This window comes from Cherax quadricarinatus, chromosome 76 (assembly GCF_038502225.1).
Source record: "Cherax quadricarinatus isolate ZL_2023a chromosome 76, ASM3850222v1, whole genome shotgun sequence".
In the NCBI taxonomy this organism is placed as follows: domain Eukaryota; kingdom Metazoa; phylum Arthropoda; class Malacostraca; order Decapoda; family Parastacidae; genus Cherax; species Cherax quadricarinatus.
The window spans coordinates 3978119-4122297 of NC_091367.1; the positions used below are offsets into that span (position 1 = coordinate 3978119).

At 39.3% G+C, this 144179-nt stretch overlaps 2 protein-coding genes and 1 long non-coding RNA gene across 6 annotated transcripts; 2 read left to right on the plus strand and 1 right to left on the minus strand.

Moving 5' to 3' along the window:
- Window positions 1–16590: 16590 nt before the first annotated feature.
- On the minus strand, window positions 16591–21719 carry LOC128703630 (uncharacterized). 3 transcript variants are annotated; one of them, XR_008409344.2, is made up of 4 exons: window positions 21530–21719; window positions 19237–19305; window positions 17649–17860; window positions 16591–17280 (listed from the first exon to the last, which is right to left on the minus strand). It is a non-coding gene; the product is annotated as an uncharacterized lncRNA (long non-coding RNA). The 3 variants fall into 3 exon arrangements; XR_008409343.1 differs by lacking the exon at window positions 16591–17280 and having other exon boundaries at window positions 17291–17860; XR_008409345.2 differs by lacking the exons at window positions 16591–17280; window positions 21530–21719 and adding an exon at window positions 20303–20668 and having other exon boundaries at window positions 17291–17860.
- Window positions 21720–23776: 2057 nt separating this feature from the next.
- Window positions 23777–77540, plus strand: UbcE2H (ubiquitin conjugating enzyme E2H). Its single transcript, XM_053798365.2, has 5 exons — window positions 23777–23936; window positions 45018–45094; window positions 56093–56260; window positions 67580–67708; window positions 70230–77540. Exons 1-5 carry the CDS (start codon window positions 23884–23886, stop codon window positions 70355–70357), a joined length of 555 nt encoding a protein of 184 aa, XP_053654340.1. The 5' UTR covers window positions 23777–23883; the 3' UTR covers window positions 70358–77540.
- Window positions 77541–93838: 16298 nt separating this feature from the next.
- LOC128703632 (tumor protein p63-regulated gene 1-like protein) lies at window positions 93839–128418 on the plus strand. 2 transcript variants are annotated; one of them, XM_053798367.2, is made up of 8 exons: window positions 93839–94056; window positions 97901–98013; window positions 100003–100204; window positions 100699–100875; window positions 105077–105253; window positions 110585–110718; window positions 112247–112459; window positions 112864–128418. In XM_053798367.2, the coding sequence occupies exons 1-7, from the start codon at window positions 93926–93928 to the stop codon at window positions 112453–112455; spliced, it is 1143 nt and encodes a 380-aa protein (XP_053654342.1). In that variant the 5' UTR covers window positions 93839–93925; the 3' UTR covers window positions 112456–112459; window positions 112864–128418. The 2 variants fall into 2 exon arrangements, with proteins under 2 accessions (XP_053654342.1, XP_053654341.1); XM_053798366.2 differs by having other exon boundaries at window positions 112247–112443.
- Window positions 128419–144179: the final 15761 nt, after the last annotated feature.

Genomic DNA, 144179 nt, shown 5'->3' on the forward strand with positions numbered 1-144179 from the left:
AGCACCTTTCAAGGCAGGTGAAATTGCCGACCTAGAAAATGTACAGAGAACTTTCACGGCGCGCATAACGGAGATAAAACACCTCAATTACTGGGAGCGCTTGAGGTTTCTAAACCTGTATTCCCTGGAACGCAGGAGGGAGAGATACATGATTATATACACCTGGAAAATCCTAGAGGGACTAGTACCGAACTTGCACACGAAAATCACTCACTACGAAAGCAAAAGACTTGGCAGACGATGCACCATCCCCCCAATGAAAAGCAGGGGTGTCACTAGCACGTTAAGAGACCATACAATAAGTGTCAGGGGACCGAGACTGTTCAACTGCCTCCCAGCACACATAAGGGGGATTACCAACAGACCCCTGGCAGTCTTCAAGCTGGCACTGGACAAGCACCTAAAGGCAGTTCCTGATCAGCCGGGCTGTGGCTCGTACGTTGGTTTGCGTGCAGCCAGCAGCAACAGCCTGGTTGATCAGGCGCTGATCCACCAGGAGGCCTGGTCACAGACCGGGCCGCGGGGGCGTTGACCCCCGAAACTCTCTCCAGGTAAACTCCAGGTATATAGTACATGTATATATATATATATATATATGTCGTGCCAAATAGGCAGAACTTGCGATCTTGGCTTAAATAGCAGCGTTCATCTTGCCATATAGGACAAGTGAAAATTTGTGTATGCAATAATTTCGCCAAAATCATTCTGAACTTAACGAAAAAAATATATTTCACTGTGTTTGTTTAGTATTAAATTACTGTAAACAAATCTAAAATATATTTAGTTGGGTTAGGCTAAAATAAATTGCTCTTGCTATAATAAGGTTAGGTAAGTTTTCTAAGATTCTTTTGGTGCAAAATTAAGAAAAATTACATTAACATTAATAAAAAAAAATATATCTTTAAACGTATAAAAGAAAATTTCAGAAAGGACTTAATTTTAAATGAGTTCTTGCTAATTGACCAGTTTTACATATTTGGCACTATATATATATATATATATATATATATATATATATATATATATATATATATATATATATATATATATATATATATATATATATATATATATATATATATTTTCAACAAGTCGGTCGTCTCCCACCGAGGCAGGGTGACCCAAAAAAGAAAGAAAATCCCAAAAAAAGAAAATACTTTCATTATCATTCAACACTTTCACCACACTCACACATTATCACTGCTTTTGCAGAGGTGCTCAGAATACAACAGTTTAGAAGCATATACATGTACGTATAAAAATACACAACATATCCCTCCAAACTGCCAATATCCCAAACCCCTCCTTTAAAGTGCAGACATTGTACTTCCCATTTCCAGGACTCAAGTCCGACTATAAGAAAATAACCGGTTTCCCTGAATCCCTTCACTAAATATTACCCTGCTCACACTCCAACAGATCGTCAGGTCCCAAGTATCATTCGTCTCCATTCACTCCTATCTAACACGCTCATGCACGCTTGCTGGAAGTCCAAGCCCCTCGCCCACAAAACCTCCTTTACCCCCTCTTTCCAACCCTTTCGAGGACGACCCCTACCCCTCTTTCCTTCCCCTATAGATTTATATGCTTTCCATGTCATTCTACTTTGATCCATTCTCTCTAAATGACCAAACCACCTCAACAACCCCTCTTCTGCCCTCTGACTAATGCTTTTATTAACTCCACACCTTCTCCTAATTTCCACACTCCGAATTTTCTGCATAATATTTACACCACACATTGCCCTTAGACAGGACATCTCCACTGCCTCCAACCGTCTCCTCGCTGCTGCATTTACCACCCAAGCTACACATCCATATAAGAGTGTTGGTACTACTATACTTTCATACATTCCCTTCTTTGCCTCCATAGATAACATTTTTTGACTCCACATATACCTCAACGCACCACTCACCTTTTTTCCCTCATCAATTCTATGATTAACCTCATCCTTCATAAATCCATCTGCCGACACGTCAACTCCCAAGTATCTGAAAACATTCACTTCTTCCATACTCCTCCTCCCCAATTTGATATCCAATTTTTCTTTATCTAAATCATTTGATACCCTCATCATCTTACTCTTTTCTATGTTCACTTTCAACTTTCTACCTTTACACACATTCTCAAACTCATCCACTAACCTTTGCAATTTTTCTTTAGAATCTCCCATAAGCACAGTATCATCAGCAAAAAGTAACTGTGTCAATTCCCATTTTGAATTTGATTCCCCATAATTTAATCCCACCCCTCTCCCGAACACCCTAGCATTTACTTCTTTTTTAATATATATATATATATATATATATATATATATATATATATAAATATATATATATATATATATATATATATATTTTATTATTTTATTTATTTTATTATCACACCGGCCGATTCCCACCAAGGCAGGGTGGCCCGAAAAAGAAAAACTTTCACCATCATTCACTCCATCACTGTCTTGCCAGAAGGGTGCTTTACACTACAGTTTTTAAACTGCAACATTAACACCCCTCCTTCAGAGTGCAGGCACTGTACTTCCCATCTCCAGGACTCAAGTCCGGCCTGCCGGTTTCCCTGAATCCCTTCATAAATGTTACTTTGCTCACACTCCAACAGCACGTCAAGTATTAAAAACCATTTGTCTCCATTCACTCCTATCAAACACGCTCACGCATGCCTGCTGGAAGTCCAAGCCCCTCGCACACAAAACCTCCTTTACCCCCTCCCTCCAACCCTTCCTAGGCCGACCCCTACCCCGCCTTCCTTCCACTACAGACTGATACACTCTTGAAGTCATTCTGTTTCGCTCCATTCTCTCTACATGTCCGAACCACCTCAACAACCCTTCCTCAGCCCTCTGGACAACAGTTTTGGTAATCCCGCACCTCCTCCTAACTTCCAAACTACGAATTCTCTGCATTATATTCACACCACACATTGCCCTCAGACATGACATCTCCACTGCCTCCAGCCTTCTCCTCGCTGCAACATTCATCACCCACGCTTCACACCCATATAAGAGCGTTGGTAAAACTATACTCTCATACATTCCCCTCTTTGCCTCCAAGGACAAAGTTCTTTGTCTCCACAGACTCCTAAGTGCACCACTCACTCTTTTTCCCTCATCAATTCTATGATTCACCTCATCTTTCATAGACCCATCCGCTGACACGTCCACTCCCAAATATCTGAATACGTTCACCTCCTCCATACTCTCTCCCTCCAATCTGATATTCAATCTTTCATCACCTAATCTTTTTGTTATCCTCATAACCTTACTCTTTCCTGTATTCACCTTTAATTTTCTTCTTTTGCACACCCTACCAAATTCATCCACCAATCTCTGCAACTTCTCTTCAGAATCTCCCAAGAGCACAGTGTCATCAGCAAAGAGCAGCTGTGACAACTCCCACTTTGTGTGTGATTCTTTATCTTTTAACTCCACGCCTCTTGCCAAGACCCTCGCATTTACTTCTCTTACAACCCCATCTATAAATATATTAAACAACCACGGTGACATCACACATCCTTGTCTAAGGCCTACTTTTACTGGGAAAAAATTTCCCTCTTTCCTACATACTCTAACTTGAGCCTCACTATCCTCGTAAAAACTCTTCACTGCTTTCAGTAACCTACCTCCTACACCATACACTTGCAACATCTGCCACATTGCCCCCCTATCCACCCTGTCATACGCCTTTTCCAAATCCATAAATGCCACAAAGACCTCTTTAGCCTTATCTAAATACTGTTCACTTATATGTTTCACTGTAAACACCTGGTCCACACACCCCCTACCTTTCCTAAAGCCTCCTTGTTCATCTGCTATCCTATTCTCCGTCTTACTCTTAATTCTTTCAATTATAACTCTACCATACACTTTACCAGGTACACTCAACAGACTTATCCCCCTATAATTTTTGCACTCTCTTTTATCCCCTTTGCCTTTATACAAAGGAACTATGCATGCTCTCTGCCAATCCCTAGGTACCTTACCCTCTTCCATACATTTATTAAATAATTGCACCAACCACTCCAAAACTATATCCCCACCTGCTTTTAACATTTCTATCTTTATCCCATCAATCCCGGCTGCCTTACCCCCTTTCATTTTACCTACTGCCTCACGAACTTCCCCCACACTCACAACTGGCTCTTCCTCACTCCTACAAGATGTTATTCCTCCTTGCCCTATACACGAAATCACAGCTTCCCTATCTTCATCAACATTTAACAATTCCTCAAAATATTCCTTCCATCTTCCCAATACCTCTAACTCTCCATTTAATAACTCTCCTCTCCTATTTTTAACTGACAAATCCATTTGTTCTCTAGGCTTTCTTAACTTGTTAATCTCACTCCAAAACTTTTTCTTATTTTCAACAAAATTTGTTGATAACATCTCACCCACTCTCTCATTTGCTCTCTTTTTACATTGCTTCACCACTCTCTTAACTTCTCTCTTTTTCTCCATATACTCTTCCCTCCTTGCATCACTTCTACTTTGTAAAAACTTCTCATATGCTAACTTTTTCTCCCTTACTACTCTCTTTACATCATCATTCCACCAATCGCTCCTCTTCCCTCCTGCACCCACTTTCCTGTAACCACAAACTTCTGCTGAACACTCTAACACTACATTTTTAAACCTACCCCATACCTCTTCGACCCCATTGCCTATGCTCTCATTAGCCCATCTATCCTCCAATAGCTGTTTATATCTTACCCTAACTGCCTCCTCTTTTAGTTTATAAACCTTCACCTCTCTCTTCCCTGATGCTTCTATTCTCCTTGTATCCCATCTACCTTTTACTCTCAGTGTAGCTACAACTAGAAAGTGATCTGATATATCTGTGGCCCCTCTATAAACATGTACATCCTGAAGTCTACTCAACAGTCTTTTATCTACCAATACATAATCCAACAAACTACTGTCATTTCGCCCTACATCATATCGTGTATACTTATTTATCCTCTTTTTCTTAAAATATGTATTACCTATAACTAAACCCCTTTCTATACAAAGTTCAATCAAAGGGCTCCCATTATCATTTACACCTGGCACCCCAAACTTACCTACCACACCCTCTCTAAAAGTTTCTCCTACTTTAGCATTCAAGTCCCCTACCACAATTACTCTCTCACTTGGTTCAAAGGCTCCTATACATTCACTTAACATCTCCCAAAATCTCTCTCTCTCCTCTGCATTCCTCTCTTCTCCAGGTGCATACACACTTATTATGACCCACTTCTCGCATCCAACCTTTACTTTAATCCACATAATTCTTGAATTTACACATTCATATTCTCTTTTCTCCTTCCATAACTGATCATTTAACATTACTGCTACCCCTTCCTTTGCTCTAACTCTCTCAGATACTCCAGATTTAATCCCATTTATTTCCCCCCACTGAAACTCTCCTACCCCCTTCAGCTTTGTTTCGCTTAGGGCCAGGACATCCAACTTCTTTTCATTCATAACATCAGCAATCATCTGTTTCTTGTCATCCGCACTACATCCACGCACATTTAAGCAACCCAGTTTTATAAAGTTTTTCTTCTTCTCTTTTTTAGTAATTGTATACAGGAGAAGGGGTTACTAGCCCATTGCTCCCGGCATTTTAGTCGCCTCATACGACACGCATGGCTTACGGAGGAAAGATTCTTTTCCACTTCCCCATGGACAATAGAAGAAATAAAAAAGAACAAGAGCTATTTAGAAAAAGGAGAAAAACCTAGATGTATGTATATATATATATGCATGTGCGTGTCTGTGAAGTGTGACCAAAGTGTAAGTAGGAGTAGCAAGATATCCCTGTTATCTTAGCGTGTTTATGAGACAGAAAAAGAAACCAGCAATCCTACCATCATGCAAAACAGTTACAGGTTTTTGTTTCACAGTCATCTGGCAGGACGGTAGTACTTCCCTGGGTGGTTGCTGTCTACCAACCTACTACCATATATATATATATATATATATATATATATATATGTATATATATATAATTATATGTAGGTTGGTAGACAGCAACCGTCTAGGGAGGTACTTCCGTCCTACCAAGTAAGTGTAAAACGGACACCTGTAATTGTTTTACATGATGGTAGGATTGCTGGTGTCTTTTTTGTCTCATAAACGACATAGATGAGGGAATAAATAGCGACATAAGCAAATTTGCTGATGACACCAAAATAGGCCGTCCAATTCATTCTAATGAGGACATTAGAGCACTCCAGAATGATTTGAATAGACTGACGCAATGGTCGGAGAAGTGGCAGATGCAGTTTAATATTGACAAATGCAAAGTTCTAAACGTTGGACAGTTAAATAACCATGCCACATATAAACTAAATAATGTAGATCTTAATACTACTGATTGCGAAAAGGATTTAGGAGTTCTGGTTAGCAGTAACCTAAAACCAAGACAACAGTGCATTAGTGTTCGGAATAAAGCTAACAGAATTCTTGGCTTCATATCTAGAAGTATAAATAATAGAAGTCCTCAGGTTGTTCTTTAACTCTATATATCCTTGGTTAGGCCTCATTTAGACTATGCTGCTCAGTTCTGGTCACCGTATTACAGAATGGATATAAATGCTCTGGAAAACGTACAAAGGAGGATGACAAAGATGATCCCATGTATCAGAAATCTTCCCTATGAGGATAGACTGAAGGCCCTGAATCTTCACTCTCTCGAAAGGTGTAGAATTAGGGGAGATATGATCGAGGTGTATAAATGGAAAACAGGAATAAATAAAGGGAATGTAAATAGTGTGCTGAAAATTTCCAGCCAAGGCAGGACTCGCAGCAATGGTTTCAAGTTGGAAAAATTCAGATTCAGGAAGGATATAGGAAAGCACTGGTTTGGTAATAGAGTTGTGGATGAGTGGAACAAGCTCCCGAGTACAGTTATTCAGGCTAAAACGTTGTGTAGTTTTAAAAATAGGTTAGATAAATACATGAGTGTGTGTGGGTGGGTGTGTGTTGGACCTGACTAGCTTGTGCTGCTGGGTCTGGTACAGTGCTCCATCCTTGAGTGGGGATGACCAGACTGGGTGGGTCATTGGGATAATCCGGGGGGTGGGTCATTGGTCTAATCCGGGCGGGGGACATGGACCTGCTCCGCATGGGTCAGTAGGCCTGTTGCAGTGTTCCTTCTTTCTTATGTTCTTATAAACATACAAGGCTTCAGGTATATCTTGTTACTAGGTCACACTACACATGCATATACAAGCATATATATACACACATCTCTCTGTTTTTTCTTCTATTTTTCTTACTAGTTCTTGTCCTTGTTTATTTCCTCTTATCTCCATGGGGAAGGGGAACAGAATTCTTCCTCTGTAAGCCATGCGTGTTGTAAGAGGCGACTAAAATGCTTGGAGCAAGAGGCTAGTAACCCCTTCTCCTGTATATATTACTAAAGTTAAAAAGAGAAACTCTTGTTTTTCTTTTTTGGGCCACTCTGCCTCGGTGGGATATGGCTGGTGCATTGAAAGAAAGATATATATATACATATACAGTGGAACCCCAAATATCAGCCATAATCCGTTCCAGAAGGTCAGCCTAAATTCACAGCAATATTTTCCATAAGAATTAATGTAAATACAATTAATCCGTTCCAGACACCCAAAATTATAAAAAAAATAGATTTTTTAAGATTAATTATAGTTTTACATACACAAAACAATGAGAATTAAATAAAATAAATAAATGAAAATTTAAATCACTATTACATACCTTTATTGAGGACTCTTGTTGGCTTAAGGAAGACAGGGAGGTAGGGAGAGAGAGAGAGAGAGAGGACTGATTATTGTATGGAAAGGGAGTTCCCCTCCATAAGGACTTCAGGTATCAAAGCCCTCTCTGGGGTTACTTCCTTCCCTGCCTGCTACACTCCCTGCATGCCTGCTACACTCCCTCCCTGCCTGCTACACTCCCTGCATGCCTGTTACACTCCGTACATGCCTGCTACATTCCCTGCCTGCCTGCTACACTCCCTACCTCCCTTCCACACTTCCTGTTTCCCTGCTACACTCCCTGTCTCCCTGCTACACTCCCTCCCTCCATGCTACACTCCCTGCATCCCTGCTACACTCCCTGCCTACCTGCTACACTCTCTGCCTCTCTCCATAACTTCCATTGGGTCCATGGTGGCTTATTTCACAGTCGCACTTAATAAACAAGCTCAAAAACCAATGGATTTTAAGGAAATGTTTGGATGAATGTGGGAAGTACATGTATATGCTCATTCACCAAGAGACACAAAGAGACTTACTCACTTACGCATGGTGTCCTGGCGGGAGGCGGGCTAACGCGTATAATACGGCCAATTTGCGAGGCACTGGCCTAAATCCGGAGCAAAATTTCCGCCCAAAAACCGGCCTAAATACGATTCGGCCGATGACCACAGCAGCCGATATTGGGGGGTTCCACTACTGGTATATACAGTATGTTCTCTGTACATACTGTATATATCAGGTATATACAGTGGTAAAGGAATGACAGTGTTTTGATTCGAGTATGAATATTTTTTTAATAAAAGTACTAACGTTCCTATATTTACACTCCTTTCAGAAGTAGAGGAAGACTTTATAGTACTAGTATTTCAATGTTTTAGTTTGTTCTGAAGATTTTAGTATCAAATTTTCTATGCCTATAGAAAGAAGCAAATAACCTCAGAGTTCTTCAAGTGAAATACTAGTATACTTCAGTATAAAAATCAGATTACATCTAAAGCATCTTGCATCAGAACCATTATTGCTGTCAGACAACTCCTAGGAGGTAACAGTCATGAAGAACTACAAAAAATGCTGGAAAGAAAATGAAACCATTACTATTAAATACCCATAATCTGTGTTTCTTCATGAAGTGGTAGACCAGGAGAGTAAAACAAAAGTTAAAAAAAGTGAATATTCACCACTAAATAGCTGTACTGTTCTGAGGCTAAATTATTCGACCTTAAATTTCAATGCCTATTCTGTGGCAAAATATGCTCATTTGAACATAACCCACATGATCCTTCCATTTGACAAACAGCATACAGTGTCTTTGTAGAATGGCAAGTATTATTATTATTATTTTTTTTTTTCAACAAGTCGGTCGTCTCCCACCGAGGCAGGGCGACCCAAAAAAGAAAGAAAATCCCCAAAAAGAAAATACTTTCATCATCATTCAACACTTTCACCACACTCACACATTATCACTGTTTTTGCAGAGGTGCTCAGAATACAACAGTTTAGAAGCATACACATATAAAGATACACAACATATCTCTCCAAACTGCCAATATCCCAAACCCCTCCTTTAAAGTGCAGGCATTGTACTTCCCATTTCCAGGACTCAAGTCTGACTATATGAAAATAACCGGTTTCCCTGAATCCCTTCACTAAATATTACCCTGCTCACACTCCAACAGATCGTCAGGTCCCAAGTACCATTCGTCTCCATTCACTCCTATCTAACACGCTCACGCACGCTTGCTGGAAGTCCAAGCCCCTTGCCCACAAAACCTCCTTTACCCCCTCTCTCCAACCCTTTCGAGGACAACCCCTACCCCGTCTTCCTTCCCCTATAGATTTATATGCTTTCCATGTCATTCTACTTTGATCCATTCTCTCTAAATGACCAAACCACCTCAATAATCCCTCTTCTGCCCTCTGACTAATACTCTTATTAACTCCACACCTTTTCCTAATTTCCACACTCTGAATTTTCTGCATAATATTTACACCACACATTGCCCTTAGACAGGACATCTCCACTGCCTCCAACCGTCTCCTCGCTGCTGCATTTACCACCCAAGCTTCACACCCATATAAGAGTGTTGGTACTACTATACTTTCATACATTCCCTTCTTTGCCTCCATAGATAACGTTTTTTGACTCCACATATACCTCAACGCACCACTCACCTTTTTTCCCTCATCAATTCTATGATTAACCTCATCCTTCATAAATCCATCCGCCGACATGTCAACTCCCAAGTATCTGAAAACATTCACTTCTTCCATACTCCTCCTCCCCAATTTGATATCCAATTTTTCTTTATCTAAATCATTTGATACCCTCATCACCTTACTCTTTTCTATGTACACTTTCAACTTTCTACCTTTACACACATTCCCAAACTCATCCACTAACCTTTGCAATTATTATTATTATTATTATTATTATTATTATTATAATCAAGGGGAAGCGCTGAACAGAATGGCAAATAGAGTGTCCTTCAAATATTTGATTCTCAAGTCTGTAGCAACTAAAATAATGAGTGGTCAAACCATGTTCAGTTAATATTACAAGATACTGTTACTGATTTGCATGAAGAAAATGCCTAGTACCATGCTTGTTTTCAAGAAAGATTCATAGCTGGGAGAATAAAGCAATCTAACCGAGGATTTTAAGTGTCTGGAGTGCTCTGAGGGTCAACACCCCAGCAGCATTTTATAAACTTTTAGACGACATCAGCAATGAAATATCTAAGTGAGCGTTACATTAGTGGACAGTCAATGAAGTAATGCCCTATTTCTTGGCTTTAAATCACATTCATTATGCTGGATATGGTCTTTATCCCATATCAATGCATAAGCTGTGTGGAGAAACTTTGGTGAGATTTATAGAGGGAAAAACATGTTTGATGTCACAAGCAAGGACTCCGGAAAGGCATATGGATGGACACGTTTATCAAGAAGACATTCATGTGCTACGGACATGGTCCAGGTGGTCTCACTTTAATAACACTACATGAAAAGATTGTCCTTTGGCTGCCCCTTGGCTGTTCACAAATCTGTAGTAGACTGTTGGAGATGCAGGAGTTAAAGGATGCATCTTCTGAGAATATAACTACCCATAAGGAAGAGATAGCATCACAGATAAAATATAACAAACATGAGAGGCAATACCATCAGAGGAAGACTATCACAGTGTACTGATTCAATAAATGTTGAATACCACCCACCGTTTCTTGTGAATCCAGACTGATATTTGCAGGGGTTATGGCATATATCAACTCTCATGATGTTAATGTAAAGAACATAAAGAGATGTGAGCTAGTGCCAGTTCCAACCTTTATGTTTCACATAGAAAGACCGAGATATGCAAATTACTAAATTAAAAGACAATATGGAAGAAAAAACTTCAAGTTGAGCAGTCAGTCAATGCATCATCTAAGCCAGATGCTGTTTTCATTAATAGATGTGCCATTATATTATTATTATAATTGGAGAGTGCTAAACCTGTAGGGATTATACAGCACCTGTGGGGAAGTGGCTGAAAGACATTCAGGCTCGATTCAGGGAACTGGAGCTCAAATCCAAATCCCTAGATCAAGACTCCCCGTCACTAGTGTCAAGGAACCTCCCTTGAGGGGGAGGGGATGTGCCATTCTGTGGACAGTTCACTGGTCAAGTAAAGAAAGTATAAAAGACCTAGTTGCAAGTTCCGTCAAACATGTTACAAGATAAATTAGAGAGTATCAGGGTGCATGTAATCTTGGCTCCTGCCTTCGGTACAGTATCCAAAATGATACAGCAATAAATAGTTGCATTTCTGCAACTCAGGTTTCAGGAGCATCAGATGCATTAGAATGGGTAACAATTGTTGGCCAGAGCAAATGTTAACATACCTCCAGACCCAATACTAAATATAATCAGGCATGGTGTACCACTAGTCTACCATTAACCATTATTGTTTGCACTCAACACTGAAGAACTTCATCAATGTTACAAGGTTCATTAATTTAGTTGAGCATAATGAATCATGTGAGGTCACTAGAGTTAATTACTCAAGCCTTATCATCTTGACCAAGACACCTGACAAGATACCAGTAGAAGTATGTATATATCTTGTCTTTTCTCTGATATAATTGTACGAGTGACCCATTAAGCTGCAGTATGTTGAAACAATGCCAAGGGTAAGTGAAAATTCATCATGCCCAGAGCATCATGGAAATGTGGCTTGTACTGTATAAGCATATGGTACAATAGTGAAAATGTCTCAAATAAAAAGTATTTGATCAAAATGTTGATTACCACAAATTTAGTATAGTAATAACTAAGACAGAAAACATAATAAATGATGCATGTATAATGCATGTGAATGATCAATTTGAAAACTTAAAAGTGCTCAGTCCTTCACATCTGATTTGTGGTAGATGACCTGAACCTTTTCCTCACACAATTGAAAGTAGGGAAATTGACGATTGTGGTTATAATGATGCAGACTGTCAATTGTTTTAGGCAATTTAATAAAATTATTAACAGATGATCTTAAGTTTGGAATGAAGACTACCTCATGAGTCTGAGAGAACACTATTATGGTGTAACATCATCCCTCAACCAAAATTTGATAACACAAGATGATACAGTTATTCATGATGACTGTTCTAGAGCAACATGGCCTCAGAGTCCTATTACAGATCTATGCCAGGAGAGATGTGGGGTAATAAGGACAGTAAAGTAAAAGTGAGTGAGAAGTTTGCATACAATAAATTAGTGAATTCTGATTATTATTATAATCAAAGAAAGTGCTAAACTGACAAGGGTCATTCAGTGCTGGAGTGCCTTCTGAACTGAACTATGGAAAGTCCAGTGGGGATGTTCCACCAGAAGAAGACATGGCCAATATTTAATTAGAAGATCCAGACCAAATTATAAAAGGACATGAAGTCCTACAAGAGAAATCCAGGAATATCAGATAATCCAAAGAAAGGCCTACTTGAAGGATTGCCACACTAGTAAGAGCCAACTGGAATAGACTGTTAAAAGAGGGGCAATTTTAGTTAACTAAGTTGACTTTCCCAGGCTTCTAGTGTAGAAAATATTTCCCCAATCCAAATTGTATGTATATATATTTTGCTAAGCAGTAGTAGTAGTAGTATATTTATTAAATGTAAAGAAAGTCAGGAGACATAAAAAATAAACAAAAAAATAGCAAAAGCCAGTAAATTAAAACTATTAATTATTTTTTCATGAACAAATTGGCCGTTTCCCACCAAGGAAGGGTGACTCAAAAAAGAAAAACTTTCATCATTCACTCCATCACTGTCTTGCCAAAAGCATGCTTACACTAGAGTTATAAAACTGCAACATTAACACCCCACCTTCAGAGTGCAGACACTGTACTTCCCATCTCCAGTCACCTGTCTAGAAAGACAGTTTTGCATTAAACATTAAAGTCTAGAAAAATGTTCCAGGATGAATGTCTGCCTCTCCAATAATCTGCATACTATTGACTTTTGATTTGTAATGAATAATCTGAATTTGAAGGAAAGCGGTGGTCTGATACACTGAGAGCTAATCACGATAAAGTTAAAAAAAAGCACAATTCATAAATCCATAATACATAATGAAACTGTTTTTAATTAAGCACACAATACGGTGGACCCTCGCCTAACGATATTAATCCATTCCTGAGAGCTCAACATTAGGCGAAATTATCGTTAGCCGAATTAATTTTCCCCATAAGAAATAATGGAAATCAAATTAATCCGTTCCTGACACCCCAAAGTGAAAAAAAAAAATTTTACCACATGAAATATTAATTTTAATACACACAAACTGAAGAAGACATGTACAATTACATGACACTTACCTTTATTGAAGATTTGGTGATGATTGATGGGATGGGAAGGGAGAGTGTGGATGGTGGTAATGTTTAGAAGGGGAATCCCCTTCCATTAGGACTTGAGGTGTCAAGTCCTTTTCTGGGGTTACTTCCCTTCTTCTTTTAATGCCACCAGAACCAGCTTGAGAGTCACTGGACCTCTGTCGCACAGCATATCTGTCCATAGAGCTCTGTACCTCCCGTTCCTTTAAGATTTGTCTAAAATGGGCCATAACATTGTCATTGTAATAGTCACCAGCACAGCTTGCAATAGCTGTGTTAGGGCGATTTTCATCCATAAAGGTTTGCAGTTCAACCCACTTTGCACACATTTCCTTAATCTTTGAAGTAGGCACAATGGATTCCACAACTGGCATAGGCATCTCAGGGTTAGCCCCAAACCCTTCAAAATCTTTCTTAATTTCCATACTAATTCTCACCCTTTTTATCACAGGGTTGACACTAGAAGCTTTCTTGGGGCCCATGGTGACTTATTTTGCAGGTGCAATCACTAAAAACGCTGTGATAATATGAAATGTTCCGATTGTATGTTTGGATGCGACTGCGGTGGCTGACTTGTAAACAGTGGCACCCACGGGACAAGTGAGGCGCACTCAGGCCACACGTGGACGGGTCTCAAACGGAATGAATCATGTTGGGCGAGTTTTTTAGCGCCGAGGCAAAATTTTTGCCTCGGCTAGGCGGTTTTAACGTTATGCGATGCGTTCGTTAGGTGAGGGTCCACTGTTATTATTTTTTATTATCACACTGGCCGATTCCCACCAAGGCAGGGTGGCCCGAAAAAGAAAAACTTTCACTATCATTCACTCCATCACTGTCTTGCCAGAAGGGTGCTTTACACTACAGTTTTTAAACTGCAACATTAACACCCCTCCTTCAGAGTGCAGGCACTGTACTTCCCATCTCCAGGACTCAAGTCCGGCCTGCCGGTTTCCCTGAATCCCTTCATAAATGTTACTTTGCTCACACTCCAACAGCACGTCAAGTATTAAAAACCATTTGTCTCCATTCACTCCTATCAAACACGCTCACGCATGCCTGCTGGAAGTCCAAGCCCCTCGCACACAAAACCTCCTTTACCCCCTCCCTCCAACCTTTCCTAGGCCGACCCCTACCCCGCCTTCCTTCCACTACAGACTGATACACTCTTGAAGTCATTCTGTTTCGCTCCATTCTCTCTACATGTCCGAACCACCTCAACAACCCTTCCTCAGCCCTCTGGACAACAGTTTTGGTAATCCCGCACCTCCTCCTAACTTCCAAACTACGAATTCTCTGCATTATATTCACACCACACATTGCCCTCAGACATGACATCTCCACTGCCTCCAGCCTTCTCCTCGCTGCAACATTCATCACCCACGCTTCACACCCATATAAGAGCGTTGGTAAAACTATACTCTCATACATTCCCCTCTTTGCCTCCAAGGACAAAGTTCTTTGTCTCCACAGACTCCTAAGTGCACCACTCACTCTTTTTCCCTCATCAATTCTATGATTCACCTCATCTTTCATAGACCCATCCGCTGACACGTCCACTCCCAAATATCTGAATACGTTCACCTCCTCCATACTCTCTCCCTCCAATCTGATATTCAATCTTTCATCACCTAATCTTTTTGTTATCCTCATAACCTTACTCTTTCCTGTATTCACCTTTAATTTTCTTCTTTTGCACACCCTACCAAATTCATCCACCAATCTCTGCAACTTCTCTTCAGAATCTCCCAAGAGCACAGTGTCATCAGCAAAGAGCAGCTGTGACAACTCCCACTTTGTGTGTGATTCTTTATCTTTTAACTCCACTGTATATACAAAATAAAAATCAACAAATTGATAAATTAATTTAAATAAATTTTAAGGTAATATAAATGATATAATCAAAATAATGTACTATAGGCAATTCTCTTGATACACACTGCAAGAAAAGCAAAGGCGAAGCACCATGATCTCTCATTCGTGGCTGCATCAGCAATGCTGGTTCAATCATCACTACTGTCAAAATCCTTAAAATCCACCCACATCTGAAGTTGTGGTCATTTGAGGCTACTGAAGAAGAATTATTGTGCCTCTGATCTTTCACAGATGAGATGCCCCTGGAGTCAATGTTAGATGCCCCTGGAGCCAATGTGAGATGCCCCTGGAGCCAATGTGAGATGCCCCTGGAGCCAATGTGAGATGCCCCTGGGGCCAATGTGAGATGTTCCTGGAACCAATGTGAGATGCTCCTAGAGCCAATGTGAGATGCCCCTGGAGCCAATGTGAGATGCCCCTGGAGCCAATGTGAAATGCCCCTGGAGCCAATGTGAGATGCCCTTGGAGCCAATGTGAGATGCTCCTGGAGCCAATGTGAGATGCTCCTGGTGCCAATGTGATGAAAGTCAGAAGTATGATCTTCAGCTGCATGGTTCCAATATACTACAATATAACAGGTGCCACTTCCAGACCAGGTATTTGATACACTTTACACTAGTTTGGCCAGTAATTTTCTGTGAAATATAGATAAAATCTGCAAATGAATAATTGAATTCATCTGTAAGACACAGGGACTCAAGAGGAATTCTTCTGAATTACAGAGGATCCACCTGTAGTAAATATTTTAGGACAAATAGGAGAACTCTTCTTAGGAAGATCAGATGAGCAGCAGGTACAGGGGACATTAGAGTCAATATAAATATGTACAGTATTATGGAAAATTTGGCCATACTGTTGTTTAATTAGTTACATCTAATCCTGCTTATGAGCAGCATCATAGTTTCCACAGTTAGTGTGCTAAAATACTATACATCAAAACAGATTATTCAACAGATTTCACAGTGGCAGTGATAAAGATCTCAAGGGTAAGTGAATGTAACCTTAGGTTTAAAAAAAAAAAAAAATCCTTAACTGTTAGGTTTATCTGCTTGTGATGACCTACTTTCTACAAAATTAATGTAATGGAGGAAGGGGGAGGATAGTGACAGATTAAAGTAGTTAAAATATTTATACTGTACATAACTAAGAAATCCTCTGGTGATCTAAATCAAATATTACAAACAAAAGTTAGGTTATGATACAGAATTATCAAAGGAAAAAAAATAGGGTGCATATATTTTCACATTATGGAAAATAAAAAGGCACAATATTGTGGCTGCAACAATACACAGATATCTTGCACATAGGATTTCTGTGTATTATTGCAGAAACTTATGACAACATTTTGACCCAACTGACTACGTATTAGCTAGTGACCGAAATGTCGTGATAAGCTGTTTTCTGTGTGCAAGTTATTTGTGTATTTTCACATTACTGTATACTGCAGTTTATAAAGGAAAATGGAAGAAGGGGTAGGGGGTCATCCTGGAAAAGGGTTGGAAGGAATGAGTAGAGGTTTTGAATGTTAAGAGCTTGAGCATACAGCATGCCTGTGAGAGCATGTTAGATCAAAGTGAGTGAAGACAGGTGGTTTTTACGGCTTGACATGCTATTATTGTGAGCAAAGTAATATTTTTGAAGGGATTTAGGGAAACTGGGTGGGAAGTACGGTGTCTGCACTCTGAAAGAGGGGTGAGGATGTTGCAGATCAGAGGGTCATTCAAATTGTGATGCCTACACATTTTTGTCAAGACAGCTATTGAATAAATGATGGTGAATGCATTTCCTTCTTTGGGTCACCTTACCTGTGGAAAATGGCTGTTGTGTTGAAAAAGTTTAATTATAAAAGGTTAATTTCATGTTTATACTCTCCATCAAAAAGATCAAATTCAGTTGCAAATATTAATTATAATAATTACATCCAAAGGTGTTGGATAATGTGGGCATAATTATATATTTTTACTAAATTTCTTACTGGTAGTATTCACAGCTTAAATGTATTACACAACTTAAATGTATTACACAACATTTACCACAGTGTAATTATAAGTGCCAAGGCCATTTGGTCAGTGGCCCATGACTTATGTTAGAGCCTTCAGCTCTCATCTGAAATACCTGGGTTCAATCCCAGCACAATTGGAAATGTTGCCCCTGTTCACCTAGCAGTAAGTACCTGGGTGTCAGCCAGGTGTTGTGGGCTGCATCATGGTTATCCTGCATACTAACCCTCAGGATTAAAATCTTCCTGATCAGCCAGGCGATGGTGCATACTTTATACTGTGTGCAGCTAGCATCAGCAGCCTGGCTGTTCAAATCATCAACTGGAAGACAAGGTCTGGGACCTGGTCACAGGAGTAGTGACCACCAAAATTACCTTCAGGTAACCTGCAAACAAACAGATACTGAGTGGTGCTGTCAAATGTGTTGTATCTTTATTTTTAATTTACTTTTTTGCAGTTAAATATATTTTTATAGATTTATGTAACCTACCCTAACCTTATAAATAACCTACAACAAGGTGTTCACAAACTGGCTTCCAGCCAAATACACACACACTCTCAATTATAAAACCAATTTCAAATTTTCCTTCCCTAGGCAAAAGCCCCTGTGGAATTCTAAAGAGAGGCATCTCTCCTATTGTAAATATCTTCAGCATCTTAATTAAATGATGGATTACTCAGATCAGCTTTGACTTTTGTATTTCTAGTGCTTTGTACTTACTTACAGTAGCTCAAAGTTGCTAATTTTTAAAACTCTAAGGGTGGTTAATTCATTAAACTATGTGGATGGCTGGTACCTTTAACTCTAGGAAAAAAAGGCAGCTATTAATGTAGCAATTTAAAAAAATAAAGAAAAAGCTAAACAGTAAATATTCTTTGTGAGTACTATAATGAAGAAATAATTACAGTACACAAGATCATAAAAAGAAAATTGTCTGATTAACTCCCACTAGGTCTGGTAAGGATAATAGTATTACAAGTGACATAACTAAGGAAAAAATACAATGAGAAAAGAATGAAACCTAGAAGTAACGACAAACTCTCAATAACCTTATAGAATAAGATTAGAAAAAATAGAAAAGTACAGACATACATTTATTATAGACGACTACATAGAAATTACTTTAAGTTCAAACAGATCTAAAGTCAAAGGAATATATAAAGAAAAAGCCTAGAGAAAGATGTGATTACTTACGTAAATCTACAAGAGAGTTGGCTCATGGTGCCCCATATTTAGTATGTAGTCTGTCAAAATTTTAAAGTTTTCAATAACTGTGGCACTTATTACCTCCTCATATAAACCTTTCCATTGATCCACTCCTCTGTTTACAATGAAAAGCTTTCTAGTATCCTTTTGAGAGCTCTTTAGTTTATAATTATGGTCTTTTGCTATGGTAGGTGATGGAATTTACCTGTAATTTACCTGTAGAAAATTCTGAGGTTGATGCCCCATGGATATACATACTGTAATCCAATCAATGACCCATTGTGGTGTTAAAAAGGGGCATTTTTGCCTTACAAATTAACTAACTTCTTCCACCAAGGTATTCGAGGAGGTAAACCAGATAAAAGAACATCGTGTTGTGTATATGAACTCCTGTGATAGATCTCCATACAGGAGACTGATGAAGAAAATAGTAACATGGTACAAAAGGAGAAATTATCTCCAGTCAAAGTAAGCCTGGCAAATAGGCAACAGCAAGTGGGCATCATTGGGAATAGAACCACAGACACTCAGTGTGTGAGGCAAGGGGTACTTACGTTCTCTAATTACATAAACACCTGGGAGTCGCTTGACAGTTGTGGGTAGCATCCTGGGAAAGATTGTGACTAAAAAAAAAAAAAAGATTAGCTTTACTGGGATATGCTGGGTTGCTAAGTAAGTTATTAGTGTAATTTTATGTAGTTTTGAATTAAATTAATTAAAATTAAAATGTTTATTTCCTTGCAATGCTTACAATGTGTGGTTTACATATTATAAAATATTAATTACTAAGAAGGCCACTAGCATGGCTAGGCATCTCAGGCAGATTAATCCCAATTCTTACTCTATATTGACACAGGTTATGGATTATTATTATTATAATCAAAAAGAAGCGCTAAGCCACAAGGGCTATACAGGTTATGGAGCATATTGATATAAGTTAGGTAACTGCAGTGATTAATTTATAATAATGAGGTAGTACAAAACATATAACAATATTACAATTAGTAAGATTGGAAATGGGAATGGTTTTGTCTTGGTATGATACACAGCTTCTATTAAAGCTCCTCTATTAGAGTATCTCAGGCAAACTTAGGACTAACTTAACATTTATTAGGCAATAGCTATACTATTAGGAATTTTGTTTACAGTCATTTGGGTGAGTGTAAGTGTAAATTAGGGGGAATTACAGATAAGGAGAGTAAGACTATTCTGTTTTCATGTGTTCACAACACAAAAAGAGAAAAGTGGTTTTTCACATTATTAACTGATGATGGCGTATGTTAAGGAGATAAGATGTTATTTAACAGTAGTTTTGAATATGGTGGTTGAGTCTGTGGCTCTAGAGTTTTTAGGGAGGGAGCTCTAGATTTTAGGCCCTTTTATGTACATCGGATTTTTGAAGAGATTTAGCGGGAAATGAGGAATGTCTCAAGAGAATTTTGTGTCTGGTGTTGTGTCAAGAAAATGTTTTAGCTCAGGCCTCATATTAGATTTTTATGGGTCTGTAAATGTAGGTTGCACAGTAGTAGGTGTGAATGTTTTGTACAGTGAGCAAGTTTAGGTCTTTGAAGAGTGGGGGGGAGGGGGTTCTCTAGTATTGGATTGAGTTATAATTCTTACTGAAGCTTTTTCTTGGGTTATTATTGGCTTTAGGTGGGTTGCTGCTGTTGATCCCCAGGCACAAATGTGATAAGTACGGTTATCAAACAGTGCAAATAATTTAAGATTACCCAAAAGAATAATCAATGTTAATTATTTCCATTGGGGTTCCTTATATAGTAACAGGAGTAAATTATTTAAGATAATCCAATTAAGTCAGTGACTTATTTCCATTTGGGGTTAATAATTCGAAGCCTTCTTAATACTAACGACGCGGTTTAAAGAACCCCAGTGGAAATAAGCCAGTCTGCTTGGCTTTCATAGGTTATCTTTTGCTGCAAAAACTCCGAATTAAAAATCAGAATAAAATTCACAGCCTTCGTTGTTGTTGGGGTTATTAAAGGCTACCAAAGCTTACGCCTTATTAAGCCTTGAGTCCCAGGAGTCAGGGGAAATTACATATTGCCCAAATATGGACTGGAATAACACAGGAAAGTTTTCTCCAGAGGAAACAGTAAGGTCAAAATTAGGTCAGGTGAACCCTAATACCTAAACAACTGGCAGAGACAAATTAAGAAGACCCCTGCAACCACGATGAAGATAAAGGATCCCAATGGAAATAAGTCACTCTCTGACTTTTTTGGATTATCATAGGTTCTCTACATATATGCTCCTATGTATGATAATCTATGTAACTGTATTTGTGTATATCTGAATATACTTATTCAGGGACCCGCAATGGAAATAAGTTACTTTGACTATTTTTGGCTATCCTAGGTAATTTACACATGTCACTATGTATGATAATTGTACTTATGGAACCTGTGCCTACATAAACTGACCAATAATTGGTTATACTCATATTATAATCATGGGGAGCGCTAAACCCATAGGATTATACAGCGCATGTGGAGGGGATTACTATTATAATCAAAGGGGAGCGCTAAACCAGTAGGATTATGCAGCGCCTGTGGGGGAATGTGGAAGGTATTCAGGCTTAATTCAGGGAACCGATTTATTATAATCAAGAGGAAGCGGTAAACCCGTAGGATTATACAGCGCCTGTGGAAGGTATTCAGGTTTAATTCAGGGAACTGGAGCACAGATCAGATTCCCTAGATCAAGAGCCCCTCACCAGCATCAAGGAACCTCCCTTGAGGGACTATACTCAGCCATAATTCTTAAAGGGGAGGACCGGTGAGCTGCGGGTCATCATATGACTAAAACCCTTATCTAAAACTTACTAACCACAACTCCCCTGAGCCAGAACCTCAGGCATTTCCTAGTCCTAGGAGTTGATCATTTCTCAGCAGAAGGCAACAGATGAAAACAAACGTCCTTGATGTATAAAATGGGAATCCTGTACATAATACTCAGGCAAGAGAGCGAGAGTAACGTCCACACATCACCAGAGCTGGTGCAGTAGTGTGTGTTACAATAATTACTCTTGTTGGCGAGTGGGTTTTGAGGTTCACGAAAGCTTATGATATATATATTGAGCTTCCTAGTTTTTATTTAAGTTTATTTATAGTTACACAAAGTTACACATAGTAAAATGTGTTAATTACTGTAGTTTATCAATCGCTCAAAAGAGCTGAAAGGTGCTCGTACTGTATATAGTGTCCGTGTCGGGTAAGATATGCTTGAATATCAAAATGGTATACAATACCGACAGGTTGGTAAGACACATAGGCAACCGTTAGACATCTTTTTTTCGAAACGTTTCGCCTACACAGTAGGCTTCTTCAGTTGAGTACAGAAAGAGTGAATATCAAAATGGTATACAATACCGACAGGTTTGTAGGTAAGACACAGGCAACATTTAGGCAACTTTATTCCGAAACGTTTCGCCTACACAGTAGGCTGCTTCAGTCGAATACAGACAGTAGGCAGGAGCAGTAGAGATGTGAAGGCGATGTAATCAGTCCATCACCCTTGAAGTCGTAGATTTGAGGTTGGATTGATTATATCGTCTTCACATCTCTACTGCTCCTGCCTACTTTCTGTACTCGACTGAAGAAGCCTACTGTGTAGGCGAAACGTTTCAGAATACAGTTGCCTAAATGTTGCCTATGTGTCTTACCTACAAACGAGTACAGAAAGTAGGCAGGAACAGTAGAGAGGTGAAGACGATGAAATCAGTCCATCATCCTTGTGTGGCCCGGTGGTCTGGTGGCTAAAGCTCCCGCTTCACACACGGAGGGCCCGGGTTCGATTCCCGGCGGGTGGAAATTCCGACACGTTTCCTTACACCTATTGTCCTGTTCACCTAGCAGCAAATAGGTACCTGGGTGTTAGTCGACTGGTGTGGGTCGCATCCTGGGGGACAAGATTAAGGACCCCAATGGAAATAAATTAGACAGTCCTCGATGACGCACTGACTTTCTTGGGTTATCCTGGGTGGCTAACCCTCCGGGGTTAAAAATCCGAACGAAATCTTATCTTATCTTATCTTGAAGACGTAGATTTGAGGTTGTCAGTCCCTCAGCCTGGAGAAGAGTTCTGTTTCATAGTCTGAAATAATATGAATATCAATCGACAGTGTGGAGAGCTCCGTTCGAGAATAGAAGTTAGGTCAAATGGACCTTATATCTACACAGCCAGACGGTCATAATCATGAGTCGGCAACAGACTTTTTTCAGGCCATAGAAATCCGGAGAGCCGAAAAAGGAGCTAATGTCTGGCGCCCCAGTCCAATTGCCCAGCTGGTTGTGTGTGATGACAAGCAATCCTGGCAGAGAATAAAGAAATTTGTCACCGATGATCAGGACCCACAGAGTAAAATGTCTGCACTCGATCAACACTGACGCTTAAGTCTTCGAAAATAATCAAGTTACTTATTTAAGTTGTAGGACCGACACAGCTTAGATGTATTGAGCTCTTTCTACCAGTATCTAAGAAGGCAATAGGGTCCAAATCTGCTGAGGGAAGGTCGGAAGCCGCTTTCCCCAAAGGAACTTATTTATTTCATAAATTACATTCTATATTAGAATTTGCTGATGATTTGAGAGAGAAAACGGGCCATAACAAGACCACGCCAGATTTGTTTACACTGCCCAGCTGATCCTGGTCACGTGACCATAAGGGGGCGGGGCTTGTCCAGACTCACATTTATCTTCCTCTAATATCTCGCATAAACGACTCATTTTACTCCTCTGATTATAAATATAGCCTTACTGTACCCAGGTTTTCTTACTGATAATGTTTTTATAATTAAGTCAATGCAATGTGAAAGTTTTTGTGTGCTGTACGAGAAGTTAAGTGGGTGGAGCCTAAGAGATGGCGACGTACGACAACTGATCGATGTGTTTAAGAACAACAGAAAATGTGTTAACTTCTTGATTTTCTATTCCCATTTTTCATCAAATTAAATACCTAAATGTAAAGATAAATATATGCCGTATCTTGCGACCCAGACAATACAACAAAGGTTGCTGTTATAAGAAGTTGTCTTTGTCTGAGCAAGAAGTTAGGATTTTTAGTCGAGTGTGACGTCATTAGATCTCAGAAGGTCGCCATTGTATGTTGTGTTGAGTCGTACTAGGTGAAGCTCGCTATTTGGCTTGGATTTAGGGCTTCTTGGCCCTTCAGCACCCACCAAAATGTCGTCACCTAGTGCAGGAAAACGTCGCATGGATACTGATGTCATCAAACTGTATCCTTTGAGTGATTGTTTTAGAAATATTGTGTGTTGTTGTTATGTAGAGTGGTACATTGGGTGTTAGACTCAAGGGTCCTCTAGTACAGAAATCGAGCTTGAAATAGGGAATAAAAATGGTCCATGTACCTCTACTGATTTCGAATAAGTTTGTATACTCGTAGGTCATTACTGTCTATTATGTTTTATCATTTAGTAATCAAGTGTCGTTTTTAAAGTCATTGGTGATAACACCTGATGTTTTTCCTCGAGCTGTATTATGTTCTGTATAGGATCACTAGATTCTTTGTTAAGATTTTTCGTTCTGTTGTCTAGAGCTTTTATGTTATGTACGTATGTAGAACACGGTAATACCCAACGTGTAAATGAATGTATTTTGAAGCACAGGCCCCTCAAGGGAGATTCCTTGATGCTGGTGAGGGGCTCTTGATCTAGGGAATTGGATCTGTGCTCTAGTCCCCTGAATTGAAGCTGAATACCTTCCATCCTCCCCAGATGCGCTGTTTAATCCTGCGGGTTTAGTGCTCCTCCATGATTATAATAATTTGAAGCACACATATGTGTATATATATATATATATATATATATATATATATATATATATATATATATATATGTATATATATATATACATATATATATATATGTATATATATGTATGGTAGAGTTATAATTGAAAGAATTAAGAGTAAGACGGAGAATAGGATAGCAGATGAACAAGGAGGCTTTAGGAAAGGTAGGGGGTGTGTGGACCAGGTGTTTACAGTGAAACATATAAGTGAACAGTATTTAGATAAGGCTAAAGAGGTCTTTGTGGCATTTATGGATTTGGAAAAGGCGTATGACAGGGTGGATAGGGGGGCAATGTGGCAGATGTTGCAAGTGTATGGTGTAGGAGGTAGGTTACTGAAAGCAGTGAAGAGTTTTTACGAGGATAGTGAGGCTCAAGTTAGAGTATGTAGGAAAGAGGGAAATTTTTTCCCAGTAAAAGTAGGCCTTAGACAAGGATGTGTGATGTCACCGTGGTTGTTTAATATATTTATAGATGGGGTTGTAAGAGAAGTAAATGCGAGGGTCTTGGCAAGAGGCGTGGAGTTAAAAGATAAAGAATCACACACAAAGTGGGAGTTGTCACAGCTGCTCTTTGCCGATGACACTGTGCTCTTGGGAGATTCTGAAGAGAAGTTGCAGAGATTGGTGGATGAATTTGGTAGGGTGTGCAAAAGAAGAAAATTAAAGGTGAATACAGGAAAGAGTAAGGTTATGAGGATAACAAAAAGATTAGGTGATGAAAGATTGAATATCAGATTGGAGGGAGAGAGTATGGAGGAGGTGAACGTATTCAGATATTTGGGAGTGGACGTGTCAGCGGATGGGTCTATGAAAGATGAGGTGAATCATAGAATTGATGAGGGAAAAAGAGTGAGTGGTGCACTTAGGAGTCTGTGGAGACAAAGAACTTTGTCCTTGGAGGCAAAGAGGGGAATGTATGAGAGTATAGTTTTACCAACGCTCTTATATGGGTGTGAAGCGTGGGTGATGAATGTTGCAGCGAGGAGAAGGCTGGAGGCAGTGGAGATGTCATGTCTGAGGGCAATGTGTGGTGTGAATATAATGCAGAGAATTCGTAGTTTGGAAGTTAGGAGGAGGTGCGGGATTACCAAAACTGTTGTCCAGAGGGCTGAGGAAGGGTTGTTGAGGTGGTTCGGACATGTAGAGAGAATGGAGCGAAACAGAATGACTTCAAGAGTGTATCAGTCTGTAGTGGAAGGAAGGCGGGGTAGGGGTCGGCCTAGGAAGGGTTGGAGGGAGGGGGTAAAGGAGGTTTTGTGTGCGAGGGGCTTGGACTTCCAGCAGGCATGCGTGAGCGTGTTTGATAGGAGTGAATGGAGACAAATGGTTTTTAATACTTGACGTGCTGTTGGAGTGTGAGCAAAGTAACATTTATGAAGGGATTCAGGGAAACCGGCAGGCCGGACTTGAGTCCTGGAGATGGGAAGTACAGTGCCTGCACTCTGAAGGAGGGGTGTTAATGTTGCAGTTTAAAAACTGTAGTGTAAAGCACCCTTCTGGCAAGACAGTGATGGAGTGAATGATGGTGAAAGTTTTTCTTTTTCGGGCCACCCTGCCTTGGTGGGAATCGGCCGGTATGATAATAATAAAAAATAAAAATATATATATATATATATATATATATATATATATATACATATATATATAAATTAAAATCAGTATCAGTTCAAATGTCACTAAACAGCAAATATCCCAAACCCCTCCTTTAGAGTACAGGCATTGCACTTCCAACTTCCATTCTGGACTTAAGTGTGGTTAACAGGTTACCCTAAATCACATCACAAAATATTACCTGGCTCCAACTCCAACAGCTCGGCAGGCCCCAAAAACTATTCGTCTCCAATCACTCGTTTCTATAACATGTTCACACATGCCTGTTTTTTGTCCAAACCACTTGCACACATTTGAAATTTTTTACCTTTTAATTTAAATTCTTTAAGAAAGACCTTTTTTTTTTAATTAATATGACAACTTATTACATGTTTTTTTCCCATTAATTTGCATAAAATTTCTGTAGATGTTCAAGCAAGCATAAAAATTATGTTTGATGCTGCTGTGTTCTGTTACATTTTTTCCTATGGTATATAAATATACCTAGTTGAATGAATCTTATTGTGGCTAGCTGGCCCAGTGGCTAACATGTCGGTCTGGAGTTTTATGGCTCTGATTGTGGCTTCTAACCCCGCAGGTTCAATCCCGGCCGGGGTATGGTTTGGCCCATGGTATGGTTTGTTTACAATCATGTCATTACGATTTCATGAGTCATTACTGTACAGTGTAGTTTAAGGATGTGAAGAGAGCAGTAGTACAGTGTATATGTATGAATGGCATTTTTACTCTGTGGGTTTAGGGCTTTGTAGGTTTAGGTAAGATAAGATTTGTTAGGGTTTTTAACCCAGAGAGTTAAGACTCCCAGGATATCACAAGAAAGCCAGTGTGTCATTGAGGACTGTGTTTTGTTTTCATTGCGGTTCTTTAATCTTTTTTCCCTTGATGCGACACACACCAGTCGGCTAACACCCAGATACCTACTTACAGCTAGGTGAACAGGGACATCATGGATTGAGCAGGAATGTACTGGGGTTGAACCACAGAGATTCTGTGCATGAGGTGAAAGCACTGCAAACTGAGCCATGGGACACTAGCTGTCTCTTGTTGGGTGATTGATTTGAGATGAGTTGCCAAAGATGATCCCCAAGCACATATCCCATATACAGGGTATAGGTTTATGAGGAAAAAGTCAGATATTAGTAGTGTAGATTTTTTAATATAATAGTGAATTTTAGAAAATATCCCTACAGTCATTGATATGTTTGTGGGATGTGAGTGTTAAATCTAAAATTGTTCATGATTAGACCTGGACGTTTTCCTCCGTCTTTTCTCTACTTCGGTTTCATCAATTTTAGTACATATTTAATTGAGGGCATAGTTTGTTCTCAGTGTGAGTTTATTGGTAATCCTCCAAATGTGTAAAGACCACTTTTAGATCGTTACCCATGGTGTTTACTTGTAGGGAGTTTGTGCCTCATAATGGTTGTGTCATCAGCAAAGAGTTGAGGTTTCTGATGTTGGATGGCATTAGAAAGGTTACTGATACAGACTAAGAAAAGAAATGAGTCAGAAATGCTACATTGGCATATCTAAATTCATTGCTAAAGTAGTCTCCTGGAAAAAGTGTCATTGAAGACTACATAGTATTATCTGTTACTAAGGTATGGCTGACAGTACATGTATGTGTCCCCTCTGAATCTGCAGTAATTTAACAGAAATAGAATTATCGTGGTCAACAGCATCAAAAGTTTTTTTTGCATATCAATAAAATTCCAGTAGGATACTAGTTTCTTTTATGTACTGAATAAACTGTCAAACATTTTTCAAGTTGCATAATTTGTGCTTTTTTTTGTGGATTGCTTTTTCAAATGTTGACCAATTGTTATATCAACAAAGATCTTGCATATACAGCATTTGACCATTGGTTAGCATGGGAGTTACGGTCTTGAAAACGGCATGTAATAAAAAAAATTATGCAAAATGAACTTGAGACATTATAGGAAGAATAGGGTTTTATTCCTTAGATCCCACAAAAAAGTAACCCAAATTTTTTTTAGATCTTGAAATTATGTAAAACAGTGATAATAATGTACCATATTTTCCATGCCTTTTTCCCACAAACTTGGAAAAATCACCCTGCTCCTTATATGCTCATGGGTAGGCTTTGGGTTATGCTTTAGTGCAAATTAAGAGGGTAATTAGCCCTTGAAAATGATTACTGATTTACTGTTATGATACTTCAGTCGTGTGCCTTGTAATCTGGAAAATACGGTAATTGCAGATCAGTGTAATGACATATATCAGTCCAAAATCCTGCATCCATATTTCTGTTAGCAGATGGAGGTGTCTCATTGTTCAGTTGCCGCACCTGTTGCAACTGTATACTGGTTATAAAGGAGGGTCAGAGTGGTTGGGATGTACACAGGAGGGGTTAGAGCAGTTTGGGGGGATGTAGGACTGGGGGCAGGGATTAGAAGACTGCTGGCTTGGAAGGTGTAGACCAAACAATGAAGGGGTGGGGGGGCAAGAGCTGGAGGCTAGTGTTGGGAGGTGAAGGATGCTGGGCAGTAGAGGGGTGGGAGGATGGAGGCTGGGTGGTAGTGTTGGTGACCTGATGTGGGTGTTGGTGTAGACAGTGGGTGACTGGGTAGCTGAGTGTGTAGTTGGTTGCATGGACAGTGATGAGGGTGGTGGGTGGCTGTGTGACTAGGTGTGTGAATATGTTAGGGTGTGTGGGCTGCAAAAGCATGGGTAAAATGTGGGTATGGGATTGTGGGAGTGGGGCTGTGTGGGCTTGAAGCTGTGGGGGTGGTGTAGGTTAGTGAATGTGAGATTGGTGATGTGGGTGACTAAGTTGTGCGAATGATGTGTTAGGGTGAAGGGTCGAAGAAGGTGTGGGCATGAGGTCATTGGAAAATGGTGTGGGCAAGGGCATGGGGCTGGTCAAGGTGTGGCCTTAGGGAAATGGTATAGGCATGTGGCCAAGAGGGGGGATTGTTTAGGTGGGTTGTGTGGGTGGAGGTTGCTGGTTGAGATGATGTAGGTGAAGTTGGGTTGCGTGGGTGGAGGTTACTGGGTGTGTGGCAAGTGGTATTGCAGAAGCATGTGGCTGAGGTATGGTATTGTATGTGTACAGAATACTGAGATGAGGGAAGTCATGTATGATAAGTAGACCTCCCCCATAAGATAATGTTACTCACCCATATATTCACTGCAAGACGTAGTGGACAGAACCGGGTGCATGCCACCTTTTCCCTTCCAGGTACTTCACTGTGTAAACTGATTAATATGGTGTGTTCACTAAAAATATGCTGCAATTTTGCAAGTGTGGTAACACAAAAGAGTGTTAACGGATGGTGTGTTTAACAACAGTCTGCTGTACTGTACTAATGAAGAAGTCTCACTATAATATATACAGTAGTACAGTATTTCTAGATATTGTAGAAGCTCCTCAAGGAACATACATTGCCTACAGAGATTAAAACTAAAATGTTCCCAAATGGATAAGTAGGAGGCTATAACAACATAGTCAACAGAGACTATGAAAATAAAGTTGTAAAGGAATTAAAAACATTATCTAGAAAGTTTCTTTCAAGTATAGTATAGAGCAGCAATTATAGAAAAAGTGAGTCCACTTAAGACTAACTCTGGACAGCTTAATCATAAGAAGATATGCTCAATTTAAAAAAAAAATTCTGCCAGTCTTTACACCTGAAGGCAAACAAAATCCATATAATTAATTATTATATATTGTAGACCTAAGGAAAATGAATTACGTAATGTCAGTCACTAGAGACATGGTTATTAAAGCAAAATAAAACCTTAGTGCATTTTCACTTTTAGCAAGTACAGGTCCATACCATATTTAATTTAGTACTCATTCAAGACAGTTTTCCTTAACCATGTTTCATTTATAAGGTCTGTTCATTTACATTTCATAGGACTAAGTTAGAAAAGTTTCTTAGTGGTATTTAAGATTACAAGTGAAATTATGATGTACAGTATAGGCATCTGCATAACAATAAATAGGTATTGTACCTGACGGTTGCACAACTGTTGTGGGCTGTTTCCTGGGGGTAGTAGTATTCTTTAAGGCTGAGCTTTGAAATGAGCCGAGAAAACAATAGTTCTTAAAGAGTTTACAAATTTGATGGCGTACAAAGTAGGTTGGTAGACAGCAACCACCCAGGGAAGTACTACCGTCCTGCCAGATGACTGTGAAACAAAAACCTGTAACTGTTTTGCATGATGGTAGGATTGCTGGTTTCTTTTTCTGTCTCATAAACACGCTAAGATAACAGGGATATCTTGCTACTCCTACTTACACTTTGGTCACACTTCACAGACACGCACATGCATATATATATATACATACATCTAGGTTTTTCTCCTTTTTCTAAATAGCTCTTGTTCTTTTTTATTTCTTCTATTGTCCATGGGGAAGTGGAAAAGAATCTTTCCTCCGTAAGCCATGCGTGTCGTATGAGGCGACTAAAATGCCGGGAGCAATGGGCTAGTAACCCCTTCTCCTGTATACAATTACTAAAAAAGAGAAGAAGAAAAACTTTATAAAACTGGGTTGCTTAAATGTGCGTGGATGTAGTGCGGATGACAAGAAACAGATGATTGCTGATGTTATGAATGAAAAGAAGTTGGATGTCCTGGCCCTAAGCGAAACAAAGCTGAAGGGGGTAGGAGAGTTTCAGTGGGGGGAAATAAATGGGATTAAATCTGGAGTATCTGAGAGAGTTAGAGCAAAGGAAGGGGTAGCAGTAATGTTAAATGATCAGTTATGGAAGGAGAAAAGAGAATATGAATGTGTAAATTCAAGAATTATGTGGATTAAAGTAAAGGTTGGATGCGAGAAGTGGGTCATAATAAGCGTGTATGCACCTGGAGAAGAGAGGAATGCAGAGGAGAGAGAGAGATTTTGGGAGATGTTAAGTGAATGTATAGGAGCCTTTGAACCAAGTGAGAGAGTAATTGTGGTAGGGGACTTGAATGCTAAAGTAGGAGAAACTTTTAGAGAGGGTGTGGTAGGTAAGTTTGGGGTGCCAGGTGTAAATGATAATGGGAGCCCTTTGATTGAACTTTGTATAGAAAGGGGTTTAGTTATAGGTAATACATATTTTAAGAAAAAGAGGATAAATAAGTATACACGATATGATGTAGGGCGAAATGACAGTAGTTTGTTGGATTATGTATTGGTAGATAAAAGACTGTTGAGTAGACTTCAGGATGTACATGTTTATAGAGGGGCCACAGATATATCAGATCACTTTCTAGTTGTAGCTACACTGAGAGTAAAAGGTAGATGGGATACAAGGAGAATAGAAGCATCAGGGAAGAGAGAGGTGAAGGTTTATAAACTAAAAGAGGAGGCAGTTAGGGTAAGATATAAACAGCTATTGGAGGATAGATGGGCTAATGAGAGCATAGGCAATGGGGTCGAAGAGGTATGGGGTAGGTTTAAAAATGTAGTGTTAGAGTGTTCAGCAGAAGTTTGTGGTTACAGGAAAGTGGGTGCAGGAGGGAAGAGGAGCGATTGGTGGAATGATGATGTAAAGAGAGTAGTAAGGGAGAAAAAGTTAGCATATGAGAAGTTTTTACAAAGTAGAAGTGATGCAAGGAGGGAAGAGTATATGGAGAAAAAGAGAGAAGTTAAGAGAGTGGTGAAGCAATGTAAAAAGAGAGCAAATGAGAGAGTGGGTGAGATGTTATCAACAAATTTTGTTGAAAATAAGAAAAAGTTTTGGAGTGAGATTAACAAGTTAAGAAAGCCTAGAGAACAAATGGATTTGTCAGTTAAAAATAGGAGAGGAGAGTTATTAAATGGAGAGGTAGAGGTATTGGGAAGATGGAAGGAATATTTTGAGGAATTGTTAAATGTTGATGAAGATAGGGAAGCTGTGATTTCGTGTATAGGGCAAGGAGGAATAACATCTTGTAGGAGTGAGGAAGAGCCAGTTGTGAGTGTGGGGGAAGTTCGTGAGGCAGTAGGTAAAATGAAAGGGGGTAAGGCAGCCGGGATTGATGGGATAAAGATAGAAATGTTAAAAGCAGGTGGGGATATAGTTTTGGAGTGGTTGGTGCAATTATTTAATAAATGTATGGAAGAGGGTAAGGTACCTAGGGATTGGCAGAGAGCATGCATAGTTCCTTTGTATAAAGGCAAAGGGGATAAAAGAGAGTGCAAAAATTATAGGGGGATAAGTCTGTTGAGTGTACCTGGTAAAGTGTATGGTAGAGTTATAATTGAAAGAATTAAGAGTAAGACGGAGAATAGGATAGCAGATGAACAAGGAGGCTTTAGGAAAGGTAGGGGGTGTGTGGACCAGGTGTTTACAGTGAAACATATAAGTGAACAGTATTTAGATAAGGCTAAAGAGGTCTTTGTGGCATTTATGGATTTGGAAAAGGCGTATGACAGGGTGGATAGGGGGGCAATGTGGCAGATGTTGCAAGTGTATGGTGTAGGAGGTAGGTTACTGAAAGCAGTGAAGAGTTTTTACGAGGATAGTGAGGCTCAAGTTAGAGTATGTAGGAAAGAGGGAAATTATTTCCCAGTAAAAGTAGGCCTTAGACAAGGATGTGTGATGTCACCGTGGTTGTTTAATATATTTATAGATGGGGTTGTAAGAGAAGTAAATGCGAGGGTCTTGGCAAGAGGCGTGGAGTTAAAAGATAAAGAATCACACACAAAGTGGGAGTTGTCACAGCTGCTCTTTGCCGATGACACTGTGCTCTTGGGAGATTCTGAAGAGAAGTTGCAGAGATTGGTGGATGAATTTGGTAGGGTGTGCAAAAGAAGAAAATTAAAGGTGAATACAGGAAAGAGTAAGGTTATGAGGATAACAAAAAGATTAGGTGATGAAAGATTGAATATCAGATTGGAGGGAGAGAGTATGGAGGAGGTGAACGTATTCAGATATTTGGGAGTGGACGTGTCAGCGGATGGGTCTATGAAAGATGAGGTGAATCATAGAATTGATGAGGGAAAAAGAGTGAGTGGTGCACTTAGGAGTCTGTGGAGACAAAGAACTTTGTCCTTGGAGGCAAAGAGGGGAATGTATGAGAGTATAGTTTTACCAACGCTCTTATATGGGTGTGAAGCGTGGGTGATGAATGTTGCAGCGAGGAGAAGGCTGGAGGCAGTGGAGATGTCATGTCTGAGGGCAATGTGTGGTGTGAATATAATGCAGAGAATTCGTAGTTTGGAAGTTAGGAGGAGGTGCGGGATTACCAAAACTGTTGTCCAGAGGGCTGAGGAAGGGTTGTTGAGGTGGTTCGGACATGTAGAGAGAATGGAGCGAAACAGAATGACTTCAAGAGTGTATCAGTCTGTAGTGGAAGGAAGGCGGGGTAGGGGTCGGCCTAGGAAGGGTTGGAGGGAGGGGGTAAAGGAGGTTTTGTGTGCGAGGGGCTTGGACTTCCAGCAGGCATGCGTGAGCGTGTTTGATAGGAGTGAATGGAGACAAATGGTTTTTAATACTTGACGTGCTGTTGGAGTGTGAGCAAAGTAACATTTATGAAGGGATTCAGGGAAACCGGCAGGCCGGACTTGAGTCCTGGAGATGGGAAGTACAGTGCCTGCACTCTGAAGGAGGGGTGTTAATGTTGCAGTTTAAAAACTGTAGTGTAAAGCACCCTTCTGGCAAGACAGTGATGGAGTGAATGATGGTGAAAGTTTTTCTTTTTCGGGCCACCCTGCCTTGGTGGGAATCGGCCGGTGTGATAATAAAAAAAAAAAAAATAACAAAGCAACTTTTGCAAATTCATATTTGTTGATTCTGGTTTTTCTACTTTTTGCCCATACATAGTGTTTCTTTGATTAATGTATAGAATATTTTTGTGTTTGTCTTGTGATGTAATGTGTCTGACAGTGAATAGAAATTGGATATTCTTGTGTTTTTTCTGTACTATAATTTGGCTAGACTCAATAAGAACATAGCTTTTTTTTCTCATTTCTTTGCTTATTCTGTCAGGATGCTGTGCACACATGTGCTCCAGTAGTGAATATTATCCTTGGTGTGATATCTTAATTTCAGCTGTTATAGAAACCATGTGCAATTTTACTAGGCAACATATCAGCTAGGTGTTTTCTATCATATTGTAGAGTTATTATTAATTTTATATGAAGTACTGCAGCTGTAGAGGATTGTAATGCTTGGAGAATGGGAGGTAAATTCTTTGGATTAAGAGCCCTTCACCTACTTGGAGGAACCCACCTCCCTAGAAGGGTTTCTTGTAGGAGATGGAACTGGATTGGTATATAAATACCAACAAAGTGAAGTAAAGTACAGTTAGATACAGTGGATACCTTTATTAATAACAATACACAATGTGTATTGTTTCTCCCACTGTGTAGGCAAAACATCGTCATTAAAGGTATCCTATGCGTTAGAGTAGAAGAGCTTGAAGAGATTATTGTAGATGTAAGGAAGCATGTGCATGTCCTACACTTGAAAGGCTGTTTACAGACTGTTTGCCAAGGTGTAAGTAAGATTATTTAGGTACAGATCCACATAAGTACAATTATCATACATAGTAACATAGGTGTAAATTGCCTAGGATAGCCCAAAAAAGTCAGACAAATGTACTTTTTTCCAAACCATGGAGTACTTTTTGTTTGTTTATATACTGTAAGAGGTTAAGATTCACATAAAAACTAACGTATACAGTGAGATTCATATAGAAACTTACTTTCGAAGCAGATGGAATAATGACTATGATACTCTGACACTGACCAGTAGACAGACAGTTGGCAGTTGCCGTGATTATTGGTAAATCTCATTTTATTTTTCTGTAATGTGTAACACGATTTCTGTAAAGAAAAAAAAATTACCATTGTGCATGATTCTAGTTTATACTGAAATGAAATATCATTGAAGTTGAGACTGAGTATAGAGAGTAGAACATAGTTTAGGCCTTTGACAGTTACTCACTGAAGTTATAGATTGGCCATTATACTATTAATACTCTCTGGTTATTATTTTTGTAATGGAAATATACTCTCCATCATTTTTTCCCTGTTTTTTCTTATTATTGTTTGTGACTTGCTAAAAGTGTTTGTGACAGCTCTACTTTCCATGGTGGTTTTGTTTGATCCAAGATATTTTAAATATTTGATTATATTAATAACTTGAATGGTTTTCCTCTGGTACAGTACTTAAAGGGATATGGGACTAAAACTGATATTCCATACGAGGATATTGGAATTGTACAGGCTGTAAACTGCTGACACCATGGACTTGAAGCATGCACATCACCCAGTACCACAGGCAATAAAATACTAGTAATATATCAGTGGTATATAATACCAACAGGATAAAGAATTAGACATGTGTGTAACATCTTGGTACTTTTATTTATAGTGGTTTTATCAGTATAATACAGAGATTTAAACAGAAGACAATAGAAGATGAGGTATCAGTCCCTCAGCCTATGAGCAGGTGTTGAGCATCTGGCTCCAATATATAAGCACCCATGTTCTTGCCTGTGGTTCAGATTTACCAAGACTACAGTACTGAGGGACTGATTACCCCACCTTCTGCTGTCTTGCATTAATGTCCAGTATTGTACTGATAAAGCCACTGTATGGCAAAACATTTACAAGTAAAAATACCAAAATTTTACATGCGTGTAATTCAACAATAAAAGATTTAATTCATAACTCTTACTCGGTCATAGGATTGTGTCACAGGAGTAATGTGCAGCTTCATAATGTGTACTGCCCGTACAGTTTGTCTCACCCTCTTCTATAGATGGCATAAATAGCTTATAAATAATAATATACATGTACAGCACTTAAAATGTGTTATGAGTTTTGCACGTCAGAGTCAAGTAACCTAACCCTATTTTCAAGGGTTTTCACTTAAGTTTCCATATATCATGATGTTATCAGAAACGTATATAATGTTGATTCCCACAAGAAACACATTTACATTGTACATTTTTTATAACTGCGATCTCAGGTGTAATCAAATATCTACTAAAAACACAAAAACTACCATATTTATATTAGTACATCAGAGAAAGAAGAGAGCTGCTCCCTACCTCAGCTCATATTGAAGCCTTTTCTGTCATCTTTATTAAATCTTTATTTGTTATGAAACATACAAATAACAAGATGAACTTGGAGCCAGCTGTTGGCTGTTCAGGCAACTTTTATTTCATTAATGTTTGCATGCTGTATGAACATATTCCAGACTTTAGTTATTTGAGAAAAACTTATTATAGACGAGATTTTCTTGAGGGCGTAGCCGAGTGTAGTCTTATGATGTAGAATATTCTCTCCCTCTCCCCTCCCCTCCTCTCCTCAGTCCTCCCATCCACTCTTCTCCTAAACCCTTACCTTCCCCTCCCTTACCTTCCCCAGCCCCCCTCCCTTTCCTTCCCCAATCCCCCTCCCTTTCCTTCCCCAATCCCCCTCCCTTTCCTTCCCCAATCCCCCTCCCTTTCCTTCCCCAATCCCCCTCCCTTTCCTTCCCCAATCCCCCTCCCTTTCCTTCCCCAATCCCCCTCCCTTTCCTTCCCCAATCCCCCTCCCTTTCCTTTATCCATATAGTAGTACCACTATATGTTGTTTGGTTTTTAATGATTCTGAATTGTTATCTACTAACATGTGTATGTTAATGTATATATACGCATTTATGTACTATATGCATGTATTTGTGTGTGTGTAGGTATGTATAATGTGTATATGCACAGCAAATTGGTTGAGACAATTCATACACAGCCTTAAGAATAGGTATGATAGGGCTCACGCAGCCAGTATAGAGTGAATCCAGGAGTGGCCAGCAAATAGGCTGAGCCAGGAGCTGTGAATTGCCCCTGCAATTACAAATACGTGAACACACATGCGGAGACCCACTAAACCTGTAGGGGTTATACAATACCTGTGATTAAAATTGTAGTGTGTGTGTGGAGCACGTTACGTGATCCCGCCTCATTTCTCCTCTTTTGTATATCACGTCGATATATTCCTTGTATTGACTTCACAAAGCTTTGTTTTGAGAGTAACGTCATCTGTTAATAAAAGTTTTGTACTGCACATGCAGTAGTGTCTTGGAGAGGCAAGTTTTAACTCTCAAACAGAGCGAGCATTAATTACACATCGTCCAGCTGGCCTCGAACCCCCATAAACGTGTCGGGGGGGACCCCCCTTGAGTACGTTGACCTTGTACTCAACATGACAGAAAGGCCAACAACCTTTCTCCGGTACTGAAGGCTGTACTGCAGTGGCATCGATGCTTAGTACAAGTAATGGCACCTTGCTTGGAAGACAAGAAGACATTCTTCGGGTTATGAATCCTGGAAGGGTATTAGCTCAGGATAACCCAAGAAAATCTAGCAATGTTTAATATCCTTTGGAATCCTTCCCCTCTTTCCCATGGATACGACCCACAAAAGCCAACTACCTCCTATTTGCTGCTAGGTGACTAGGGGTAACAGTTATAGGAAGATTAACGCGGATCCTTTATATAGTGGAGTTGTAGGGAAGCACCTATAGGTTTATACTATCGCATACTATATGTAGGTCTCTTATCTGTTTTCCTTACAAGATTCCCCGCATGGTTCTTCGTAGTCGTTACGTGGGGATGACATTACATAGAACCATATACAAAATACTCAGAAGATAAGATAGGTGGTTTGAGATGCGAGGAGAGCAAGCCATAGAACAAGGATGACAGCTGAAGACTCAGACGTACTTGTTCAATCTTAGGGTGGCAAGTAGAATGCATTAGATGATTAAATAAAGACAAAGCACCATATAGTTTCAAGAGTAGTAGTTGTCATCGGACCCTAGAGGCCAGCAATCAGTGAAGCCTGTTGATAAGTGAAGCGGGTGTATAGGGGGCCAAACACACTCCTTGTGGTACTCAGGCCTAATTGATTGGCTTAGACTCTGCTCTCTAAGATATCGATCGACCTTGAGATAAGTTTGCCCAGGTGTTAATAGTGGATTAAGATTGTATCATATTACTTGAAGTTCTAAACCCGTGTGGTGCAGGCTAGATACTCCGCTAGTGGCCGGTCTCTGACCAGTCAATTAAGTAGCGCCAGAGATTCCTAGTGCTTCTGGTTGTGTTGAGTTGTGCTGCTGTGCTATGTAGTAGCACTGGGCTGTCAAATTTCTTTTCTCTTACAATCAGGTTGTATAAGTAGTGTTTTATTTCATGTGTGGGTGTTTAGTGTAATAAAGGCAGCCTTATGATAAGTTGATTTATTGAAAGCAGAGTGAAAGCCTTCAGGTAGATCACTCGAAGCGGGGGTGATGGAGGAACTAAAATAGTAACAGTTTCTTCAAATAGGTTACTTATAACTGGGTAGAGGGGAGGAGAAAGAAAGTATATATAGCTTCAACAAAAGAATTTATTACAGTTCCTCTACATGAGGTGCTGAATAAGCTCATTAACATTTGCGGCACCATGTGGGGGTCAGGCCCTCCTCTCTAAACTTCGGTAAAACGCTGTAAAAATTTATGGTAGGGATCTGGCAAGACGCAGTTCATTTGTGTAAATCGGCTGGCATTGATGTGTAACTCAACAAGAAGTACGACAACGCTCTCACTCACGCCGTTTACTGGATCCTCTTGATTCTCAACTTGGATGTCGTCAGAAAATGACCAGTACTCATGAATACAGTACACAGGCTTAATCTCTTGTTAGAGACATGGTAGTCAGTGAATTAATTAAGTAGGCGATTTTTAAACAAGCTGAGTAGCATGCTGAAGGATTTATCAGCAATGAATCCTCAAGATTCTTGTGTTCCGGTATAAAAGAGGAAAATTATAAGTGTCGGTCTTCATCAAGTGCGACGTCTTCTTGAGAGAAAAAGAAACAGGGTCATACTGTAACAACTCCACTTGAATTTGCTATGCTTAGACCATACCGTGGTTATTTAATAGAGTTGTATTACCTAGTGTGCATCAGTGTGACTGCCAGTTCATTTTACTATAACATGTGTACGTAGTTTTTCCTGCCTGCGACTGACAAAAAAAAAAAAAAAACTTGAACAAGAGTAGCGAGAGCAGAATAAGTGATATTCGAAAAGAGCCAAGAGTGAGTTTTTAAAGGTATCTTTAGTACTTTTGCTTTCAACCATGGAGGAAGAATCACACTGCTATAACTTTTCAATTACCCTGAGCCTTTCACAGAGAGTAGATTGAGGGATAGGAAACAGGAACACGAGGGCACAAAAACTCAGATGAGTCATAGGGATGTTAAAAAGTATGTCTTCGGCCTTACAATAATCAGGAAATGGAACGAACTGGAGAGTGAATCGACTCCTGCAACCACATATAGGTGAGTGCACATGCACGCACAGGGGTACATACGCACGCACACGCACACAGGAGCTGCGACTCTACCCTGCAATCACATACAGGTGAGTACGCAGACACGCGCACGCTCACACACACATGGTTGTTTTGGCATGTATATTACTGGATCGTAGCTGTGCATGGGCCTTTCCAATGGAGTGGAGCCTTTAAGCATGTGAGGGCTCTTGGTCCAAGGAATTAGAGCTCCCATCTTCGGATCAAAAGATGTTACCTCATTCCACAAGGGCTGTGAGCCCCCTTACTAACGTAGCCCTTCCTCCAGCTATATAATAACTGTGTTTGTGAAGGTTTCAAAGGTGTGCACGTCAGGATCCCTCTTCCCCACCCCACTACACTCACCCACCCTCCTGTGGAACTGGGTAGGAGTACTCTACCAGGTTGATGTGTGTCATATTGTGTGCACCAGATCTCATTCCCCTTCCCCCGTCCCTCCCTCTCCTTCCCAACCTAGCATACTCCCTCCATTCCAGCTTACTCTCTCTTCCTTTCTCCTACTCTTCCTACTTGCCCTTTTGTGTTAGCCAACTGTTGTAGGAAGCACGCTGGGCACGAATTGCTATGAAAATTTGTAAGCTCCACACCTATTGAATATCATATTCTGGCCGAAATGTCAGTGTGTAAGAAAACTAAAGACCTGCTGGAAGTGTTCATGTACGAGGCAAAAGGTATCTCCACACTAGCGTGTTAATTACAAAATATTCCCCTTCCCTCCATCATCGCCGCAAGGCATGACGAATGGTATGGTTAAGTTACGCCCCACCCCCCTCTCTCTCTCTCTCTCTCTCTCTCTCTCTCTCTCTCTCTCTCTCTCTCTCTCTCTCTCTCTCTGTCTCTCTCTCTCACTCTCTCTCTCTCTCTCTCACTCTCTCTCCCTCTCTCCCTCTCCCTCTCCCTCTCCCCCTCTCCCCCTCTCTTTTTCCTCTCTCTCTCCACATCTCTTCATTGCATACATGCGCATTTCCAATACAAGTGCAAACAGATTTGAAGAGTGTCCCGTTTTTATTTGTTCATCTAAAATTATTCGTATATATATGCACGACTAGCATGATCAAGTCACTACTGATGTTATTAAATTCAACCTGAATTGCTTTTATTGTATCATTATGCATGAAACAATAGTGTGGCTGGCTAAGTAGGCTTCAAGAATTGTAGATTTTATTGTATAAATACCGAGGATATGCAGATATTGTTAGCGACATTGAGGTATTAATAGAACGGGTACAAAATACAGTTTAATTGTAATCCGGGAGACGTTTCAAGATATTTATATTACGATGGCTGAGATGCGATACATTATTAACGTGTGTCAGAAGTGTGATGTAGAATGATACGTTTTGGAACAGGAGTGCGTCAAGAAAACACATTGATGTATTTTGCAAGAGCGAGCGCGTCAAGACATTCGGCAACTTAGTGGGAGGAGATGCCATGGATATCTTTATAAGTCATTGACTCTTCTTTGCGCACCTACGCATATATAAATATTGTAGTTTTCGTGTCTACGTTTCTTCGTTGTCAACGAATACGAAGTTATAGATATGGAAAACTAATTTGTATTTTTTGGGACAAATGCCTTAGAAATTTTCACTGAAGGATTGCATTTTATTTGCTAGTCAAGTAAAATAAAATTTACAGACAATAAGTTGTGCAGATGGCTATTTCTTGAGAATTTATTACCTACAAAATTATTTTGCACATGTGTTGTTGTTCCTATGGCAAAATTGATATTACAAAATAATAGAAGCAGTGGCAACTGTGTGATACATCCTCTTCCGCGTGCTCAGCGAAATGAGAAAGTAGCTTTAAGCTTCAACTTTCTGTATTTCACATTAATGGATGTACTTTACACTTGTCTTAGCTCTCAGATTTGTAATTATTTACATGTTGGTAGTTATTTAGTGTGCATTTTTTGTATACATGTATATTTACTCCCAAAGCAGAGTTTGTTGTACGTCTGCCAACTGGGTGGTGTATTATTGACTGCCCAAATTGTTGTACCGCTTACATCCAACGTATGTCCGAAGAATAGAAGCATTTTAATAATAATAATAATAATATTATTATTATTATTATTATTAGTAGTAGTAGTAGTAGTAGTAGTAATAAAAACGTATGCGGATGCTACAACAAATGGGCAGTAGGGAATATTTTTGTGCAATGAACAGCTGTGATGTATTTCACAAATTAATCTTAATGTTGAGGGCGCACCATCTTACATCATCCCGCCCTCCTATTTCTTACCATACGTGTAAAAATACACGAATCGAGTTTCAATATTACGCCTTGTACTGCCAGACGTACGCCACCTGTCTTATAATTTCGTTATTGTCAGTTAATTATATGGAAATGTAGTTTAATATATGCTAACCTAACCTAATGTAACCAAGAATAACAAAAGATGTGGAAAATACATTAATGCAGAAGTGCCCACACAGTAAGACCTGTGAAAGTTAATGCCCAAATTAGAGGACCGATTTCATATATAATCATTCAGCGCTGTATGACTTGTGGGTTTAGCGCTTAATTTTGATTATAATAATAATATATAGCCATTAAGTGTTTGTGGCTCAGTTGGTAGCGGCCTTAGTTCACACACTGAGGGATTGGGGTTCGATTCCTGGACAGGTGGGAATGTTGAGCATGTTCACGTGTTTGTACCTGTTGCCCTTGTTCACCTAGCATTAATTAGGTACCTGGGTGTGTGCTATGAATATTATTATTATTATTATTATTATTATTATTATTACTAATTACTATTATTATTATTGTTATGTGAGTAAATCGCCTGCAGGAGACTTACAGGGTATTACCTGAATTATTACCTGCAAGTAATTTGGATGAGGTAAGTGGGACTTCTCACAGTAGGTCACTGTAACTCCCTCGACTGCCCACTTATTCACCACTCTCACATAAAGCTAGACCTGTCATTAAATTAATAATTACAATATTAAAACCAGCTACTCTGGTAATTAAAGCTGTGTGGACTGTATAATATTAGGCTTGTGGGGTACACAATATATAATTGGTATTAACACTTACCATTTAATTACTGGAAGACGATACTCATGGAACACACCCTAACACTACCCCAGCAGATAGGATTTACGATGGCCAATGCAAAAAAAACTATTGTACATTATGGGTAAGCATCACTTTGCTAAGGTGTGTTGTTGTGAAGGATTCATTGAAGTCCTCTATTTTTCCGTCCTCCACATGCAATTCTTGATATCCTGTAAATTTCCTGTCCCAATTCTTCAGCAGGGGACATTAACGCAGGTTCCTAATGGTGTCTCTTCCCCGGTGTCACTCAGCAGCTGTTTTACACTCCCCTGGGAGAGAATTAAAAAAACCCAGACCCTAATAGAAATAAGCCAGTCTAATGACATGACTTTATTGGGTTAGCCTGGGTTAGCAGTCCTTACACTTGGAGTATATCCGGAGGGTGGTCTGGGGGTCAATGCCCCTGCGGCCCAGTCCATGACTAGGCCTGGCGGTGGATCAGGGCCTGATCAACCAGGATGTTATTGCCGGCTGCACATGTTAATAATTTGAACAAAATCTCTTGAGTATGTCAGTGGTATGTCAAGCAAGTAGGAGACTGTTACCAGTGTCACAGCATAAGAATGTGACGGTTACCTAGATAGTTTTTGAAAGGTCATGGCATTGACCTGTGTCACTGTCATTATATCTGTGGGTCAATTTCTATTGTACACTGATTATTCATATTCTCTGTGAATTCTGGACTTAGCAGATGTGACTTGTGTGCACATCTCTTGCCTGTTAAGTTCTCTTCACTCTTGTTTATAATTTACACCAGAACACATAGACCACCTGAATAGTGATCAATAGATCTCCTGATTCCCTCGACGATCCACTAAGATTTGTTATGCTCTCAGCGTCATCTACGAGTCTGATAAGTGTTCTCTTGTACAGCACTCTTTTGCATTGTATAGAATCACTGCCTGATAGTCATCTGTGTAGCATCTGATAGTCCGTATATATTGTATGTATTAAAATATCTGCCTTTATGATGAGGTTGTCTTGCAGGTAGCATGGTGCGAGCTGTCAATGGTATGTTACACATGTCAGTAAGAGACTGTTACCAGTGTCACTGCATAAGAATGTGACGGCTACCTAGAATCACTGAAAGATCACAATGCTGACCTCTTATCAGTTCAAATCCCGGCTTCACCCATGGGCATAGTCGGCCAGGATGTAGCCCATAGGATTACAGTTGGTGGACATCATGACCTACCATCAGTAAACCAATTGTGTATTGTGTATTTCTCCAACGACTCCATAACATTCCATTTTTACTTTTATAATTTTTTATGGAGCACATGTTTTCCATCTAAATCTATGTTTTCATATATTTTACTTATATTTATTGTTCAACTACACTAATGTAAACACTCAACACATGTAAATAAATGTAATTGCTCACAAAATTGTAACATAATTGCAAACAAATTACAGAATAGGTAGGGGTCGAGCCCATGTTATGGGTTCAAGCCCCACCCGTCCTGTGATTTGCTTGCATTTGTGTTATTATAGTTTTGTAAGTCATGATGGTGGCTTTGAAGGGACTTGAATTAGAGCTTGCCACAGCCACACTGGTGTGGAATTTGTCTGTTAAAACCTTAATTTGTGGTGACAGTAGTGGCCCATGCTACCCTCCCTAAGGTGTATAAAAATATACATGTACATAGCTGGATGAATAATATTAGAACCAGCTGATTCAGTGGTTAGCACACTGTAGTCCTAACCAGGCCAGTCAGGACTATTTTGGAGGCCCTAGAATTTTGGCATAAATATACATCATCGGCAGTTTCCCGTTTTACGCTAGTTTACATCATTGGCAGTTTAAGGACTAAAGAAAAGGTAAAAAAGATATAAAAAATTATTAAATGTGTTTAGACTGCAAGAAGAATGTAATCATCCAGTTCTATATGTGTCTTATACTCCCCCCAGCTCGACTATTAAACATGAAGATTGCTTCCTCAGCAGGACATTGCATCACTAGAAAAAGTTAGAGGTAGGGTGATTAAAGTCATTCAAGAAATAACTCTTCCTGAATATCAGGATCAGTTAGAGCTAAAGGAGTTAATACTGCATCAAACAAGTTATAAGAGAGCTCATCAAAACTTTTACATTACTAAACAGTCACATGGGTTTTTTACACTGAGAAGTATACTTCTGTGTTTACACATTGAGTTTACTGTGTTTCTTAACTTCTGTGTATTAAAGCATGCTTAGGATTTTGAAATTAGGTGATTTAGGTTTTAACGATCTTAGGAGTCAATAGACTTCAAACCAAAAGCCTAACCAAACAGGCTAGAGTAATTAAACCCTGATAATTTCTTCAAGATATGTGTGATACTGAATTGCTGCTTAGCATTTAAGATTACCAAATCATCTTTTTTAACTGTATATTCTAGGGAATTGGATCTGTGCTCCAGTTCCCTGAATTAATTAATCCTGCATGCCTTCTGCCCCCACCCTTCCACAGGTGCTGTACAATCCCTATGGGTTTAGCGCTTCCCCATAATAATAATAATTTACTGTGTTTCGACATAAACAATTCCATAATTTTCCTTAACTTTAAATTCCAGTATTGAGAAAAAGTATGAGGTTACTATGCTCACTGGACTCAACGAATTCTGTGTAAAGTTCTATGGCCCAAAAGCAAGTAAGTAATGATGTTTTAAGTTGTTATTTCTTACATAAATGGTACAGCATAATTTGTTCATAATGTAGCTTCAAATGGGCATCATATGAGTGTAACTTATCATATTTTTAGAACTTGTAGTTCTGTAACAAAAATCCTTTACTGCTGATATGTCAGAATATGTATGGTTTGGTTTTGTAGAATTTTGCATATTAATTGAGAAGTGCTCATCATTGAATTTGTCTTGTTACTTATTAATAAAATATGTTAGGCCTTTCATGAGGACTGTTGATTTAAACCAACAGCAACAAATGGGTTTGCGGTAAGACTGTCAGCTTAACCCTTTCAGGGTCCGTCCCGTAGATCTACGGCTTTATGTTCAGGGTCCAAACCGTAGATCTACGCCATGAGCTCAGCTCACTCTGATAAACTGTGAGTGGTACATTTGGGCCTAGATATGAGAGAATACATCTATGTGGTATGTGTGCACCACATAAAACAGATCCTGCAGCACACTGTGCATAATGAGAGAAAAAAAATGAAATCATGATTTTTCGATTAAAACAGCAACTTTGCAGTGTTTTTTCGTATGTTTTTTATAGTTGTATTTGCGATTTCTTGGTCTCATTTGATAGAATGGAAGACATATTACAGAAATAGAGATGATTTTGATTGGTTTTAGCATTGGAAATGGCTTGAAACTGAGCTCAAAGTAGCGGAAATGTTAAATTTTTGCCGATATTCAAGAGTAAACAAACGACCTCACACGTCTAATACACATCAGCTGGTGGGTCTAATATACATTCACAAATATGGTGATGATATTTATACAATTATTACAGTATTGCATAACAGTAAATCTTCTATTTTTTGGTGTGAATAAAAATTCATTATGTGAATAAAAAATCAAAATGCAATTTATTTGTAAAGCCTCAAAACATAACTAATGAACAGAGGAAATGTTAGTTTAGTGCCAGGAATGCCTACATTGTTCATTCTGGACCCTATTTTGAAATTGGAATATTTTGAACTTTGTGTTAAATTGGCCAAATTAACAATTTCCGATCACTTTATTTTGTAGTTGAAACAGTTGACTTGGCGATTTATTGTGCTCAATCGATAGAATAGAAGTAATACTAGTGAAATAGCTAAGAATTTGGTTGATTGGAATAATGTAATTGGCCTAAAATGGGAGTCAAAGTCGGCAAAATCGCCGATTCGTAAATATCGCTGACACATCAAAATTTGCGAGAGCATAATTTCGTCAATTTTCCACCAATTTTCGTACTTTTTGTTTTATTACCTTCACAAAAAGATTCTCTACGATTTCATAAGAAAAAATAACAAATTTTTTTTTTGAAATATCTTGGACACTGGTGCGTGACTCCAGATTTGGGCCTTGGACCCTGAAAGGGTTAAGATGGTGGTGAAAATTAAAAACTTCTATGCCCACAGCCTATGCTGACTAAGTCGGCTGAGAGGGAAGCCTAGAAACAAGATTTTGGCTCTTGCTTGATGTAAATACAGTGGACCCCCGCATAGCGACTTTAATCCGTGCAAGAGGGCTGGTTGTTATGCGAAATGTTGGGTATGCGAATGAATTTTCGCCATAAGAAATAATGGAAATCAAATTAATCCGTGCAAGACACCCAAAAGTATGAAAAAAAAAAATTTACCACATGAAATATACATTTTCCTACACAAAAGAGAAGGATACATGCACAATAGTAGAGTAGTACATGCACAATATATATTGTCCATGTACTACTCTACTAAATGAAGAATAAATGACACTTACCTTTACTGAAGATGCAGCAATGACTGATGAGACACTGTGTCCTGGGAGTGCCTTTTCCTCCTGAGTACTGTAAGTCCTGTTTGGCATTTTCTTCCAGAACAGGCCTTATCACACTGTGTATGGCACTACGATTCTTAAATCTCTCAAACCAACCTTTGCTGGCTTTAAATTCACCAATATGAGCACTAGTTCCAGGCATTTTTCCCTGTTCACCTGGGTGTTAGTCGACTGGTGTGGGTTGCATCCTGGGAGACAAGATTAAGGACCCCAATGGAAATAAGTTAGACAGTCTTCGATGACACTGACTTTTTTGGGTTATCCTGGGTGGCAAATCCTCTGGGGTTAATTGTTTCTTGGTATTCTCAATAAGCCACACCAACAACGGTGCTACAGCAGCAGCAGCAGCTGACGGTGGTACAACAGCAACAGACGATGCTACAGCAGCAACAGACGATGCTACAGCAGCAGCAGACGATGCAACAGCAGCAACAGACGATGCTACAGCAGCAGCAGACGATGCTACAGCAGCAGCAGACGATGCTACAGCAGCAGCAGACGATGCTACAGCAGCAGCAGACGATGCTACAGCAGCAGCAGACGATGCTACAGCAGCAGCAGACGATGCTACAGCAGCAGCAGACGGTACTACAGCAGCAGCAGCAGCTGACGGTGGTACAACAGCAGCAGCAGCTGACAGTGCAGCAGCAGCTGACGGTGGTACAGCAGCATCAGCAGCTGTACCACCAATAGTAGCGATGGTTGATTGGGGTTTATTATACAACCTGGCCAGCTCGGAGACATGCACTCCACTTTCATACTTATCAATGATCTTTTTCTTCATCTCTATAGTAATTCTCACCCTTATTGCTGTAGGGTTGGCACTAGAAGCTTTCTTGGGGCCCATGGTCACTTATTTTCCAGAAAAAATCACCAAAAACACTGTAATAATACGAAATGTTCCGATTGTATGCTTGGATGTTACCGCGGAGGCTGGCTGGTAAACAATGCCACCGGCGGAACATGTGAGCGTGGCTCAGGCTGCACATTGGACGCGTCTCGGACGAAGAGCGGTGAGCGGGTTTTTGGGCTGTATGCGAGGCAAAATTTTTGCGAAAAAAGCGAGCGGTATGCGGATTGTACAGTATGCGATGCGTGCGGTATGCGGGGGTCCACTGTACAGTGGAACCTCAAATTTCGAATGTATCACTTATTGAACTCTTCGAAAATCGAACGCCTTTATCGAACCAGCTTTGTCCCTATTATCGAACTTGCCCCTATTTTCGAATCGCCGGGTACTGGACTTGTCCGGCAGCCCGCTCTGTCCGTGTCCCCACACAGGCGCTGTGAGCCAGTCTGGTTTTGTTGATGCTTGAGTGAACACTAACCCGCGCTCTCACTCAAACATTTTCCGATTATTTCATTGTGTTTAGTGCTTGTGGGACTGTGAAATAAGCTACCATGGGCCCAAAGAAACTTGCTAGTGGTACCCCTGTGGTAAAGAAAGTGAGAAACACCATAGATGTGAAGAAGGAAATACAGAAGTATGAGAGTGGTGTGAGACTTGTTGAACTTGCCAGGGTGTATGGGAAAAACAAGTCGACCATCAGTTCTGTCCTGGCAAAGAAAGAACAAATCAAGGAAGCTGATGTTGTGAAAGGTGTTAATATGCTAACCAAGAAAAGACCACAGACAATCGATCAGGTTGAGAAGTTGTTGCTGGTGTGGATCAAGGATAAAAAGATGGCAGGTGATAGTGTTTTAGAGACCATTATTTGCGAAAAGACAAGGAAGTTGCATGCCGATCTGGTACAGAAAACTCCTGGAACTAGTGCTGATAGTCAATTTAAGGCCAGCAGAGGCTGGTTTGACAGATTTAAGAAGTGTAGTCCTAGTGGCATTAAAAGAAGGGAAGTAACCTCAGAGAGGGCTTTGATACCCGAAGTCCTCATGGAGGGATTTTCTCCTTCTGAACACTAACCCCAACTCCCTCTCTCCTCCTCCCTATCTTCCAGATGCCATCACCAATCTTCAATAAAGGTAAGTAAAAATGTTATTTTATATGTTAATTTACATTTATTAATACATAATTGAACACTATATTTGTAAAACTGTAATTAATCTCTATAAAATGTATTGTTTTGTGAATATTTTTGGGTTTCTGGAACAGATTAATTGTATTTCCATTATTTCTTATGGGAAATATTGCTTCGCTTTTCAGACTTTTCGAATTTAGAACTAGCTTCTGGAACAGATTAAGTTCGATATTTGAGGTTCCACTGTAATAGGTTAGGAACACTTGTTTATGTTTTTATTCCTAAGATAAGTGTCTATGCTATTACTGCATATTGACTTAGAATTTCCATTTTTTAATTAAAAAAAAAACCTCTTCAGGTGGCACAGCAGGGCTTAAAAAGTTATGAAAGTGTTACTGATGGATGTGATTGATGTTTATATTGTATACTGTATTTCTGTTACCTGTAAATACCTCTTATTATTAAATAGAATAAAAATGATTGCAGTGTATCATGGTTCAGTACATCTAATTCCACTCATTCATTCCTTGATTTTCTTACTGTGTTGAAATGAATTCTGTACTGTAGATTCTTCCTTAAAGCATTTACTATATCTGTTATTAACATTATGCTCTTGTGTTCTTGTACTGTGCAGTACTTCCACACTGCAAGATTTGTAAATATTCCATTAGCAACATTGTCGTAACACTTATTTTAATACCTCACTCAGCAAGCCAATCAGCTTTGGTTAGCTGCTACACTACTTGTTCCTTACATGCCTCATAATTTTTTTTTATACTCGATGCATTCCCCAGTTACTTTTAAGAAGGTTGTTTATCATACTGTTTTTATCTGCAAATGTAATTTGATTTACAGTAGTAATTCTTTCAGTAGTTTTAACACTATTGACTACTATTAATTTTATGGCCCCTTAAAAATAAATTGTGACAAAAATAGAAATCTTGGAGTGTTCACTCCCTTGGCCCCCTCAAGAAATTTTTTTCAACCATTTCGCTGTCTCCTACGTAGGTCTACATCATTGATGCCAGTGTTGTTCACATAGATTTGCATTTACAACACAGCTCCCTCAAATATGCTGTGAGCAATAAATTTTTTGTTAGACATGATAGAATGGGTCTGTGTGGTGAATGCGCACAGTATAAAAAAAGTTCTACCCCTCTCGGTGCATCATGGTAAAAACAAACCTCTGCTGTGTTTGGTTTTAAATAGCAACTTTGGGGTGTTTTTTTATGGTTTTGTTGGCTATTTATTAGTAACAATTGATAGACTGGAAGACACTTTTCTTTTCTGCACTTTCAAGCAGCCAGATGGAAAACATAATAATGTACTAGCTTGTTAATCTAGTTATCAAGGCAAGTAGAAGTTTGGTGCTACATCTGTAATTTAGCATTTCATGCAGCTTGGTGTATGGTGTTTTTATTTTTTTTTAACACATTAGCTGTTTCCCATCGTGGCCAGGTGACCCAAAAAAGAAGAAACACTCATCACTCTTACCAGAGGGGTATCATTACTACTGTTCAAAAACAACAACAAATCTCAACCCTTCCTTCAGTATTATTATAGGGTGGTAAACTTAATTTATGTTAATATAATCATAGAATTGATGAGGGAAAAAAAGTGAGTGGTGCGTTGAGGTATATTTTTTTATTTTTTTTTTATTATCACACCGGCCGATTCCCACCAAGGCAGGGTGGCCCGAAAAAGAAAAACTTTCACCATCATTCACTCCATCACTGTCTTGCCAGAAGGGTGTTTTACACTACAGTTTTTAAACTGCAACATTAACACCCCTCCTTCAGAGTGCAGGCACTGTACTTCCCATCTCCAGGACTCAAGTCCGGCCTGCCGGTTTCCCTGAATCCCTTCATAAATGTTACTTTGCTCACACTCCAACAGCACGTCAAGTATTAAAAACCATTTGTCTCCATTCACTCCTATCAAACACGCTCACGCATGCCTGCTGGAAGTCCAAGCCCCTCGCACACAAAACCTCCTTTACCCCCTCCCTCCAACCCTTCCTAGGCCGACCCCTACCCCGCCTTCCTTCCACTACAGACTGATACACTCTTGAAGTCATTCTGTTTCGCTCCATTCTCTCTACATGTCCGAACCACCTCAACAACCCTTCCTCAGCCCTCTGGACAACAGTTTTGGCAATCCCGCACCTCCTCCTAACTTCCAAACTACGAATTCTCTGCATTATATTCACACCACACATTGCCCTCAGACATGACATCTCCACTGCCTCCAGCCTTCTCCTCGCTGCAACATTCATCACCCACGCTTCACACCCATATAAGAGCGTTGGTAAAACTATACTCTCATACATTCCCCTCTTTGCCTCCAAGGACAAAGTTCTTTGTCTCCACAGACTCCTAAGTGCACCACTCACTCTTTTTCCCTCATCAATTCTATGATTCACCTCATCTTTCATAGACCCATCCGCTGACACGTCCACTCCCAAATATCTGAATACGTTCACCTCCTCCATACTCTCTCCCTCCAATCTGATATTCAATCTTTCATCACCTAATCTTTTTGTTATCCTCATAACCTTACTCTTTCCTGTATTCACCTTTAATTTTCTTCTTTTGCACACCCTACCAAATTCATCCACCAATCTCTGCAACTTCTCTTCAGAATCTCCCAAGAGCACAGTGTCATCAGCAAAGAGCAGCTGTGACAACTCCCACTTTGTGTGTGATTCTTTATCTTTTAACTCCACGCCTCTTGCCAAGACCCTCGCATTTACTTCTCTTACAACCCCATCTATAAATATATTAAACAACCACGGTGACATCACACATCCTTGTCTAAGGCCTACTTTTACTGGGAAAAAAATTTCCCTCTTTCCTACATACTCTAACTTGAGCCTCACTATCCTCGTAAAAACTCTTCACTGCTTTCAGTAACCTACCTCCTACACCATACACTTGCAACATCTGCCACATTGCCCCCCTATCCACCCTGTCATACGCCTTTTCCAAATCCATAAATGCCACAAAGACCTCTTTAGCCTTATCTAAATACTGTTCACTTATATGTTTCACTGTAAACACCTGGTCCACACACCCCCTACCTTTCCTAAAGGTATATATGGAGTCAAAAAACGTTATCTATGGAGGCAAAGAAGGAAATGTATGAAAGTATAGTAGTACCAACACTCTTATATGGGTGTGAAGCTTGGGTGGTAAATGCAGCAGCGAGGAGACGGTTGGAGGCAGTGGAGATGTCCTGTTTAAGGGCAATGTGTGGTGTAAATATTATGCAGAAAATTCGGAGTGTGGAAATTAGGAAAAGGTGTGGAGTTAATAAAAGTATTAGTCAGAGAGCAGAAGAGGGGTTGTTGAGGTGGTTTTGTCATTTAGAGAGAATGAATCAAAGTAGAATGACATGGAAAGCATATAAAGCTATAGGGGAAGGAAGGCGGGGTAGGGGTCGTCCTCGAAAGGGTTGGAGAGAGGGGGTAAAGGAGGTTTTGTGGGCAAGGGGCTTGGACTTCCAGCAAGCGTGCATGAGCGTGTTAGATAGGAGTGAATGGAGACAAATGGTACTTGGGACCTGACGATCTGTTGGAGTGTGAGCAGGGTAATATTTAGTGAAGGGATTCAGGGAAACCTGTTATTTTCATATAGTCGGACTTGAGTCCTGGAAATGGGAAGTACAATGCCTGCACTTTAAAGGAGGGGTTTGGGATATTGGCAGTTTGGAGGGATATGTTGTGTATCTTTATATGTGTATGCTTCTAAACTTTTGTATTCTGAGCACCTCTGCAAAAACAGTGATAATGTGTGAGTGTGGCAAAAGTGTTGAATGATGATGAAAGTATTTTCTTTTTGGGGATTTTCTTTCTTTTTTGGGTCACCCTGCCTCGGTGGGAGACAGCCGACTTGTTGAAAAAAAAAAAAAATTAAATTGAAGAATTTCACAACTGAGTACAACATGAGTTTAGATCAGGTTGCTCCTGCCTCACAGTTGCTAGACCATTACGACATGGTCTTAGATGCAGACACAATGGAGATTTTGCAAAAGCCTTCAACAACTGTGATCATGATGTAATAATACACAAAATGCATGCAGAAGGAATAACTGGGAAAAGTGAGAAAGTTAATTTTTTTTATTTTCTAGCAAATTGGACACAGGGAATAATTGTCAACAGAGTTATATCAGAGGCTTCCACAGTTTCTCAGAGCACAGTTCTTGCTCCAGTTTTGTTACTCATTCTCATATCTGACATAGATGTAAGTCAGAGCATTGTATCTTTGCTGATGATGCTAGAATTTGTATGAGATCTGCATCTGTTGAAGACACAGTGACTGTTCAAGCTGATACCAATCAAATCTTCCAGCAGGCTATAAAAAATATGATGTTCTGGGAGGATAAATTTCAGTTACTTCACTATGGAAAAATTGAAGAGTTAATAAATGGAACAGATTAAAAAATAAGCCTGAACTACTCAGTACAGCAGAAGAGGAATGAGAGAGACTTCTGAGTGATGATGTCAGATGATCTAATGTTCAAGGGCCACAGCACAAATGCAAGAAAATTAATAGGCTGGCTAAGCATAACCTTAACCCTTTCAGGGTCGACAGACCTTCCCCTAAACTTGTTCTCAGGGTCAGAAATTTTTTGAAAAAAAAAAAAAAAAAATAAGAAGATTTTTTTCTCATGAAATGATAGAGAATCTTTTCCCGATCATAATGACACCAAAAGTATGAAATTTGATGGAAAAACTTACGGAATTATGCTCTCGCGAAGTTAGCGGTCTCGACGATGTTTACGCATCAGCGATTTCGCCCACTTTGAGCCCTATTTTTGGCCAATTCCAATGTATCAGTTGACAAAAGTCATAACTGTTTCTCTAGAGTTCCATTTTTTCTATCGAATGAGTACAAGAAACCATTTATTTACCAATTTCAACTATCCAATAAAGTGGTCAGAAATTGGCAATTTTGCCAATTTCTCACAAATTTCAAAAGATGCCAATTTCTAAATAGGGTCCAGAATAAACAAGACAGACATTCCTGGCACTAAAATAACATTTTTTCTGTTCATAAGTCATGTCCCCAGGCCCCCTCTTACATTTCTTTTGCTTTCCACTTTGAATTTTTATTCTCACAAAAAAATGGAAGATTTACTGTTATGCAGACTACTGCATTAGTGTAGAAATGGTATAAATAATATCAGCGCACTTGTGAAAGAATATTAGACTCACTAGTTGATGTTCATTGGACACATGGCGTGATTTGTTTACTTTTGAACTTTGGCAAAAATCAAACGTTTCTGCTACTTTAAGCTCAATTTCAAGGTACTTTTCATTGTGAAACCAATCAAAACCATCTCAATTTCTGTAATATGTCTTTCATTCTATAAAATGAGACCAGGAAAACTAGAATACAACCATAGACAGCATACGAAAATACACTGCAAAGTTGCTGTTTTAAAGCAAAAACACGGTCGGAGTTTTTTTTTTTCTCATGCAGTGTGTACTGCAGGATTTTTTTTATACTGTGCACACTGACCACATTGACCCATTCTTTCATATGTAGGCCTACCAGCTTTCTCTCGCTAGATTTGAAGGCGCTAGAATTTATGCGTACTAGTACGGCACCAACCCTGGCGTGCAAGCCATACTAGTATGGCACCAACCCTGAAAGGGTTAAATACAAGAAATGTTAAGCTAATGACGATAACTCTCTTAAGTGTGACTTTGTCAATGGTCCAAGTCGGACCGAAACGTCGTCGTAAGCTTCTCTTTTTTTATGTGCGGGTTATTTGTGTATCGTTCCAGTCACGGTATTGTGCCTTTTTGTTATTTAAGTCCTTGTTCTGTCTAGTCTGGAATATTGATACACACTTAACAGCCTTCTCTAAGGCAAGCAGAAACACAGAGCTGGAGCTTGTACAGAGAACCTTCACTGCCCATATAAATTCAAACACCTAAATGATTGGGAATGCCTGAAGTCCCTGGAATGTTGACAAGAAAAGTACCTCATAATTTACATCTGGGAAAATTCTTGAAGGATTTGTTCCAAATCTGCACAAGAAAATTACTCACTCTGAGAGCAAGAGACGCAGCAAATGGTGCAAAATGCCTCCAATGAAAAAGCAAAGTGGTAAATGAGTATGAGCACAATTAAAGGTTACTGAATACCTGGTAACTGGTAAGTGTAAGGTGGCCAGGACTTTTCAACATCCTCACTGCATACATAAGGGAAATAAATAGCAAGTACTTATCTGTTGTCCAGAGGAAATTTGGTAAGTTCTTAAAGTTAGTTCCTGATCAGCTGGGCTGTGGTGCCTATTTTTGATAGCATATGGCTAGCCCCAACTGCCTGTTTGATCAAACCATCAACCAGGGACTGGTTATTGAGGTGGTGACGACCAGAATCACCTTTAGGTAACAATGTCTGGAACATTTCACGACTAGCTTGTAAATTGTAGATGATATTGATTCAGTCCATCCTGAATCAATATCAAGTTGCATTAACTAGATGATGATCCAGGATAGACAAAAATGCAGTCTACTTATCAAATCCAATTTGTGGATTAGTTGTGAATTCTCCTGCTTTTAATGTGTTTACATACCAGAAGAATTATTGCTTACAGAAATTAACTGCAAGGGTACCCACAACAAAAAAATTCTCATGGATGCTCACTTTATATACTCATACAACAGTCTTAACTGCTCTTTTATAACCCACGTGGAGACAGAAACTTAGGAGATTAATTGATCTGTATATTTTGACCCCCTTCTGGGGTGTTGAAATATTATAGAGCATTAACAAGTGTTCATTACAATTTAGTTATTCATAGCCTTATCTTTGAACATAGTATACAAGTTTTCTCTTCTATGATGCAGGTAACTTATCAGTATTTTCAACAATATTTATCTTCTCTGTTTGCTTATTGTAGTTTATTCATTCATCATCCCCTCCATGTGTCTAAAGCATTTCTGTTATGCTTCTATTACCTCTCATCCCTTGAAATTTTGACACAACTTAACTGGTCAGAGGCCAGGCTGAGATTAGCAGATGGAGGATCAAATCTTCACCACTTCTTTTGCTGAATGATCTACACGAGTTCATTATTTCATAAATACAATACAATGCACCTAATACCTTTCACTTTCTGTATACTCTGTGCTAGTATGACATCCATTACAAGACATTTCTCTGTGTTTTTCAGCACCATACGAGGGTGGCGTTTGGAAAGTTCGTGTTCATCTCCCAGAGCATTATCCTTTTAAATCTCCGAGCATTGGTTTCATGAACAAAGTTTATCATCCTAACATTGATGAGGTGTCAGGCACTGTGTGCCTGGATGTAATAAACCAAGCTTGGACAGCTTTGTATGGTGAGCCAATCAATTACTGTCTGCTTACTATAGAATTTAACTTGTACTATAATTTAAAATTGTACTTACTACCAATACACTTTTATTTCTTAGAATACAGTACCATTTTATGACATAGTAAGAACAAGAAGTGATCTATGAGCAGATTTCTGCAATTCTTCAAAATACTGTACCTGTGAGCCACCTAGATGTGACATTGACTGCTTGACCACTATAGGTCAACACAACCTGGCACAAGTGAGTGAAACAGCAAGTCAAAAGACTTGTTTAAATTGTCAGGATCTAAAAAAAATGCCTAAATTTCCTCTAATGTCAGAAGTCAAGAGAACTCAAATATCCAGGAACAGTTCCTATTCCAAGCCTAGTGAGGCTGTAATATCAAGCTACTTACTGCCCTTAGTATTAATAGTGCTTGTTTCCATGCAAAAACCTGCCCCATCAGTGCATGATCGGAAAAGCAAACCTCTGAAATTGTAATTAGAGTGGATTCTCGGTTTTCATAGGATTCGGTTTTTGACAACTTTTTTCATCTAAATTTCATCCGCTCGGGTTTCGTAGAGTTGACAATGGTCCGTACCAAATGTGTCCACCTGCCTGTGCCCACACACAGCAGCCCATGCATTCTGACTCAGTCTGGCATTGTTTCTCGTTGAATGAACATTACCTAGCATGTTTGGATAACATTTCGTAATAATCCATTGTTTTTTGTGTTTGTTTATTGAGTGCGACTGCTAAATAAGCCACCATAGGGCCAAAGAAAGCTCCGAGTGCCAGTCCTTTGATAGAGAGGGTGAAGTCTACATCAGCGATCAGTTCCATCCTGGCAAAAAAAAAAAATTAAGGAAGCTGATGTTGCGAAAGGGGTAAATGTGCTAATGAAACAGAGATCACAAACAATCAGAGATGTTGAGAAGTTGTTGTTGGTGTGGATCAACAAAAAACAGTTAGCGGGAGATAGTGTTTTGGTGGAAGAGTTGGTGGACGACCACAGGGAAGAGCTAACCACTGAAGAGCTGCAAGACTTTCAACTGGAACAGCAGCAGACTGCAGCTAAGGAAATTGCTTCAGGAAGGAGGAAGAGAGAGGGAAGAATATGCCTTCTTCAGTGATTAAGGACATGTGTGCAAAGTGGAATGAGTTGCAGAGAGTTGTGGAGAAGTATCACCCTAACAAAGCCATTGCAAGCTGTGTCTGCAACATGTTCATTGACAATGCCTTGTCCCATTTTAGGCAAATCTTAAAGAGATGCCAGAAATAGACCTCTCTGGACAGATTTTTTGTGCTACAGGGGTACAGTGACCTTCAAGTTGGTCCTAGTACCAGTAAAAGACAAAGAAGGGAAGTAACCCCAGATAGGGCCTTAATGCCTGAAGTCCTTATTGAGGGGGATTTCCCTTCCAAACAATAACCTCTCCTCCTCCCTCTCCCCTCCTTGCCATCTTCCATATGCCAACAAGAGTCTTCAATAAAGGTAAAAGTGATGTTAAATGTTCATTTGTCTGTTTCATTAGTCATTTATATTTACAGTATTTCTCATTGTTTTCTGTATGTAAATCTATAGTTATTCTCTATAGAATGTATTTTTTGTTAATCTTTTTGGGTGTCTGGAACAGATTAACTGGATTTACATTATTTCTCATGGGAAATATTGCTTCAGCTTTCGTGCAGTTCAGTTTTTGTCAGACTTTCTGGAACGAATTAATCACGAAAACCAAGGCTCCACTGTATCTTAAAATAACTAGTTGAGGTGTTTTCTAGGATGGTTTTTATGGTTTTATTAGCTATTTCTTGGTATCAATTGATAGGATGCAAGATATTACTGAAGTAGAGATGATTTTGATTGGTTTCAGATAGGAAATAGCTTGAAATAGGTCTCAAAGTGGCAAAAATATTTTATTTTTGACAATTTTCTTGAGGAAGGATAGGGCTACCCTCTCCTAGGTCTGTCTTCAGGGTTTTTACTAGGTCTGTTTCAATTATTGGGATGTCCAAAACCATGACCAATAATTTTTTTATAGTATTTTATTGCAGGAGAAAAAGAGTAAATCCAATTTTTTGTGTGACTAGTTCAAAATGGAGGGCAAGTGTGATATAGGAGAGGCCTGGAGATGTGATTTTAACACACAGACGGAAGGTTGCTGTAGTGCCTGGAATGTCTACACTATTTATTTTGGACTCTGTTTTTAAACTGGAATTTTTTCAATTGTGTGTAATATTGGCCAACTTCTGTACACATTATAAAGTAGTTCTGATGGTTTAAAGGGTGGATTCTTGTGCTTGATCTTGTGTTTAATCATACTAGCAAAATAGCTAGAAATTGGGTCAGATTGATTACTAGAATTAGCTTAAAATACGACTTGAAGTTGGTAAAATTGCCAGTGCATAAATTGCTCCCAGACAGCTTTGCTCTTGTGTAATTCCATAAGGTTTCCATTAAATATTGATTGCTGTTAAATCATGACACTGTCAGCCATTTTAATTTTGGGGGTCATGACAGTGGAAAGGTTATGGTAGGCAACAAAGATAGATCATGATTCACACCTTCAAAATTCTGGAAGGAATAGTCCAAAATCTGCACATCGAAATCCTCCCTATGAAAGCAAGAGGTTTGCCCTATGGTGCAAAACAACCCCAGTGAAAAGCAGGGGTGCAATGAATACATTAAAGGGATAACTCAGTACATATGTGCAAAGGATCTGAGATCTTTCAGTATCCATTGTACTTGGAAAGGGAACTGAATGAGTTCAAATAAATTTTATATCACCTGGACTGTGGTGCTTGCATTAAATTGTTTGCCACTAGGACCAACAACCTGAGTGATCAGGTCATCAACCAGGATTCCTGGTCTGGGGCTGGGCTGTGGGGGGGAATGACCCCCCAGAATTGTCTACAGGTAATAAGGTGGTGAGCAAGACCCTATTTCCTTTTACAAAGCATTTTCCTATTTAATTCATCCTCGGTTTCATTTAGATAAGATACATCACCGAGATTACAAATGGTACAAGGCATTGGAGGATTTTACATTAGTAAATGGTATAGCTTAAACTAGCAAGTGAACCATTGTTTCAAAGCAGGATTTGATGATCTAACTGGTAGGTTATGACAGGCAGTTTTATCCTGTTAGTCATTATTTTATATCCATACAAATGAATATTCATTTTAGTTTTTCATATACAAAACTATTCAGCATGAGGGACTATGTCAAATGCTCTATAATAAGAGGTTATGCTTTACTGCTTATGGAAATAATGATACTGGCATTTTAGCCAGCAACCTAATCATGAACAGCACCCACAGATATGAATAAACTGAATTCTTCTAGCCAATTGAAAGTTTGTGCCACAAAATACAGAGAACACAGCATTCTTTTCTTGAGTTAACAACAGTATTCCAACATCAGTGAGAAGAGACTTGAGAGTATTATAAATCAGTATAGGAAGGGAGAGTATAAGATTCTGGGGATTTATCAGTCCAGAGATGAAGCCCCTAGAGGGCAAAATGGCTCCTAATAAATGCCATAAGTATTGCATGTGTCCTTATTGCACAGTTCTCAAGTTCTTGAGAGTAGAGCCATGGAAGTTGCAGTAGGAGAGAGGCATGCAACTTTGTGCTGGGAGGCTCACAATTAGGGATTAAATGAGAGGTCAGATGCACTGGTACGATAAATTATGTTATTCTGAATTGCATCAAGAATCCAAGTAGCTGCGGATTCTCAAAGTTATGAGAGAGAGGTGCTCTTTACAGGGATGAATGAGACTTGTAGAACTGAATCAAATGAGAAGTAAATAACTTCTAAACTTAAGGAGAATTCCCGATTTCAAGGAATTTTTGGCAGTTGCAGAAATATGAATTTTCTTTGCAAATCAGATGTGATTAAACCATGGAATGGGCAGGGATTGAACTCATGACAAGCAAGTCCTAAAACTCCATGCCAGTGCGTAAGCCACTTGGCCAGCTGGCCGAATCAGAAGCGAGTGTAACACTTAAGTTATTGATAGAAGATTAAGTTTCATAGTAATTTTTTAAGCCTGTAATTCGCAGGCATTTGCTTTTGAGTGTTAGTACAATTTAATTAGACTATGTACCAGTAAATTACAGGTGCTGCACAGTGATGAATTGTGATGAAAGAAATGAGGTCTGGACCACAGTTTATGATTCAGTGAATGCTGCAGATATACCATGACTTGAAATATAAATACATATGAGTTGACAGCATAAAATTAATGTACAGCCTCTCTTCACTTAACGACAGAATTCTGTTTCTAAGACCTTGTTGGTAAATGAATTCGTCGGTAAGTGAGGAGCATACTATAATGGTAGCGGGTTTGTCAACCATATTTGACATTGTTATAATGTCACCTTTGCACCATTTATAGCATTTCTGGTATATTTTTAAATGTCTGTACAGTAGTGTACTGTATATTGTAATAAACAGAATAGAGGAACTCAGCTCTAACATACATTATTTAGATATGAATACTGGCCAGAGAGCCCGTCGTAAGTCCGAGTTGTCGGTAAACGAGTATGTCGCTAAGTGAGGAGAGGCTGTAATGTGATGTCAGCACATAATAAAGTATTGGGTCTTTGGTTTTGTAGGTTTTACTTATTTTTCTGTGGAGAACAAATAATGTCCCACATTATTTCTCAACTTTTTAACAGCTGTTGAACTGTTAATTCACTCTGGTAAAGTGATTCAAGATCAGTTACTTGCTGAAATTCTCATATGCAATACAGCTGTATCTCTCCGAGCTGCAGAAGTTTGTTCATGCGTCACACTGCAGGATGGATTTCAAGAATGTTACTGGTGAACTGTCAGTAAATTATTATTCCTTATTTATGTAAATATTCTCAGATAATATAAGTAAAAAGATAGCAGGTAGGTTCTAGGCTACTCCTTTAACCCTTTGAGGGTCGACAGGCCCTCTCTGAAACTCGTTCTCAGGGTCGGCCAAATTTAAAAAAAAAATAATTTTCTCTTATGAAAAGATAGAGAATCTTTTCCCGATCCTAAGGACACCAAAAGTTTGAAATTTAATGGAAAACTTACGGAATTATGCTCTCGCGAAGTTAGCGGTCTCGGGGATGTTTACGCATCGGCGATTTTGCCCACTTTGAGCCCCATTTTCGGCCAATTCCACTGTACTAGTCGACAAAAAACATGAATATTTCGCTAGAACTCCATTTTTTCTATCGAATGGGTGCAAGAAACCATCCATTTATGAAATTCAACTATCCAGTACAGTGGTCAGAATTTAGCAATTTTGCCAATTTCATACAAATTTCAAAAGATGCCAATTTCCGAATAGGGTCCAGAATAAACAAGAAAGACATTCCTGGCACTAAAATGACATTTCCTCTGGTCATTAGTCACGTCTCAAGGCCCCTCTTATATTCTTTTGCTTTCCACTTTGAATTTTTATTCTCACAAAAAATATAAGATTTACTGTTATGCAGACTACTGCATTAGTGTAAAAAATGGTATAAATATTATTGGCGCACTTGTGAAAGAATATTAGACTCACCAGTTGACGTGTATTGGACCATTGGCACGATTTGTTTACTTTTGAAATTTGGTAAAAATCGAACATTTCTGCTACTTTGAGCTCAGTTTCAAGGTATCTTTCATTGTAAAACCAGTCAAAATCATCTCAATTTCTGTAATATGTCTTCCATTCTATAAAATGAGACCAAGAAAACTAGAATACAACAATAAATACTATACGAAAATACAGTGCAAAGTCGCTGTTTTATTCCAAAAAAACGGTCAAAGTTTTTTTTTTTCTCATTATGCACTGTGTGCTGCAGGATTTTTTTTAGACTGTGCACACTGACCACATAGACCCATTCTTTCATATGAAGGCCTACCAGCTTTCTCCCACTAGATTTGAGGGCGCTAGAATTTAGGCGTACTAGTACGTCAAAAACCCTGGGTCGTAAGCCGTACTAGTACGTCCGAAACCCTCAAAGGGTTAAAGTGAAAATTGCTGAAAATTTTAACAGCCCTTTTTCACTTTTTTAATACATAGTGTTCACACTATCATATGTTAAATGAGCAATAGACCTAAATCTAAAAAATGCATATACAGTACACACATTACTCTAAAATATTTTCATTCTGAGTTTGTAGTAAGTGGTGAATATATTTACTGTAGGAAGTCTGAATAAATGAAGAATGGGTATAATTGAAAAGTACTGCATTTGTGAAACGTCATAGAGCAAAGCGATGTGAGCTGGGCCCTCCTTTATAAACAAGTTGAGAAGCTTACGACGACGTTTCGGTCCGACTTGGACCATTGACAAAGTCACACTAACAGAGGTGGAGCAGGACGGCTATATATAGGCAGGAAGAGGTGGTAGTAGTAGTAGTAGTAGTACAAGAATTGTATATAATACCGACAGGATGAAATTAAGACACATGCACAACACCCGGGCATCCCCATTGTAGACGTTTCGCCATCCAGCCAGCCACTGGATGGCAAAACGTCCACAACAAAGACAGCCAGACGCCGCACATGTGTCTTAATTTCAACAGTAGTTGTAGTAGAAGAAGAAGAGGTAGTAGTAGTAGTGGTAGCGGAAGAAGTGGGAAATAAGGAAGACGAGCCAGTCAAATACAAAGGAAGGGGAGCACTGCAAGAGAGCTAGATACCCACAGAGGGAGAGCAAGCGCACAGAGGTGCGTGAAAGGGGAAGTGGTGAAATAAAATAAATGAAGAAGGAACAGAAACATGAGACAGGAGAGAGAAAGACAACCCAGAGGAGAAAAGGAGAGAGGAAAGGGGAAGAGGAAGAAGAAAAAGACAAAGAAAAAGTGAGGATTCAGGTTAAGTCACGGGTGTTCTGAAGTTTGGAGCATTTTACAATGTAGTGGGAGAGGAATGCATCTACAGGGACGAAGCCAGGGCTAAGGTTCATACAAGGAAAGTTGTGTATTAGAGAGGATTCAACTAGACGGCGACTGTTCGAGTTGGAAGTAGGGAAGACAGTTTTAGCAGAAGACCAGTCAATAGGATGGCTATGATCTCTGACGTGACAGAAAAGAGCATTGTTAGTGTCGGCAAGCCTAACACTATTTTTGTGCTCCCTAAGTCTGTCAGAAAGAGATCGACCAGTTTCTCCGAAATATTGAAGAGGACAGGAGGAGCAAGAAATAGAGTAGACACCAGGAACATCTGTAGAGGGAGGAGAGGTATGAACGAGATTAGTGCGAAGAGTGTTAGTCTGGCGGAAGGTAAGCTTAATGTCTAAGGGATGGAGAGAATTGTTGAGATTAGAAAGACCGGAAATGTAGGGAAGGCAGAGGATAGAAGAGTTCCCATGAGTAGAGAGTTTGGGAGAGAAGAAATTGCGTTTAGCACGTGAGCGGGCAGAGTCTATGAAATGGGAAGGGTAGCCAAGACGGGAGAACGAATTATGAAGAGTGGAAATTTCTGCTGGAAGGAACTGAGGATCACAGATGCGGAGGGCACGGAGAAAGAGGGAGATAAGAACACTTTTCTTGACAGGGGAAGCATGATAGGAAAAGTAGTGAATGTACATGCCACTGTACATAGGTTTACGGTAAAGGGAAAAGGAAAAACCTGTATCTGAGCGGTGGACATGGACATCAAGGAAAGGAAGTAAGGAATTAGATTCCCATTCAGCTTTAAACTTAATGGAAGGGGCAAGATTATTAAGAGCTTCAAGAAAAGGTTGGAAGAGACTGGAGTCATGAGACCACAGAGCAAAGATATCATCCACATAGCGGAGCCAGAGTGAAGGTTGCACATCGAGGGTAGGAAGAAGAACAGTCTCGAAGTATTCCATGTAAAGATTAGCAAGGACAGGAGAGAGAGGAGAGCCCATAGCGACACCGAAGGTTTGAGAATAATATTTCCCTTGGAAGGAAAAGGAGTTAGAGTCCACACAGAGGCGGATCAGATCAAGAAAGACATCAGTGGGGATAGGGAGATGAAGAAACCCTTCATGGGCCTTCTCTCTAGGGAAATCAAGGACATCATCAAGAGGGACATTGGTGAAGAGGGACTCAACGTCAAGACTAAGCATCTTACAGGTTGGGAGAGAGCGAACCCATTCAATGAAGTCTTGAGAGTGATGGAGGTGGGCAGGAGAAAAAGTACCAAGAAAGGGAGTGAGGGTTTTGGCCAGCCAAGAAGCAAGAGAATAAGAGACAGAACCTCTAGAGGATATGATAGGACGAAGAGGAATATCAGGTTTATGAGTTTTGGGAAGGCCATAGAAATAGGGAAGAGAGGGACAGATGACACGAAACCGTTGAACAAGGTCAAAGTCAGGAGGACAGAGGTCGGAGAGAGTCCTTAGTTTTTTGTTGAAAGTTCTCTTGATGTGATCAAGAGGGTTGGAAACGAGAGGAGTGTAGGTGCGCGAGTCAGAGAGCAAGACATCAGCTTTACGGAGGTAATCCTCGCGATCAAGGATAACTACCGAATTACCTTTGTCAGAAGATAGTATGACAATGTTAGTGTTGGATTTAAGAGAAGAAAGGGCAAGTTGGTAACGGCGTGGAAGGTGGTGATTCTTGGAAAACAGACTAACAAGAGCGGGAAGGAGAGCACCACGAAAAGTGGACAAGTCAGGAAGATTATGGAAGCGAGATTGACGAAAGGAATCAAAAGAGCTAATCAGGGAAATACCAGTGCGAGGAGTAGGCGAAGTGGCAAAGGAAAGACCAAAACCAAGAAGTTCAAGCTCATATTGAGAGAGTGAGACAGAAGACAGATTAGTAACACAGTCAGTGAGGGAGAATTTAGACCAAGGGCTAGCTGGTATTTCCCTGATTAGCTCTTTTGATTCCTTTCGTCAATCTCGCTTCCGTAATCTTCCTGACTTGTCCACTTTTCGTAGTGCTCTCCTTCCCGCTCTTGTTAGTCTGTTTTCCAAGAATCACCACCTTCCACGCCGTTACCAACTTGCCCTTTCTTCTCTTAAATCCAACACTAACATTGTCATACTATCTTCTGACAAAGGTAATTCGGTAGTTGTCCTTGATCGCGAGGATTACCTCCGTAAAGCTGATGTCTTGCTCTCTGACTCATGCACCTACACTCCTCTCGTTTCCTACCCTCTTGATCGCATCAAGAGAACTTTCAACAAAAAACTAAGGACTCTCTCCGACCTCTGTCCTCCTGACTTTGACCTTGTTCAACGGTTTCGTGTCATCTGTCCCTCTCTTCCCTATTTCTATGGCCTTCCCAAAACTCATAAACCTGATATTCCTCTTCGTCCTATCATATCCTCTAGAGGTTCTGTCTCTTATTCTCTTGCTTCTTGGCTGGCCAAAACCCTCACTCCCTTTCTTGGTACTTTTTCTCCTGCCCACCTCCGTCACTCTCAAGACTTCATTGAACGGGTTTGCTCTCTCCCAACCTGTAAGATGCTTAGTCTTGACGTTGAGTCCCTCTTCACCATTGTCCCTCTTGATGATGTCCTTGATTTCCTTAAAGAGAAGGCCCATGAAGGGTTTCTTCATCTCCCTATCCCTACTGATGTCTTTCTTGATCTGATCCGCCTCTGTGTGGACTCTAACTCCTTTTCCTTCCAAGGGAAATATTATTCTCAAACCTTCGGTGTCGCTATGGGCTCTCCTCTCTCTCCTGTCCTTGCTAATCTTTACATGGAATACTTCGAGACTGTTCTTCTTCCTACCCTCGATGTGCAACCTTCACTCTGGCTCCGCTATGTGGATGATATCTTTGCTCTGTGGCCTCATGACTCCAGTCTCTTCCAACCTTTTCTTGAAGCTCTTAATAATCTTGCCCCTTCCATTAAGTTTAAAGCTGAATGGGAATCTAATTCCTTACTTCCTTTCCTTGATGTCCATGTCCACCGCTCAGATACAGGTTTTTCCTTTTCCGTTTACCGTAAACCTATGCACAGTGGCATGTACATTCACTACTTTTCCTATCATGCTTCCCCTGTCAAGAAAAGTGTTCTTATCTCCCTCTTTCTCCATGCCCTCCGCATCTGTGATCCTCAGTTCCTTCCAGCAGAAATTTCCACTCTTCATAATTCGTTCTCCCGTCTTGGCTACCCTTCCCATTTCATAGACTCTGCCCTCTCACGTGCTAAACGCAATTTCTTCTCTCCCAAACTCTCTACTCATGGGAACTCTTCTATCCTCTGCCTTCCCTACATTTCCGGTCTTTCTAATCTCAACAATTCTCTCCGTCCCTTAGACATTAAGCTTACCTTCCGCCAGACTAACACTCTTCGCACTAATCTCGTTCATACCTCTCCTCCCTCTACAGATGTTCCTGGTGTCTACTCTATTTCTTGCTCCTCCTGTCCTCTTCAATACTTTGGAGAAACTGGTCGATCTCTTTCTGACAGACTTAGGGAGCACAAAAATAGTGTTAGGCTTGCCGACACTAACAATGCTCTTTTCTGTCACGTCAGAGATCATAGCCATCCTATTGACTGGTCTTCTGCTAAAACTGTCTTCCCTACTTCCAACTCGAACAGTCGCCGTCTAGTTGAATCCTCTCTAATACACAAAACTCCTTGTATGAACCTTAGCCCTGGCTTCGTCTCTGTAGATGCCTTCCTCTCCCACTACATTGTAAAATGCTCCAAACTTCAGAACACCCGTGACTTAACCTGAATCCTCACTTTTTCTTTTTCTTTTTCTTCTTCCTCTTCCCCTTTCCTCTCTCCTTTTCTCCTCTGGGTTGTCTTTCTCTCTCCTGTCTCGTGTTTCTGTTCCTTCTTCATTTATTTTATTTCACCACTTCCCCTTTCACGCACCTCTGTGCGCTTGCTCTCCCTCTGTGGGTATCTAGCTCTCTTGCAGTGCTCCCCTTCCTTTGTATTTGACTGGCTCGTCTTCCTTATTTCCCACTTCTTCCGCTACCACTACTACTACCTCTTCTTCTTCTACTACAACTACTGTTGTTGTGGACGTTTCGCCATCCAGTGGCTGTCTGGATGGCGAAACGTCTACGATGGGGATGCCCGGGTGTTGTGCATGTGTCTTAATTTCATCCTGTCGGTATTATATACAATTCTTGTACTACTACTACTACTACTACTACTACTACTACTACCACCTCTTCCTGCCTATATATAGCCGTCCTGCTCCACCTCTGTTAGTGTGACTTTGTCAATGGTCCAAGTCGGACCGAAACGTCGTCGTAAGCTTCTCTCTTTTATGTGCGGGTTATTTGTGTATTGTTCCAGTCACGGTATTGTGCCTTTTTGTTATTTATTTAAACAAGTTGAGCTTTGTGTCATTCTGTCATTGCAGATAGTTCTGAGTGTAATAAATTATTATTGTTGACTGTTCATTGCTCTTACTTTCAGATCTATCAAATATTTTTGAAAGCTTTCTTCCACAACTTTTAACATATCCAAATCCAATTGATCCCTTAAATGGGGATGCAGCCGCAATGTACCTCCACAAGCCTGAAGAGTACAAGAAGAAAGTCTCAGGTAAGTTTCATCGTTGTAGTTGGAGCTATTGTAAAAATAATTATATTTACAGTATGTACAGTATTTATTACTTATATGATACAGTTCCATTGAATGACTACCCTCACTTTTAGGACTACCCTACAATAATAATTTACTGTTTAGTTACCCCTTCCTCTTTTATAAATTTTTGCAGCTTCTACTCTTCTATGATTTGCCCTTTTTTTTCAGAAACCTATTTGCCAACACATTCAGTCTGAGATATCTTAATGCATTCAGGTCTTCCATATTCTCTCCTTTCAGTCCAGTGTTCATTGCTTCACTGACCCCATCCCCCCAAAAAAGGGAAATATTCATAATTATTCCTTCAATTGCTGTCTTACCAGAAATGTGTTGACATCACACTTCATATGACCCTCCAAACTGCAACATTCTTACCCCTTTTATAGAGTGTAGGCACTGTACTTCCCACCTCCAGGACTCGAATCTAGCTATCTGATTTCCCTGAATCCCTTCATAAATGTAACCTTTATTACACTCACAGTAGGTCAAACTCCAAAAACCACTTGTCTCCACTCCATCCAATCTAATGCTCTCACACAAGCCTATTGGATGTTCAAGCCCCAACCATTTAGAACCTCCTTTACCCCCTCCCTCCGATCCATCCTGGGATGACCCCTACCCCTCCCTTCCACTCCAAATTTATGTACCCATTTAGTCATCCCATTCTGTTCCATCCTTCAAATGCCCAAATCGCCTCAACAGTTTCCCCTCAGCCCTTCGAATTATACTTTATGCAACACCACACCATCTTTCAGTCTTCTGTTTTATTGTTTCCAACTCTCCATGGGTTTTTGTTGGTGCCAATGGCTAATGTTTATTATCCTTTTGTGTTGAGTCATACATGGCATTATACAGTATGTTTACAATAAAATTCAAAATTGGGTGGACAATTCATTTAGGTTTAATTTTTTTTTAATTTGATATTCCAATATTTGCCTTTGTATATTTGTATGTAGTCTTTCTTCTTTCAACACACTGGCCGTATCCCACCAAGGCGGGGTGGCCCAAAAGGAGAAACAAAAGTTTCTCCTTGTACATTTAGTAATATATACAGAAGGGGTTACTAGCCCCTTGCTCCCGGCATTTTAGTCGCCTCTTACAACACGCATGGCTTACGGAGGAAGAATTCTGTTCCACTTCCCCATGGAGATAACAAGGACAAGAGCTAGAAAGAAAATAGCAGAAAACCCGGAGGGGTGTGTGTATATATATATGCTTGTACACGTATGTGTAGTGTGACCTAAGTGTAAGTAGAAGTATCAAGACGTACCTGTAATCTTGCATATTTATGAGACAGACAAAAGACGCCGGCAATCCTACCATCATGTAAAACAATTACAGGCTTTCGTTTTACACTCACTTGGCAGGACAGTAGTACCTCCCTGGGTGGTTGCTGTCTACCAGTTGCTGTCTGGCAGTTTGGAGGGATATGTTGTGTATCTTTATATGTGTATGCTTCTAAACTGTTGTATTCTGAGCACCTCTGCAAAAACAGTGATAATGTGCGAGTGTGGTGAAAGTGTTGAATGATGATGAAAGTATTTTCTTTTTGGGGATTTTCTTTCTTTTTTGGGTCACCCTGCCTCGGTGGGAGACGGCCGACTTGTTGAAAAAAAAAAATATATTTTATTTATCTCATTGCCCATCTGCTGTCAAGGCAGGGTGACCCAAAGAAGAAAGCACATTTACTATCACTCATTCAATCAACATCTTACCAGAAGTGTGCTGGCATCAAAGGCAGATCACCAGATTACCCTCTAACTTAAACATCTCCACCCCTCCTTCAGAGTCAAGGCACTCCCCTTCCTGCAATATATACCTTATAGTATAATGACATTATGCCAACATATAGTAGTAGAAAGACACTTATGGCATGGAATCCTTTATATTTGCCTTTCACCCACTGGGGACTTAAGTCATCCTGGTGGGTGAAACACACAAATAAAAAGTTCTGTGCTATAAGTGTCTTTCTTCTACCAGTATATAACTTGTTACTTCACTGGCATACAGTATCATTACTCAACTTGTAGCTATTGAACTGCATTTTAGACAGGCAGAGATGAAAGAGGGCCAAGGTTTTTTTTTTTTTTTTTTTTTTTTTTTATGATGGATATCTATTAAGACTAGGTGAAAGGAAGAATTTTTTTTTTGTGATAATTGCATTCAATTTCAAAGCTCCAATTTTGTATTGATTTGAATTTGTGAAATACTGTACTCACTACTTGTCACATTGATTCATTTATCAAAATTCTTTAAACTATTGATTGTGATTATTGGGTTGTAGTACCATGTGCATGTTAATGACTGGATTGAAGTCAAATCATATTGCTTCTTCGAATACAGTGTATGTGTTTCTTTTTACAATTCACTAGTGGGTAACAGCAGCAACAGAAAGTTTGCATACTTATATCCAGCTTTTTCTTGCACAGTACCTCTCTCACTTGGTCCAGTTTTTAAAACTACCAAAATATTTTTTCAGACTATGTTAAGCGATATGCAACAGAAGAGGCTTTGAAGGAACAAGAAGCTGCTCAAGCAGACTCCTCAGATTCTGAATCCTCCATGTCTGACTTTTCTGAAGATGAAGCACAAGACATGGAACTCTAACCATCCCAGCTGACCCCTGTATCATCGCAGTCTCCTTCATCCTCCCCTCCCCATCACCTCATGCTCCAGACTCCCAGCCAGCTGTTTATCTGCCATAGCATAATTTTTTCATGGTACATTTAAGATAATGTACAACCATTCATAAAAGTGTTAAGGTACAATTTCAAGATATATTTATGCTGCTTTTGCAAAAAAATGACTTGTATAATGACAAATGGTTATTGAGACCTTGCAGCTTTATTTCAATTACTTTTGTACATAGTAACATCTCTTCAGACATCAACAATAACCGCATGTCGTTAATGGTATTTAGTCTAGTTAGACAGTGTGATGAAAATGGGAATGTTGTGGGGTAATCTTTTTATTTTAATGTATAATATTTAATAAAGCGAGTTTATTTTATTGTGTTTATCTGTAGCAAGTATTTACAAGACCACGTAGAGTGGATTACATAAGTATGCATTACAGATTCATTTTAGATAAAAGCTTCAGTTCAAATAGTCTTATTATCATTCATAAAGTAATTATTTGTTCAGCTTTTGGAATTTTGCCACATATCCTCAGATGTCCTTTGTTTTGTTTTGTTTTACCTTCAAGTGGCATAATTTCCTTTGAAATTCACTGAAATGTATATTACAAACAAATTACCAAAAGCAAAATGATGCACGTAGTCTTATCATAAGCCATTTTAATCTTTCATTAGTATAGAAAAGATATTGAAAGTCTAACTTATTTTGGAAATGTTTAAACAGCAGCTAAGTTATTTGGTATTTTCATTTTGCACTAAATTTGGGAAAAAAGTTTTATGTATGAAGTTCAAATTAATCAGGTGATATAGTTTCCCCACTGATAACCAAGGTATTTTGTGATTAAACACAAGTCTACAAAAGAGTTGTTGCCTTCAGACAAGTGGCTGGCATCATTGTGAGTTATGGAGCTTCACAATCGTTCATAGAGATTATATTAGTGTAAACAGTGACTCCTTCACAGACAAATGAGAGAATAGTTTTTATACAGGAGACTTTTTTTTTTCTTAGTGCCACTTACTTGTTCCCCCCATTGTGTATGCTTGACTCAGCTCCCTTGTGCTTCCCTGTTTGCCATTTCTCTTTTAAGATGTACATTCATGGTAAAAGTAACTCAGCAAGTTGGTTTCTGATTTTTACCAACAACCCATGGTAATTATTATCCACTATACCTCATATATTATATTAGTGTAAGAAATATTCTGTGTATTTTGAAACTGCATACAGTATAGATAAAGATACATACAGTAGTACTATTAAGTTCTTCACTTAGTACAGTAGTTTAGTCCATCAATATTGTACTGCATGAGGTTTTTTTTAAATGCATTTTAGATGCTCTGGTTAATGCGTTTGGATTTTATCGCACATTAAAATATTCTACACTAACATCCAAGGCCAAAGTGAATTATTTTTTATGTACAAAACTTGCCATTAATAAATTTAACCTGTCACTTAAACCCTTTTATAAGACTAACTTATAAATATCTATATTTCAACTTTAAGTAAGAAATCCTCTATTTAGGATGCAAAGGAGCTGACTTGAAATGCACATGCTGTTATCAGGTGGAGGGACAATAGTGGCCAAGTTATGTGCTCCCAGAAGCCACAAAGTTTGGTCTCTCTTGAAAGTTTTCATCATTAAAGACCTCAGCAGTTATGAAGTTTTCGTGCTATATTTCTGCAAACGTTTTAAAGTAATTTTGGTAGGAATAGTTAAGAAGTTAAAAAATTTGTCACACTGTAGATTTTATTATAACTTGAACTTTTGATGGAGTTTGAGCTTGGGTGTATGGGAGTACAATGTTATACATAATGTTGAGTGTGACTGACTTTGTTTTATCTTATGTGATGACAGATAGTTTGTGTCTGTATTTTGTTTTAGTGCTAAGATGTTTGAACTCGAGGACTCAGTATGCACTTCATTCATTACACTGCATTTGTCATTTAATTTTGAAGGAGTATGGATGTAATGGCTGCGAGCCAGAAACCCCGCATTGGTTGGTTAGATTAACTTGTTGCCTGGAGAGACTAGCCTGTAATCAATGATGGGAAGATTTATGTTAATGAGCCATGGAATCATTGATCCTTATGGACCTTTGGGACCATCATTGGCTGAACATAATTTGAAAAAGACAGAAGTAGGCTTTGGGATTAGGCCACATAAATTGTGGGATTGGTTGATAAAATAAGCTATGAAAGGTTGAAGTGACCCACGATTGGCATACCAAATTTTTGCTTGAGTAAAAGTATGTGATTTATTGAATGTGGATAAATTGATACTGCAGTACATGCATATATGCCACTTCTAGTCACTAATCATTGTGCCACATTGAACAGGAAAGATGATACAGTAGTAACAAGTCTTGCTCTGTATTACTGTATGGTAGTTACATTTTGGTTTAGCTAAATTAGGATGAGTGGATTCAATGGAAACTAATATGTTGGGTAATCAAAAAAATATTTTAAGCTGTAAGACAATGATTTCAAGGAAGTACTTCTTTGCTTGACAGTCCTGTGCCTCAGTACTTGGTAGCTCAGAATTTAGTTATAAGAGTTGTCTGCTGAGACATACATACATATACATGTACACACATATGTTCATACATACATTCACACACAGCTCCTGTATCCTGGTGCAAATGTATGTGCTTGTGCACATACATTAACACCATAAGACAGGAGCTGAGATTTTACCCCTGCAGCCATATATAGGTGAGTGCACAAGTATGCACATTCATACACACATCCTTACAGTATCAGGTTAACCCCATAGTTTAAAAGTGGTCTTGAGTTTGTCATATTTTGGTGTTGATTATACAGGCTGTACTAAGTAAATATAATACTGATGCAAATGTTGATTAAAATTGCTTGCTTATTGGTAACCAAGAAAAATTCAGGGTAATAATATTTTAACTTATTTAAGAAATATGTTGACCAGTGACATGGCCAGTGTCATAAGTGATTTGCTCTGATTGTGTGAGTAGTAGCACTTGATTCGCTCTGCCGAATGAATCACGCACTTACAAAATACTGCTTTCAGAAAGGCAAAATAAGAGGAGAAAATTTATAAATTACATAGCTAGTATTGGATTTAGTTAAATAGGGGAAAGTAAGATGAAAAATGTGCAATAAAACCAAAAATTACAAGTGTAAATAGCATAACATTGAGGATAGTTTTCCTGTTCTGAAGACAAGCATATAACTACTTCTGTTAGTAATTACTCTTGGTATTAATGTAACTTATTCATGTTACTTGTGTCACTCTGTCTTACATTGTGTCTTTTCTTCTGAGTTTCCACTTATGTATGCTAACAGAGGCAGTCTTCATTCAACATATTCTTGTTTCTCAGTGCAAGAAAATGGCAATTGATTCACTTATATTATTATAGCCAAATTAGCCAAGTGAAAATACTTTAACAAACATTTGTGATACATTCCTGAGATGTTGAAATGCTTGGAGAAGATTCTTTCATTTGGTTACTCCATTGAGGACAAAAAAAAAAAAAAAAAGGAGCTCTCAAAGGGAACTAGGCATTAATGATATAGATCAGAATAACTTTTGATTACAATTTTAGCTAATCTGTGATCTGTTATAAGTGAAATAGTGTTTATAAAATCTGAAGTATGCAAGCAGTAATTAATATGAGCTGGGGCATTTCAGCTGATGATTAATTTAGAATTGTACTCATTGTAACAGTGTTTATTCTACAATGTGTAATTTGCCTTTGAAAATCTTGTGCAAAATTCTACAAATTATCTCTCCAAAAAAGTTTGGCACTCCAAGTATAAATGGACCAATGTGGGTGTTAGTGAGAAGTGGAGTTCATGTAGACAATTCCAGGTGCAACCAAGAAACTGAGTCCTCAGGACAAATAAGGTAAGAATTGAGGCTAATGTTGGACTTGAGCTGCTCCACCCACCATGTATGGTTCTTCTTGGTTGCCACAGCTGTGTCAAATTGACCAGAGCACTGTAGAGAGAGTTGTAAGCGTCCTGCTATGTTGCCTTGTTTTATTTTTTATTGTACTGGAATAAGCTTACTTGAAAATGTTTCTAGATGTGTAGACGGTATATTCCTGTTAAATTGGTAAATATTTAATGACTTCTTATTAAAGATATATTCAAGTGGCATAAAAATTTATTTAAGAGTTATAGAACTTGCTTACATGTTACTATGGGTTAAGAAGTGTTTGGCCTAGATAGAGAAAAAAATCACCTGTATTGAAATTTAGTATAGTGCTCCCTAATAGTGTGTCACTTAAGGTATGAGCAACTCTTCAAAAATGATTTAACATAGAGAGTAAGTGAGCAGTTTGTCACACTAACAATGTTATATTTTAATGGTTATTAACATTAATGTCAATAAATATGTTCCTGGACTTCTAAACCTTGAGCATGTATATATCTGTATTTGGCTTCAGAGTGAAATAAATTTTAAAATTATTATATTTGAGCTAGACACGGTAGATATTATCCAAATTGGTTTCTGAAACCATATATTTGTACTGTATTTCAAAAATTGACATTGTGATACAATGTTCAGTCAGATATAATAGTTATTGCATCTTCATATTTTGTATCCTAAACAAAATTGTGTGGTGCTCGTAGTGTCAATAACAGTGTGCAGGTTTTGTTCAGGAATGCATTTTGTCTAAACTTTTTCAATACATAACGGTGTTTAAAGCTGCTTGTTCTATATATTGTGATTATAGTTAAAAACAGTTATTGGAGTAAGTACCATTAAATCCGTTATATTCTCATTTTTACCCACCACTGCTTAGTTATTTTTTATTACAGGAGTTGCATGGTATATCTGTAAAGACTTAATTTAGTAGTATTACAGTGTGGTTTGCCTCGGCATAAGGAGCGGAGCTGTGCTGTTGCTGTGTGTAGAGTTTTAACAATAGGGTCATCCAAGCATTGGTCTTCATGGTCATTATTCTCAAGATACCATATTTGTAAAATTTTGAAATTGCCTATTTCTAAGAGCATGCCATAGAATTTTTATATTTCCTTTGTATGCATCATTTGTAATTGAATAAGGGTCACTAGTATGAAAAAGTAAATTAAGCCCCTTTTTTTTTTCACAAATTAAGGATTTCAAGATAGGTGCAAGTGGTACCATTTGAGGGTGATGGTCTTCAGACTTTGTGGTGGTGTGACCATTAGCATTAAGGACCATTATTGCTTGCCAGCTCCCCAAAGCTTTAAGGGCAAGTGCTCAGGAGGAGATGGTTAATGTGAGCGCTATGAAAAAGAGGGTTTATAGTATTTGCTGGGCAGCATTGAGTATGGACTGCATAACAAAATATCCTAGGCAAATGATGAGGCTGGCAGTATAGCAGCCATTTACTTATGGCATGTAGTTGACAGTTTGCTGCTTGAATTTTTTTTTAAATAATATGTATTGTAGAAACCAGAAAAATCTTTATGAAACAGAACATGAAATGTTTGTATTCTTTCAATAAATTAATATATGATCTTCACTGTTTAGTAAAGATGAATTCATAATGGTCTGAATATTTAATAATCTTCAGTCTTCATAATTGTGTTTAGATTAAAAATTATAGGATGATACAGATTAACATTGTATATTTCCCTCTAGTTACCACATTTTGTGAGCAGCCATGTTTCAGCCTCAGTTTTACATAAATATTTAATAAATTTTTTTTTTAGTAAAACTGAAATACTTTTATATACATAATGTTGGTCACATTGCAAAATCCTGGTAGTTGTTTTGCAGTGTTACATAACCATATTATTATTGAATCAGTATTCACTAATAATAGTGCAGATTGAAAGGTGTAATGATATTATTTTCTTAAAATGTGTCATAACATTAACCTAAAAATAATGCAATTGAGCTTTACGCCAATTTTTTTTATTAAAGTTTAGTGTGCTTAAACATTTTAATCAGTTCATATACTGCCAATCTTGCAAGTCATAAAATAATAAGTAATGCCATTGATAAGTATCAGCTCAAATAATGTGGATTTAGAGGAGGAATAATTATGTTGCTGTTAAAGTGTGTCATTGAATGCTGTGTATCAACAATATGTAATCCATTCTAAAAATAACTACTGGTACTGTATAATGCCAAATTTAAATTTACATATATTTATATTTGAAAATACATATGAATGAATGATCAGCACAAAATGTCTATGCATGTAATTATAAAACTTTAAAGGACACGCAGGCCATAGTGAGCTTTGCTGTTTGTTACATGGTGCGCTAAACCAGGAAGATCTCATGAGCCAAAGGTGTCTAGTGCAATTTTTTTCTTTTTTTTTTTGCCTGGATGAGCGCAGAGAGCACTTGTCTTTCATAACCTCACTGTCTTTCATGGGGGGTTTGGCTGGCATATTAACACAAGCGACAGGAGCTTTATAAACACCAATTATGACAATGCTCACCCACAGTCTGGTTGATGTGTTGCAATTTTTATTAATAATAAAATAAGCCTATTTTCCAAAATATATTCTGGTTCTGTTTCATGTCTTCTTCAGACTTTCAAAACTGTTAATTGCAGATTGGGTCCTATATGAAAAGCAATAACATATTAGTGTTTATTTAGCTCCATCATTGCAACACAGTCCAGGATAATGTTCATAATGTCCTCTAAGTTGACCCACGTCAGCCGATGCCATAAGTGTTTCTTCAAGTTTACTGAGAATGGCAACCTTTCAACTCTGCTCATGTGATACCCGCAAGTATAATAACAAACTTGCCTGAAATTTTTAAAGTGATACAGGAATAACGTTGGCCATTATGCAGCTTGATCCTTCTATGGCTTCCTTGAGTCGTCAGAATGGTAGTGTTATGCAAGTAACTAATGGTCTGCTATCTTTTGTATAGCATTCTATATGGAGTAGATATATGTTGTCATATGAACTTTGACCTGTAATGTTGATTTATAATCAAATCAGTATATGCATTATATGATTGGCATAAATATCTTGTCATTGCTCTTAGCACCACCGTGAGACAACTTCTTCAACACCTCATACATTGTGCAAATGCGGGATATCATAACTTTGTATATTCTTAACTAAGCTAAATAAATGCCTCTGTGTTATTTGTAAGTGGCGTTTATGTATCCAAAGCATTCCATAGGGTTATTTAAATGTGATTATGAGATAAAGATTTTTTAATTACTTGAGGACTTTTTCACTCCTTGAAGTTAATCTGAGGAAAGTTAACAAAGCTAATGTAGAATATATTTTGCACAGTAATTAAATTGCATACATTTTAATAAATATCTTCTAAATATTTTCCTCTGACCATTCTTTTTGATTATAATAATAATCTTCTGTCCTCTTCAAGGGGGGCTCCTTGGCGTGGTGAAGAGGCTCTTGGTCTGAGGAATTAGACCTGTCGGTCTACTTCCTCAGACCGAACCTAATTACCCCCCAATCCCCCGTTCCCTATCCCATCCTCCCCTTTTTCCTTTCCTCCTCCTCCTCCCCACCCCTCCCTTTTGCCCTTCCCGTTTGGGCTTCCGTTTTTTTTTTTTTTTTTTTTTTTTTTTTTTTTTTTTTTTTTTTTTTTTTTTTTTTTTGTTTTTTTTTTTTTTTTTTTTTTTTTTCCCACAGGCACGCTAGTTCCTAGGTAGGGGAAAGGGTACCGGGGTCCATCCCATTCCGTTGAGGTTCTTGGCGGTGGCGTAGTTTGCCGTGGAATCTGGATTGCCTGGGGATGTCCTGATCCCTCTCCGGTATCCCGGAGGGTGGCTTTGGGTGTCTCTCGGGCGACGGGTGTATCTCTGGAAGCCACCTTTCAGATTCCGGGGGTGGTGGCTGAAGGAGGTATGCTTTGTGGCGGATTTCCGGCCGCCCTCTCTTTTGTCCACCGAGGTAGCTCGGCAGATGTGAGGTTGCTATCCCGGATTGCCGGTTTACTGGCATGATGGGTAGGGTATGGCACGGGTTCCATGCTGCATCTGCGCTACTTGTGGTGCTGAGGTCCTCTTGGGCACGGAGGGAGATTTCTGGCCCTTTCATTCCTCCTAGGAACTATCCCTCCCCAGTCCCCCCTTTTTTTTATTCTTTTTTTTTATTTTTATTTTCTATTCTTTCTTTTTTTTTCTTAAAAACAAAAAGAAAGAAGTAACCTAACCATGGCAGCCCTAGTCCATGAACCTGCTACCCCCGGGCCCCTTCTTGATACCGCACCCTGTTCTGACCCCGCCCCGTCTTTGGACCACTCTTCGGACACTCCTCATGCCTCTGTACCTCTTGCCGGTGCTGTTTCCTCACCCGCTTCAAGTACTGAGGCCTCGACTGACTCCTTCGATTTATCTGACCTTCGCTCTCCTCTGACTATGCTTCCGGCCTCTCCCTCTACGGTGCGGCAATTTTCGAATCGCCGGCCCGTTCCACGTCGGACCAACTCTGGTCCCACGCCTAAACGACAACGACAATTACCTGCTGATGATACTTCTCCACCTCGTTCTTCTCAGAAAAGATCGACACGTCCTTCACTACCTTTCCACGCTCAGTTTCAGACTGCACAATGGACTAAATTCTTCACTTTACGACCGACTTCCTCTACTGCCTATCTTTCTGACCACAGTATTGGTAAGGCACTCCTACGCCATGTTGGTAAAGATATTTCTTTTCATGCTCTTAAGAGTGGTACGCGCATCGTCACCGTACAGAATGCTACCCAGGCTCATGAGCTTTCTCGTCTTTCCCATATCAATACTGTTCCTGTAACTATTGAAAAGCATCATTCCCTCAATTCTTGTAGTGGTACCATCATTCTGCCCCATACCATAGTTCAACAAAATTTCCAGACATGTGGCACTGACATTCTTGAACAACTGGAACTCCAAGATCTCCCAATCCTCAAGGTAGACACTTACATTCTTCCTGCCCGCGGGCGGAGACGATACCCTAGCAATGTGGCTCATTTAACTTTTGACAGCCGTGAACTCCCATCCTCAGTTTATGTAGCAGGACATCGGTTACAAGTTCGAAAGATGATCCCTACACCGCAACAGTGTAGAAATTGCTGGCGATTTGGCCATCCAGCGAAATATTGCAGATCTATCGCCGAATGCCCAGTCTGTGGTGCCGATGACCATTCTAATACGTCTTGCAATCGACCTCCCTCTTGCCTTAATTGTCATGAGGCTCACCCTTCGTACTCTCGCCGTTGTCAAGTCTACTTAAACGAGCGGGAAATCCGTTACGTCAAAGAGGCAGAAGGTCTCCCTTATGTCATGGCAGTTTCTCATCTCCGCCTCCAAGGGAGACTACCTCGTGTTTCTTATTCCCGTGTTTCAAAACGTCCCCCCACTTCTGGTATCCCATCTTCTGCACCCACCTCTGTGGTTACCTCTCCCATAGTCACTCCTGTAGCTAATTCTTTTGCTGTCCTCGGCTCAGACGTCCCTACTTCAACGTCTCGGTCTGATATTGCTTCTTCGTGTTCTCTCTCACAAGCCTCAGTAGCGATGAGATCTCGTATGACACCTCCTCCCAATCGTCCCTCTACTTCTCAAAAGTCAAAAAAAGGTCCATTAACACCTCCTACCCATCTTCCACCTCCTCATTTTCCCTTCCCTGTCTCTGTACCTGGTTCTCCCCCTCTCACTGGCTCTGTTACAAGTGTAGAGGTTCACCCTCCTCCTCGTACTATACCTTCCTCCCCTGTTCCCTCCCAAGTTTCTTCCTCTTCGACCACCTCCCAGGTTTCTGCCTCTTCTGTCCCCTTCCACGCTTCTCCAGTTCCCTCCACCCTTCCGTCCCCCTCTACCTTGGTACAGTCCATTACAGTTCCAATCTTTACTCATCCTCCCCCTACCATTTCCAATATTGTCTCCCATATGACATCTCTGAATTCTGAAACACTTGAAGCAATCTCTTGAATATATTGCAGAGACCAAACCATCAATGGACACTGATCCACCCTCCGCTCCTTCTCTCTCCTCTACTCCATCTGCGCAACTCCTTTCTTCACAGCGCACCATTCCTTCGCTGCTTGAACGTTTTCCACTGCCTACGCATGTGGACTTTTCTAACCCCTCTAGTCCGTAGGAACCCTTGCCTGCGGATTTCAGGTATCTTTATCATTGCCAATCATGGCCTATTTACAGTGGAATATACGCGGCCTCAGGGGTAATCGAGGTGAGCTTCAGATGTTACTCTCCCAGTTTTCCCCTGTTGGTGTTTGCTTACAGGAACCAAAATTACACTCTGCTGTTATCTCTCCCATCTCAGGCTATAATTTATTGTATTCTTCAGATCCTTTTCCTGATGGGACCTTTAATGAAAGTGCCCTTCTTCTACGCACTGATATTCCGTACCATCAGCTATTTGTTCGTACTTCGCTGCATTACACAGCAGCCCGTATCCACTTGCATAGGTGGTATACGCTCTGTTCTTTATATCTCTCTCCTTCTCGGGCATTATCTATTCCGGATATTGCCTTTCTTGTTTCGTCATTACCACCACCGATTCTGTTACTTGGTGATTTTAATGCCCACCATTTCCTCTGGGGGGGGGGTCTCACTGTGATTCCCGTGGCATTCAGTTAGAGGCTTTTCTTGCCACCCACCCCCTCCATGTTTTAAATACAGGTACTCGCACCCATTTTGATCCTCGGACTCACACTCTCTCTTGCATCGATCTCTCAGTCTGCTCTTCCTCCGCCGCATTAGACTTCACTTGGTCTGTTCTTCCGGACTTACATGACAGCGATCATTTCCCAATCATTCTTACTTCCCCTTCATATTCACCACCTCTTCGCATCCCACACTGGCAATTTGATCAGGCAAATTGGAACCTTTACTCACACCTAACTGTTTTTAGAGAGGTTCCTTCTTCGTCCTCCATCGATGAGCTTTTACACCTCTTCTCATCCTCCGTTTTAACCGCAGCTTCTCATTCTATACCCCAAACTTCGGGCAGGCATTCTCAGAAATGCGTGCCTTGGTGGTCACCTGCTTGTGCTCGTGCAGTACGTTTGAAATGCGCTGCATGGGGCAGGTACCGGTACAATAGAACCACAGAGAGACTTCTTGAATTTAAGCAGAAGCGTGCGATCGCTTGCCGTGTCATCCGTGACGCTAAACGCACTTGCTGGCGAGATTATGTCTCCACCATCACCTCTGCTTCCTCTATGAGTGCAGTCTGGAAAAAAGTACGAAAACTGAGTGGTAAATATTCTCCTGACCCGGCTCCTGTTCTGCAGGTTGCCGGTGTTGATATAGCAAACCCACTAGATGTTGCCAATGAAATTGGCAATCATCTGGTCCGTATTTCTCAGGGACTCCATCTATGCCCCTCATTTCTTTCCTCAAAGTCTGCCAGAGAGTTAGCACCCTTGGACTTTTCTTCTCTCAGAGAAGAACAGTATAATGTGCCTTTTACACTTCAAGAACTGGAGGCAACACTCTCAGCTTGCCGATCATCGGCAGCTGGGCCCAACGACATTCATATTCGTATGCTACAACATTTACATCAGTCAACCCTTGCAGTCCTATTACGCCTTTACAATCTTATTTGGTCACAAGGAGTTCTTCCACAGCTGTGGAAATCCGCCATTGTTCTCCCTTTCCGCAAACCAGGCACTACGGGACATGAAACCTCCCACTATCGTCCCATTGCCCTTACCAGTGCAGTTTAAAAAGTGATGGAACGCCTAGTAAATAGACGTTTAGTGTGGTATTTAGAGACACACAACAGTCTCTCCACTCGTCAATATGGCTTTCGTAAGGGACGTTCTACCATAGACTCCTTACTACGCTTGGATACGTATGTTCGTAATGCCTTTGCGAATAACCACTCAGTTATTGCCATATTTTTTGACCTTGAGAAGGCATATGACACAACTTAGAGGTATAATATTTTAGCCCAAGCCCACTCCTTAGGCCTTCAAGGCAATCTACCATCCTTCCTTAAGAACTTTTTAACTGACAGGCATTTCTGTGTTCAGGTTAATAATGTGCTCTCCCCGGACTTTATCCAAGCTGAAGGTGTCCCCCAGAGATGTGTTCTGAGCACAACACTTTTTCTCCTTGCTATTAATGATTTGGCCTCTAGTCTTCCATCAAATATTTGGTCATCACTCTATGTTGATGACTTCGCTATTGCCTGTGCAGGCGCTGACTGTCACCTTATTACAGTTTCTCTCCAGCATGCAGTCGACCGTGTTTCCAATTGGGCCACCACACGTGGGTTTAAATTTTCCAGCACTAAAACCCACCAAATTACTTTCACTAGACGCTCTGGCATCTCCGATCATCCTTTGTACCTCTATGGCTCCCGTATCCCAGAACGTGATACCGTCAAGTTTCTGGGCCTCCTCTTTGATCGTAGGTTATCCTGGAAACCTCACATTACCTCTCTGAAGGCAACTTGCCACAGCCGGCTAAACCTCCTTAAAACCCTTGCTCATCTTTCATGGGGAGCTGATCGTCGAACCCTCCTCCGCCTACATTCCACCCTTATCTTATCGAAACTTGATTATGGTGACCAGATCTATTCAGCGGCATCTCCTGCTACTCTCTCTAGCCTTAACCCCATTCATCACCAAGGATTACGTTTATGCCTTGGTGCTTTTCGCTCTTCCCCTGTCGAGAGCCTCTATGCAGAAGCGAACGTTCCATCCTTATCCGATCGCCGTGATGCCCATTGCCTTCGCTACTATGTACGCTCTCATGATCTCCTCAATCCTTCCATTTATAGAATGGTCACTGATATTAGTAGACATTCTTTATTTGTTCGCCGCCCCTGTTTACTCCGTCCCTTCTCTCTTCGCCTTCATTCGCTCTTGTCTTCTCTTCAATTACCACCTTTCTATGTACATGTAGCATCTCACTTTTCCCTACCCTCCTGGGAAGTTCCAGCTGTTCGAGTCTGTTCTTTCTCTCTCCCTTGCTCGAAAGCCCAACTGTCTACGGTCGCTTCCCGCTCTCATTTTCTTGACCACTTTCACTCTCATTCTCATGCCATTGCTGTGTACACAGATGGCTCTAAGTCTTCTGACGGCGTAGGATTCGCAGCAGTGTTTCCGGACAGCATCGTACAAGGGCATTTACTATCTTCGGCTAGTATTTTTACTGCTGAATTGTATGCCATCCTTACAGCACTTATCTGTATTGCATCTATGCCTGTGTCATCATTTGTGGTTGTCTCAGACTCCCTTAGTGCTTTACAGGCTATACAGAAATTTGATACACCTCACCCCTTAGTCCTCCGTATCCAACTTTGGCTATGCCGCATCTTTACCAAGCATAAAGATATTGTTTTTTGTTGGGTCCCTGGTCATGTTGACGTACAGGGCAATGAACAGACAGACACTGCTGCACGGTCAGCAGTACATGACCTACCAGTTTCATGTAGAGGTATTCCATTTACGGACTATTTTGCTGCAATATCTTCCCAACTTCACACCCGTTGGCAACAACGTTGGTCTACTATGCTCAGCAACAAACTTCAATCTATTAAACCGAGTATAGGTTACTGGCCATCTTCTTATCACCAGTGTCGAGGTTGGGAGACTACTCTCTCCCGTCTTCGCATTGGCCATACTCGTCTTACTCATGGATATCTCATGGAGAGGCGCCCTGCTCCTCTCTCTGAGAATTGCCAAGTTCCATTATCAGTCAGCCACATTCTGTTGGACTGCCCACTTTATCAACGAGCACGCAGAATTTACCTCCGTCGTCGTCTTCGCTCTGCTGCTCTCTCTTTACCTTCCCTTCTCGCTGATGGACCCACCTTTCATCCAGACTCTCTCATTGACTTTTTGACAACAACTGACTTACTTCACAAATTCTGATACCTTCAGCCCTTTCTACTTCAATCTCTTGCTGCCCCCTACCCCTGTACTATCCCCTGTTTTCTGTAACCTACTGATCATCCCTCCTCCCTTCTGCCATCCAATACCCTCGCTTCCTTCCCTACCCTGCAGCGCTGTATAGCCCTTGTGGCTTAGCGCTTCTTTTTGATTATAATAATAATAATAATCTTCTGTGACCATTTTTTTTGTGTGTGCGCATGCGTGTGTGCGTGCGTGCGTGCGTGTGGGGTGGTAGAGAATTGTAATCTCATCAGAACTCTGTGGACCCCTTCAAAGAAGTTCCCTTTCTGCAGTGAAGGGAATCTTAATCCAAGGAATTAGATCTCTTGTCCCCTGTCTTGTATCAAATATAAATACCCTCCAGCCCTCAATTTTCTGTGTGTTTTCTCATTAGTTGGGGAATTTTTCCCTTTTGTAAAATCTAGCTCCTAGGCAGGAAAAAGGACAAAAATCAGCTCTTTAACATTCCATTAATTGCCATTGGTAATGTTGCAGTGATCATGTCACTTTACCTGATGCATACTGAATCATCTTAAGGCAGGTCAGGTGATGCTCTGGTGAGACATCAGGTGGCCATCTGGCAGGATCTCGATGAAGGAAGTATTGCCCAGTGTTGCCTGCAGTTCTGGGAGTGGCAGCCCCAAGTGTATGATGCCCAACACCTTGCTGCAAGAACTACTGGGTTGCTCTAACAGTTTATCGTGTATTATCCTATCTGTCAGATAGCATGTAGAGGTTACTTTTGACATTTTTAATGCTCTGACACACTTCAACTGACCTCCACACCTATAACTCCACCCTTGATGCAGGCTCCTGTATAAGGTTTTAACAAAGTAACTTATTGCACCAACTATGATATTAATTTTATGTCTTCATTAACTCTAAATTCCATTAACTCTTACACTTAAAACATAATCCTCCTCTATGCTGTATAACTCACACTGGTTTGTCTCTGTTTTTTAATAAAAATAAGATTCCATGGATCACTCTGGTCAAGGTTTCTCATGCCAGGGACTGTATAGTCCTTGTGGCTTAGCGCTTCTTTTTGATTATAATAATAATCATGCCAGGGAGGCTGCTGTTGGAAACATTAACCAAGAGCTTTGTTTGTCTTGCATGAGGATTGTATACCCTGTACTTCCCAGGAAGGAAACCTACCCCTGGAGCTGCAACTTTTTGGTGAGTAACAAGCAGTACAATTAATGAGGGGGTAGAAGATTTAGCACTAGCCCTACTGAATCAGTTGCCTAATCAGTTTTGTTTAGGGTCAATCAGGCATTAGAGGGTACATTACCTATTAGTCCTGTGACTGCTACTAGGTGCTCTTATTGTACTTCTGTATACTGTACCTCTGCTACCCCTCAGCATGTCAAGGGTAATTCCTTGATGCTGGCTATGGATTTATCTAAGGAATTAGACTTGCCCTCCCTCCCTCCCTCTCCTTGGATTGAACTTGATTGCTGGCAATTACCCAAGCATTGTATGACCCTTTGAGTTTAATGCTTCCAAATTATAATAATAATAATAATTGCCACTTCAACACTAATTGTGTCATATTCATCAATAATTCAATGTTTTACATTGTGTAAGCTTATTTCCCCAAGTTAAAACAGAAGCTCTCTCCCCTCCAAGGAGGTGCCTTGATGCTGGTGAAGGGGTCATGATTCAAGGAATTAGACCTACCCTTCCTTTCCTTGGATTGAGCCTGATTGCATCCCATTTCCCCAGGTGCTGTATAATTTCTGACCCCTCAAGGAAGGTTCCTTGATGTTGGTGAGGGGCTCTTGATTTAGGGAATTGGATCTGTGCTCCAGTTCCCCGAATTAAGCCTGAATGCCTTCCACATCCCCCCCCCCCTAGGCGCTGTATAATCCTCCGGGTTTAGCACTTCCCCCTTGATTATAATAATAATGTATAATTTCTGTGAGTTTAATGCTCTTCCCGTGTACATAATAATAAGAATAGTGTATGACCCTTAGGACTTAGCACTTCCTCATGAATGTAATAATAATGAATAATTCCTATGAGATTGACACCCCCTTAAAATATATATAATTGAGGACAGGTATATGATAAGTTTCATCAGTATAAGAGGTAAAACTAATTGGAATGGATTTTGACAGGTTTGGGAAAGAACTGGCAGATTTAATGCTTTTCCTGAATAGAATCAGTTGACTAAAGAAAGTCAGGAGTTACGGGAAGTTCTTGGGAGATCCAAGTCAAGTGGTGCTTCCTTGGAGGTTGAAGACTTTCTTTATTAGAGCCACTGAACTGGAGCTAAAGTTTCCTTCCCCTCATGGAAGGTTCCTTGATGTTGGTGAGGGGCTCTTGATTTAGGGAATTGAATCTGTGCTCCAGTTCCCCGAATTAAGCCTGAATGCCTTCCACATCCCCCCCTGGGCGCTGTATAATCCTACGGGTTTAGCGCTTCCCCCTTGATTATAATATAATAATAATAACAGTTTCCTTGGAACAGACCTGATTACCTCCTATTCCCTGAGTGTTATATGACCCTTACTGGTTTAGTGTTTCCTCATGAATATAATGTGTTTCGGTCACTGCATAATCCAAAAAAAATGTACCTGTATCCCGTAAGCCCAGCCCCCCTCTGCCTCAAAGAAGCCAGTGGGAGAAGTTGAGCAATGTAGCAAGAGTAAACTTAGTCATAAGTGGGTCGAGCCCACTAGTGAAATAGATCATGCCCATAAAGTAGGCCAGAGATTTAGCACTTGAATTATAATACGGATATTCTCTGTACCATGATGATCTCAAGGGAGGTTCCTTGATGCCAGTGAGGGGCTCCTGATCTAAGGAATTAGACTAGCCCTTGTGGCTTAGCGCTTCTTTTTGATAATAATAATAATTAGGAATTAGACTTGCCCTCTTTGAATTGACCCTGATATTGTCTCATTCCTCACGTACTGTTTGACCCATATGGGTTGTGCTTCTCCCATAATATAATTGTACCAAGATTCAGTGATGTAATAAAGTTGGTAGAATTACCAACAATATGTAAAGTAACAGAACACAAGTGCAACTAACGTGACATTTTTATCGTGGCAACGTTTTGCTCTCCAGGAGCTTTGTCAAGCCGTTGTGGCTTAGCGCTTTTTTTTTTATTATAATAATAATTTGTCAATCCGTTACGGCTTGACAAAGCTCCTGGAGAGCGAAACGTTGCCACAATAAAAATGTCACGTTAGTTGCACTTGTGTCCTTTTACTTTACATTCGGAGATGTTGCTGTGTCAGACAAGTATCTTCGGATCATGGGTATAACACCAACAAGTTGATGAATGAATGTACAACACTGGTGTACCTTAACATTTTGCCCACCAGGAACTCCTGATGGTGGGCCCCACCCTCATGTGAACACATCTACAACTGCCCCTCAAGGGAGGTTCCTTGATGCTGGTGATGGGCTCTTGATTAAAGAAATTGGAACTGCTCCAGTTCCCTGAATTGAGCCTGAATACCTTCCATCCCTTGACCCCCACATGCGCTGTATAAGCCCTACAGGTTTGGCGCTTCCCGTGATAAAATAATGCAACCGCTGCATTACTCCACTTTTACTACTGACACTAATATTAAAGGCTCCAGTCTCATGCCTATTACATTCATAAAGCCCTTGATGGGTGAAGTCTTAATAACGTTGTACGTAGGTCTTGCTCATCAATTTCAGCATAAAATTATCTTCACATAAGCAGGGATGGATTGAGGCATGGGCTTTAGGGGCTGTAAGCCCCTTGTGGGTTTAGAGCTTCATTTTGATTGTAATGCTGTATAGCCCTTGTGGCTTAGCGCTTCTTTTTGATTATAATAATAATAATTTGATTGTAATAATTTAAGGGCTGCAGCCCATGGGCCCCTCAAGGAAGGTTCCTTGATGTTGGTGAGGGGCTCTTGATTTAGGGAATTGGATCTGTGCTCCAGTTCCCCGAATTAAGCCTGAATGCCTTCCACATCCCCCCCCCCCAGGCGCTGTATAATCCTCCGGGTTTAGCGCTTCCCTTTGATTATAATAATAATATTGCAGCCCATGGGCTTCTAGAGATGTTCTCAACAATTTACTGCAGCGTTGCATGACCCTTGTTAATTTAGCGCTTTATTTGATCATAATAATCAACAATTTGTTTCCAAGAAATAACACAAAACAAATGTTTGAATTTTAATTGTGGTTAAACGTAAAAATAAATTATATTTCTCTTTTGAAATTATCTAGGTTTTGCACTTCATTTTTATTATAATAATTTTGAAAATATCACTGGGGCCTCGTAGCACCTGTAGCCCAGGGACCTCACAGTACCTGTAGCCCAGGGACCTCGCAGTACCTGTAGCCCAGGGACCTCACAGTACCTGTAGCCCAGGGACCTCGCAGTACCTGTAGCCCAGGGACCTCGCAGTACCTGTAGCCCAGGGACCTCGCAGTACCTGTAGCCCAGGGACCTCGCAGTACCTTTTAGATTAGATTTTGCCACCGAAGTGGCTAGTTTATTGTGCACCCCATATCCATCCTGTGGACGGTAGCGCGAGAGAGCATATGGATACACAAAAGGCCCAGGAACTAGGCCCCAAAGGGTTAACAGGAATACATATGAATTTATATCTACATATCTATAGTTCACTTATCTGTTACAAGCAAATTTAGGAAATTTGCTTAGTATATCTGGTATCTTATTTTCATTAATAAGATATCTTGACATGTCACATAGGTTATTATACTGTCTGTCTCTGTATTCCTCAATAAGTGGACAATTAAGCACATAGTGTTCAAGAGAGTGACCATATGCCTGATCACATAATTTACATTTAGTTTGATCATCATCTGTGTGTCTCCCAAACTGCCAGAAGTACTTGTAACCAAGCCTAAGCCTGGCCACTACAACATCAGTCAGTCTGTTCACATTGCAAGTTGCTCCATAAACATACTTATCTACGTTCATGTTATCATAGTGGGTTATAGATCTACTCAGGCTTCTAACTGCATTCCTATAACAATCATTTTCATTATTTACTTCTCTCCTAATATTATTCCTAATGCTAGACACAGTTATACCAAAGTTATATTCTACATTCTCCTTCTCGATACTCTTCTTGGCTAACATATCAACTTTATCATGAAGGAGTAATCCAATGTGTGATGGGATCCATAGCAATTGTACATTAATTCCTTTGTCCCTAATTTTTGAGTATCTATACCTGGCTTCCCCAATGAGCATGTTGTTGGAGTCATTATATGAGCCAAGAGCCTTCAATGATGACAGAATCAGTAATGATGATAGAGTCAAGCTCAGTGTCATAGGTTAGCTTTAGCGCCATTAGGATTGCAAACAATTCAGTTTGCAGTGTAGACGCCCAGTTGTTAATTCTTATGCCTAACTCAACAAATTTATTATCGTTCTTAACTAGGGAGGTGGCAACAAAAGCAGATGCAGCCCTGCCAGAAGACTCCTGTTTAGATCCATCAGTGTATATAACTTGTGATAACTTGTTACTACCAGCTAGGTGAGAAATTTCTTCTTGAGCAGTTGCTCTAACAAGAGATTTAAGGAAGGGATTACTAGCAATGAGCTTCTTGGGAGGGACTTGTAGGTATGTGATATTAAATGAACACATCTTCCATGGAGGGGTGAAATGCTCTTGTTGCCTACAGTGATACAGTTCATGCAGGTTATAAAACTTAATGCAATTGCACGTTTTCACAATCCATTTAGATCTGTGTGTATGTGTATTTACCTCTAGACACTTGGTAAGATTCACTGTGACAGTGTCTGGTTCGTTTCTCAACATTCTAATACCGAGTACAGTGTTAATTTCAACAATCCTATCACTGATACTAGAAATACCAAGCTCCTTCCTCATGTTAAGAACTTTTGTAGATCTGGGACAGCCAAGAATAATCCTGAGAGCTTCATTTTGCATTAACTCCAAGGGTCGGAGAGAACTTTCTCTAGCTAATATCAACATGGGAGCAGCATAATCAATTAAGGACCTAACATAGGCTATGTACATCATTCTCACGATTCTCACATTTGCACCATAGTTGGGATTGTAGCCAGCAACAGCTTTGAGAGCATTTAGCCTAGCTTTACATTTCTTGTACCTGTAGCCCAGGGACCTCGCAGTACCTGTAGCCCAGGGACCTCGCAGTACCTGTAGCCCAGGGACCTCGCAGTACCTGTAGCCCAGGGACCTCGCAGTACCTGTAGCCCAGGGACCTCGCAGTACCTGTAGCCCAGGAACCTCGCAGTACCTGTAGCCCAGGGACCTCACAGTACCTGTAGCCCAGGGACCTCGCAGTACCTGTAGCCCAGGGACCTCGCAGTACCTGTAGCCCAGGGACCTCACAGTACCTGTAGCCCAGGGACCTCGCAGTACCTGTAGCCCAGGGACCTCACAGTACCTGTAGCCCAGGGACCTCACAGTACCTGTAGCCCAGGGACCTCACTACCTGTAGCCCAGGGACCTTGCAGTACCTGTAGCCCAGGGACCTCACAGTACCTGTAGCCCAGGGACCTTGCAGTACCTGTAGCCCAGGGACCTCACAGTACCTGTAGACCAGGGACCTTGCAGTACCTGTAGCCCAGGGACCTCACAGTACCTGTAGCCCAGGGACCTCGCAGTACCTGTAGCCCAGGGACCTCGCAGTACCTGTAGCCCAGGGACCTCGCAGTACCTGTAGCCCAGGGACCTCGCAGTACCTGTAGCCCAGGGACCTCACTACCTGTAGTCCAGGGACCTCGCAGTACCTGTAGCCCAGGGACCTCACAGTACCTGTAGCCCAGGGACCTCACAGTACCTGTAGCCCAGGGACCTCACAGTACCTGTAGCCCAGGGACCTCACAGTACCTGTAGCCCAGGGACCTCACTACCTGTAGCCCAGGGACCTCACAGTACCTGTAGCTCAGGGACCTCACAGTACCTGTAGCTCAGGGACCTCACAGTACCTGTAGCCCAGGGACCTCACAGTACCTGTAGCTCAGGGACCTCACAGTACCTGTAGCCCAGGGACCTCACAGTACCTGTAGCTTAGGGACCTCACAGTACCTGTAGCCCAGGGACCTCACAGTACCTGTAGCCCAGGGACCTCACAGTACCTGTAGCCCAGGGACCTCACAGTACCTGTAGCCCAGGGACCTCACAGTACCTGTAGCTCAGGGACCTCACAGTACCTGTAGCCCAGGGACCTAACAGTACCTGTAGCTCAGGGACCTCATAGTACCTGTAGCTCAGGGACCTCACAGTACCTGTAGCCCAGGGACCTCACAGTATCTGTAGCCCAGGGACCTCACAGTACCTGTAGCTCAGGGCCCTCACAGTACTTGTAGCCCAGGGACCTCACAGTACCTGTAGCCCAGGGACCTCACAGTACCTGTAGCTCAGGGACCTCACAGTACCTGTAGCCCAGGGACCTCACTACCTGTAGCTCAGGGACCTCACAGTACCTGTAGCCCAGGGACCTCACAGTACCTGTAGCCCAGGGACCTCACAGTACCTGTAGCTCAGGGACCTCACAGTACCTGTAGCCCAGGGACCTCACAGTACCTGTAGCTCAGGGACCTCACAGTACCTGTAGCCCAGGGACCTCACAGTACCTGTAGCTTAGGGACCTCACAGTACCTGTAGCCCAGGGACCTCACAGTACCTGTAGCCCAGGGACCTCACAGTACCTGTAGCCCAGGAGCCTCACAGTACATGTAGCCCAGGGACCTCACAGTACCTGTACCTGTAGCCCAGGGGCCTCACAGTATCTGTAGCCCAGGGGCCTCACAGTACCTGTAGCCCAGGGGCCCTGCGAAATCTTAATCCAGCTGTGGGTAGAAGGACAATCACTTTAAAAGTACACCTTCAGAGAAACGTAATAGCAATACAAATAACATTTAATTTATATAGCTTCAAGCTTGCTGCGGCGTATAACCCTTGTCGGTTTAGCGCTTTATTTGATTATAATAATACGTTTACCCCCTGAAGGGAGGTTCCTTGACACTGGTGAGGGGCTCTTGATCTACGAAATTGGATCTGTGCTCCAGTTCCCCGAATTAAGCCTGAATGCCTTCCACATCCCCCCTCCCCAGGCGCTGTATAATCCTCCGGGTTTAGCCCTTCCCCTTGATTATAATAATAATAATAATGTATAATCCTACGGGTTTAGTGCTCCCCCATGATTATAATAGTTGATCCAAAGAATTACACCTGCCCTCCCCTTCTTCGGATTAAGCCTGAGTGTCTCCCATTCCCCCAGGCGCTACCTGTATGAATCCCACGGATTTACCGCTCCCCATGAATGTAACAGTAGTAATAAAATTAGTTGGTTAATAGGATTTAACGACTAAAAATACACGAGGGCCACTAAGGCTGCATGTCACCTGTTCTCCATGTGTACATGTACTCTTGTCCTCGGTGCACATGCAGCGCTTTATAACCTTGGTGGGTTTAGCGCTTATTTTTTATTATAATAATATATATGACCCTGGTGGTTTAGCGCTTAGTTTTGATTATAATAATCTCAGTGCGCATACATCAGGAGTTATGCTGGTAGGAAACTTGGACCTGCCTCGCATGGGTCAGTAGGCCTGCCCCTGTGTTCCTTATGTATAATCATATATACAATTTGCAGAGGTGTGCAGCTCTCGGCATATTTATATGTTATATTTATTTATTTATTTATTTATTTATTTATTTTCCGCGGAACATTGAGGGGGGGAAATATAAAACTAAAGGGAACAATCAGCTGATTTTAGAAGGTCGTTCAGGGTTGGCTACAACCCCATAGCTGTATAGCCCTTGTGGTTTAGCGCTTCTTTTTTATAATAATAATAATAATAATAATACAACCCCAAAATGTTGAAAGGTTGAATTCTATTGGCTGAGTTCTCCCCACTTTAAGACAATTCTGAATATTACACTTCTAGCAAAACTATCATGGAGTGGAAATACCTCATCGTTTTATAATTAATTAGACAATTACATACCCTAAATGTATCTGAGATTAAAATATACTTACGGAAAAGACGCAATAAGGAAATTACAATATACATAAAATAAGAATGGAGAAAAACTGCAGCAGGCCTATTGGCCTAGTAAGTAAATTTATTCAGGTATATACAAATATAGTTATATTGATTATTATACATAGTAGCATATGTGTAGGGAACTTACGATAACCCAGAAAAGTCATACAGAGTAACTTATTGCCATTGGGGTCCTTAACATATCAAAACCACCCATTCCCACCCACGTATTTATCGAACCTTTTCTCAGAGCTACCCAAGAATTTGCTACAGTACTCAGATACTAATCAAACCTAACTCTTTTCACTCGAAGGAAAGTACTACAAGGACCCCAATGGAAATAAGTCACTTTGACTTTTTTGGGGGGGTTATCCTAGGTAATTTACATACATGTTACTACGTATGACAATTTGTGTAACTATATATATATATATATATATATATATATATATATATATATATATATATATATATATATATATATATATATATATATATATATATATATATATATATATATATATATATATATATATATATATATATATATATATATATATATATATATATATATATATATATATATATATTTATTTATTTATTTATTTGTAGAAAATCGGAATTCTCCCGACAACATCGTCTGTTTGTTTTCATTTTGGACGAGAGAACTTCTTGGTGTTGAGTTTAATAAATCAATACTGGCAAGTGTGTACGCATGCCATGGCCTCCCCAGTTGGTGAGGAGATTCTGGAAGATGTACCCATTGATGATTTCAGAGGTGCAACGCTGCGTCTGGATCCTGCCTCCAGACAACCATCAAGAAGTGTCAGTCCCAACTCTGACAACAACAGGTATGTATGTGTAAATATGTAGAACAAGTCACATGGGATGCAAATCTTTAGATCTTTCGCAGTCTCGTGCGGCATCAGTAGCTATGCAATGTTGCAAGACAGCAACAGATAGGGTTGCCATTGACACTTGCCTTGCCTCAGAATTTCCCCTCCTATCTGTTGCTGTCTTGCAACATTGCATAGCTCCTGACGACGCACGAGTGTGCGAAAGATCTACAGCTAAAGATTTCCATCCCCATGTGGCTTCGGCATTATTAAGACCGCCTGTTTGTGACTGTATTACATGTGTAAATATCCATAAATTACCTTGCATAACCCCTCAAATGTCAAAGTTACAATAGTAATCAATCATGATAATAACCTTGAAGGTTGAAAGAGCTATGTAACTCAACTGTGTGAAAAACATTTACTCAATTTTTGTTTAGGTGTCACATATAAAAAACTTACAGTAGTTCTGAGGACACATGGGTGTTATGGTCACATATATAGTGACCTTGTTGGGTTATTCTAGGTAGTTGACACATTTTACTACCTAAGACATTTGTAATCACCCAAAACTTGTGTAATTGTACCTAAATTAGGGTGTCGTGTATCTGGATCACTGGTGCACTCAGCTCTCACACACTGAGGTCTGTGGTTTGATCCCTGGTTTGAGTGGAAACATTAGGATGTGTTTCCTTAAGACACCTGCTGTCCCTGTTCACTTATCAGTAAAATGGGTACCTGGGTGTTTATCGACTGGTGTGGGTCGCATCCTGGGAACCAAATTGACCTAATTTGCCCGAAATGCTCTGCATAACAAGGGGCTTTCTGTATAGTAGTATGTCATTGATGTCAGCTTTGGTCTGTATACTTTATACATGTACTTGTAGAAATAATTTAAAAAAATAAAATACATAAACTTCTTCAGATCAAGTAATGCGACATATTTCCACATATTTCTGAAATGCTCTTTGCTGCTCAAAATGCACATGCATGCTAGTGGCTATCTGTGTGCTTAACAATACTTTATTACATATAAACTACAGTTTGTATACTACGTAAAGAAATAAACTTTTGATTTGATTTGACATGCTCTGTACAACTAAGGACTTTCTATTTGAAATATTAAATGTCATCCAATTTTGTAATAAATATCTCATATCATGTGGAAATAAAGAATTATTATTATGAGTCGCTTTCTTTGTACGTACTTAACAATATTTTATAAATTGTAAATCACACATTGTATATTATGCAAAGAAATAAAAATTTAATTTAATATAAATATTATTATTATTATTATTATTTAAATTTAGATTTAACATAAGATTTATTTATTTATTTATTTATTTATTTAGTAATTTAAGCATACATACAGAGGTACAAAAAATACAGGTAAGAGCAGCATGCCAAAGCCACTTATGTGCATAGCATTACGGGCTGGCTTAAAATTAACTTAAGATTAACTAAGCAATGATGAAATCAGTGATAAAACATTATTGTAAACAGATAACTATAAAGCACAAATGAGTATTACAAAGACAGGTCATATGGTTGCATGCATTGCTGTACATTCAGTCGAATGGAGTATTCTGTTAGGTAGTGTATTTAAAAAAATAACAAAGTTAGATTGGGTCCTAGGTTTAACATTTGTGTGATATAATTGTGAGTAACATATAGGATATACAATTTATAAGGTTCAGTTATTCAGTATTTATTTGGTTTTGAGCGAGTAAGTGATCTTTGAGAAGAGACTTGAATTTATAAACAGGTAGTGTTTCTTTTATATTTACAGGTAATGAATTCCAGATTTTAGGGCCTTTTATGTGCATTGAGTTTTTGCATAGCGTGAGATGGACACGAGGAACATCAAAGAGTGATCTGTGCCTTGTGTTATGGTCATGTGTTCTGTTGAGGTTGGCAAGGAGATGTTTGAGGGGAGGGTTAATATCAGAGTTAAGTGTTCTATGTATGTAATAGGTGCAGTAATAAGTATGGATGTTTTGTATGGTGAGTAGGTTGAGTGTTTTGAATATTGGTGGAGTGTGCTGCCTGTAGTGAGAATTTGTTATCATTCTAACTGCAGCCTTTTGTTGGGTAATTAGTGGTCTGAGATGGTTAATTGTTGTTGAGCCCCATGCACAAATTCCATAGGTGAGATAGGGGTAAATAAGAGAGTGATAAAGGGCCAGGAGGGCTGACTGTGGAACATAGTACCGTATCTTCGATAGTATGCCTACAGTCTTGGAAATTTTCTTAGAAATTTGTTGTATATGTGTATGAAATTTGAGTCTATTATCAAGGTGGATTCCTAAGAATTTTCCCTCTGTTAGCTTTGTGATAGGTGATCTGTTTATCGTTATGTTAAGAGGTACATCTGTAGCTCTGTTACCAAACTGAATGAAGTAGGTTTTGTCAATGTTTAGTGTAAGTTTGTTAGTCCTCATCCAGGTAGATATTTTCTGTAATTCGGTGTTTACAGTATTGGCTAGCGTGACTGGGCTCGGGTGAGAGAAGACGTATGTAGTGTCATCTGCAAAAAGTGTGGGTTTGAGGAACATATACCACTTACTTCTCTAAAAGTGGAGTTAATAATGTAAATGAAGGACTCTTAAATTAAGTAAGTGTAACTATCTTGCCTTTAGATCAAACCAAATCATCTTCCATTTCTCAGGTGCTGTATGACCCCTGTGGGTTTAATGCTTCCTTGTGAATTTGATAATATTGTGCCATATGTGTCTGTGTATTATAATGGACTTGGTGAACACAGGTGTTATCCATACAAGTGTCATCTATACAGGTGTCATCTATACAGGTGTCATCTATACAGGTGTCATCTATACAGGTGTCATCTATACAGGTGTCATCTATACAGGTGTCATCTATACAGGTGTCATCTATACAGGTATCATCTATACAGCAGTCATTATACAGGTATCATCTATACAGGTATCATCTATACAGGTATCATCTATACAGGTATCGTCTATACAGGTATCATCTATACAGGTGTCATCTATACAGGTGTCATCTTTATAGGTATCATCCATGCAGGTGTCATTCATACAGGTGTCATCCACACAGCTTTGCATATTTCTTCAGATCAGAAGCCTGCAAAGTTGGTGGCAGACACATGGAACATTGGAAGCCTTTATTATAATGTTTTACTCAAGTGTCTTTATCAGTATCCCATGAAGTCACTGACATTTCAGATCACCATTGTCAGCAAGTTATCAAGTTGGCAGTTATCTATCAGCATAATTTAGATTTAAGTTAGATTAATGCTTGCCAGTAGTATTAATTAATTTTAAAATATTGGAGACTTCTGACCAATGGAAGACTTGGTAACATTGGCATTCTCTGTCGTCTGCTGGTTGCCTTGCTGCCTTTTCTGTTCATCATACAAACCCACCTCCATGTGGTATGCTGTGAAAAAATTGCTAGCATGAACAAATGAAACTTTTCAGCTTTTTGATGAAGCTGAAGTATGAATTTTAATAATTACTATTTGATTTTATGATTCATAGTTCAGTGGATTTTTTCTTTATTTTTGAGCAAATGATCAGTAACTTTGCTGTAAAACTCTAGCTTGCTATAAAAATTTTGTAATATTTCCTTTTTTAACTGATCATAGGGAAAAGCTTTTGCAATCTTTTTGATCTTAAGAATGTCTGGAGTAAGTTTTAATTTGTTTCAAGGTAAAGAAGTTGTGTTCTACAGATGCAGTTTGACCTCAAGTCACTGATGCACTTGAAATTGCCTGCGTATAAATTTGGAAAACTAAAAATTAAATGTAATTGCTAGTTATAAATTTTTAACCCTTATTAAACTAGAAAAAAAAAAATTTTTTTCATCATTGCAGATTCCTAGATGATAAAAATCGTCCCATCCTGCGCACAGCAATCAGTGACCCTACTACAGATGTTGTTACTCCGCCCACTCCCGACCAAGCCAACAACTTTTATTGTAGTCAAGGTTTGAGGCTATGAAACTGAAGCTATAATAGAGACAGTGGAGATGTCATATTTGAGAGCAGTGTGGGGTGCATACATTATAATTCAGTGTAGAAATTAGAAGACAGTATGAGGTTATGAAAGGTATTGTTCAGAGGTTGGATGAGGGGTTGTGAGGTGGTTTGGGCATTTAGAGAGGATGGAGCAAAATAGGATGATAAAGTCAATAAATCCGGAAGTGGATGGAAGGACAGGTAGGAGTCACCCAAGGAAGGGTTGGAGGGATGGTGTGAAAGAATTGAAATTACATGCTTGAGCATCCAGCAATCATATGTGAGCATGTTAAATTGGAGTAGATGCAGCTATGTGGTTTTAAGGATGTGATGGGCTGTTGAAGTGTAAACAAAGTAATGTTTATGCAGGGTGATTTAGGAAACCCAGTTCACTGGACTTGATTCCTGGAGGTGGGAAGTACGGTGCCTGTACTCTAGAGGGGTGGGATGTTACATTTCAGAGGGTAGTATGAATTGTGGTGTCTATGCACTTTCGGCAAGACGTCCATCTAATGAATGATGGTGAATGTTCCCATTTTTGTTTTATCATATCTTGGTGGGAGAAGATGACCGTAATGGGGTGGGTACATGAGGTTTTGCCACTAATGTTCTTCTTCTGGCTATTATCTACATTGTTTTGTACTAAGCATCCTTTGAGGAGAAGGGTCATAATGATGTGGAAGGGATCTTGATCCAGGGAATTGAAGCTACTCTTCTATACCTTGGATCAACCTAATTATCTCCCATTCCCCAGGTGCTGTATGATTACTTATTTAGTGCTTAACCATGAGTAAAATATATTTTACACTAGCAATAAATGTATTTTTAACATTATAAAAATAACTTGTATGGCTTTTGAGATACTATAAGACTGTGATCAAATCTTACTCTCCCCTTTCCACCATCAATCAAAGTTCTGTTGGGCTTAATGTTTGCGTAGAAATTTTGAAGATATTTATAATGTTTATTTGGTTTAGTACTTCTTAAACTTTTTTGTGGTCATACCCTAATTAAAATGTATTAGATTGTCAAATTATCAACATGCTTTATATTTTGGCTGTGTAAGTATTATTTTTTTTTATTATTTATTATCACACTGGCCGATTCCCACCAAGGCAGGGTGGCCCGAAAAAGAAAAACTTTCACCATCATTCACTCCATCACTGTCTTGCCAGAAGGGTGCTTTACACTACAGTTTTTAAACTGCAACATTAACACCCCTCCTTATACTGTGTAAGTATATAGTATCCAAAAAAAATTGAACTGAAATGCACAAAAAAAAAAAAGCCACCAATCATGTACCAATATCTGGAGTATACCTGGAGAGGGTTTCAAGGGTCAATGCCCCTGCAGCCTGGTCTGAGACCAGGCCTCATGGTTGATCAGGGTCTGATCAACCAGGTTGTCACTGCTGGCCACACGTAAACCAATGTATGAACCACAGCCCAACTGATCAGGTACTGACTTTAGGTGCCTGTTCAGTGCCTTCTTGAAGACAGCTAGGAGACTATTGGTAATCCCCCTTATGTATGCTGGGAGGCATTTGAACAGTCTTGGGCCCCAACACTTATTGTGTTGTCTCTTAGTGTACTCGTGGATCCCCCTCCTTTTCATTGGGGGAATGTTGCATCTCCTGCCGAGTCTTTTATTTTCGTAGGAAGTGATTTTCATGTGCAATTTTGGTACTAATCCCTCTAGGGATTAGAAAATGTTATGACAGCAAAAGGTCAGATGACCAAATATTGATTTTTGTATTTTCTAAGTTTCCTGGTAAAGCTCATAATTATTTTGCGTGTATTTTATACATCCTTTTCCATTTTTTTTTTTAACAACTTCCATGCTTAGGTTTGGCATTCTGTCTTTATCCCCCTCCTTCCTAGGTTGCATTCTTCATTATCCCTAACTATAAAAGGGACTTAAAAAGCTTGAGGCTTTCTCTATGAAAGTTTGTTTTACAGGTTTGAGTCGGTCCTTTTATCAGCAGCCCCCCATTGGGCAGCCACGGCGGGCCTCGTGGCATGCAGATACAGGAAGCGAGCCTGCCATAGATGAATTTTTTTCTGTCAGAGTTGGGGCACTTGAGCAGGCAGTGGAAGAGTGCCAGCATCTCACAGATCCAGAGACTGATGGGCCAATCAAAGGAGCATGGCTATTAACTGAGTAAGCATATTTGGGTGTTACTGTATTTTTCTTTGAACAAGTACCTACAGTATTTAGCTTACTAGGTAATGTAGCAGACACAGAGGGCTGCTGTAATAGCTCGTAGGACTCACTGCTTATCTTGTTTTACCTTCTGAAAGAGGGAAAAATCTTACCCTGTGTACATGACTAATGTTTTTTTTATATGCTCTTAATTTGGCCTTAATCTCGTTTTCTAAAAAAAATTTCTGAATCTGTAGAGCAGTATTTGCTCTGAGAATTGCTTTTAGCAAAATGTATCTGTTTTCCTTGTCCAAAAGGAAGAGATCTCTTTATTACTTTCTGTTTGATCTATACATGTTTAGCTCTTGTTTTTAATATACAGGTAATATTTTTTACCCCAAATATGTAGGAAAACATTATTATGTAAAATATGTATCAATAGTAATCTAAATATTTATGATATTTATTACAGAACCTCAGCTTTTATGTATACTGTCACTTAATATTTACAGGATCAATCACTGGGATATTGAAAAAGAACGTGTTGTGATTCTGTGTGATTTGTCGCTCTTGGTGGTCAAGTATGATTTCATTGCTCTTCGCCACATTGAATTTACGCGTATATGTTTGTCTTCTCTGCAAAACCTTCAGATTGGAGAGCTGACATATCCAAGCCACTCCCTTGTACCGTGAGTGTCTGAATACCAACTTTCAGCTGCCACTTGAGTTATATTATTGCTTAACATAATTTATAAAATCAGCTCAAATTACTACCAATTAAGCTGTACTGTACTATGAAGTCAGTCTCATATCATTTTAATGTTTTTCCTGTTCATTATTTCTTTAAATTCTTGTAAATACTACAGTGCTATATGAAAACATTACTGTTTGTAAGTCACTGACTTCACTGTATGTGTACAGTAAATAATACAGCAAACCCTCTCATAATGTGCAGGTTATGGTCCTAAATATCAGCACTTGCAAAAAACCGGGTTATGTGAAGTGAAGAACATAGGGAAAAAATTAGGGTTGCATTCCAGAAACCTCCAAATTTGCAAGAAAGCTTCTTTTTAATATTGGACTAAGTGAAAATTACTACCTTTCTTTCTAGTTGTCATTGCTTGTTAACATGGAAGTGTTTGGAGAGGTTTGATGTGGCATTACAGTGGAACTTCGGTTTTCGTGATTAATCCGTTTGAAAAATTCTGACAAAAATGAATCGTATGAAAACTGAAGCAATATTTCCCATAAGAAATAATGTAAATCCAATTAATCTATTCCAGGCATCCAAAAATATTAAAAAAAAAATACATTTTATAGAGAATAATTATTATTTTTTATTTTTTTTTTTTTTTCAACAAGTCGGCCGTCTCCCACCAGGGCAGGGTGACCCAAAAAAAGAAAGAAAATCCCCAAAAAGAAAATACTTTCATCATCATTCAACACTTTCACCACACTCGCACATTATCACTGTTTTTTGCAGAGGTGCTCAGAATACAACAGTCTAGAAGCATACACATATAAAGATACACAACATATCCCTCCAAACTGCCAATATCCCAAACCCCTCCTTTAAAGTGCAGGCATTGTACTTCCCATTTCCAGGACTCAAGTCCGACTATATGAAAATAACCGGTTTCCCTGAATCCCTTCACTAAATATTACCCTGCTCACACTCCAACAGATCGTCAGGTCCCAAGTACCATTCGTCTCCATTCACTCCTATCTAACACGCTCACGCAAGCTTGCTGGAAGTCCAAGCCCCTTGCCCACAAAACCTCCTTTACCCCCTCTCTCCAACCCTTTCGAGGACGACCCCTACCCCGCCTTCCTTCCCCTATAGATTTATATGCTTTCCATGTCATTCTACTTTGATCCATTCTCTCTAAATGACCAAACCACCTCAACAACCCCTCTTCTGCCCTCTGACTAATACTTTTATTAACTCCACACCTTCTCCTAATTTCCACACTCCGAATTTTCTGCATAATATTTACACCACACATTGCCCTTAAACAGGACATCTCCACTGCCTCCAACCGTCTCCTCGCTGCTGCATTTACCACCCAAGCTTCACACCCATATAAGAGTGTTGGTACTACTATACTTTCATACATTCCCTTCTTTGCCTCCATAGATAACGTTTTTTGACTCCACATATACCTCAACGCACCACTCACCTTTTTTCCCTCATCAATTCTATGATTAACCTCATCCTTCATAAATCCATCTGCCGACACGTCAACTCCCAAGTATCTGAAAACACTCACTTCTTCCATACTCCTCCTCCCCAATTTGATATCCAATTTTTCTTTATCTAAATCATTTGACACCCTCATCACCTTACTCTTTTCTATGTTCACTTTCAACTTTCTACCTTTACACACATTCCCAAACTCATCCACTAACCTTTGCAATTTTTCTTTAGAATCTCCCATAAGCACAGTATCATCAGCAAAAAGTAACTGTGTCAATTCCCATTTTGAATTTGATTCCCCAAAATTTAATCCCACCCCTCTCCCGAACACCCTAGCATTTACTTCCTTTACAACCCCATCTATAAATATATTAAACAACCATGGTGACATTACACATTCCTGTCTAAGACCTACTTTTACCGGGAAGTAGTCTCCCTCTCTTCTACACACCCTAACCTGAGCCTCACTATCCTCATAAAAACTCTTTACAGCATTTAATAACTTACCACCTATTCCATATACTTGCAACATCTGCCACATTGCTCCTCTATCCACTCTATCATATGCCTTTTCTAAATCCATAAATGCAATAAAAACTTCCCTACCTTTATCTAAATACTGTTCACATATATGCTTCAATGTAAACACTTGATCTACACATCCCCTACCCACTCTGAAACCTCCTTGCTCATCCGCAATCCTACATTCTGTCTTACCTCTAATTCTTTCAATTATAACCCTACCGTACACTTTTCCTGGTATACTCAGTAAGCTTATTCCTCTATAATTTTTAGTCTCTTTTGTCCCCTTTCCCTTTATATAAAGGGACTATACATGCTCTCCGCCAATCTCTAGGTACCTTCCCCTCTTTCATACATTTATTAAACAAAAGTACCAACCACTCCAACACTATATCCCCCCCTGCTTTTAACATTTCTGTCATGATCCCATCAGTTCCAGCTGCTTTACCCCCTTTCATTTTACGTAATGCCTCACGTACCTCCCCCACACTTACATTCTGCTCTTCTTCACTCCTAAAAGATGATGAGAAATAAATATGAATGACTAATGCAATGGATAAATGAACATTTAACATCACTTTTACCGTTATTGAAGACTTGTTGGTGTATGGAAGACGGCAAAGAGAGGAGAGGGAGGAGGAGAGGTTATTGTTTGGAAGGAGAATCCCCGTCTATAAGAAATTCAGGTATCAAGGCCCTATCTGGGGTTACTTTCATTCTTTGTCTTTTACTGGCACTAGGATCAGCTTGGGAGTCATTGGACCACTGTTGCACAAAAAATCCATCAAGAGAGGTCTGTTTCTGGCGTTTCTTTGAGATTTGCCTAAAATGGGATAAGGCATTGTCACTGACATGTTGCAGACATGGCTTGCAACAGCTTTGTTAGGGTGATATTTCTCCACAAAACTCTGCGACTCATTTCACTTTGCACACATGTGGCTAGCACTCGGAACTTTCTTTGGCTCCATGGTGGCTTATTTAGCAGTCGCCCTCAATAACCAAGCACAAAAAACAATGGATTATTATGAAATGTTTCGGATGAATGCATTGGGTGATGCTCACTCAACGAGAAACAAAGGCAGACTGAGTCATGAACGCATGGGATGCTTTGTGTGGGTGCTCGTTACTGGGAAATGAGTGGCTGAGCCATGCAGGCAGGCGGACAAGTTTGGTACAGACCATTTTCAACTGTACGAAAACTGGGACAAAATTTTGATGAAAAAAGTCGTCAAAAACCAAATCGTACAAAAACTAGAGCATACGAAAACCGAGGTTTAACTGTACTTGGTTAAAAGAGTGATTGTGGTTCTTGTGTTGAAGTGGTTGCAGGGTTGTCAGTAGTTAATGGTTATCCTGGAGTACTCAAATATTCCATAATGTATCTCTGGTCTGTTTTATCCTGTAGCTTATGATAAGGCATCATCACCTCCAGACCCCTCAGAGCAATTCTTCTGGAGTATGAGGATCTTTTCAGTGAAATAGTCTGCAACTGTACGAGTAACTTAAAATTGCTTACATAAGTGTTGCACTGTTAACTTTTTATCTCCAGATTCTTCTTTATCCTTTATAATCTGCTTCTCTCTCTTCTTGGGAATTGAACTCCTCCAGCAATTCATCTACATTTAGTTCTTCATTATCCTCTTCCAGCTGTTCATGTCTTCATGGATATCTTCAATGCCCACACATTACACAGTCCTTGCTGGAGCCACAGTTTCCTGAACCCAAATCTTGACTGAGAAACAAACAGAAAAGTTATTTACCATAGGTCATAAGTGAGCCCAGCCAACATTTATGGTTGATGCAGATAGATCATCCAATAAAATCTTCACATGTATCTACAAATTCCATGGTGCATAGTGTATTCAGATTTCATGCATAACTTGTCGCTATGATGGTTCTGTCATGATTTATGGCATGTAATATCCAAATTTTTTTAGCACTATGAAATTTTGGCTGCTCTTTTTCGTTTACATTGAAACAAAATTTCACTCTGTTCTGTTTCATTATAAGAGGGTTAACTGTACATCAAAAGTATTCTTCATATTTTCATGAATTTGGTGAAAGGGTTGAGAGTAAACATGAAGAGCTACTAATTTTATTTAGTATCAGATTGTACATGTTCTTTACAATCCTTGTAAAAGATAATGCTGTAACTCATGCTCTTCTTACAGCCGGATAAATGGCATTGCTGGGGGTGTGGTGACAGTCATCCGCAGTTGTCTGTTGAGTCGCTTACAGAGTACCATAGCCACACTTAGTTCACGAGCAACTGGAACTCCTGGTTCTCCACTAAAAGAATCAGCACCAGAGAAGCAATTCTCATTATCGACTGTCAGCTTTGAACCAAGGCAAGAACTTTTTTATACTTTATAATATGGTTAGGCGATGAGAAGATAATTTTGTTTTTTACATTCTGGCCTTCTCCCACCGAGGCAGGGTAACCTGAAAAAGAAACACTTTCAGAATCATTCACACTACGACTGTCTTGCTAGATGCACACAGATACGACATTTCTGATATCCCTCCAAGTAGCAAATATCCCAAACCCCTCCTGTAGAGTGCAGGTACTATATAGAAAGCCCCTGGTTATGAAGAGTATTTCAGGCATTTAGGTTAATTTTGTCTCCAGCATACAACCCACACCAGTCAGCTAACTCCCAGGTACCTACTTACTGCTATGTGAACAGGGACAGCAGGTGTCTTAAGGAAACATACCCCAGTCTTTCCATCCGTACTGGGGAGTGAACCACGAACCTCAGTGTGTGAGCTAAGTGCGTTACCAACTGAGCTACAGGACTAAGTTTTAAAGAATTTAGTTCTTTATCTCCCGTCTTTATTTATTTATATAGTTACATTTTTTATTGGAAGCACACACTAAGATTTCATGAATGTACAAATGTAACAGAACATGCTAAAACGTATGTGGTTTAGAAAACCAAGTTGATAAATGAGAAACCCAAATGTTGCAAAAGTGTTTCATTTATCAAAATGTATGTAGAGGGAGGAATCAAACACGATATGGGCTGTCAGCCTCACAGGAGTGAGGGCAGCATGATAACCACTATACCATCAGCATTAAGAGTGTTGAATGTACTATCAGCTGGGAATGAACTATCAGCTGGGAAGTTAGTTGGATTTCCACGCTTTTCCCTCATATTACTACTATTCTTTCTTCTTTCAACAAACCGGCCGTATCCCACCGAGGTAGGGTGGCCCAAAGAGAAAAACAAAAGTTTCTCTTTTCAAATTTAGTAATTTATACAGGAGAAGGGGTTACTAGCCACTTGCTCCCAGCATTTTAATCGCCTCTTACAACATGCATGGCTTACGGAGGAAGAATTCTGTTCCACTTCCCCATGGAGATAAGAGGAAATAAACAAGAACAAGAACCAGAAAGAAAATAGAAGAAAACCCAGAGGGGTGTGTGTATATATATATATATGCTTGTACATGTATGTGTAGTGTGACCTAAGTGTAAGTAGAAGTAGCAAGACGTACCTAAAATCTTGCATGTTTCTTTCTTTCAACACACCGGCCGTATCCCACCGAGGCGGGGTGGCCCAAAAGGAAAAACAAAAGTTTCTCCTTTTACATTTAGTAATATATACAGGAGAAGAGGTTACTAGCCCCTTGCTCCTGGCATTTCAGTTGCCTCTTACAACACGCATGGCTTATGGAGGAAGAATTCTGTTCCACTTCCCCATGGAGATAAGAGGAAATAAACAAGAATAAGAACTAGAAAGAAAATAGAAGAAATCCCAGAGGGGTGTGTATATATATGCTTGTACATGTATGTGTAGTGTGACCTAAGTGTAAGTAGAAGTAGCAAGACGTACCTGAAATCTTGCATGTTTATGAGACAGAAAAAAGGACACCAGCAATCCTACCATCATGTAAAACAATTACAGGCTTTCGTTTTACACTCACTTGGAAGGACAGTAGTACCTCCCTGGGCAGTTGCTGTCTACCAACCTACTACCTAGAATTACTACTATTATGAGTGTGAAATTCTGTTGCTAGTATATACTTTCAAACTTGCATATATTGATCTGAACACCTTTCTAGAACATTAATCTTTCATCACTTCAAACTTCCAAGTCCCATCAACTGGCACAAGAAGAAGCCATAACTATGAACTAAGAAAGGGCTGCCGAAGTGACACTAAAAAGAATTTCTTCATATATTCATAAATCAATAGAATGCGCTGCTAGAAATGGAAATAAGTGCCACAGCTACAGCCACTGAAAACTTTAGAAAGCTTTACAATGGACTAATTGCTGTAGGAACCGAGAGTGTAGCTCTGCTCCTATATCAATAAATTGGTAATCACAGAGTGCTTGCACGCTGAAGGAGGGGTTTGGGATATTTACTGTTTAGAGTGACATATAAACTGTTGTATCTGCATGCCTCTGGCAAGACAGTAATAGTGTGAATGATGATGATGAAAGTGTTTCTTTTTTCTGGTCACTTTCCTTGGTGGGAGATGGCCAGCATGTTAAAACAACAAAAATAGGTGATCACACATTTAGACGAAGTTACAGAGGTTGGTGGATGAGTTTAGTAGGGTATGTAAAAGAAGAAAATTGAAAGTGAATATAGGAAAGAATAAGGTGATGAGGATAAAAAAATTAGGTAACGAAAGATTGGATATCAGGTTGGAGGGAGAGAGAGTATTTAGGAGGTGAATGTATTCAGATATTTTAGAGTGGATGTTTCAGCAGATGGATCTATGAAAGATGAGGTGAATCATAGAATTGACAAGGGGAAAAAGGTCAAGTGGTGCACTGAGGAGTGTGTGGAGACAAATAACTTTGTTCACGGAAGCAAAGAGGAGAATGTATGAGAGTATAGTTATACCAATGCTCTTGTATGGGTGTGAAGCATGGGTGGTGAATGTTGCAACAAGGAGAAGGCTGGAGGCAGTGGAGATATCGTGTCTGAGGGCAGTGTGTGGTGTGAATATAATGCAGAGAATTCGTAGTTTGGAAATTAGGAGGAGGTACAGGATTACGAAAACTATTATCCAAAGGGTTGAGGAGGGGTTGTTGAGGTGGTTTGGACATGTAGAGAGGGTGGAACAAAATAGAATGACTTTGAGAGTGTATAAATTTGTAGTGGAGGGAAGGCGGGGTAGAGGTCGGCCTAGGAAAGGTTGGAGGGAGGGGGTAAAGGAGGTTTTGTGTGCGAGTATTTTGGACTTCCAGCAAACATGTGTGAGCATGTTAGATAGGAGTGAATGGAGACAAATGGTTTTTAGGACTTGACGTGCTGTTGCAGTGTGAGCAGGGTAATATTTATGAAGGGGATTCAAGGAAACCGGCAGGCCGGACTTGAGTCCTGGAGATAGGAAGTACAGTGCCTGCACTCTGAAGGAGGGGTGTTAATGTTGCCATTTTATAACTGTAGTGTAAGTGTGCCTCTGGCAAGTCAGTGATGGAGTGAATGATGGTGAAAGTTTTTCTTTTCTTTGGCGGGAAACGGCCGATGTGTTAATAAAATAAATAAAAATAAACATTTAGACCATTTCTTTTATGCTCACTATCACCTCTTCATGGACAAGAACACTAAAACTTCTTGCACCATTCTGCACAGGCATTCAGGAGTGTTATGTCTTACCTAGGATGTCTGTTGTTTCAGTATTTTTCATAGTTCATAAGATGGCATATATCTCTAATTCTTCTGGAAATCTGCAGCTGTTTTCTATAATTTTTTTTTTAAAATGTGCCATATCTTTCACAGTCTATGCCTGAAGTCCATCATACGTAAGAATTTTTTTATACTAGTTGGACAAATGATCATCCTTTTATAACAGGTAGTGCATTTGCCAAAATTCCAAACAGACCCAGAAATCATTCTACCATGTCAAGGTAACAACTCTGTGTAATATGTACATTCATTTTTTTCACCACATTGGTTGTTTCCCACCAAGAAGGGGTGACCCAACAAAAGAAACACATTCACCATCACTTATTCAGTAGCTGTCTTGATAGAAATGGATGGTTGTTACAGTTCAAATAGCCTTCCAAATGGCAATGCCCATAGTTATCTTTCAGAGTGCAGGCACTGTTCTCCACATTTCCAGAACTCGAATCCTGCTACGCATTCAATATTTTTAATTATATAAAGCTACAGTCCTAGGTAATAGGTTGGTAGACAGCAACCACCCAGGGAGGCACTACTGTCCTGCCAAGTGAGTGTAAAACGAAAGCCTGTAATTGTTTTACATGATGGTAGGATTACTGGTGTCCTTTTTTCTGTTTCATAAACATGCAAGATTTCAGGTACGTCTTGCTACTTCTACTTACACTTAGGTCACACTACACATACATGTACAAGCATTTATATATACATACCCCTCTGGGTTTTCTTCTATTTTCTTTCTAGTTCTTGTTCTTGTCTATTTCCTCTTATCTCCATGGGGAAGTGGATCAGAATTCTTCCTCCGTAAGCCATGCGTGTTATAAGAGGCGACTAAAATGCCAGGAGCAAGGTGCTAGTAACCCCTTCTCCTGTATATATTACTAAATGTAAAAGGAGAAACTTTCGTTTTCCCTTTTGGGCCACCCCGCCTCGGTGGGATACGGCCGGTGTGTTGAAAGAAGAAACATGCAAGATTTCAGGTACGTCTTGCTAATTCTACTTAAACTTAGGTCACACTACACATACATATACAAGCATATATATACACACCCCTCTGGGTTTTCTTCTATTTTCTTTCTAGTTCTTGTTCTTGTTTATTTCCTCTTATCTCCATGGAGAAGTGGAACAGAATTCTTCCTCCGTAAGTCACGCGTGTTGTAAGAGGCAACTAAAATGCTGGGAGCAAGGGGCTAATAACCCCTTCTCATGTATGTATTACTAAATGTAAAAGGAGAAACTTTAGCTTTTCCTTTTGGGCCACCCCGCCTCAGTGGGATACGGCTGGTGTGTTGAAAGAAAGAAAAGAAAAACATGCAAGATTTAAGGTACGTCTTGCTACTTCTACTTACACTTAGGTCACACTACACATGCGTGTACAAGCATATATATACACACCCCTCTGGGTTTTCTTCTATTTTCTTACTAGTTCTTGTTGTTTGTTTCCTCTTATCTCCATGTCATAAGAGGCGACTAAAATGCCGGGAGCAAGGGGCTGGTAACCCCTTCTCTTGTATACATTTCTAAAGTTAAAAAGAGGAGCTTTTGTTTTTCTTTTTGGGTCACCCTGCCTTGGTGGGATATGGCCAGTTTGTTGAAAGAAGAGATAAGATAAGATAAGATTTCGTTCGGATTTTTAACCCCGGAGGGTTAGCCACCCAGGATAACCCAAGAAAGTCAGTGCGTCATCGAGGACTGTCTAACTTATTTCCATTGGGGTCCTTAATCTTGTCCCCCAGGATGCGACCCACACCAGTCGACTAACACCCAGGTACCTATTTGCTGCTAGGTGAACAGGACAACAGGTGTAAGGAAACGTGTCGAAATGTTTCCACCCGCCGGGAATCGAACCCGGGCCCTCCGTGTGTGAAGCGGGAGCTTTAGCCACCAGGCCACCGGGCCACCGTCCGGGCCACCGGTGAAGAAGAAAGAAAGCTAAAGTGTCAGCAAGCTTCTGGCAAGTCAGCGATTGAATGAATGATGGTGAATGTGTTTCCATATTTTTTGGGTCAGCCTACTAAATTTGTGCTTTTTGTTTCCAGGGCACGCAACATGCAAGGATTCCGTGTGACGTGGAACAATGGCCACCAGATATCATTTGCTCAGAAATGGAACCCTTGGAGTAGAGATATACCTTACACAACATTTACCTCCCATCCTCTTTATTGGTACACAGGTAAAACACTTTGGTATCTCTCACTTTCTTCACTTATGTTGTAGAAAAAATTATTTGTATGTAAATTTAAATATACTGTAATTGCAATTATTGCTTTGTCTACCATTTTTTCATAACATGTCTTATCATAGTTTAAACAATAAAAAGTTCTAGAAATTAAGCCTCGAATCTTAATTTATTTTAATTTCTGTTTGTTTTAGCATCAGCCAGTATAATTATACTGTACTGTTACAAAGCTTTTTGCCACTGTTTACTACTACTGGCTTGAACACTACATTAATTGAGAATAAATTTTTCTTGCATTTAATGTGAAATGTTTTTTGGCCAGGTTTATAAATAAAATTAGTTTCCCAAAGGTAAGAGCTTGATATTGAAAATTGAATACAGTACAGTTTAGCCTTATTTTTTAATTCAAAATTCTTCTAAATAAGGTTTTTCTAGATTATCAAATTTTCCAGCTACACTAATGCAGTGGAACCTCGGTTTTCATTTTTAATTCTTTCCAGAGAGTCTGACAAAAACCAAATTCGACAAGATCTAAAGCAATATTTCCCATAAGAAATAATGTAAATCCAATTAAACCATTCCAGACACTCAAAAATATTAACAAAAAATACATTTTATAGATAGTAACTATAGTTTTACAGAAAACACTGAGAAATAAATGTAAAGTACTACTTAACATAATAAATAAGTACTTAACATAGTAAATAAGTTACACTGAGTTAACCACTTAACCTAGATTCAACCCCGCACATGGATCAGGAAAATTATGTTGGGAGATACTCCAAAAAAAAAAAAATGCTCAAGAATCCCAAATAACATAGTACAGTACTGACAGAGCTAACACTTCCCTTAGGTCATCCATCAGAGTGAACCTGCTTGGATCATTCAGCTATCTCTTCTGCCCTTCATTCTCTCACCTTTCAACTCCCTCTGTGCATTGTCTTTCTTCAATATACCTATAGGCCCATATTGGATATAGGTGAAAACTTACACCTAAGAATAATTTATGGCCAGTACTAAAATTTCACTTTGAGTTTTCTGCCTTCAGGTTACAGCTGTCTCAACTGTGATTTGAGTGGTGTTAGTAGGATTCCTAGTGGTTTATCAGAGCCATACACAGTACATTTTAAAGACTGAAAAATGGCTGTTTTTCAAGGTTTGATGAAGCACAACAATTGCCATGTCTTTATGTTGGCTTTTCAACTGGGGTTGTTGCAAATGGCTCTTGTTTTGGGGTCATGCAGCAACCACATAGAAAATGAGCAATTATTAGAAAATGGAGTGTAAAAAGGGCCAGCTGAGTTGGAAAGTGGTAGGAAGATCCTAAAATTTATGATTTAGGAGGTAAAGTAGATAGGTTGTATTCCTTGTAGTTTTTCAAAAACTACACAGAAAGTAGTTTTTCATTCTTCAAAACATAATTCAGTATTAAGTATTTTTATCTACTGTATTGAGAAATGTATGACTAAGAATGTCAGTATGATATGCTGTTGTAGCTAAAGACATTCTTTTTTGATTTTAGGTTGTGAAAACAGCACCTATGATGCCAAGAGCCTCGCGAAAGAACTAAAATTAGCGATAGAGAATTTTCAAGACAGGCCTGATACAGCCGCAACTTGCAGTGTCAGCCAGAGTCCTATCATTATTGAAAATTATGTAGGAATTGCATCTCTACTTCACAATGCTACAGAACTTGGCTTCTTCAAGCTTCGGGGGAAAGTGAGCTTTTGAAAAGGTTGAGCATTTGTAGACATGTAGTTGAAGTGGGACAAAAATTACTTTAATTTTGTATTTGTTACAAAGATAACGAGATGCCAAGTCGCCTAGATGTTGTTCGTAGGAGCCACCGAGCAGTAATATACTGTATAGCTAAAGACACTATTTGCCAAATGATGTTTTGTTATACAAGCATTCTGAAGTCTTCAGATAACTTGCATAGCAAAGAAATACTCAACTCTACATGTGAATTTGCTTGCATAATTGCGCACACCAAATCCTGCTGAACAACACAGTAGAGACGACAGTGTTTACTCATTCAAACCTTTTATTTTTAACTGCTGTTCATTTGTGTGACAAATATTGTCTTTGGGTATATTTAAGCTTCCTGTTTTTCTAACAAATTTTTCCTCCCCACCAAAGGTTTGGCGGCTTGCAGCGTGAGCCATTATGAACCAAAGAATGCAACGAGCACCAAAAGTTTAGGTTGAAGGTTGAAGAAAATTTGAAGATTAGATGCATTTGTTGAGTGATTGAAGATTTGATACACTATAATAATTTACTGAGAGATGGAAGATTATCTTCAGAAGATATTCACAGGATTGTATGTTTTTATCTTCTGTTTGTTCTTGATTGTGTTAATATTACAGTTAAATCACCACACTCATACTTTCTTTCTCATCCACACTCTTAATCTCTAACTTTTTTCATCATCTCATTATCCCATTTTAATACCTTTTCTCTTCCACTACTACTTCCTACTTGGGAATCTTTATTGAGAAAATGTTTCACCAGTCAGTGGCTTCTTCGGTCCGGTACAGAGAAGAAAACGATGTTCTTTTCTGTATTGGGCTGAAGAAGCTACTGGCTGGTGAAACGTTTCCTCAGTAAAGATCGCCAATTGTTGAATGAGTGTCTCATTCTTCAACTTGTTGATTTTCAAAACCAATTTCATCTTTCCATTTCTTTCATTCTTCCTTCTGTTCTTTACCTCACCCTTTAAAATATTTTTCTTTGATCTTTTCCTACGCTTCCTTTATGTCATTAGGTTAAGTACTAATGTGGATATATTAGTAATATTTATTTTACGAAAGAATCTCCTAGAGTAAATACTGCTTCATATTAATGACACTATGTGGGCCACAGCAACAGCTGGTACTGTATTCAGCTGTCTGAGTAGTGTGCATACCCGAATGTTATGAAAATTAATGAGTTTTTTATGTTAATACCAATTATGATGATGCTGTGCTAAATTTTATTAGTGCTAGCTAGATCTAAAGAATGAGTTGTAAAGGTAAGTGTAAGCAATGTTAAGATTTTCAGTCTCTTTAGACTGATCATGTATCAGGAAGGCAGTATAGGTTGAGTGTACTTTTGTGAATGTAACGGTAATTATCCTATCAGTTGATGCAGGAGGCATGAGCATCAGGAACAGTTTATTGATTGTGAAACAAGTCATATAATTACATTTCAATTAGGCATTCATGTTTTTCTTTTGTAGCATTGACAGGAGAATGTACAAAGTTGTACACAGACCAAAGATCTTCAGGATTACACTTACATCATCCAGCTTACATGTACACAAAGTTCTAGATATAATGGGACAGTACAATATCGAGTTAAGTAGGAAATAAGATTGCAAAGAATAATTAATTGAATATTTAGCATGCTTTGAGTGAACTAGTCATAGATTCTTTGAAATAAATGTTTTAAATTTGGATATACTACATTTTCTTACTTGTATATTGTTACCATAACATATAGCATGAATGTAAAATATACAGAAGTAATTAGTAATTAATTCTAAAGTTTTATGTAAAATATAAATACCACCCCAAGGCTTATTTCTCTGTTATTTTGTAAATATAGCTTATATATTCATTTACTTTTATCCTTATGTTGAACTTAAAAGTTCTAGTAGGCTTTTCTGCATTTTTAATTAAATTATTATATATATCAGAGTACTTAGTACTTTCAGTAAAACTGTGCTATCTGCCCATCCTTCATAGTAAGAGAATAAGTGATGGTTAATAATGATTTTTTTATACTATTGTAAATGTTGGCCAAATCTTAGTAAGCCCCATGATAGAGTGTAGAGTATATTGTTCAAGCTTAAAGTTGGTATTTATCAATCAGTTTCATTTGTTAGCTTTAATATTAGCTGAACTACATTGTTGCTTAAAGTCAACATTTGGGTGATGTCCAAATAAAGGGTAAAAGTTTAGAAACACTACTCAAATTACCTGTTTTGAACATTATTAGCACCTTGCATGAATCTCTAAGCACATGACTAGTTTAAGGTAAATATTATATATTTTATACTGTGTCAGATTGTGTTGTAAGAATATAATCTATATATGTGTGTAATATAATCAAGTTAGAAGAGTGCTTACAAAATATGACAGGATCATATATATATATATATATATAAATATAGACATACCATCACCTGAATACTTAGTAAATACAATGAACATATCCACAGTTTTATCATTAAAACAAATCCCACAAGAATAAGTCTCAAGTATGTTGACATGGTGCCACATAAGTACCTAATTTACACAACATAAATGGGCTTATATAAATGTGTGACAAACACCTGTCAGTGGTGTGAGCAAGCTCCAAGTACCATCTATTTCAGCCTCACACAGAGGCCATCTTCAGCTTGTTGATGAAGCCCTCAGTGCGAGACCAGAATATACAGTGCTTTTCTTGCCTTTTGCAAGTACTGTATTTTATTTTGTCCATATAGGTTTAGTTGTATCACATTTTGGCTTACAAGATAGTTTTCTTATCAAGCTGTCAGATGCTCACCTCACTGAAGCAAACATCTACAGATGTCTCAGACAAACTTACTTGTAAAATTATTCGTCCTGTAGTTTTAGTAATCCTTGATGAACGGTACTGTATTGGAAAGCTCACATATGGAAAAATAAGACAAGCTGTTTTTATCAGTTTTGTACAGTGAGAATGATAGTAAATCATGTATCAAATAAAGGAAAAAGATGGGTTTGTAGAATATTGTGATCTGTGATTAAGAAGGATTATAAAAAAAATAAGCCAGTGGCTCAAAATTATTAAAAATAATAGGTAAATTTGCATAAAAGTGGTACATACAAGACTTTGTAGACATACATTTTTATGCCTCTAAAATTGTGTATGTAGGTAGAAGGTTGGTAGACAGCAACCACCCAGGGAGGTACTACCGTCCTGCCAAGTGAGTGTAAAACAAAAACCTGTAATTGTTTTACATGATGGTAAGATTGCTGGTGTCCTTTTTTCTGTCTCATAAACATGCAAGATTTCAGGTATGTCTTGCTACTTCTACTTACACTTAGGTCACACTACACATACATGTACAAGCATATATATACACACCCCTCTGGGTATTCTTCTATTTTCTTTCTAATTCTTGTTCTTGTTTATTGCCTCTTATCTCCATGGGGAAGTGGAACAGAATTCTTCCTCCGTAAGCCATGCGTGTTGTAAGAGGCAATTAAAATGCCGGGAGCAAGGGGCTAGTAACCCCTTCTCCCGTATAAATTACTAAATTTAAGAGAGAAACTTTCGTTTTTCTTTTTGGGCCACCCTGCCTTGGTGGGATACGGCCGGTGTGTTGAAAGAAAGAAGAAAATTGTGTATAGTGTACATCCATTTTAATCACTGATTAATTTACAAATGTTGTATGATAAGTTTTAGCCTGTATGCAGGAATGTTGACAGTTTCTATTTACAGGATCATGACAGTGTTAGAACTAATTTGGTATACATAAGTACAGTTAGGAGGCGACTAAAATGCCGGGAGCAAGGGGCTAGTAACCTCTTCTCCTGTATATATTACTAAATGTAAAAGGAGAAACTTTCGTTTTTCCTTTTGGGCCACCCTGCCTTGGTGGGATACGGCCGATGTGTTGAAAGAAAGAAAGAAGTACAGTTAGGTAGTATGTAAGTCTCATTATTCATGGATGGAAGATTGAACTTCTCACTCCTTGAGATTAATGTCCCACAAGGGTTTACCCCCTCTCATACAACATAATAACAAAATGAATGATAGATTTTCACTTTGGAATGCACTAAGAGTATATAAGGTGCAAGGTTTTTACAAATTGAAAGTTCCTCAAGGAAGGTGCCTTGATGCCAGTGAAAAGCTTTTGAACTAGGGAAGTGGATCTTTTCCCCACCTCAGTAGATTGAACCTGAGTTCTTCCTATTAACTACACACACACTGAGATCCCTATGGGGTTAGCGCTTCCCTTGATTATAATAATACGAAGTAATATAGGGGCTTATTTAAAATTCTTTCTCTAGAGATGCAAATGATTGGTCTAAAATTTATAGTGAGTTAAACAGGAATGTAATTTCCTGTGTTCATTTGAGGAAGTGAGCTCTAGTTCTTGGTCCCACCTTATTTTTGACCAGTTACATGAAAGTAGTAATGTCATGCATGCCATGGGTTTTTAATCTATGAAGTTTGCTTCCAGTGTATATATGTTCATTTCATTATAGTTCTCTATAACTCATGTTGAAAAAATATTTAATGATATCAATGTTGCTTACTTGACTATAATTTCCAACTATGCCTTCTCGGTCTTACATTCCTAGCAAAGGGCCTATCCCTGTTTACTTTGTCATCATTGTAGTGCCTCTTTTTCTTTATTCCTGCAGCATAATACTTAGTCTCTTTTCCTAGCTCATTTGCATCAATTCAGTCACCAGCCTTCTAGCTTTACTAGGTGGTGATTCCACACCAACAGTGTGTTATGTCACTCTTGTTTTAATGTTTTTATTGTTAGAAAGGTTAAGAAGGTCTGAAGATAAGATCAGATTTTATTCAGATTTTTAACCAGGGGGAGGGTTAGCCACCCAGGATAACCCAACAAAGTCAGTGCATCATCAAGGGACTGTCTGTCTTATTTCCATTGGGGTCCTTCAGTCTTGTCTCCCAGGATGCGACCCACACCAGTCAACTAACACCCAGGTACCCTCTTATGTGAATGGGACAGCAGGTGAAGGAAACATGCCCATTGTTTCCACCTTTCCTGGGGATCAAACCACAGACAGACTACGTGTGAGGCAAGAGCATTGCCTACCAGGCCATGGGCTTTGTAAGAGAAATGAACTTAAAAGGAGGATGGAAAGTAAAATGTTAATGACTAACACGTGGTGAAAATTTTACATGAAGCCTGTCTTTCAGGAAAAGGGAGAAGAGAAGAAAGTATCAAGGGTGTAGATATATAAGTACAGTACATATCTTTGGCAAGACAGTGATAGTGTGAATGATGGTGAAAGTGTTTCTTTTTCAGGTTACCCTGCCTTGGTGAGAGATGGTCAGTGTGTTAATAAACCTATCTGTATCACTGCAATGTGTTTTGCAGTTATAGTACATACTGTTGAATTTTCAACTTTGGTTGATTTCAGTCATGGTGCATATCTATTTACTGTGTATTTTTATCCAGAGTGCTTTGTTGTGAATTAAACTAACATGCTTCCATTTTTTGTTTAACTGTAAATTTACAGAATTTAATCCATGGGGACTTAATACTTGTACAGTATCAGTTATCGGAATCGTGACTGTGATTCAGTTGCACTGAGATTAAATGATGATCTTATACCCTATTGCCAAGTACAGTAATACTAATTCCCATATAGATATGGGTAAGGCAGATTTATTGTGTTACTTATTGCTGTAAAAGAGTGTTTTAGTAAACTTTTTAGCATTAAAAATAATGTAAAGTAGCTTGTGTACTTTTTTAAACATTTTATCTTTTAATTTCGTTCATCCTTTTGAAATACATTATCCTTTAAAACTCTTCATGTATGGTGCAGTATTAACTTACTGGAAGAAAAACTTTTATTCAAAAAACAGGTTTAGTGCTTCTTTTTTATTATAATAATTCAAAAACATTTTGTAACATTGTTATTCGTGGCATTCTCTGTGGAATTTGTATATAAGGAAAATAAGTGCTGGGATTGTGTTTTTACTGGATCAAAATTGTAATTTGTGTAGTTTTTAAAAGAATCATTACTAATATTCCAAATGCAGTACAGGTAGAGTACTTTATTTTGGGTATAGGTATTGGTTGGATGCATTTTCTGATTTATCTTAGGATGTCCTCTTTAATAGGGGTCACTTGAAGCTGGTGAAAAGCTCATTCAAGGAATTGGAGCTTCCCTCACCTTCCTCAGAAACAACTTGATGCTCCAGGTGCTGAAAGACCACATATGGTTAAGCACTTCCCCATAAATATAATGTTAATGCCATGGAATGTGTGTGTTTCATGTCTGAGTACATGAGTGCATGTGTGATTGATTCTTCCCGATGAAAATTTTGGTTAAGGTTTATGTTTATGGAGTTGAGAATGGAATCACAAGTAACAGATCCTAAAATATGTATAATAATCTGTTAGAAAACACAGTACCTCGCTATTCTGATAATTCAGATACAAGTTGTGATGAATGCTTTACTTTAAAAGCACAAAAAAATTTTGTTAGAACTGAAATTTCAGTTTGTAAAAAGAACATTAATTCAGCACCATGGTGACCTTAGGCAAACAGAATTCGTATTTTTAAGTTCAGATATACAATGGTTTTTATTACAAAAATAAATATTTAGGTAATTAAAATATTCAAATTACAAAGCATAATACAGTACTGTACAAGTTTCCATTACCTTTAAGTCAGTTGTGGGGATTATATTTTAATTTCATTTTGTTACTCTGTTTAAGACTAGTTTATGCCTCACTTTAAGATTTTGTAACTAGTATTTTATCACCAGGAAATGTGTTGAACTTTTACTCTTGTATGAAAGGGTAAATAAATCTATATGGTAAGTGTGAATAATGATGGGCTTTTTAATTATCTAATTTAAATTTTTATTGAGAAGGCTATATGATAACTAAAATTAGGTAAGTAGACAGGAATTTTCATGAAGAATATAAATCATGCCATGGCAGGATCAGTTTACAACTAACCCACAGTTCAACCAGCACATGGTCATTTAATCTGTTCATTAAATTCTTGAAACATTGGTGGTTATGGTGTTGCCAAACTATGTTTTGTAAGTTTTTCTGCAACACGATATGCTCATATTACTACATATTTCCATAGAACAATGAAGTATGTATATGTATTTTGAGAGGAATAATAGCAAACAGCTGCAGTAAACATGAGTATAGCAAATTGAAGTTGTCTTCATTGTAGTTGACAGTGATATGACTATAGTGCTATTGTGGATCCAGATAGCATTCTGCTAACATTAGTAATGAAGAACAGACACACATTACAGAACAAGCTTCTGTTTGGATAACATCTCACACAATTTCATCAAGTTATAATAGTAAATTTTCAACTGAACCCAATAATATCTCAATAAAAGCTTATTCTGCAACACATCTTTTCTTAAGTACATAGTACATTACTACTGTATTAGGAAGTACATATAAGCCTATTATTGTGCATAGTGGTCGATAATTGTAGGGAAGTACAAAACAAACGGCAAATAATATATACTGTATTCTTTAAAGCCAGAGTAACAACTGTTTCAGGTTTGTTGTGCTAACTCACAGGAATTGGATGAGTTGTGTTGTAAAATGATTAAGAAAAATAAAATTGGGAGCTGAAGCCTCTAGTGATTCATAAGATAAAATTTACATTGATTATTAGTGCCACAGCAGTAATTTCTACTGGTATAGTATTGTATCTCGTGCATATATTTTTTCTTTATCAGTATTCATCTGTAAAAACTTGCATTTGTGGTCTCAGTGGTGGCTCATGATAACCTCCCTATGGTGTATAGAAATATACCTAGTTGGATGAATCTTATTTTAGCAAGCTGGCCCAGTGGCTTATGCACTGGCCTGGAGTTTTATGATTCACTTGCTGTAAGTTCAGTCCCCACCTATTCCATGGTTTCTCATTATTTTGGCATTGGCACTTCTGCAGCTTTAATTAACATCAAGTTATTTGTTGGAAATTTGGTAATGCAGTAAATTCTGTTAGAATCAGCACCATTGGCAGTGAGGTCATGCAATGTCAAGTGCCAGTCTCAAATTAATTTTTTTATAGCAGCTACCACTTAAATACAGTGGTACCTTGACTTACGAGTGTCCCAACTTATGAGTTTTCTGAGTTACGAGCCGTCGCTTGGTCGATTTTTTGCTTTGAGTTGCGAGCCAAAATCCGAGTTACGAGCAAGCTTCAGATACACCGCCACTAGTTGGCACAGTGAACACCACAACATCCTCCCAGCATTTTGTGCTTTTTCTGCAGTTATTTTGCCAAATTTCTTTTTTCTAACCATGGGTCCTAAGATAGTAATTGCAAAGGACAGTGCTAAAGAGAAGAAGAGGGTGATGTCCATTGAATTAAGGCATGAAATCATAGAAAAAACATGAAAAAATCGCTTTTGTTTCAGTGTTTTCCTTATGAAACTAGTAATCTAATGAAGTTAGCCTCACAAATACTCAGTTTTCTCATATAATAACACCTCAGAAGGGCAAGAATGGGAAGATATGTTCAGAGCAATAATTATTTTTACCTCAGGAGTGGCCACCACCATTTGTCACATAATGACATAAATATTTTATTCTAGAGTATATATCATGTTTCTATCATATTAGATCAGTTGTGATAGATAAATAAGCCGTACAGTTGATATTAGCGTTATATTGAAGTATTTTTTACTGCTTTCCGAGAGCCAGGAATTCTACTGGAACGGATTAATGGCATTTCAATTAATTTCAGTGAGGAAAATTGATTTGATACATGAGCAAATGAGTTATGAGCTCGGTCACGAAACGACTTGAACTCGTAAGTCAAGGTACCACTGTACTTAGTGAAAATGGGATACAATAAGATGACTGCTACAACAGTGTAATAGAAAGTAAAATATTTTAAATAATTTTTTTTTTCCACCAGTCATCTCCCACTAAAGTAAGAGTGACTCTTTAAAAAAAAGGAAACATTCACCATCTTTCATTCATTATGATGAAAAATGTAATTTTTGTTTTGGGTCACCTTCCTTTGGAGGGAGACGACTGATGTTATTGGGCTATGGTAAACTTTGGATAACTGAAACCATGGATATGGAAGTCCTAATGTACATTTAATATTTTTATTAACACATCGGCAGTTTCCCACCAAGGCAGGGTGGCCCGAAAAAGAAAAACTTTCGTCATCATTCACTCTATCACTGTCTTGCCAGAGGCATGCTTACACTACAATTATAAAACTGCAACATTAACACCCCTCCTTCAGAGTGCCGGCACTGTACTTCCCATCTCCAAGAATCAAGCCCAGCCTGTCAGTTTCCCTGAATCCCTTCATAAATGTTACCTTGTTTACGCTCCAACAGCACGTCAAATCCTAAAAACCATTTGTCTCCATTCGCTTCTATCTAACACATTCATGCATGCTTGCTGGAAGTCCAAGCCCTTTGCACACAAAACCTCCTTTACCCCCTCCCTCCAACCTTTCCTAGGCTGACCCCTACCTCTCCTTCCCTCCACTACAGATTTATACACTCGAAGTGATTCTTTTTCGTTCCACTCTCTCTACATGTCCAAACCATTTCAATAACCCCTACTCAGCCCTCTGGATAATAGTTTTGGTAATTCCACACCTCCTAATCTCCAGACTATGGATTCTCTGCATTATATTCGCACCACACATTCCCCTCAGACATGACATCTCCACTGCCTCCAGCCTTCTCCTTGTTGCAACATTCACAGCCCTTGCCTCACACCCATACAAGAGCATTGGTATAACTGTACTCTTATACATTCCCCTCTGCTTTCATGGATAAAGTTCTTTGTCTCCACAGACTCCTAAGTGCACCACTCGCCTTTTTCCCCTTATCAGTTTTGTGATTCACCTCATCCTTCATAGATCCATCTGCTGACACATCCACTCCCAAATATCTGAACACATTCCCCTCCTCCATACTCTCTCCCTCCAATCTGATATGCAATCTTTCATTACCTAATGTTTTTGTTATCCTCATCACTTTTAATTTCCTTCTTTTACATACCCTACCAAACTCACCAACCAAGCTCTGCAACTTCTCTTCAGAATCTCCCAAAAGCAGTGTCATCAGCAAAGAGCAACTGTGACAACTCCCACTTTGTGTTGGATTCTTTATCTTTTAACCCCACACCTCTTGCCAACACCCAAGTATTCACTTCTCTTACAATTCCACAACAGTCTCTCCGCTAGTCAATATGGCTTTCATAAGGGTCGTTCTACCATAGACCCCTTACTACGCTTGGATACATATGTTCGTAATGCCTTTGCGAATAATCACTCAGTTATTGCCATATTTTTTGACCTTGAGAAGGCATATGACACAACTTGGAGGTATAATATTTTGGCCCAGGCCCATTCCTTAGGCCTCCAAGGCAATCTACCATCCTTCCTTAAGAACTTTTTAACTGACAGACATTTCCGTGTTCGAGTCAATAATGTTCTTTCCCCGGCCTTCGTCCAAGCTGAAGGTGTCCCTCAGGGATGTGTTCTAAGCACAACACTTTCTCCTTGCTATAAGTGATTTGGCCTCTGTTCTTCCACCCAATATTTGGTCATCACTCTATGTTGATGACTTCGCTATTGCTTGTGCAGGCGCTGACTGTCATTTTATTGCAGTTTCTCTCCAGCATGCGGTCGACCGTGTTTCCACTTGGGCCACCACGCATGGGTTTAAATTTTCAAGTACCAAAACTCACCAAATTACTTTCACTAGACGCTCTGTTATCTCCGATCATCCTTTGTATCTCTATGGCTCCCGTATCCCCGAACGTGATACAGTCAGGTTTCTAGGCCTTCTCTTTGACCGTCGGTTATCCTGGAAACCTCACATAACCTCTCTGAAGGCAACTTGTCACAGCCGGCTAAACCTTCTTAAAACCCTTGCTCATCTTTCCTGGGGAGCTGATCGTCAAACTCTGCTTCGCCTACATTCAGCCCTCGTTTTATCGAAACTCGATTATGGTGACCAGATTTATTCTGCGGCCTCTCCTGCTACTCTCTCTAGCCTTAACTCTATCCATCACCAAGGATTACGTTTGTGCCTTGGTGCTTTTCGCTCTTCCCCTGTTGAGAGCCTCTATGCAGAAGCGAATGTTCCATCCTTGTCTGATCGCCGTGATACCCATTGCCTTCGCTACTATGTACGCTCTCACGATCTACACAATCCTTCCATTTATAGAATGGTCACCGATATTAGTTGACATTCTTTATTCGTTCGCCGCCCCTGTTTGCTCCGTCCCTTTTCTCTTCACCTACATTCACTCTTGTCTTCCCTTCAGTTACCACCTTTATATGTTCAGGTAGCGTCTCACTTTTCCCTACCCCCCTGGGAAGTTCCAGCTGTTCGGGTCTGTTCTTTCTCACTCCCTTGCTCGAAAGCTCAACTGCCTACGGTGGCTTCCCGCTCTCTTTTTCTTGATCACTTCCACTCCCATTCTCATGCCACCGCTGTGTACACAGATGGCTCTAAGTCTTCAGACGGCGTCGGATTCGCAGCAGTGTTTCCGGACAGCGTCGTGCGGGGACATTTAATATCTTCAGCTAGCATTTTTACTGCTGAACTGTATGCCATTCTTGCAGCACTTATTCGTATCGCATCTATGCCTGTGTCATCATTTGTAGTAGTCTCAGACTCCCTTAGTGCTCTACAGGCTATACGAAAATTTGATACATCTCATCCCCTAGTTCTCCGTATCCAACTTTGGCTACGCCGTATCTCTACCAAACATAAAGATATTGTTTTTTGTTGGGTCCCTGGTCTTGTCGACGTACAGGGCAATGAACAGGCAGACACTGCTGCGCGGTCAGCAGTACATGACCTACCAATTTCCTATCGAGGTGTTCCATTTCTGGACTATTTTGCTGCAATAGCTACCCACCTTCGCACCCGTTGGCAACAACGTTGGTCAACTCTGCTCGGTAACAAACTTCATTCTATTAAACCGAGCATAGGTTACTGGCCGTCTTCTTGTCATCAGTGCCGAGGTTGGGAGACCACTCTCTCCCGCCTTCGCATTGGTCACACTCGTCTTACTCATGGGTATCTCATGGAGAGGCACCCTGTTCCTCTCTGTGAGCAGTGTCAAGTTCCAGTATCGATTAGCCACATTCTGTTAGACTGCCCTCTCTATCAACGAGCACGCAGAATTTACCTCCAACGTCGTCTTCGTTCTACTAATCTCTCTTTACCTTCCCTTCTTGCTGATGGACCCTCCTTTAATCCTGACTCTCTCATTGACTTCTTGACAACGACTGATTTACTCCACAAACTCTGATGATACTTTTCGCACTCCCCTCAGCCCTTTCTAGTTCAGTCTCTTGCTGCCCTTTACCCTTTCACCATCCACTGCCCCGCTGTTATCCGTAACCTATTACTCATCCATCTCCCTTTTGCCACCTGATGCCCTCGCTTCCTTCCTGCCCTGCAGCGCTGTATAGTCCTTGTGGCTTAGCGCTTCTTTTTGATTATAATAATAATCTTACAATTCCATCTATAAATATATTGAACAACCATGGTGACATCACCCATCCCTGTCTAAGGCCTACTTAGTAAGTATTGTATAAACTAAGGAGACCCAACTGTGTGTTAGATCAAGCTTTATTAACAACCTGACAGTACAGTACATGGAATATTGTGATAACCATTGTGCTACCATGTGCAGGCCGAATTTTAGCGGTTTGCTATTACAGTACTGTGAAAGTCCCCTCATTTGTTAGAAAAGTTTCCAGTTATGGTAGATGTAAATGAAAGAATCAGATAGAATTTTATTATTGTAATTTAAGAAGTTAGTTGATAGTATAGCATACTGCATTTTGTTTGGGAGCATGTGTAACTAATTGCTGTTAGACAGTGGTTGTTTGTCCAAAATCAATTTAACAAAAAAATTCAGAGGAGTAGGTGCAGGCACTCCTAGAAGTACAGCATTCTTCTTTAATAACTTCAAACAGTTATTTTAATTTTTTTTTGTATTATTCCTCTTTATTATTACCCCTGTCCTATACAATGCCAATCTGCCATCATTTACTTATGTTCATATCTGTTATCTACAGCATTACTGTATACTCAGACCATCATTGCACCATAATTAGAATGCTACCTACACTTGCCCAGAGCTTCTGCTGCTTTATAGTGTGTCATATTTTAATTTGTTTGTGGTTAAATGCTGCATATGTTTTATAGTCTAATATAACATACTCTGTCCTAACCTGACCTAACCAGAAATAAAGTATTTTTCTAATTCCAAGAATGTTCAGAAATTGATGCAGGGAATCACACAAGAAAATATCTTAATCATTAACAAAACATTTATCCACAAATTGTGAATGGATAACTTAGGACATTTGTGTTTCCCCTGGGAAGCAAGAACATTTGCATAAAGTAGAGTATTTAGATGTTATGCAAGACTGCATAACATTGCTTAACCAGGCCTAGATCACCATGCTTCAGCATGCCATAGGAAATTAATGTTTGTCTGTTGTGTTTACTATTCTTTTTGCAGTTAACAGGTTCAGTTGCTGATGCTCTATAATCATATAAAGATACGTTTGGCCAGAGGGAGAGGAAGGGAAAATCGTTAACTTGTGTAGGATTTCCCTATTTCATCTACTGAGTTTTCCATTTGTATAATTTTTCAGGGTATTACTGTTGTTGTTTTAGTGGTTTTGGTAGTACAGACCTACAGATATAATGTTCTCAGAAAAAAAGTATCTTAAATATCTTAGTATTTATTGTTGTTTGTCCTGTAAGATGACTGTCAATCTTTAATTTGTGATCTATCAAATTATACGAAGAAACATCTTGAAATATTTTTTTAGAATAGTTTTCTGTTCAGTTAAATATCTTACAAAGTTTGAATAAGGTCTGACATGTCATACTTTACTTGAAAAGTTGCTAGTTTCTATACCTTTGTTCCATACCTGTATGCTAGTCAACTTATTGTAATTGTGAGATGATATTGATCATCCTACAGTAAACTTTTTACAGCAATGTAGTGTTCTTATGGAGGTACTGTTATAATTATTATGTTACTGTATTAAAGGAGACTATCCTCTGTGTGTGTGTGTTTATGTATTATTACTGTACTGTGTAATGAGATCAGTTCATGAAGATTACTTATGATAACAGTAACTTAACATAGAATACTACAAATAACTGCACACCTGGAAATTACATCTCATGTTGATAAATCATTAAAACAGTTTCATTTCATACTTTTAATTTTTTATATGATGCACTTTTGTTTTATTCTTGGCTAGTACTGTATTTTACTTTCAGAAGTTTGATTAAATATTGTCCCTAGATATGCTAAAAAATATTATGCATGTTACAGTATATGTACGTACTTGTATTTAGATGAATATATTGCCAAGAACATGTTTTTTTGTACAGTGAACCCTAAATTTTTTAGTGGATACTTTCAAAGAGATCCCTACCAATTTAGAATCTCATAAATTATGTCCATATACTGTACCCAATAATAAAAGTTTTTTTTTCTGATTTGAGCTCATATTGTGCCTCGAGGGGATGTATTATCAAATACAGTATTATGCTTTAACTTCATTAGAATTAATTCATAAGAAAAAATATCTGTAAACTAGAGAGACTGGTGCCAGGTAAACCCGCTGATCACACAGTGACCAAAATCCTTTGGATGGTTTTCGATTTAAGAGTCACATATCGAGCCAAAACAAAATGAGCACAATAAAAAATCAAAGTTGTTTGCAGACGACCTTCCAGTAAAAAAATTGAACAGTCAAAGAAGAGATCTGAAAGGCCATGAATTTGGGAGTGTGATTGTGATTGGATAAAGGTAATGCATGTGATAAAGTAGAAAAATAAAATAATGGATCTCTTGAAAAAAATCTTTGTTGGACATAGTATTTATAATCCTTCAGGATGCTACCTCATTTTTGGTGCTGTTTGTGGTTATTTCTAAACTAAATGACCAGGCTATGGACTTAGAACCTAAATGCATACTTTCTTTACAGTTACAGGTCTACTAGGAGTGTTTCAGTATTTGTAATCACATGTAGGAGATCTTTTATTAATAATTAAAGGTTAAGATAAGACTGGCAACCAACCTAGATGTTAATGTGATTGCTATGTGCATACAAAGTTACCAGAGCCAAAAAATTTGTTTTTTGCTAAACCCTTGCTTGCTGTATACTGTAGTATTAAGCAAACACCATAATGAAGCTAAAGATAACAGAAAATATTTTTAATCAGAATGTAAAATGACAATAACTAGATATTAAAAAAAGTTATCATAAGAGATCCAACCATGATGGCTTTTTTTTTTTTAATTTAGCTATGAAAAGTAAGATAATAGTATTATATCACTTAAGAATTATGTACAATATTCTTAAAAGAAATGATAGTGTCAAATATTTTCATAGCGGAGTATTGTCTTTGATGACATATCATTCTTCTGTTTATAGAATATGTAAATTCAAAGGTAAAGTTGCCTACTCAATAATGCCTGGCTATATAAAGACACAAAGTATATTTTCAACTAAATTACCTAAAGTTGTGAAATTATTAGCATATTAGTAACTGTGCATACTGTTTTCTTATCAGCACATCTCACCATTTCAACATACACACACACAAGAAAAATAAGCTAACATTATTCTTTGCTTTAAAAGTGAGGGAGTTATGGTTCAAGGAGATACATGCTGCCTGTTTCATCACTCCTCATACACCTATAATGCATTATAGTTTCCTTCACTAGAATAACTTGCATAAAATGATAAGATATTTGTATGCTTGTAAAGTAATGTGGTTATTCAGTAGACCTATATAATGTATGAATGTTTAATGTTTATTTTAAAATTCCAAGTGGAAAGTTCGTATACCATGCAATCATATTTGGATATATTTAATTTTTTTTTTAAATTTATGTAGAATAAAATGTATTGTTAATATAAAGAGAAATAAAATTGGCTTTGACAGTCAAAACACTGATTATGATTTTCCTTTTTAGTATTTTTCTGTAATGTTTTTACGGTCTAAATGTATTCCTTATTGTTGCTACTGTAGACAAATTTTAATGTGTCCTTGATTCTGTTAAAGACCTCTTGATCCAAGGAATCAGAGCTACCCTACCCTTCTTCGGATCAAACCTAATTTTTCCTTCTCTAGGCACTGCATGACCACAATTGGTTTTTGTGCTGATCACAAATTATACTGTAATAATATAGCACAGTAAGTTTCAAAATAATAAGAGCCACTAACGAATAGAAGTATGAAAAGAAGTCATAATTCCAAAAACTGTAAATGTTGGCTTTTAATATATTTGTTAGTAATTTTTTCCAAAACTAAGCAAATATTTAATAAGCTCATTTTGCAAACCCTCCATTGGTTGTAAGCTCTAATACTGTAAAGTATTTTATATATATAAAATGTTGTGCTAATGGGAGATTTCAACTATAGACAGATTGACTGGAGCAATTTGACAAGACATTTAAAGTCAAGTGACTTTCTTGATACAATTCAGGATTGCTTTTTAAGACAGTTTGTGACAGAACCAACTAGAGGAAATAACTTGCTTGACTTAGATCTTGCCAGCAGGAAAATGCTAATTAATAATCTTGAGGTTAATGATGAGCTTGGGGAAAGTGATCACAAATCGCTCAGTTTTAATATATCATGGAATACCCCTAATAATGGCAATCAAGTCTCTGTCCCTGACTTCTGCTTGGCTGATTTCATAGGACTGAAAAATTACTTGGGTGGGCTGAACTGGAATGATCCGACTATGGGTCAGGTAGGTGGTGGTGACTGCCGATATTACGTTTTCCAGGGCATAGTTCTAGCTGCTCAGACAACTTACGTTCCAGATAGGGAAATCAGATCAAATAAAAATGATCCCAAATGGATGGACAATAGACTAAAACATCTCACTGGTCAAAAGAGAGGCCACAAAATAGAGCGAAACACCAACGTCAAAGACCTGGGAGTGATCATGTCGGAGGATCTCACCTTCAAGGACCATAACATTGTATCAATCGCATCTGCTAGAAAAATGACAGGATGGATAATGAGAACCTTCAAAACTAGGGAGGCCAAGCCCATGATGACACTCTTCAGGTCACTTGTTCTATCTAGGCTGGAATATTGCTGCACACTAACAGCACCTTTCAAGGCAGGTGAAATTGCCGACCTAGAAAATGTACAGAGAACTTTCACGGCGCGCATAACGGAGATAAAACACCTCAATTATTGGGAGCGCTTGAGGTTCCTAAACCTGTATTCCCTGGAACGCAGGAGGGAGAGATACATGATTATATACACCTGGAAAATCCTAGAGGGACTAGTACCGAACTTGCACACGAAAATCACTCATTACGAAAGCAAAAGACTTGGCAGACGATGCACCATCCCCCCAATGAAAAGCAGGGGTGTCACTAGCACGTTAAGAGACCATACAATAAGTGTCAGGGGCCCGAGACTGTTCAACTGCCTCCCAGCACACATAAGGGGGATTACCAACAGATCCCTGGCAGTCTTCAAGCTGGCACTGGACAAGCACCTAAAGTCAGTTCCGGATCAGCCGGGCTGTGGCTCGTATGTTGGTTTGCGTGCAGCCAGCAGCAACAGCCTGGTTGATCAGGCTCTGATCCACCAGGAGGCCTGGTCTCAGACCGGGCCGCGGGGGCGTTGACCCCCGGAACTCTCTCCAGGTAAACTCCAGGTCTCCAGGTATAGGCAAATCAAAAGAGGAGAGGGGCAATTAAGAAATCAATATATTCAGTTAGAGAAATAAAAAAGGGAATAAGAAAAGCAAAAGGAGATCATGAGGTTAAAGCTGCAAGAGAATCAAAGACTAACCCAAAACGATTCTTTCAGGTATACACAAGTAAGATCAGGGACAAGATAAGCCCAATCAAAAGTTACTTGGGTCAGCTCATGGACAGTGATAAGGAAATGTGTAGAATTTTTAACATACTTCCTCTCAGTTTTTACACAGGAAGATACTAGCGATATTCCAGAAATAATAAATTATGTAAAACAGGACGATAATAAACTATGCACGATTAGGGTCACAAGTGACATGGCCCTTAGGCAAATAGATAAATTAAAACCTAACAAATCCCCAGGCCCTGATGAACTATACGCAAGGGTTCTAAAGGAATGTAAAGAGGAGCTTAGCAAACCTTTAGCTAATCTTTAGCTGTATAGCCCTTGTGGCTTAGCGCTTCTGTTTGATTATAATAATAATTAGCTAATCTTTTCAACATATTACTACAAACTGGCATGGTGCCAGATAAGTGGAAAATGGCAAATGTGATACCTGTTTTCAAAGCAGGTGACAGGTTCTTAGCTTCGAACTATAGACCAAAAAGCCTAACCTCCATAGTGGGAAAATTTATGGAATCAATAATTGCCAAGGCAGTTTGTAGCCACCTTGAAAAGCATAAATTAATCGACGAATCTCAGTATGGTTTTACAAAGGGGCGTTCCTGCCTTACAAATTTATTAACTTTTTTCACTAAGGAATTTGAGGAGGTAGATCATGGTAATGAATATATTGTCTATATGGGTTTCAGTAAGGCTTTTGACAGGGTCCCACATCAGAGACTATCATGGAAAATTAAGGCACATAGAATAGGAGAATTTTTTTCCTTGTTAGAGGCATGGTTGACAAATAGGCAGCAGAGAGTTTGCATAAATGGGGAGAAATCAAGGTGGGGGAAGCGTCACGAACGGTGTTCTACAGGGGTCAGTGTTGGGCCCCCTGTTGTTCACAATCTACATAAACGACACTGATGAGGGCATAAAGTTTGCTGATGACACCAAAATTGGCCGTCGAATTCATTCTGACGAGGGCATTAGAATAAGCAAGTTTATTCAGGTATACACCAATACAGTTACATAGAATTATCATACATAGCAGTATATGTGTAGAGAACCTAGGATAACTCCAGGAAGCTTTGAATAGACTGATGCAGTGGTCGAAGAAGTGGCAGATGCAGTTTAATATGGACAAATGCAAAGTTCTAAATGTTGAACAGGAAAATAACCATGCCACATATAAACTAAATAATGTACATCTTAATATTACGGATTGCGAAAAAGATTTAGGAGCTCTGGTTAGCAGTAATCTGAAACCAAGACAACAGTGCATAAGTGTTCGCAATCAAGCTAACAGAATCCTTGGCTTCATATCAAGAATCATAAATAATAGGAGTCCTCAGGTTGTTCTTCAGCTCTATATATCCTTGGTTAGGCCTCATTTAGATTATGCTGCACAGTTTTGGTCACCGTATTACAGAATGGATATAAATGTTCTGGAAAACATACAAAGGAGGATGACAAAGTTGATCCCATGTATCAGAAATCTTTCCAATGAGGATAGACTGAGGGCCCTGAATCTGCACTCTCTAGAAAGCCGTAGAATTAGGGGGGATATGATTGAGGTGTATAAATGGAAGACAGGAATAAATAAAGGGGATGTAAATAGCGTGCTGAAAATATCTAGCCTAGACAGGACCCGCAGCAATGGTTTTAAGTTAGAAAAATTCAGATTCAGGAAGGATATAGGAAAGCACTGGTTTGGTAATAGACTTGTGGATGAGTGGAACAAATTCCCGAGTACAGTTATAGAGCCTAAAACGTTGTGTAGTTTTAAAAATAGGTTAGATAAATACTACATGAGTGGATGCGAGTTGGACCTGACTAGCTTGTGCTGCTGGGTCTGGTGCCGTGCTCCTTCCTTAAGTGAATGTGACCTGACCTGACTAGGTTGGGGCATTTTTTTAAGCCGGTAGGAGACTTGGACCTGCCTCGCATGGGCCAGTAGGCCTGTTGCAGTGTTCCTTCTTTCTTATGTTCTTATATGGAAATTAGATGCAGCCACACCATGATGCTAACCTGATCTAAAAGATATTTTACGTGGATGTCTCACAGGTGCTGTATAATCTTTATGGGTTTAGTGCTTCCCTGTGATTAAAACGAAATCATGGTAAGAGCAAGAGATAACAATGTCTACCAAACAACCTATCATGTAGGATGTATTTCTCCTGTCATCAAGGATGGTTTCTTGAAGTCGGTAAAGGTCACCTAGTCCAAGGAATTGGACTTTTGATCTCTGCATGACCCTTGTAGGTTTAGCGCTTCTTTGTGATTATAATAGTAAAAATAATTCCATGTGATCTACGTAGGACCGCAACAAACTGTTCTGTATGAAACTACAGCTGAGTTTCTGACCATCTTAATGCCTCTCAAAGGAGGTTCCTTGACGCTGGTGAGGGGCTCTTGATCTAGGGAATTGGAACTGTGCTCCAGTTCCCTGAATTCCTTCCATCCCCCCCACATATGCTGTATAATCCTACGGGTTTAGCGCTCCCCCATAATACTAATCTGACCACTGTCGTGTTTGGGAGGCTGCACTCCTGCTTAAGTGTCTGCCACATGCACCTCAGTCATGGACACTTCATAGAAAAATGTCCATTACCACTCTGAGGACTGTCAGGGTACACTGTCCTTCCACTATATCTTAATAGATTATCATATCTATCAACGAGCATGCAAAATTCACTTCCGACGTCTCCACCATTCAAACATTTATTATATAATTGACCTTCCTGAGTCTCCTGAGCAAAGCTCACACCTCTAAAACGGTGTGAGGCCCACACTGAGGTAAATTAGCATCCAAAGCTACTTGAATATTAGACCAGAAGCTATTATCCCTTTGTGTACATAAATATTAGGGAAACCCCAATGAATTCATGGCCCCTCAATGTGAAAGCTGGGGATACTAACCTATTTAACTACTCGCCAGGGATCATTTCTTCTCAGCACATGGCATCTGTGGAAAGATATAATTTTCCTAAATTTATAATGTGTAAATTTAAATAAGATGTGTGTAAAATTGAGGCTCTGATTTGGGCTTCTAAAAATTTCGTGTGGAGGGGGGTGTCCAGCGGCCGCGGAGGGATACAAGGAAGGCGCCATAATGTGCTAATACTGGTTGTGACGTATTACGTTCGTTAATTGGGCGTCATCGGGGCCAAATTTGGGTGTATCGGCCTTATCTTGTAATTAACAAATATAATGGAACGTCCCCCACAAGAGAATCTATACGTTTCTGGAGAAAACCACTATAATAGAGTGATAAGGAAGATTTGGAGGACGCCAGGGATTCCTGCTGCACACCTAGATAATTTTACGTTGGCCTTCGTAATTTCTAGGTAGCGTTAAGGTGTGTTCCACCTGTGATCCAAGTGGTAAGTATTAATATATAAATTTTCTTTCTAATTGTTTTTCTTCATATGCAGTTATATTGTTAATACCAGATGTATTGGACTCAACATCTTATTAATTCAAGTCAAAAAAACAATACCGATAGTCTGTCTTATAATTTACCAGCATTACTGATATTTTTATATATTTTTAATATTCATAGGCCCGACCTGTGGGTGGGAAAGTGTGTGTGGGTCTGGAAGGAGATATATAATGCAGCCTACTGTCTCATCTCCCACCTGAGGTACAACTAACATTGGTAAGTGCTTGTGAAAATCGTCCCCATAATTTTCCCATAGCACATCGGGGAGAGAGGTCAATGGGAAGGAGATTAGCCTAGGAGGATTCGGGGGATTTCTAGCTTGTGTGAACTCCAAAAGTCTGTTCTAGTTTTTGCATGGAGCTAAGAAATTTCTGGCAAGATAGGAAACTGGCTACTAGGTCAGATACCGTGCTCCTTCCTTAAGTGAATGTGACCTGACCTAATTAGGTTAGGGCATTGGCTTAAGCCGGTAGGAGACTTGGACCTGCCTCGCATGGGCCAGTAGGCCTGCTGCAGTGTTGTTCCTTCTTATGTTCTTAAGTATAACTTAAGGGGTTACTTGTGAGAACGGGACTCGAGGAGTCTTGTGTCGTCTGTGTCAACAGTGAATACCAGTGGTAGCTCGATCGCTAGCTCACTCACTGAGGTCCGGGGGTCGATCCCCGGTACGGCTGGGAACATTAGGACGTGTTTCCTTAAGACACCTGCCGTCCCTGTTCACCCATAGTAAGATAAGATAAGATAAGATTTCGTTCGGATTTTTAACCCCGGAGGGTTAGCCACCCAGGATAACCCAAGAAAGTCAGTGCGTCATCGAGGACTGTCTAACTTATTTCCATTGGGGTCCTTAATCTTGTCCCCCAGGATGCGACCCACACCAGTCGACTAACACCCAGGTACCTATTTGCTGCTAGGTGAACAGGACAACAGGTGTAAGGAAACTTGTCGGAATGTTTCCACCCGCCGGGAATCGAACCCGGGCCCTCCGTGTGTGAAGCGGGAGCTTTAGCCACCAGGCCACCGGGCCAGGCCACCTGGGTGTTAGTCCACTTGTGTGGGTCGCATCCTGGAGAGCGAAACGTTGCCACAATAAAAATGTCACATTAGTTGCACTTGTGCCCTTTTACATATTGTCGATAATTCTACCAACTTTATTACAAAATTTACCTATTTTTTCCGAAATGCTCAGCATAACAAACGGCTTTCTATATAGTAGGTCATTGCTGTCAGTTAGGCCTGTATACCTTGTACATCTACTTATAGAAATAAACATATTATTATTATTATTATATTATCTCACAAGTTCCCGATATCTCCCATTCCCCAGGTACTCGGGTACTAATTAAGCCACCAGTCTTAAAAAAAAAAAACTGATACAATTAATGGAGTTCGGCCTATTCGGCAAGTTCGGCTTATTAGGAACGACATATATATATGCATTAATATAATAATAATAATAAGGTCTTTATTTCTACAAGTACATGTACAACGTAGACAGACCATAATATATAGAAAGCCCCCTGGTTATGCAGAGCATTTTGGGAAAATTAAGGTCAGTTTTGTTTCCAGGATGCGACCCACCAGTCGGCTAACTGAACGGTTGGAAATATAAACACAAATGCAGTATGATGTGATCCTTTATTGACTACGTTTCGCCCACACAGTGGGCTTTTTCAAGTCACAAACAGAACTACCTGAACGGTTGTTTAATCCATTTTCAGATCTGTTACGCATGCACATACAATTGTCGCACTTTTGTTGATGTACACCGCTGGCAATATGCTTAGTATTATGCTTATCCGAAGATTCTTCCTCTGCTTGATGTTTGCAGCCTCTGTTTCAGGTCTTTTTTCGACTTTCCAATTTTCATGACTGCACGTTACCATCCCTGGAGTTTGTCCAAGTCATCTTGGAGCCTTTTTATATCTTCCCCTCTTTATTTTCATTATTAGTTGTACATCAAGCAGCCTAGTATATCACTTTATCTCTTCTAAATTACGTATATGAGAAACATCAGTAGTGCCAACTCTAACCCCCTATGAGTCGCCGCTTGTTACCTCAATCCTGAAACCTCTCTGAGCGTTACACGTCTTTAGGTACTCTGCTATCTGAACATTAAAATGGTATAAAATACCGACAGGTTGTTAGGTAAGACACAAATGCAACAGTTAGGTATCTTTATTTCGAAACGTTTCGCCTACACAGTAGGCTTCTTCAGTCGAGTACAGAAAAGTTGATAGAAGCAGAAGATACTTGAAGACGATGTAATCAGTCCATCACCCTTAAAGTTTTGAGGTGGTCAGTCCCTCAGTCTGGAGAAGAGCATTGTTCCATAGAATGAAACAATATTGTTTCATTCTATGGAACAATGCTCTTCTCCAGACTAGAAGAAGAGTCCAATGACAAGCTACCTTTCCTCGACGTCCTCATTCACAAAGTAGACAACAACCTAAGATTTCAAGTTTATCGGAAACCCACCAATAAAAATGATCTCACACACTTCTATTCCAGTCAAGATACCAAGACCAAAAGAGGCATCATCGGGTTTTTCCTAAGAGCATACCGAATTTGTAGTCCTGAGTTGTTAGGTAAGACACATATGCAACAGTTGGGTATCTTTATTTCGAAACGTTTCGCCTACACAGTAGGCTTCTTCAGTCGAGTACAGAAAAGTTGATAGAAGCAGAAGATACTTGAAGACGATGTAATCAGTCCATCACCCTTAAAGTTTTGAGGTGGTCAGTCCCTCAGTCTGGAGAAGAGCATTGTTCCGTTGTCTGAAACATATTGTTTCAGACAACGGAACAATGCTCTTCTCCAGACTGAGGGACTGACCACCTCAAAACTTTAAGGGTGATGGACTGATTACATCGTCTTCAAGTATCTTCTGCTTCTATCAACTTTTCTGTACTCGACTGAAGAAGCCTACTGTGTAGGCGAAACGTTTCGAAATAAAGATACCCAACTGTTGCATATGTGTCTTACCTAACAATCTGTCGGTATTTTATACCATTTTAATGTTCGTAGTCCTGAGTTTCTTGACGAGGAATGTACTTACATTCACCAAACATTCACTGAGTTACAATTTCCTTCTTTTTTCATCAAAGACTGCAAGAAAAGAGCTCTTCAGATCATCAATTCTCCACGCATCAACACCGCTCCCAACAAAGTTATAATTCTTCCCAACAGCCAGGTTGCACTCAACGTCTCAAAAGTACTTTCACAAGCTAACACCAGAGTCGCCATCGCTTCTACCACTTCAATAAAGGATCTAACCAGGACAAAACCCAAGCACCACGAACCAGTCAATGCAGGAGTTTACACTATACCCTGTGGAGGCTGTGACAAGATCTACGTAGGTGAAACAGCAAGAAACCTCGACACCCGCCTCAATGAACACATTTACGCATGTAGGAACGACAACTTAAACAACGCCTGTGTACAACACCGAAATTCCACCAATCATCTCATGAAATTCAGAGACGCCCAATTAGTGATCAAAGAAACTAATTCCCGCACACGCAAGTGCCTTGAATCAGCACTGATCGCTGTTTCGAATACAATTAAACAAAACAACGGCAGCTTCACCATCTCCGAAGTCTTAGCAAGAATCCTCCTGAAAACAGTAAACCCTGCCATCACATAGTCTCTCCTGTTATACTACACAAGCACATTACAGAGAGTGAACACCGAAAAGAACCTGCCTCTTTCCAGTTTATATTTGTCCAACCTATTTTTATCTTACCCAAGTAATAGCTTTTATATCCTTTTACTCATGTACGAATTAATTGCTCTACCATATTGTATTACTTTTGTCACTACCACTACTACTACTACTACTACCACCACTAGTGAACATCGAAATGGTACCTCACTAGTATTGCACCTCACTCAGAGCCTTTATATACCCTCTGTGTCCATGTATTGTTTGTAATGGCTTGATAAAGCTCCTGGAGAGCGAAACGTTGCCACAATAAATGTCACATTAGTTGCACTTGTGTCCTTTTACTTTACTGGTTGAAATTGTTGGTTGTAGAGATGAGCGATGATTCCAGGATTCTTCTGTATTGAGTGTTGTCTTCTGTGGCTATAAGTCTTGAGTTTCTGTAGTTAATTAAATGGTTGTGTGAATTGCGATGTTGTACACAGGCATTCCTTGTATCGTCAGTCCTGCTTGCATATTGGTGTTCTGAAATACGTGTTTGGAGGTCTCTTGATGTTTCGCCCACATATAATTTGTTAAAGTCATTACAAGGGATTATGTATACCCCTGCAGAGGATGGAGGCTTGTCCTGTCTACTACTGGTGATGTCCTTGATAGTCGTGGTTGTGGAGGTAGATACTTGGAATGATGTTTTCGCAAAGATGTTGGAAACATGTTTGGCAATGGAGTTGGTTGGGAGGACTATGTATCTCTTCTCGGCAGTGTCTTCTCTTGAAAAAGCCCACTGTGTGGGTGAAACGTTGTCAATAAAGGATCACATTATACTGCATTTGTGTTTATATTTCCATTGTGTCGGTATTTTATACCATTTATTTCCACTCTGCTATCTGTTGCAACGTATTTCCCATGTGTCATTATGTTTTTGAGTCTTATTGCCAGAGTGTATCTGTGAGATTTTGTGTCACCGAGTCCGTGGTCCACCTGCCATTGCGTCCTTGTGAATTTGTAGATCCATGCATATATTTAACTCTCAAATTGAAGATGGCAGACAACTGGCGCACTGAGCCCAACTAGGTACAGCTTAATAACCACACATTACTGTACATCAAAGATAATGAGAGAATAAGGAATATTCAATTGTCGTCGAGTCTAGACCCCGAACTCAAAGTCTGAGCTCTGGAATAGACCCATGGAACGAATGGACCAACCTGACGAATGAACAAACAGAAAGAATGAATTAACGGGAAGAATTTATCAATGGGAGAATGAACGAACATGAAAAAAAGTGCACCAACAGAGCACGTATTCCAACGAAAAGAATCGACTAATGGAAAGAATGGAACAGACTAACGAATCGAAGAAAAAAAGAGGACCAGTGGACCGACAGAACCTAATAAACCAACGAACCGATGAAAGAAAACGAACCAGCGAACCGACAGAACGTAATGAAGGCACACAAGGTCATAATTAAGCATCCGCAGATATGCTAATGGGATCCTAATGAGGAAATTTGGCCTTACAAAATGATCATGAAAAAAAAAGCATTACAGAGAGCGTGGGTCCGTCCTGGCTCCTTAATTATACAAACTGGCGAGGGAAAACAACAAAAATAAACATTTTCTTAGAAATAGAACACATTTTTATACATGAAATTGATTCTCAGTTCGTCGCCTATTCACCTTTTTTTTTTTTTCCTCCACGCCCGGTTTACAGATATTTATTTAGAACATAAGAATGGAGGAACACTGCAGAAGGCCTACTGGCCCATACAAGGCAAGTCCTTATTAAAACCACCACTACCCAAAGCTACCCAAGAATTTACTCCCGTACCCACTACTCAAAGCTACCCAAGAATTTACTCCCGTACCCACGACACCAGTCAAACCCAGCCCCTCCCACTCATATTTGTCCAATCTCTAACTCTGTTCGAAAACCAGTACTTACCTATGTCCTTTCTAAATCTAAATTTATCCAACTTAAATCTGTTATTTCTGGTTCTTACCTGGTTCGACATCCTCAGTACTTTATTAATATCACTTTTGTTTATGCCCATCATCCACTTATACACTTCGATGATATCTCCCCTCATTCTACGTCTCTGGCGAGTGAAGATTCAAGGCTCTAAGTCCATCTTCATACGGGAGATTCCTTATACAGCAAATAATTTTAGTCATTCTTCACTGTATGTTCTCCAATGAATCTATATCCATCCTGTAGTAAGGAAACCAAAACTGAGCGGCATAATCTAAATGAGGCCTCACTAGTGATGTATAGAGCTGTAAAATAACTCTTGGACTTCTGTTACTTATATGTACTTCTTAAAATAAATCCTAGTAATCTGTTAGCCATATTGCGCACACTTAGGCACTGCTGTCTTGGCTTTAGATTTCTGCTTACCATGACTCCCAAGTCTTTTGCACATTCAGTGTGATCAAGCTCTACTTCACCTAGTTTATAACTTCGAGGGTTATTTTCATTCCGAAGGACTAGGATTTTACACTTGTCCACATTGAACTTCATCTGCCACTTTTCAGACCAAGACATTAATTTGTCCAAATCCTCCTGGAGTTCATTGGTATCTTCCTCAGAATGAATCATACAGCCTATTTTTGTATCATCATGTCACTTGTAATTCCTTCATCAAGGTCATTAATGTAAATTATGAACTACAACGGGCCTAAAACTGATCCTTGTGGAATGCCACTAGTGACCAATCCCCATTCAGATTTTACCCCATTAATGGAAACTTTTCTATTGGTAAGCCATGCTTCTATCCACGCTAGAACTTTTGTGAGATACTCTATCGGAGGCTTTACTGAAATCCAAATAAACAATATCATATTCTTTATCATTGTCTACTGCCTCAAATGTTTTATTGAAGAACGTCAGTAAATTTGTCAGGCAGGAACGACCTCTCGTGAACCCATGCTGAGATTCATTAATCAAATTATGCTCTTCAGGGTGACTTCTAATAATATCAGTCATAATTGATTCTAATTGCCTACTATAGACGTCTGGCTTACTGGACGGTAATTTGATGGAATGGACTTATCCCCTGATTTGAATATAGGAACTATATTAGCCATCTTCCACATCTCTGGCACAACACCAGTTAGGATGAACACATTAAACACGCTCGTAAATGGCTGACTAAACCCTGGAAAACAACTCGTTGGGTCCCGGGGACTTATTTTGCTTCAGTTTATCTATCTGTTTGATAACCATGTCCCTCGTGACAGTAATATTAATTAATCTGACTTCTTCAGGAACTGAATAATTGTTAATTTCTGGAATCTAATTTACGTCTTCTTGTGTAAAGACCGACAAAAAATCATCAAGTAAAGAATATTTCCAGTTCGTTATCCGTCAGCTGTCCATTCCCAATTTTCAGAGGTCCTATTTTTTCCATCACCTTCCTCCTGTACACTTGAAAGAACCCTTTTGGATTAGTCTTTGATTCATTAGCAACCTTAATTTCATAGTCACGTTTACCTTTTCTAAGCACCCTTTTTACTTCTCTTTTAAACTGAATATATTGGTCAATAAGGTTAACCTCTCCTCTTTTGATGCGGCTATAAATTCCTTTTTTCTCTCCTAGTAAATGCTTTAGCCTCCTGTTAAGCCATTTGGGATTGTTATTATTTGTCCTAATTTCTCTGTGCACGTTGTACATTAATAAGTACGATCATCGTCAATAAAATCATTAGTTAAATTACCCTAATCGAGATTAGACAGGTGTTTCCTAAGTCCAGTATAATAGGCAGAACGAAAATCGGGGACTTTCACCACATTATCCTTATTCTCGTACTCAGGTAATATTAAAAGTAGTGGATTTGTGATCACTTGCGCCAAGCTCTTCAGTGATCTCCAGATTATTTACGAGTGTTTATTTGACAAGACTAGGTCGAGCAAATTATTACCTCCGGTAGGCTCTATTACAAACTTTCAGAAAATAGTCCTGAACTACTTCATAACCTCACTGGACTTTAGATTACCGACCAAAGCAATCCAGTCAGTTTGACTGGATTGACTAAAGTTAAAATCCCCTACTATCACTACGTTATTGTGTCTAGAAGCCCTAACAATTTAGTCCCACAGAAGTCTCCCTTATCGTGATCCAAGCCTGGAGGTCGGTATATTACACCTAGAATAAGTTTTTCTTGACCCTCTAGAAACTACCCAAACAGATTTCTGTTGCTGGTCCATCTATTTTTATACCTGTTTTTATGCAACAGTTTATATTTTCTTGTACATATAATGCTACTCCACCCCCTTTCCCGTTATATCTATCTACATGGAACAACTTAAACCCTTGAGTATTACACTCAGCAATCATATCCCGACTCTTTAAATTATACCATGTTTCATTTATTGCAATGACATCAAAATTCACAGCACATGCTACTAAAAGTAATTCATTAATTTTATTTCTGGCTCTTCGATAGTTAGTATAAAATACACTAATATGTTTTTTCTTGTGAACCTTTTTTCCTATTCAGCTTCTCTTTTACACAATTTTTGTTACTATCATTACCCTGTGTTACTCAGTGACTGTTATTGTTAAGATTTATGTTATCAAAGCCTAAATCAATATTTCGACACTCATTATTTTCCATTCCTAAACCCATACCTCTAACTAATCCTAACAACTAAGCCCTAACAACACCCTCAACTGAGCTAGCGAGAAACCCCACACCTACCCTGGATAAGTGAGCCCCATCCCTGGCATACATGTCATTTCTGCCAAGGAAGTGGTCCCAGTTGTCGATGAATGGTACTGCATTATCTTTACAGTGTTTGTCCAGCCAGCAATTTATACCAATTGCTTTGGACAGCACCACAGGCATCAAGACACTCCCTTTGATAGGTTAGTATTTGTAAAAAAAAAAAAAAGATATCTAGCGCAAATAAAAAAAATATATATAAATGTCCATCGTTCAAAGCCGTAATGGATAGAGCTAAGTTCTAATAGAGAAAATAGAGGCAGGTTGCTTTGTATTATTCGTTAATGTTAATAATTTAGCGAGCGCGGGGCATGGCGGCTCCATGCTCCATTTTTGGAATGTTTTATTAATAAGAAGGATTTACCTTCGCCGAAAATAGAAGCAGGGATTTACGTCCCCTCCGAATCAACAGAGTGGTACTCGCCTAGTTCTCACCTAGTTGTACTCGCCTAGTTCTATTTACCCAGTTGTGCACATCAAGTTGTACTCGCCAAGCTGCACTCGCTAAGTTTCATTTACTAAGCTGTACTCACATAGTGATGCTCATCTAGTACTCACCTAGTTGTTCTCTCCTAGTCGTACTTATCTATATAGTATTATATTTATGGGGAGATCGTTAAACCCTTAGGTGTCATACAGCACCTTGTGGAATGGGAGGCAACCACAAGTGTACTATATCCGTGTATATACACTTAGAATTTAATTCTTCAGTTAGGAATTAAAGTATTCTTGACTGGTGAGACACAGCTGCTAGACACTGTTGGCTAATGGGTTTCCTTTTTTTTTTTTTTGGGGGGGGGGGGTTACCCTACCTTGGTGAGAGACAGTCCATGTGTTCAAAATATTACCAGCTAACCAAAAAATCAATCAAAAAAATATCTCAGTCTTGTGTGTCGTGTGCACACACACACACACACACACACACACACACACACACACACACACACTGGTAGGGGAAATGGAATACTCAAACGGCTTCAGGAAGAAATCCAAATATTCTTCCTTGAAGCCTTTTTATCCACTTCTCCGAGGCTGTGGGTCCCACAATTTACACCAGTCGTGGACCCCATCATATAATTATATATATATATATATATATATATATATATATATATATATATATATATATATATATATATATATATATATATATATATGTGTGTGTGTGTGTGTCGTGCCGAATAGGCAGAACTTGCGATCTTGACTTAAATAGCAACGCTCATCTTGCCATATGGGACAAGTGAAAATTTGTGTATGCAATAATTTCACCAAAATCATTCTAAACCTAACGAAAAAAAATATATTTCATTGTGTTTGTTTAGTATTAAATTACTGTAAATGTATTTAAAATATATTTAGTTGGGTTAGGCTAAAATAAATTGCTCTTCTTAAAATAAGGTTAGGTAAGTTTTCTAAGATACTTTTGGTGCAAAATTAAAAATTTTTACATTGACACTAATGAAAAAAATATATCTTTAAACGTATAAGAGAAAATTTCATAAAGGAATTAATTTTAAATGAGTTCTTGCTAATTGACCAGTTTTACATATTCGGCACGACATATATATATATATATATATATATATATATATATATATATATATATATATATATATATATATATATATATATATATATATATATATATGTGTGTGTGTGTGTGTGTGTGTGTGTGTGTGTGTATAGGGAGATACCTCCTCTGAAATTATGCTGGGGACCCTCATCCTCAGAGAAAAGAATAAACTTGCTTAAGGGGAAAACTCAAGGTTCTCCCTGGAGCTGTTTGAATATTGTCTTCTCCTACCACCCTCTATATTCTATATTCTAAGTAGACTATTTAAAGACAAAATACATTGACAAAAATACAGTAGGGAGTAGAACAACATAGATAACATCTCAGAGCTATATCTCGAATAAATACTTCGTCCAGCTCCCCGGCGGTGGGCTACGTGCCCAGAATGCTGCAGGCATTTTCCCTCTGGATCGCAACACGAGTCTGAAAGAGGAAGCTGGCCGCTCTGTGATTCTTGATTTCTGCGATGAG

Coding starts and splice junctions, on each gene's coding strand:
- LOC128703632 (XM_053798366.2), top strand. CDS start 93,926: ATGGCCTCCCCAGTTGGTGAGGAGATTCTGGAAGATGTACCCATTGAT. Junction 98,014..100,002: donor CAACTTTTATTGTAGTCAAG/GTTTGAGGCTAT, acceptor TTTGTTTTACAG/GTTTGAGTCGGTCCTTTTAT. Junction 100,876..105,076: donor CCAAGCCACTCCCTTGTACC/GTGAGTGTCTGA, acceptor CTCTTCTTACAG/CCGGATAAATGGCATTGCTG.
- UbcE2H (XM_053798365.2), top strand. CDS start 23,884: ATGTCGTCACCTAGTGCAGGAAAACGTCGCATGGATACTGATGTCATC. Junction 45,095..56,092: donor GTTCTATGGCCCAAAAGCAA/GTAAGTAATGAT, acceptor TGTGTTTTTCAG/CACCATACGAGGGTGGCGTT. Junction 56,261..67,579: donor AGCTTGGACAGCTTTGTATG/GTGAGCCAATCA, acceptor TCTTACTTTCAG/ATCTATCAAATATTTTTGAA.